Here is a 144179-nt window from a genome sequence, read left to right on the forward strand (position 1 = left end):
TCCCATTTAGGTTATTACAGAGTACAGAGCAGCATTCCCAGCGCTATAGACAGTAGGTCCTTTTTGGTTATCTATTTTAAATATAGTGCTGTGTACATGTCAATCCCAAACTTCCTATTTATCCCTCCCCATACCTTTCCCCTAGTAATGATAGGTTTGTTCTCTAAGTCTGTTCTCTAAGTATGTTTTAAAAACATACATTTTAAAAACTAACATTTATTGTTTTCATATTATAAAATTAAACTATGTTTATTCTAGAAAATTTAGAAAGTAGGAACAAGAAAAATTTTAACATTTTTATATACTTATGCCAGTTTCTATATAAATGGGTATTAATGTATTTATCATTATAATATGAAGCTTTTAACTTTTAAATTCATAAAGAACCAATAAGTCAACTGACTTACTTTGGTTTGCTGGGCACTGGCTTTTATCAGAAGATCCTGTTGTGTATGTTGGAGGAGACTAGTTGTTCAAAATTACTGTTTGATTTCTTTTGAGTTTTTGTAGCATAGGATCTTGTTACAGTGTGGTCTGGGAGCCCATAGCATCAGCATCAGTTGGGAGCATATTAGAAATGAAGAATTTTCAGCTTTACCCCAGACCTAGTGAATCCCAACTGTATAATATGATTCCTGGGTGATTTGTATGCACATTAAATTTTGAGTAACATTAGTATAGGAACTACTTGACAAAGTATTCAATATTTTTTTTTCTCTAACAAGACAGTCATTTAAAGCCTGATTAGTCCTTATTCCCAGAACAACATCTTCTCCAACCAGACGATGAGCTGCTTCCTGGGTTCTCATTTCCACAAAACCAGTGTTGGAACGAGTCTAGTAAGAGATCCACCAAACAGCCTGCAGGAAGAGTTTTGCTAGCTCTCCCAGTCAGGAGATGAAAGACACAGAATGAGCCTGGGACACACCAACATGCCAATAAAACTCCGCAGATTTGAAGTCTTCGTTGTGCAGCATTTTATTACTTTATCAAAGCGCTCTTCCTGGACTCAGTGTTGAATGACCAGTAAATGGTGTTGAATCAGTTGATAAACCGATTAATGAAGTTTATCAATACCATTTTCATCAATGGAGATTTTGATGCAGTGGTCTATTGACCTGGAGAACTGAATCTGGCTTAAAGACCAAAGAGAAAGAGAACACTCCAAAACAACACAACCCGTCAGTTGAGAAGCTTTTAAGATGGGAGTAAATGTGTACTTTCTCACCCTCCTATTCCTTATTTGCTGGAATAGGAATGCATCAACAAAGCAGAGCTATGGCAATTTCCTGGTAGGCGTGACTAATAATAATAGGCTACATTTAACAACATTTTATGATTCACAAAGTACTATAGCAGTGCTTCTCAGACTTTAATGTGCATATAAATTACTTGAAGATTTTGCTAAAATGAGGATATTGATTCCTAGCAGGTCCAGGGTGGGGCCTGAATTTGTCCTTCTAACAAATTTGCAGGTGGTGCTAATATTGCTGGTCCATAAAATGTATTTTGAGTAGCAAGTTCTTACCATGATCTCTTTTGAGAGTCACAGAAATTCTGGGAGGTAGGTAGAGCAAGCATTTTTTTCCCTCCTCTTCATCAGAATATTGGCTCTATGAGGGTGAGGATTTGGATATGTTGCTCATTGCTGCATCCCAAGTGCCTATAATAGTAGGCACACAGTACATTTTTATTGGATGGATGAATGGCTGAATCTTAATTTTATAGAGGAATTTAAATAATGCTTTAACCAAAGTCACATTCTATTAAGTGGTGAAGCTGGCATTTGAGGCTAAAAATCTACCCAAATCTGAGTTCAGTAAAAAATGAACCTATTTAGTGAATTGACTTTGTTTTTGGTAACAGAAAATTTTTTTTAAAGGAACTTTAAAAATTGAAGTATAAAGGAATGGCCAAATCATAAGTGTGTAATTAGTTTATGTGTGTAATTAATTTATGCAGAGGAGCATTCAGAACCATCTCTCAGATCAAGAAATTACCAGTTCACCAGAAACGTGCCTCCCACTTCCTTCCAGTCATGATCCTCTCCTTTAGAGGTGGGTGCTGTTATGACTTCTATCACCACAGAATAGTTTGAACTTGATAGAAGTAATATTTTATAAGAGATACTATTTAGTGTTTGCTTCTTTCACTCAATATCATATTTGTGTTCTTGAAGATAGCAATAATTTACTCATTTTCATTTTATAGTATTCCATTGTGTGTATTGTGTTTGTTCCACAAATATACCAAAATTTGTCATATAGTTCACTGTTGATGGGCATTAGAGTTGATTCCTGTTTTAGGCTAATATGAATAGTGCTGCTACAGATATTTTTGCACATAATTTTTGGTGAACATATGTACATATTTCTATTGGATGTATTAGTATATTAGAAATGCAACATTTCCGATTTGGAGTACATCAGTTCTTCTTTTATTTATTTGGTTGCACTGGGTCTTAGTTGTAGCACACAGGATCTTTGTTGCGTCATGAGGGGTTGTTTTGTTGCATGGTGTGGGCTTAGTTGCTCCACAGCATGTGGGATCTTAGTTTCGCAACCAGGGATTGAACCTGTGTCCCCTGCATTACAAGCTGGATTCTTAACCATTGGACCAGCAGGGGAGTGCCTATTTCATTTCTGGTAGACATCACCAATTTTTCAAAGAGATTATATCAGTTAATTGTTTTGTTTTTTCTGTGATTTTTTAAAATGGTGATTAAATTCAGAGGGAAGACTACTTTAAAAGTCACCATTAGTTTTCTCTTAGCTGTAAAAGGTTAGCAGTCATGAAATAAGAACAGGTTATTTTATTTTTTTTTTAGAACAGGTTATTTTTAAAAAAGGACAGTTAGAAATGGAAAATATGATAACAGAAATGAAAAGCTCAACAGAACAATGGAAATCTCTAAGAAATTTGAAGAAACAAAAAAAGATATGGAAAATAAAAAAAAAATTAAATTTTTTAATTTAAAAAATTAAATTAAATTTAAAGGCTCAATACCTTTAATGTTCAAAGGGAGAAAAAGGAAAGAGGGAAAAGAGAAAGGAGGAAATCATTACTCAAATAGAGAAAAATTTCCTCAACATTGCTTTTTCCTCTGTGTTTTTTTGACCTCTGTGTTTCATGGCAAAGTCTTACCACGTTTATCTCTGACCTTGCTTGCCTATCACATTTAAGAGTATGGCCCTGAAAGAACTGAGCCTGTGGTTGAGGACTACTACAAGCTTCACTGTACTTGTCGATCCAGTTGGACTACTATTTCTAGAAATAAACGTTAGCGTTTCCAGGTTGAAAGGATCCATAGATTTCCCAGCAGAGTTAAAAATAATTAAAAAAGACTCACTCCATGATATATAATTTTTTACTTTCTCAAGTTCTACAAATTTCCAGAAAAAAGTCACACACAAAAGATAAAAATCAGATTACCAAGGAATTGTTGATAGCAACAACAGAGGCTAGAATATAATGAAACATTGCCTCCAAATTTTTGAGGAAAAGTGATTCCTAGAATTCTACACTCAGTGAAATTCATAAACAAATGTGAGGATGGAATAAAATCATTCAGATTTTTCGGACTCATGCTCTGAAAAATTTAATCTCCTATGAGCTTTTTCTCAGAGATATGGTCTATTAAAATGAGAGAGTAAACTAAGAAAGAGAAAGACATAGGAAATAAGAAACAGGAGATATAATATTAGAGATTGCAAAAGACTCTTCAGAATGAATGAAGGGAGAGCTAGGCATCGGGTATAGAGACAACAGGCATTAATGTCTAGAATTGTTAGAATAAATTTTATTCTAATTTTACCACTGATAGCTATTTAACTTTCTTGAGGTTTATTTTGCATACATCTATTGGGCTTCCCTGGTGGCTCAGATGGTAAAGAATTTGCCTGCAATGTGGGAGACCTGGATTTGATCCCTGGGTTGGGAAGATCTCTTGGAGGAGGGCATATCAATCTATTCTAGTATTCTTGCCTGGAGAACCCCATGGACAGAGTAGCCTGATGAGCTACATACAGCCCATAGGGTTGCAAAGAGTCAGACACAGCTAAGCAACTAACACACACACATATGCAAATATATAAATGCATATATATATATATATAATATACATTTTAATCTATAACTAGGGCTCCCCAGGTGGTTTATCAGTAAAGAATCCACCTGCCAATGCAGGAGATGCCAGAGATGCAGGTTTGATCCCTGGGTCAGGGAGATCCCTTGGAGAAGGAAATGGCAACCTGCTCCAGTATTCTTGCCTGGAGAATCCCATGGAGCCTGGTGGGCTACAGTCCATGGACTTGCAAAGGATCTGGCACAACTGAGTGAGCATGCACAATCCATGATTAAGATGTGTATTATTTTGGCCAGTTGTTCTTGTGTCTATTCCTAGTGAATCTTTTGTTGATATCCCGAGAATCTTATTTGAAAGCACCTTCAACCATTTCTCCTGTGTATGCAAAGATACTGGGAAACAGCAGAGAGGACAAGAGAGAGGAAGCAGGAAGAAGGAAGACTTGAATATTCCCACAAATGCATGATTAGTCTATGAATTAAGGAGAGTCTTTGTCCCTGGATAATTCAGGATGAACACACTTCCCCTTCACCCCGAGCGAGAGCAGCAAGTTTACTCTGGGAGGCTTACATGGTGACCAGTGCAGAAAAGGAATCCTGTAATACAATTAAAGACCCATGGCTATTTAATTGACACAGATGTTCGGGTATGAGTCACTGGAAAATGATCGTCATTTTTACTGTGAAATGAGACTGGTCCAGGTGAGGCTAGTCCCTCAAAGGAAAACCCAATGTGGTGCAATGTGCCCAGGTAAGGCAGTGGGTGTATTTTGAACACCAAATTGCCTCTGGCTCAAATTTCCTTAGGTTTAAGTCCTATGTCTTGTTTGTAACCCCTCTGTTACTTGCTGCTGTTCTCTGTTACTTGCTGCTACTAAAAACTGTTCTCACACTTGAGTGAGCCTCCAAATAACTTGGAGGGCTTATTAAAACACAAATTCATGAGTCCTACCTCCAGATATTCTAGTTCAGTGAGAGACTCAGAATTTTCATATTTAACAAGTTCTCATGTGAGTCACACTTTTTGTGGCACCAAGAACAGAATTTTGAGAGGTTCAGATAAGCAACAGGCGAGTTCAATGGGAAAGAGGCAGTGTGTCAGGTGCTCCCAGCGATTGTTTTTGTTTTTATAATGAAATATAGCATCTGGTCCCATCACTTCATGGGAACTAGATGGGGAAACAGTGGAAACAGTGTCAGACTTTATTTTTCTGGGCTCCAAAATCACTGCAGATGGTGATTGCAGCCATGAAATTAAAAGATGCTTACTCCTTGGAAGGAAAGTTATGACCAACCTAGATAGCATATTCAAAAGCAGAGACATTACTTTGCCAACAAAGGTTCGTCTAGTCAAGGCTATGGTTTTTCCAGTAGTCATATATGGATGTGAGAGTTGGACTGTGAAGAAAGCTGAGCCCCGAAGAATTGATGCTTTCGAACTGTGGTGTTGGAGAAGACTCTTGAGAGTCCCTTGGACTGCAAGGAGATACAACCAGTCCATTCTGAAGGAGATCAGCCCTGGGATTTCTTTGGAAGGAATGATGCTAAAGCTGAAACTCCAGTACTTTGGCCACCTCATGCGAAGAGTTGACTCATTGGAAAAGACTCTGATGCTAGGAGGGATTGGGGGTAGGAGGAGAAGGGGACGACAGAGGATGAGATGGCTGGATGGCATCACCAACTCGATGAAAGTGAGTTTGAGTGAACTCCGGGAGTTGAAGATGGACAGGGAGGCCTGGCGTGCTGCAATTCATGGGTCTTAAAGAGTCGGACACGACTGAGCGACTGAACTCAACTGAGCCAATAAACAGAAGAGTGTACAAAATGTACTTAAGCAAATATGTGTTTGTTCCATTTAAAGGATAATGTTTTAAAAAACCCAGGAACTCACCAGTCAGGTCAAGGCATTTAACTTTCTAGCACATTGGAACATCCTTGGGGCAACTTGGCTAGCTTTTATTTTGCTTGCTTTTTGCCATATATGTTCATGACTGAGACGGGCCTGTAATTTTCTTTTGTGGGTGTTGCCTTTGTTGGCTTTTGTAATCAAGGTTGTGCTCATAAACAGAGCTTAGTATTTTTTCTCTCTTGTATTCTGGAATAGTTTGTGTTAAATTAGAATTCAATTATATTTAAGCACAAATTTTTATGCATTCAATAGTCAAATATTCCTGCCGTATATGAAGAAAAATATGTCATAGAAGCCAACATAAGTGACTTAAGTTCTGATTCAGTATCTTTTTTAAAAATTGATTTTTTATTGGTGTTCACCTGATTTACATTTGTGTTTTCTGCTGTACAGCAGAGTGAATTGCCACACATATACATATACATACATCCACCATGTTCCAAACTCTATTCCTGTATAGATCATTCAGTTCAGTCACTCAGTAGTGTTCAACTCTTTGAGACTCTATGGACTGCAGCATGCCAGGCTTCCCTGTCCATCACTGACTCCTGGAGCTTGCTCAAACTCAGGTCCATTGAGTCGGTGATGCCATCTAACCATCTCATCCTCTGTCGTCCCTTTCTCTTCCTGCTTTCAATCTTTCCCAGCATCAGGGTCTTTTCAAATGAGTCAGCTCTTTGCATCAGGTGGCCAAAGTACTGGAGTTTCAGCTTCAACATCAGTCCTTCCAATGAACATTCAGGACTGATCTCCTTTAGGATGGACTGGTTTGATCACCTTACCGTCCAAGGGATTCTCAGGAGTCTTCTCCAACACCACAGTTCAAAAGCATCAATTCTTCAGCGCTCAGCTTTCTTTATAGTTCAACTCTCACATCTGTACATGACTACCGGAAAAACCATAGCTTTGACTAGATGGATCTTTGTAGGCAAAGTAATATCTCTGTTTTTTAATATGCTATCTAGGTTGGTCATAGCTTTTCTTCCAAGGAGTAAGTGTCTTTTAATTTCATGGCTACAGTCATCATCTGCAATGATTTTGGAGCCCCTCAAAATAAAGTCTGTCACTGTTTCCATTGTTTCCCCACCTATTTGCCATGAAGTGATGGACCGGATGCCATGATCTTAGTTTTTGAATGTTGAATTTTAAGCCAGCTTTTTAATTTTCCTCTTTCACTTTCATCAGGAGGCTCTTTAGTTCTTCTTCTCTTTCTGCCATAAGAGTGGTGTCATATCTGAGGTTATTGATATTTTTCATGACAATCTTGATTCCATCTTGGGCTTCATCCAGCCTGGCATTTCTCATGATGTACTCTGCATATAAGTTAAATAAGCAGGGTGACAATATACAGCCTTGACATACTCCTTTCCCTATTTGGAACCAGTCTGTTGTTCTATGTCCAGTTCTAACTGTTGCTTCCTGACCTGCATACAGGTTTCTCAAGAGACAGGTCAGGTGGTCTGGTATTCCCATCTTTTTCAGAATTTTCCACAGTTTATTGTGATCCACACAGTCAAAGGCTTTGGCATAGTCAATAAAGCAGATGTTTTTCTGGAACTCTCTTGCTTTTTTGATGATCCTGCAGGTGTTGACAATCTGATCTCTGGTTCTTCTGCCTTTTCTAAATCCAGCTTGAACATCTGGAAGTTCTTGGATAATGTACTGTTTGAAGCCTGGCTTGGAGAATTTTGAGCATTACTTTGCTAGCGTAGGAGATGAAAGCAATTGTATGGTAGTTTGAACATTCTTTGGCATTGTCTTTCTTTGTGATTGGAATGAAAACTGACCTTTTCCAGTCCTGTGGCCAATGCTGAGTTACAGAGCACCAAATAGAGTCCTGTGCTATACAGCAGATTCTTATTAGTTATCTCTTATATATAGTAGTGTGAGTCAATATCTTTAATGATAATTAAATTTTCCCAGTTCTTTAATCAGATTTTGTAAGTTGATATATTTCTGAGATTTTTCTATTTCACCAAAGGTTTTGAAGGTATTTTCCTTTAAAATTTCCTCCTGGGGATGTAATTGATATATAACATTGTGTAAGTTTAAGGTATATAATGTATTTATTTGATACACTTATATATTGCAATATGATTCCCACTGTAGCTTTATAACACTTCTATCATGTCACATAATTACCATTTCTTTTTTGTGATGAGAACTTTTAAAACTTGATCTTTTAGCCATTTTGTATGTGTGCCTGCTATGTGTGCATGCTAAGTTGCTTTAGTCTTGTATGACTCTGTGTGACCCTATGGACTGTAGCATGCTAGGCTCCTCTGTCCATGGGATTCTCCAGGCAAGAATATTGGAGTGGGTTGCCATGCCCTCCTCTGGGGATCTTCCTGATCCAGGGATTGAACCTTCATCTCCTATGTCTCCTGCATTGGCAGGTGGGCTCTTTACCACTAGCACCACCTGTGAAGCCCCATAAAACAGTATTGTTGACTATAATCACCATGCTGTGCATCAGATCTGCAGAATTTATTCATCATCTAGTTGCAAGTTTGTATCTTCAACATCTTCTCAATCCTTCCATCTCCCACTGCCTCCTAACCATCATTTTGACATCCATTTCTATGACTTTGATTTTTCAAGATTCTGCATATAAGTGATATGCAATATTGGTCTTTCTCTGTCTAGCTTATCTCACTTAGCATAATGTCAGTAAGCTTCATCCACGTTGCTGCAAGTGGCAGGATTTCTTTTTTTTTCATGGATGAATAATGTTCTATTGTATACATATGTCCACCACAGTGTCTTCATCCATTTATCCACTGACAGACACTTAAGTTGTTCCCATATCTTGGCTGTTATGAATAATACTGCAATAAACATGAGGGTGCAGGTATCTTTTCCATATTCTGTTTTCATTTTCTTTGGATATATACTGAGGAGTGGGATTCCTGGATTATATTATTTAAAAAGTTTTTAGCAACCTCCACACTGTTTTCTGTAGTGGCCAAATCGATTTACATTGCACCCACAGTGCACAGGAGTTCTCTTTTTTCACATTCTCGCCAACGCATCTCTTGTCATCTTGGTGACAGCTACTCTGACAGGTTTTTGGAGGAGGTCATGGAGAGGATGTGGCCACCAGTTGACCCAAGAGCTGACTCGGGCAATCGGGGGCTCCTTCCCACCTCCAGGTCCTTGGAATGTATCCTCCACCCACTGTTCCCACAGCCTTGGGGAATGCGGGCTTGAGAAAGCAAGGTGTGGTTGAGACACGTTTGGACAGTATACATGACTGAACCCAGGTAAGGCCTGTGTATAAACCGTAAGATGCTGTCTGGTGGGTGCGAGATCTACTCGTCCTGCAGCCGCCCACAACTAGCCTCATGTGTAAGTTCCTTTGTTTACTACACCTGCCACTTTCCAATCTCAAGTGGTCTGCTTCCTTCTTAAGGCTCTCTTTGCTCTCTGTGTATAGGGGCCAGTTTAGGAGCCAACACAGGTGTGAGATGATATCTTGTGTTGGTTTTTCATTTCCCTGATGGTTAGTAATGTTGAACATCTTTTCACGTGCCTGTTGGCCTTTTGTATGTCTTCTTTGGAAAAACGTCTGTTCCGTTCCTCTACCCAGGTTGATACTTAGAACTTTAATTTTCATAACTTTCTTCTTTTCTAATACAGGCTTTTAAAATACCAATTTCTATCGAGTTTCTGCTTTAGATGTCTTGCCCCAAGTTTTGTTTGTGGTGCTTTTATTGTTATTCAGTTATAATTTTTTCTATTTTCCAACTTAATTTGCTTTTTGATTCAAGAGCTGTTTAGAAGTTTATTGAATTTAAACATGAACATTTCCTGGATATCTTTCTACTAGTGATGTCAAGTTTAATAACATTGTGGTGTGGTCAGAGACGATGCTTTGAATGAAACCAATATTTTGGTTTGTTTTTGAAATTCGATTTAAGGATCATTGTGGGTCAATCTTTGTGTTTCAAGTGTTCTTGAAAGGGAAGTATATTCTGTAGTTGGGGCTAATTGTTCTACTATGTATATATTTTAAATCTTAATTATGCTTTTAAATTTTATAATTATGTAATTAAATACCTTATATGTTCTTGCTGATTTTTTAATATTCTTTTTTCCTTTTTAAAATTTTTATTGAATTATAGGTGATTTACAATGTGTTAATTTCTTCTGTACAGCAAAGGAACTCAGCTATACATATATGTCGTTGTTGTTGTTCAGTCGCTCAGTCGTGTCTGACTTTGTGACCCCATGGATGGCAGCATGGCAGGCTTCCCTGTCCTTCATCATCTCCTGGGTCTTACTCAAACTCATGTCCCACTGAGTCGGTGATGTCGTCTGACCATCTCATCCTCTGTTGTCCCCTTCTCCTCCTGCCTTCAATCTTTCCCAGCACCAGGGTCTTTTCTAATGATACATATATATATATATATATATATATATATATATATATATATATATTTATTCTTTTTCATATTCTTTTCCATTATGACTTATTATAGATATTGAATATAGTTCCCTGTGCTACACAGTAGGTCCTTGTTGTTTATCCATCCTATATATAATAGCTGACATCTCCTAATCTCAAACTCCCAATCCTTCCTTCCCTCCCTCTCCTCCTTGGCAACCACAAGTATATATTCTCTATGTCTCTGAGTCTGTTTCTGTCTTGCAGATATGTTCATTTGTGTTATAAGTGACATCATCTAGTATTGGTCTTTCTCTTTCTGACTTTGCTTAGTATAACAATCTCTAGGTTCATCCATGTTGTTGCAAATGGCATCATTTCATTATTTTTAATAGCTGAGTAATATTTTATTTTATGTATGTACACACACACACACACACACACACACACACCAGATCTTCTCTATCCATTTATCTGTGGATGGACATTCAACTTGTTTCCATGTCTTGGCTATTGTAGATGGTGCTCTAGGAACATAGGGGTGCATGTGTCTTTTAGAATCATAGTTTTCTCTGTTTTTTTTTATATTCTTGGTCTATCAGATATAGAAATATTTATTACACTATCACTGTATGATATTGCATATTTCTATTTTTTTTCTGATATCTTTTCCTTAAGTATTCTGAGGCTGTGTCAAAAGTTGCATAAACATTTTTTTTTGTTACATGAAATGTACCTTTTGTCATTATGAAGTGACACTCTATCTCTAAGTGGGGTTTTATGCCTTAGAGTTTATTTCATTTGATATTAATATAGTTGCATAATTACATAATTAATCTATATAGTTTGCTGATCCATTCCTAGCCCTGTACACTGCTTACCTCCTTCTCCCTTCCCCTGCTGCTCCCTGGTCCCACCAGGTCTGACACTGAACAGCTGGAAGATGACTTTGGGGGTGAATGGTAACAGGAGTCCTTATTTGTCTTCCTCTCCCCCAGTCATTCTTCCCCACCCAGAGGAGTCAGAATAGGTATACAGGACAGGGGTAAAATTGCCCCATGCATTCAACACAGGGATGACTATTCAGCTCTGGTGATTTTCTGGTTCCTTATTTCTGTGGTGATGTGTAAGGACTGAATCATGGTAGCCCCGTGGTGTTGACAATGGAGTCACATATGAAGAATTGTTACTCCAAAGGGCCATGGAGCCCTAAGGAAGATCTTGAAGAATGCACAGTAAGAAGCTTAGTTCCAAGTAACAAAGCTACTATGTGGAAATTAGATCTGGAGTTTTCCTGGAAGTGCTCCAGTGAGAAGATTACACTGGTAAGGACTGTCCTCTCATTTAGCTCATATATACCTATGGGTTCCTTTCCCTATTCCCCACTCCCCCCTGTGCTCCTAAATACAATCTGCCTCTCTGTTGATAGTGACATCTTATGTGGAAGGTAACGGGGACAGTTTAACAAGGTTGCAGTCTTTTGACATTCCTCCCAGCAGGAGGTGGGGTCTGTGTCTCTTTTGCTAGAATCTGGCTGGCTTTGACCACATGGAGTGATGCTAGCTGACCTCTGAGGCTTGACCAAAAAGGCCATACAGCTTCCTCCTTGCTCATTGGAATGCTTGTCCTTTGAGCCCTGAGCCCTCATGTCATAATTCAGATTGCCCTGAGACCGCCAAGCTTGAGAGGACACATGTAGGTCCTCTGGTTGACAGTCCCAGCTGAGCTTGTCCTTCACCAATCCCGGGACAAGTGCCAGACATTTGATTAAAGAAACCATATTGAAAATGGATTTTCCTGTCCCTCCATTCCAGCCATACTTTTTGAGTCACCTCACAGCCTTTGGAGTCATCATAGCTGAGGCCCCAACCAAAACTGAGCAGAAATGAGTCATCTCTCTGTGTTCTGTTAAAGTTCCTGACCTCTAGAATGGGACAACATAATAGTATGTTTGTTGTTTTATGCAGCTCACTATACTTCAGAGTCACAGGGCTTCCCCAGTGGCTCAGATGGTAAAGAACCCACCTGCAATGCCAGAGACATGGGTTCAACCCCTGGGTTGGGAAGATCCTCTGGAGTAGGGCATGGCAACCCACTCCAGTATTCTTGCCTTGGAGAATCCCCATGGACAGAAGAGCCTGGTGGGCTATAGTCCATGGGGTCTCAAAGAGTTGGACACAAATGAGCAAGTAAGCACATATTTCTGAGTGGTTTGTTATGCTGATAGATAACTGAAACAATAATGCCAACAAACAGGCAGTTGGGAGCTCAATTTTCTCAGTCTATCATTGAAGTGAAGTCGCTCAGTCGTGTCCGACTCTTTGTGACCCCATGGACTGTAGCCTACCGGGCTCTTCCGTCTATGGGGTTTTCCAGGCAAGAGTATTGGAGTGGGTTGCCATTTCCTTCTCCAGAGGACCTTCCCGACCCAGGGCTCAAACCCGGGTCTCCCGCAGTGTAGGCAGAGGCTTTACCTTCTGAGCCACAAGGGAAGTCTCTATTTATTCACGGTTACTTATTTGCAAAGATCAGAAAATCAGGATTATATGGTTGGATATAGAAATGTGTACATAGTAACAACTGCCTTCACTTTGGTGCTTGGCTTAAGATCTTTGTAAATTAGTTGCCAGACTGAGCAGAATCAACCATTTTAAGGCATAAAATGTGTCAAGGCTTTTCACTTGATACACTTGGAAGGAGATTATTTCTCTCCATCAATGGACAGGGAAGCCTGGCGTGCTGCAGTTCATGGGGTCACAAAGAGTCGGACACAACTGAGTGACTGAACAACAACAAAAGGGCTCATTCGTCACAAGTAGATTTCCTCTACTTGTGGTTAAATGCCTCAAACAATAATCTGAGGAAATTTGGTGTCTCTAGCCTAATCCTGATTTTATTCTGAAAAACAAACAAAATAGCACTTCAAGGCTTCTTCCCTCTGACATGGACTATTTGTTTTAAAATGTGGCTCTGAGGCAGTCTGCATGGTCTTTTGAGGACATCCCAGGGGAAAGACAGCTTTATAGATTAGCTAAACATTATACCTGCCAGATTTCAGATGGTGCCAAAACTTTAGCCTTTTCTTTTTCCATTGAAGTACTGGAAAGTATTGTAATACTTCATTGAGAGTGATGGATGGGGTCTATTTAATAAGGACTTTAGTACTTTTATTTTATCCTCATTGCTTTGTAAAGTAGACCTTTATTTTTCATACTTTTTATGGATGAGTTTCCTCTTTATTACCATGAAACCCAGATACCCAAATCCTTGACTAAACTCATTGGCAATGTTTATTCTACTTATGTATAAGCAAATAAAGGAAGGCACTCTGGTACAGCTCTCTGAACTTGGATCACATACAGAGTTTGGAAGTATTATAAACACAGGGAAAATCTTGGAGTTTATTAACTAAGAGTTGATAAGAAAACTGGACAGTGAAAAGGCTGAGAGTATCCAGTTGACTCTATCTCTGACATGTCCCTTGGGTTTCTTTCAGCTTCACCATTTTCTTCTTAGACTGTTACAGAAGGCTGCTGCTGACTTTTTGTCCTTAACCTTGGCCCCCTACCAGCTGCTTTCCATGTGGCAGTTATACTGGAGGGGTGCAGTCAGTCAATCAGTGAGTCCAGTCGCTCAGTTGTATCCAACTCTTTGCAACCCCATGGACTGCAGCATGCCATGTTTCCCTGGCCATCACCAATTCCTGGAGCTTACTCAAACTCATGTCCATTGAGTCAGTGATGTCATCCAACCGTCTCATCCTCTATTATCCCCTTTTCTTCCTGCCTTCAATCTTTCCCAGTATCAAGGTCTTTTCCAGTGAGTCAGTTCTTCACATCAGGTGGCCCAAGTATTGGAGCTTCAGCTTCAGCAACAGTCCATCCTGGAGGGACACAGGCTACATCTTATTTGTGATTGTCCATGCATTGCCTAGCACAGTGCCTATTTCATGGTTGGTATACAACAAGTGTTGGAATAAATATTGAAAAATTATATTACTTCTATGAAATATTCAGTGGACCCACATGGCTTAAAAAATCGAGTCTACTTTCCTTGGCATGACACCAGCAGCCAATAGATAGACTCAGGCATCTGAGTGCCACTCAGTGATCAGAATGGGAGTGTGATGGCAGTGAGAGGAGCTAAGTGCTGGGTTGCCAGAAGATTTAAATGCAAATATCCCAGGAAAAAGTGATAAAATTTACATAAATGTGTACCTATATGTATATGTGTGTCTATATATATATATATATATAGACACACACACACATACACATGCTGCTAAGTCGCTTCAGTCGTGTCCGACTCTGTGCGACCCCATGGACTGCAGCCTACCAGGCTTCTCCGTCCCTGGGATTCTCCAGGCAAGAACACTGGAGTGGGTTGCCATTTCCTTCTCCAATGCATGAAAGTGGAAAGTGAAAGTGAAGTCGCTCAGTCGTGTCTGACTCTTAGCGACCCCATGGACTGCAGCCCACCAGGCTCCTCCGTCCATGGGATTTTCTGGGCAACAGTACTGGAGTGGGGTGCCATTGCCTTCTCCACACATACACATATATGTATATAAATGAGAAATGGAGAGTTCAGTGATAATAATTTGCTCTCTACGTTGTATTTTGCACTAAATCAGGTACCCCTTTTCATTTTTAATTTAGAAAACCTTACTATTCACCTCTAAATAAGTCTAAGGTAAAGTTAAAAAATTAAATACTTCTTACGGGTTTAAAACTCAATCTGTTACATTCACGGAGTTTTTTCATGGCACTAAAAGCTATTGTACACATATTAAGGGCTTCAGAAGTGAATTTACCACCTGTATTAAAATGTACATTGCTTTATTAGTAGAAACACTTTTTTTTTGTTTCAAGCTATTATGATTTTTGATAAAGCTGCCAGAATCTGTGTAAAAAAAGACAGTGAAAAGGTAGAATCCTGTATTAGTAAGAGGGTGGTATTCAGTGACTCTCTGTGGCTTCCAAGGCCCTGAAGGGGCCTGTACACCAGGGAGCTTTGCTCTCATGGCAGGTTCGAAGCAGACTTGACAGGGAGTCAGACCTAGAGAGCAGGAGACAAGGGCTGTGTGAAAGTTGCACAGTTTGGTAAAAAACCAGAAACCACTTAACTAGAAATCTTTTCTCACTTGCTTTTCCTGACAGGAAAAGCAAATACTGAGAAACACTAGTTTGAGATACTAGGCAGTGCTAAGGGGTTAGGGGAGCCTCCCAGGCTCCTGTCTTTCTCTCTCTACAGGCGCCTCACTACAACTCTCCACAGAACATGGAGAAATCCTTCTGAAAAACGCCTCAGGTCATGCTGTGCTGTGCTTAGTCACTCAGTTGTGTCCAACTCTTCATGACCCCATGGACTGTACCCCGCCAGGCTCCTCTGTCAAATGGAATTCTCCAGGCTAGAGTACTGGAGTGGGTAGCTGTTCGCCTCTCCAGGGAATCGTCCCAACCCAGGGATCGACCCATGTCTCCAATATCTCAGGAGGGTTCTTTACCATCTGAGCCACCAGGGAAGCCCAAGAATACTGGAGTAGATAGCCTATCCCTTCTCCAGTGGATCTTCCCAACCCAGGAATAGAACTGGGATCTCCTGAACTGCAGACAGATTCTTTACCAGCCGAGCTACCAGGGAAGCCCCCAGGTCATGCTACCTCCTTACAAAAAGATCTGCAGATTAGGGTTTTGCATAACACCCACAGATAAAGGCCAAAGTCCTGGATTCTGGCCAAATTGAAAACTTATCTCATGCCACTCTTCTCTTTGAGCTTTTGGCTTCACCCATCCTGGAAGTTTCCTGGTTGTTTCTGGAAAACCCCAGTGCCATGCTATTTTCAAGGCCTGTACACTTGCTGCTTTCTCTGTTGTTAACATGTTTCCCCCAGATATCCACATGGCTTGTTTCCTTGTCTACTTAGGTCTTTGCTCAAATGCCACTTTTTTAGAAGCCTTGTTTGACTACCTGATCCCCCATAGTTAGCACTCAGTCCTTCCTGATAATAGTGTCTTAGGGATATGCCTACTTGCCGTCTACCCCACTGGAAAGTGAGTTCCTTGAGAGCAGAGACTTTGCCTGTTGTGAACACTGATGAAATCCCTGTGCTTGGAATAATGTTTGGTATGTAGCTGGTGCATAGTGAATATTTGTGGAATGGATGAATGAATGAGTATATGAGAGCAATACAAAGTAATAGGTTTGGTGGAAGAAAGTCAGGCAAGTGGGTTTATAAATATTTCTTGAGAACATTTCCTCATTATAGTAGATTTTCCTGATAGGAACAATTGATTTATCCGAGCTGAACTTTGTGGAGATAAAAGGAGAGAGGAAAGGAGAGAAAGGACAGGATAGAGGTGGGAGACAAAAAGGTGGCAGAAAGCTGAGCGCCGAAGAATTGATGCTTTTGAACTGTGGTGTTGGAGAAGACTCTTGAGAGTCCCTTGGACTGCAAGGAGATCCAACCAGTCCACGCTCAAGAAGATCAGTCCTGGGTGTTCTTTGGAAGGAATGATACTAAAGCTGAAACTCCAGTACTTTGGCCACCTCATACGAAGAGTTGACTCATTGGAAAAGACCCTGATGCTGGGAGGGACTGGGGGCAGGAGGAGTAGGGGACAACAGAGGATGAGATGGCTGGATGGCATCACTGACTCGATGGACGTGAGTCTGAGTGAACTCTGGTTGTTGGTGATGGACAGGGAGGCCTGGTGTGCTACGATTCACGGGGTCACAAAGAGTCAGACATGACTGAGGGACTGAACTGAACTGAACTGAACTGAAAGGTTGGGATGAGTGGTGGTGTGGTTCTCTACTCAGGTAGCAGATTCAATCAAGCCTGAAATATTAATAGTCAGTGCCTTTGGTAGGAATTCATGGAAAGATTGTACTGAATAATCTTAAGGGTTTCATTGACTAATAATAAAGATGTAAAACAGATTTTCAAGGAACTTGGTAAGTGGATAGTGAAGATATATTGATGTGGTCAATGTAGGAATTGAAAAATTAATCACAAGCCCCAGAGGAACATTAGAGAACTGATAATATCACCTCCTGAGGACATTGAATGCTGTAGGGCACTTAAGGCTTTCTCAAGGGTAATTTGAATTACACGAGATTTTCACTTTGTGGGCTGAGCCACCTAACCCTGGAGCAAGATGTGACTCTGTTGTGAAGAGAGAAGGAAAGACCAGGATCTGATCTGGGTGTGCACTAAAATTGGTAAAGGCTGAAAATGGAGGATGTGTCACAATGGAAGTGGTTCTGTGTATCTGTCTTTCTAGCTGCTAAGTATTTAGGAAGGGCCTTGATTTTGACCAAACTCAAACTATTAGGAGTTGTGAAATCCAAGTACTTCTTTCTAGTTTATTGTCACCTCCCCATGACACAGAGTTGCAAGGTTGGATATAGGCTGACAGTTTCCCTGTTTGTAATATAGGTGATGATTCATTAGGATTTTTCCAATGAGCACGACATTGAATGAATGAAACTTCTTGTCTTGGTGCATGTCAAAGACATTGGAAACCATTACATGCTTTGCCTGTGATCAGTAGCCTTGGGACTGGCCTCTGCGAGGGTTTTGCAAATCCACTCAATCATCTGTGCATTCTTCACATAACCTTACATGGCAGGGCTGAAGTAGGAATGCATGTACACCACATCGGGGATAGTGACGATAGGGGTGAAGAGGAGTTCAGAGGTCTAGATGATCCACAGTTACTTGTAAGCTTTGGTATACTCTGGGATACACAAGAATACTTTTTGAAAATGAGCTAGAAGTTGAGATCTGCATTACTGACATATACTTTCATCTCTTTCTCCTTTTGTCTTGGTGGTTGGCTCACAGTGACCTGTGTTCTAACCCTGAGAAATTGCTGAGTCTTTTTTTTTTTTTTTCCCAAGAGGAGAATGGGAAATAGATAAGCAACTGTGATGTCATCAGGGTTTAGGAAGCTTCCTCAGTCATACAGAACTGTGTTATTGACCTGGGCCTGCTCTTTTTGCTTTTTACTGTAAGAGGTACTAGCTGGTTCTGTTTGCTTGTTTGTCTTCATGGGATCAGTTTCTGAAGTGAAAAGATACAGCCTTTTGTTAACCTCTGAAGGGCACCCAATGAAATGAAAATAATAGCACAAGTTTAGGATTGAGGGTAGTCTTTGTGGGAAAATTATGAGATCAAATCTCTAATTTCCTCCATGATCTAGGTTTGTAAGGAAAATAGTTCTCTCACTTTATTTCTTCTGTTTCAAAGTCACTTTTATTGGTGTGGGGAATTGCAGATTTTATTGCTGGCACAAAGATGAACTATTTTGACAACCATCTTCTAAATTAAAATGGGTGATAAAGAAGTTCTGGTGGAGAAATATACAATGAAGCTTAATGATAGAAAAGACCCAGCCAGTTTTTAAAATACTGGGATTGAAATTTTATGGTTTCTGAAGATGACTCACTGCTTAGCTGTGTCATGAGTTTCATTTTGAAATGAAAGACACTATGCGGTTTTCATTTGAGGCTTCACGTCGATGCACAAAGGAAATGAGCCCGTATTGGGAAGTTAACTTGAAATACATATAACTAATGATAAAAAAAAAAGTGTCAAACTGTTGTTCAGCCAACCTCCTCAACTCTTTTCTGGCATTACCAGGCTGTTCTACAATTATAAAATACCTGATGTCTTCTCCTCTTGTCTGAGAACTCCTAAAGGGCAGGAACCAGCTTAAGCAATAAAGCTGTTGAGTGAACAAGTGAAGATCAGCTCTAAGAGAGTGAAAACCTCAGCTCAAATCTTTCCGGGTCATTGATGATGAGAAGGCTCTCTGTGTCCTCTATGTATCCACACACTTGACTTATGCACAGTCTTGGTTAGAGAAGCTGTTTTACAGGGTTATTTTCACAATAGTATTCACATTCCCACACTTGGATATTCTCTTGAAACCAATATGGGAAAAGGGGTGGTGAATATAGGAAGTGCAGGGGAAACAAAGCAAATGTGATAAAAAACAAATAAGCTTAATTATTTTAAAGTTGATTTAACTTATTTCAATTTACTTCCACATAGTCTGAAGAGGTACAGTATTCTGGACTCTTGTGATAACAAACTCTTGTGATGAGGAGGGAGGCAGAAATAAGATGTCGTAGATAACGAAAGGAGTTGTGAGGTGGTACAATTTAATTTTAGATGTATGGGCTCTTAAGTCAGACCAGGACTGAAGCTGGTTCTACCGTTATTAGCTCTGAGAACTTAGAGAAGTTAGGAAGTTAACTGAGCCTAATGCTCAGTTGCCTTTTTTTGCAAAATGGGAATAATAATAAAAATATACTATAAGGTTATTATGAGGATTAAATGATACATTCATGTATATCATACACCCAACTTGGATTACCAGATCAATCAATGTGAGCACTTAGGGATTAAACAGCAGAATGGAAAGAGCTAGGAAGATAGCTCTAGTAACTGAGTTTACTTTAAAGTTTCTGTAAGATACAGCATTTTGTTATGAGATGGCATTTATTACAGGTAGACCAATCAAAATCACCATGTACTTAATAGCCTTTGAAAATAAACATTGATATCAGCACTTGCTTTCCCCAGATTTACTGAAGTAAATTTATCTTCAAACTTCTCCTCTAAAGAACACAGATGAGAGTATGAACTGCTTCATTTCTGACAACCAAAAAAGCTGTCTTCATTGTCCAAATTACAACCAGGCAGTCCAAGGAAGATATATTCCCTTTTGGGAGAATGGCAGTTTAGATTCTGGAAAAAATAGAATAAATGCTATAGAGAGTGGCTGAAGAAATTGTTGAAGTCTGGTAACGTTTCAAAACTGAATTTCCATTTTCTGACCCATGAAAACATTTCTCTTTCTTTTAAAATGTGGGACTCCAAACTTGTGGGGGAGAGTCTTTTTTCCTGTTTAGCAGTCTTACGTTTTATTGAGAATGAGGCCATTCCATATGAAATCTCTCATTATCTCCTGGAGGGTAGTCTCTGCTCCCTTTGTCTACTTCAGAAGGAGGTATCTTGTTCTTTTCCTTACCCAGAACACTGCTTTTGATTTTGTTACTGCTCCCCTCCGCTCAGTTTGGCTCCATCCTTTAGGTACCATCTTTCTTCCATCTTTAATCTTTATTCCTCTGCCTAAAAGTAGGGTGAGGGCCCTTCCTATCCTAAAATAACCCTCCTCTGACTCTGCTACTTGAGCAAGCTACTACTTATCTTTCTTCTGCTCACCACCAAACTTCTAAAAGAGTTTGAATTCTGCTTTCACTTCTTACTCATGCATTCACTTCTTAACTCTTTGCAATATGGTTTCCACCTCTAGCCCTCTATGAAACTGCCTTCTGGAAGGTCACCTGATTGATCTTTCATATGCAACATAATAAGCATTTCTTAGTCCTCTTTCTCCTTGTCTTCTCTGCAGAAATTTCCCTTCTTGGAACATTCCCCTCCTATGGCCTCTATGATACTGTGGTCTGCTGGTTCTTTAAACTTTCTGAGAACCTTTCTTTTGCCTCCTTCACCAGCTGCTTTTTCTTCCTACTTCTGCTCCATAATGAAGATATTCTCTTCTCCACAGGTAACTCCTCATCCTCTCACTGTGCTTTGCATGCTGATCTCTTCAATCTCTTTTCCCTTCATCTCAAAATCTCTCTCTCCTGATGATTTCAAAATCAGCAATTTCAAACTGTTGTTAGGATTCCCTTATTCAATCAGCCAGGTTTCAAACTCAGCATATTTAAAACTAAAGTTATTTACTTATATTCATTAAACTCCAAACTCAGATTGTCTTTATTTTGTTTTTATTAATGACACCACTATTTTATTAATTTATTTTTTAATTGATGGAAAATTGTTTTACAATGTTGTGTTGGTTTCTGATGTACAACAACATGAATCAGTCATAATTATACATACATATATATATGCTCCTTCCCTCTTAAGCCTCTCTCCCCTCCCTCCATCCCACCCCTCTCGGTCATCACCGAGTGCCAGGCTGTGCTCCCTGTGTTATATGGCAACTAATGACACCACTATTAATGTCTGATCTTTCAAAACTCCTTTCTCTCTCTTCTCCTTCCCTCTCCCATCCTCCTTCCCTCCCTTCCTTCCTTTCTTTTTTCTTTCTTATTTATCATCCTGCATGCCTAATACATTATTGGGTATTGAAGATCCCATAGGTTTTGTAGTACAGAAGGTAGGGAGAGCATCTATTTTGGAATTACATAAGTCTGGGTTCATGTCATGGTTTTACTACTTAATCCCTTTTTGGCCTTGAGCAAATTACTTAAGCTCTTAGAATCTTGGTATCCTTATTTATAAAATGGGGAAAATAACATCGCCTCCATGGCCAGTTGAGAGCATTTGAAAAGAGCTGCACATTTTCTACTTCTTAATACATAGTAATTTAATTCTTTTCCCTGAGTCTGGTTCTCTTATACCTGCTTTTCATTTCCATTAAATGCAATGACACTTGTAGAAGTACTTCAAGAGGTTCCTGACAAGTAGGTGTTTATCACGTGTTGTTTTTTTCCCTTTCCTTCCTTCTGTTGTATTTCCTCCATTCAGACCTACATTGTTACTCGTCTGAACAATTGATGGGGCTCCTCCATGACCCTGGCTCCTGCTGGACATCGGGACTCATGCTCCTCCCACACCACTGCTGGTAGGTTGACCTTCTTTGGGCTTCCTCAGATGAGGCCACCCTCCTGCTCAGAAACCTTTGCTGCTTCATTATTTTCCAGAAAATGAAATAGGAAAACATAAGGTCCAAGTTATTTTCACAGACCTATATGTCACAGTTTTTTTATACATGGTCTGCATGCCTCTAACCTGTCCTTACTTTTCTCTTCGGTTGCCTTTCCTCCTAGGTCTGGAATGACATCAAACCAGACTCTGTCTACCACACGTGCTTCTATTATGATCACCCAAACACTTTCCCTCATCACCCAAACACTTGGAAGTTCTCTCTCCTTTGACTCCACAAAGACTTTGCACTTCTCATCCTCAACTTATTCCCATTTTAGTGGTTATTTATTCATTTACACTTTCCAACTTCTCCCTCCCTGAGAGCATAACTCTAAGACTGTAGCCAGTTACTGTATCTATGTTTTGAAGTAGCCGGTCTAGTGGACTCTCAGTATGTTTTGGCTTAATGAGAATAATAAACCTTTGCTATACAGACCCACTTGTGAAAGTCTTTTAGACAACAGAACCACTGTTTATGAGAGGAGAAAGAGAAATAGAGAAAAGGGATAATAATAAGAAAGAGAAGAAGGAAAAAGAAAGGCAGTTCATTTGGGGGGAACAAAGCTGTCATTTTCTGATTGGGTCAGAAAAGTATGAAATGTAAAGAAATATAAGTCCCCTCAAAAGTCACAAAACTAGGATTATGCTGACAGAGCAAGGGAGTTTTGAAAGCAGTCTTCATTCTAATCCCATTCTAATTCTTGGCATAGTATAATGATTACATCCCTCACAGAAGATAGGCTGGCAAATTGCCCTGTATCTGAAAATAAAGGAAATGCCCTGGAAAGAATGAGATGTGGTAAAAAGAGGAAATGACAACATCATAAAAAGTCTAGCTCTTAGTCATCGCAGGAGCACCCCAAATCTCGGCATTTGTTGAGTAGCCTGAGGGGATCCTAGCGTCCCTCTTGTCACTGTGTAAAAGGCAGTCGCTTTGACATAACCAGAGATAAAGCAACCTAGGTACACGGAGGTGGCCTAAAATTTTGGGACTGTAAGTATACAGTATATAAGATTTGGGGGCTGAGTATACAAATGATACTCAATAAAAGCCTGTTAATTGATGTACCACAGTTTGTGACAGAACTTCTCAGTCATCTTAGGGTGACAGAACTCTGGGATCTGATCCAAGAATAAGGTAAAGTGAGTGAGTGAAGTCTCTCAGTCGTGTCCAACTCTTTGTGACCCCATGGACTGTAGCCTACCAGGCTCCTCCCTCCATGGGATTCTCCAGGCAAGAGTACTGGAGTGGGTTGCCATTGCCTTCTCCAGGGGATCTTCCCGACCCAGGATCGAACCTGAGTCTCCCGAATTCCAGGCAGATGCTTTAACCTCTGAGCCACCAGGGAAGCCCAGAGTAGGGTAAGCAGCTCAGAAAATGTTGGGGTTTGCCACATCAGTCAGTAACATCAGGACAAGTAGGATTGTCTTGGCTAAGATATGATAAAAGCCATATGTTCTCTTGTTTTACAAGCTTAAATCATAGGTGAGAACTTGATGAATTTCAAGAAGGTCTTTGGGGAGCCAAATTTAGGACGATTTTAAAAGTTAAGATGAGAATTAGTTTTTCCCCGGCGAGGCATTTCTTCTAGCTAAGAGAGTTTATGTCTGTGTGGTTGATAAACTTCCATTTCATCGTGAATTTTTCAAATACAAAGAATATTTAAAACCTATTTTTAAGCCTAATTTAGAATGTTAATTATCCCCTTGGATACATTTGGAAAATCAGCACAAGTCTCTGAGGAAGTGTGTTTTTGGTGAATTTTGCAGCAGAGCTTGCTTGAGCATTCAGAGTTTGCGAGTCTCAGGCCATGATCGTCATCCCTTCATTTGCGGGTCTTAGATTCGCCAGTCTTAGATATGCCAGTAACTTAGTGAAAATTTATTTATTCATCATTTTACCATCAAATACACCATTATAAATATAGCAAGCAAAGATGAAGGAAAGGACCATATTATTAATATTGGGGTTTTTAATTCTAATGCAAGGTTAAAAAAAAAGATTGACTTCAGTTTCCCAAAACAGTCATTTATGCTTTTTGAGCCATGCTGCTGCTAAGTCGCTTCAGTCGTATCTGACTCTGTGCGACCCCATAGACGGCAGCCCACCAGGCTCCCCCGTCCCTGGGATTCTCCAGGCAAGAACACTGGAGTGGATTTCCATTTCCTTCTCCATAGAAATGAGTTATTTGACATGATGATTTTTCACTTGCCTTCCTCTCTTCCTCTCCAGTTTCTACTAGTATGAAGGCTTCCCTTTCTCAGGATGTTCTAAAACTGCCTTTGAGGGAAACTTCAAGTTAGCCTTTTTGATTGTACTTTTTTCATTGAATTCTGGTGCTTGTCCTTAAAATTTGCAAGATTGGTTCTTAAAGAATTCTGCTAACATGATGGTCTCAGGCAGTGATTATTCCAGGATTTCTTGAATAAAGATAAGCAAAACTTCATTAAATTTCCAAAATACTAAGGAAGACCCTTTAAATTCACATGTGAAAACAGCCTGTGATTGCTTTCTGCTGATTTACTACTCGTTTGACAGGATATTGCAATCATGCTTTCACCACCAGGTTCATGTGGGAAATCTTAGGATTGGCTCCATAACTGTCACTTCACATCTGTGGACAATTTCAGGTTTCTCTGAATTTCCCTCATTATCTTTTGAATTTTCACTGGTTTCAAATTTGCTCATCAAACTTCCTGTTTTTAACCGCTGATCCATGCTCCCAGTTGAAAATGTAATTTGAAACTATTCAGTTGAAAAAGTTAAGTATAACTTTACAACACAAAAAACCCCCCTCAGAATTTGGGGTTATTTTGTGTTATGGGAGAATTCACTGTTTGGAAAAAGACATAAACATGGATATATATTTATAAAAAGGTATTTAAATGTCATAATTGTAGTGGTAATTTAACTGGTCTATGGGAAGTGTGTGTGTAAGTGTGTGTATGCAGAAGTTAGAAAAGCCCCACCGACTCTAAACAGGACAAATGCATTAAAAAATATATGAACTGTAAAGACTGGACTTGCCGAGAGATTATGTAACCTGATACACTACCACTGTTCTTCTCATTAGGTAGTGAAACTGCCATAAGCGTGATCTCATCTAAGACATGTTTTCAGCTTTCCTTACTGGAGGAGCCATACTTGTTGATTGGAGCAGAGGTGGTAACTTGACTAGCCTGGACCAATCAAAGACTCTTTTCTACAATAGGGGAGTTGGGACGAAAACTTTCCAGTTTAATCTAATTCCATTTTCTTGTGGTCAGAATTCTAAGATGACTCCAATCTCTCTTTAGGTAGATGCAGTGCTAACCTGCAGCGACTTTGGAAAAGAGGTAGTGGCTGGTAGCACCCAGTGATATCCTGAGTTACGCAGAATGACTGGCTCCTTTGAAAAATGAGCAGAGACCACTATATATTTTTGAGTTCTTATATTTACTTTTTATGCTTTTCTGATTCTTCTCTAAGGCTTTTAGTTGTCATTTATTTTTGCAGTTTTGTTGCCTATAGAAGAAGAGAAAAATAGTTACGCTGTTACCCAATTCTGCCCCTTCTGGGTCCATATTTTCTATACTGGCCCTTCTGAACTTTTTAGTTGAAGATGTACCACAAATACATCTGATCATTGGGAACATACTGATTTCCCAGCGTATCTTGGCAGAGTTGTAGCCTTTTTCCTTTTGGTTCACCTGTGATAATGTTGGACTCTTCCAACAGGAACTTTGGCAAAAACTAAAGGTGGAGTAGGATGGGAGTGGAAGGGTGAGATGGTGGGAGAGCATAGACATCAATGAGTTTGCATAGTTTACAGTTCTGATCTGTTTCTTATGTACAGCCAAGATCTAGGATGGTTAACATAGCAAATCATTTCTCTCCTAAAGAATTTGTGTTCAGTATATAAAGAGTTACTGAAGAGTATATAAAGTTAGAGTTACTTCTAACAAAAAGACAAATTATCCACTTATAAATGAGAAAAGGAATTGGATAAACATTTCACCAAACGACATATAAATGGTCAATAAGCACATGAAAAGATGCTCAACATCATTAGTCATTCATTTCAGTTCAGTTCAGTCGCTCAGTCATGTCTGACTCTTTGCGACCCCATGAATTGCAGCACGCCAGGCCTCCCTGTCCATCACCAACTCCTGGAGTTCACTCAGACTCACGTCCATCGAGTCGGTGATGCCATCCAGCCATCTCATCCTCTGTCATCCCCTTCTCCTCCTGCCCCCAATCCCTCCCAGCATCAGAGTCTTTTCCAATGAGTCAACTCTTCGCATGAGGTGGTTAGGGAAATGAAAATCAAAACCACAATGAGACACCACTTATTATCCAATAAGATGGCTAAATTAGAATAAAAAACAACCAGGCAATGACAAGTGTATGTGCACGTGTATGTGTGTGTGTGTGAACATGCACGTGTGTACTTTTTGCTGGACTGCTGTGTCTTCATAATATTCTACATACTACTGGGCCACACTGAACTATATTAGCTATATTTGGGTTTTGCTGTTACAGCATTTTATAGTTTAGTGTGATGTTTACCATATGTTATTGACCTCATTTAATCCTTGCAACTATATAAGGTTGGCAGAGTAGATCATTATTTCCTCTTTTTTGAAGATAAAGAAGTTCAGGCTCAGAGATGAAGTGGATCCTGTAAATGGCATATGTACTCAGTTGCTTCAGTCGTGTCCAACTCTTTGCGACCCCATGGACTGTACCCACCAGGCTCCTCTGTCCATGGGATTCTCCAGGCAAGAATACTGGAGTGGGTTGCCATGCTCTCTTCCAGGGGATTGTCCTGACCCAGGGATCTAACCTACATTTCTCCATCTCCTGCTTTGGCAGGGAAGTTTTTTTTTTTTTTTAACCACTAGCGCCACCTAGGAAGCCCATAAATGGTTAAACTGGGTCTTGACTTCAGGTTGTTCTTATAGGATACCATGCTACTTCTCCAATAATACTGCCTTACATTTCATTGCAGTGTTTAGATAACTTTAAAACAGTGCATTCGTCTATATTACTTCATTTGTTTCTTGGCTGTACTGCACAGCTTGTGGGGTCCTGGGTCCTGGACTAGGGATCAAACCTGGAATCTCAGCAGTGAAAGTGCAGAGTCCTAACCACTGGACCACCAAGGAATTCCCTATATTACTTCACTTTAAACTTTACAACCAACCAGTGACCTAAATAGGCCATGTAACATATAAATGAATTATATTTATTTAAGGTTGAAAAAAATGACACTCAGAATGATCATAAGTTGTATTTCAAGCATTGCCACTCAGCTTGGACAAATTGTTTAACTTTTCTTATTCTAAGCATTGTGACATGTCAATTGAAGGCTCATATTACATGATATCAAAGGTCCTTTTGAAGCCTACTACTTTATGATTCTATCATTTAGAATGTCCCTCCATTAGTAATGTTAAGCTCTAAACAATTAAATTACTCATAAAGTCCATAGTATTTTAATAATTTCATCTAATTGGACAAAAAAATTCCAACACATCACAGTTAACCTTTTATGGTAAATACTGTGTTGAGCTTTTTTTTTTTTTAAGCAAAACAGTTTCTGCTATACCAGCACTTTGCAACCTGGCTGTGGAAAAAAATACCCTTAATATTTACCTCAGCAGGAAGAGTGCATCAGAAGAAATTCTTTTATTTCCTATTTACTTGCTGTACTATATATCATTTGTTTTCATTTCTTTGTAATAATGCATTGATAATGTATTTAAAAGACATGTTAAAAATGCTTCTCATAGTTTCACATTTTCTTGGCACCTGAAAATAAAATAGTGAATTAATTGTTTTCAGAATGCTTCTCAAGAATTCTGTGACCTTTACTTCATGATAACTTAAAGGTAAATTTCAGCTCTTTCCAGGATATTGGTTTAGGAGAATTGGTGGGTGTGAATGTTACCTAACAGTTTCAAAGTTATCTGTATAATCTTTTGATAACAATCAATTAAGTTTCGTAGTCTCTCAAAATTTCCTCTACAACCCAAGAAATTAGTGATCTTAAGGAGCAGCTATAGCACTTTAAAAAAAGTCTCCATCCCCTCCGTTTTTTAAAAATTATTTTTCTTTTTGTCCTGTTCAAATAGGCTTTAAACACACAGATAGTGCTTTCTGGTCATTGACCATATGGGAAATTATCATCTTTTCATTTCCCCCAAATTGAAAGAAGTTCACTGAAAGAGGAAGACTCTCAGTGATAGGCTGAGTTAAACACAGAAAATCAAGATGTATGGGAAAATCTTGAGAAATGGGAGAGTCAGTTTCAGGACAGCTTAATTTCAGTCATGTTCCTTTTGATATTTTTTTAAAGGCCACCAAGATTCCAGAATAGTTTCTCCCACCAAACAATAGTTCGAAGATAAAGCCCACCAGGAGGTATATGAGTACAGAGAAATTTATTTGAAAAGTATAATAAACTATTAAATGTGTTATACTAAATTTCCTACTCAGTCTTATAGAGCCAAAAATTAACTTTAATTATTGCATAAGAAATGGCTGTTGGCAAAACTAATACAATTATGTAAAGTTTAAAAATAAAATAAAATTAGAAAAAAAAAAAGAAATGGCTGTTTAGAGATGTGTTTACAAACCAGTTGTACTTCATTTAATGAGTTAAAACCTAATCACATTATGAAATATTTATTCTAATTAGTCAGACCTCATTTATTGTATTTCATGAAATATATCCATTTCTTTTTTCTCATGGTTAGAAATACAATTTTAAAACCTATAATTAAAAGTAAAATATGTGATAAGGTGAATAGTTTTAGAAGCTGTTTTAGATGAACTGTGAGCTAAAAGGTACGTAGCTGTAATGCAAGAATGTGTTGCACTAGGACAGTCGAGGCAGACCAAAGTTTAACTGTATCAGGAGGCTTTGGGATATTTTATAACCTTTCAAAAGGTGGTTTTCCTGGATCTTTTCCATAGAACATATTTCACTGAAGATTGAACATAGTTCTTCAAGTTTATAGTATCTTCAAATATACTATTTGGCATTTACTGATTCCTTAAATATATGAATATAGGATGCATTTTGCTAAACTATATTCTACATGTAATTCAATGTAATAGCACCATGATCTTTTCACCTTCATCTTTATTGAGGCATAATTGACAAAAATTGTGTATATTTAAGGTATATGACTTAATGTTTTGATATAGGTATACATTTTTAAATAACTGCTGCAATCAAGTAAATTAACATATCCATCACTTCTTTTAGTTACCATTCCTTTCCTTTCTTCCCTGCTTCCTCCCTCTCTATCTTCCTATCTCCATCCTTCCCTTCCTTTTTATGGAGGGAATACTTAAGATCTACCCTTCTTAGCAAACTTCAAGTATACAGTGTGGTACCGGTAACCATGTTCACCTTGCTATACATTAGGCTTTTAGAACTTCATCTTGCATAACTGAAACCTTGTACCCTTTAACCAGCATCTCCTCTTTTCCCCCTCTCCTGAGCCCTGACAACCATCATTCTACTCTCTTCATCTATGAATGTGACAGTTTTAGATTTCACACACATATGAGGTAATGCAATATTTATCTTTCTTTGTCCGGTTTACATCACCTGGCATAATGTTCTCCAGGTTCATGCATCTTGTTTAAATGTCAGGATTTCCTTCCCCTTTAAGGCTGAAACTCCACTTTTCTTTTCCACTTGCTTTATTCATTCACTCACAAATGGACATTTACGTTCTTTCCATATCTTGGCTATTGTGAATAATGCTACAATGAACATGGGAGAACGTATATTAATTTGAGATACTGATTTCATTTCCTTTGTTTATATACACAAAAGTAGGATTGCTAGATCATAGGGTAGTTCTATTTTTAATTTTTTGGGAAATATCCGTACTATTTTCCAAAATGGCTATACCAATTTACATTCTCCTCAGTAGTGTACAAGGTGTAGTCTCCTTTCTGTATATTCTTGCCAACATTTGTTATCTCTTATCTCTTGATTAATAACCATTCTAACAAGTGTGAAAACTCTCACTTGTTTTCATTGTAAATAAATAAAAATGTTGTGGTTTTGATTTGTATTTCTCTGATGATTAGAGATACAGAGCACTTTTTCATGTACCTCTTGGCCATTGGTATGTCTTCTTTTGGGAAATGTCTTTTCAGGTTCTTTACCCATTAATTTTTTTTTTTTTTTTTGCTATTGAGTTGTATGAATTCCTCCTATGTTTGGATATTAACCCCTTATTGTAAATATTTTCTCCCATCAAATAAGTTGTGTTTTCATTTTGTTGATGGTTTCCTCTGGTGTTTAGAAGCCTTTCAGTTTTGATGCATGTCTTTTTTGGTTTTGTTACCTGTAATTTTTGTGTCATATCCTAAATATCATTGCCCAGGTACAATGTCAAGAAGCTTTTCTTCTTCTAACAGTTTTATGGTTTCAGGTGTTATGCTTAAGTTTTTGACCCATTTTAAGTTTGGAGTGAAATAGGGGTCCAGTTTCATTGTTCTACATGTGGATATTCAGTTTTCCCAGCACCATTTTTGAAATGACTAACATTTCCCCATTGTATATTCTTGACACCCTTGTTGAAGATTTATTGACTCTACAAAAGTGGCTTTATTTCCAGCTCTCTATTCTGCTCTTTTGGTCTATATATCTGTTTTTATGACCATACCATACTGTTTTGATTACTGTAGCTTTGTAGTATATTTGGAAATCAGAAAGTGTATATCTACAGCTTTGTTCTTCTTGCTCAAGTTGGCTTTGGCTGCTTGAAGTCCTTTGTGGTTCCATATGAATTTTATAATTATTTTTATATTTCTGTAAAGAATGATGTTGATATTTTGATAGGGATGGCATTAAATCTGTAGTGGTTAGTATGAATATTTTAACAATGTTAACTATTCAAATTTGTGTGCATGCAATGTCTTCATTTATATATGTCTTTTAAAATTTCCTTCATCAATATCTTATGATTTTGAGTGTACAAATCTTTCACTTCTTCAATTAAGTCTAATCCTAAGTATTTTGTTATTTTTATTACTGTTATTAATGGGATTCTTTTATCAATTTTCTTTTTGGATTGTTCATTGTTTGTGTATGGAAATGTGACTGGTTTTTGTATGTTGATTTTATATCCCACAGTTTTACTCAGTTTATTAGTTCTGTCCTCTTTATTGGGCTTCCCTCAGCTCAGTTGGTAAAGAATCTGCCTCCAATGCAGGAGACTTGGGTTTGATTTCTGGGTTGGGAAGATCCCCTGGAGAAGGAAATGGCAACCCACTCCAGTATTCTTGCCTAGAGAATCCCATGGACAGAGGAGCCTGGCAGGCTATAGTCCATGGGGTCTCGAAGAGTCAGACACGACTTAGTGACTAAACAACCACAACTATCCTTTTTATACTGAAATTTTAGTTTTCTACATGTGATTATGTCATCTGTAAGTACAGATATTTTTACTTCTTCCTTTCTGATTTTGATGCCTTCTTTTTCTTATTTAATTGCTTTGGCCAGGACTTCCAGTTAATATGTTGAGAAGCGGTGAGAATGGGCATCCTTGCCTAACTAGACCTTCATATTGATTATGGTGTTAGTGTGGGTTTTCATGTGTGGCCTCTATTATGCTGAGGTAAGTTCCTTTTATGGGCTTCCCTGATGGCTCAGCTGGTAAAGAATCTGCCTGCAATTCCTGGGTTGGGAAGTTCCCTTGGATAAGGGATAGGCAATCCAGTGTTCTTGGGCTTCCCTGCTGACTCAGATGGTAAAGAATTCGCCTACACTGCAGGAAACCTGGGTTTGATCCCTGGGTTGGGAAGAGCCCCAGGAGGTGGGCATGGCAACCCACTCCAGTATTCTTGCCTGGAAAGTCCCCAGGGACAGAGGAGCCTGGTGGGCTACAGTCCATGGGTTCACAAAAAGTCGGACATGACTGAGCAATTAAGTACAGCACAGCAAATTCCTTTTATAACTATTTTGCTGAGAGTTTTAATCATGAAAGTGTGTTTAGTTTATAGTTAAATGCTTTTTCTGAGAAATGATCATGTGCTTTTTTTCTTTCACTTTGTTAATGTGGTATTATTCATCCATCAATGGACAGTTGATTTGCAAATGTCAAACCATCCTTGCTTCCTAGTTTTATGTCCCAGTTAATCATAGTTTATGACACTTTTAATGTGCTGTTTAATTCAGTTTGCTAGTATCTTATGAGGGTTTTTTGCTTATATGTTTGTCAGGGGTATTGCCTCATAATTTTCTTATGGTATCTTTGGTTTTGGAATCAGAGTGATGCTGGCCTCATAAAATGAGCTTGGCAATTTTTTTTGTATTTTTTGGAAGAGTTTTAAAACATTCAGTATTAATTCTTTGAATGCTTGGCAGGACTCACCTATAAAACCATCAGGTCCTGGGCTTTTCTTTGTTGGAAGATTTTTGATTACTGATTCAGCCTCCTTATTTGCTATTGGTCTGTTCAAGCTTTCTATTTCTTCTTGATTCAGTTTTGGTAGGTTGTATATTTCTAGGAACTTGTCCATTTCTTTTAGGTTACCCTCTTTATTAGTGTATAATTGTTCATATTAGTTCCTTATTATCCTTTTCATTTCTAAGGCATCTATTGTAATGCCTCCTCTTTCATTTCTGATTTTATTTAGTTGAGTCTTTTCTCTTTTTTCTTAGTATAACTAAGGGTTTGCTGATTTGTGTATCTTTTCAAAATGTCAGCTTTCAGTTTTGTTGATTTGTTTCTGTTGGTTTTCTATTATTTATCTGGTTTAATTCTGCTATAATCTTTACCAGTTTCTTCCCTTTTATTATTGCTGTTGCAATATCACAAAAGCTTTGATATGTTTTCATTTTCATTGTCTCAAGATACTTCTAAAATTCTCTTTTGCTTTTATTCTTTGACCCACTTGTAGTTCTATAGTGTGTTGTTTAGTTTTCACACATTTGTAAAATTTTTTTTGTCTATATGGTATTGATTTATAATTTCATCCTCTTATGGTCAGTAAAGGTACTTGAAATGATTTTGATCTTACATTTGTTAAAACTTGCCTTTTGATCTAATGTTATTTATTCTGACTAATGTTCTGTGTTTGTTTGAGAAGAATATGTAGTCTTCTGTTGTGTTGGAAAGCTCCTTATATGTCTGTCAGGTTCATTTGGTCTACAATGTTGTTCAAGTTAGTTATTTCTTTATTGATCTTCTGTCTGTGTGTTTTATCCATTATTTTAAGTGAGTTGTTTAAATCCTATACTATTTCTGTATTGCTGTTAATTTATCCTTTTAGATTTTTCAGTATTTGCTTTATGTATTTAACTGCTCCAAAGTTGCATGCTTACGTATTTATAATAGCTATATCTTCCTATTGAATTGAGACGTTATCATTATATAATGACCTTTGTCTCTAGAGACAGTTTTTGAATTTTATTTTCTCTGATATAATAGCCACTTCTGCTTTCTTTTTATTACTATTTGCATAAATATCTTTCTTCATCCCCTCACTTTAAGATATGTGTCTGAAATAGACTGTATTAAGCCTCAAGTGAATCTCTTATAGACAGTATGTCACTAGACTTTGTTTTTAATCCATTCAGGCACTTTATGCCTTTTGATTGGGGAACTACATCCATTTACATTTAAAGTAATTATTGATGGGTAAAGACTTATTATTTCCATTTTATTAATTGTTATGTCAGTTTTGCAGTTGTTTTTGCTTTTTCTTTTCCACTTGTTGTCTTCTTTTGTTATTTGATGATTTTTGTAGTGATTCTTTTGACTCTTTTCTCTTTTCTTTATCTATTATAGGGTTTTTTCTTTATGGTTACCTTGAGGCTAATATAAATTTATTGCAATTATAAGCATCTCTTACATGTTGATAGCTTAATCACAAATAAAAACTGTATTTTCACTCTCTTCTCCCACACATTTTGTGTTCTTATAGTCAGAGTTTGCTTCTTTTTGTATTGTGTGTCCATTAAAAAATTTTATCTTTTACTGTTATATTAGGGTTAAAATTAATTTAGACACCACCATTACAGTTAGCATTACAATGTTAAATTATTCTGTGAAATGGCAATCCATTCCAGTATCCCTTCCTGGGAAATCCCATGGGCAGAGGAGACTGGCTGGCTACAGTTCATGGGATCACAGAAGAGTCAGATACAACTTACTGACTAAATAGTCCATTAATAAATTTTATCTTTTTACTATTATGGTAGAAACTATTTTAGGCACCATAATTACAACTAATATTACAATGTCAAATTATTCTGTATTTGTCATATCTTTACTTTTGTCAGTGAGATTTATGTTTTCGTGTTGCTGTTTGGTGTGTTTCAATTTGAAGAACGCAAACATTTCTTCTGTAATAAGAGAGGCTGGGTGGTCATGAACACTCTCAATTTTTGTTTGTCTGAGAAAGACTTTATATCCCCTTCAATTTTTCAGCTTTACTGAGATATAATTAACAAATAAAATTGTAAGACACTTAAAGTGTACATCATGGTTTGATATATGTGTACGCTGTGGAATGATTTGTCTCTCCTAATTAGTGATCACTTATGTTGATGTCTATAGTCTATTATAGACTATATGGGCTAATTTGGTGGGGGAAGCTAAGTGAAATAAGTCAGACAAAGAGACAAAAACTGTTCAAAGTCACTCATATGTTGAACCTAAAAATACAATGAACTCATAGTTATTTTCAAAATAGTGAATATGACAGAAAAGAAGCAGACTCACAGATATAGAGGACAAACTAGTGATCACCAGTAGGGAGAGAGAAGTGGGGAGGGGCAATACAAGGGTAGGGAATAAGGGGTACCAGTTATTATGTATAAAATAAGCTACAAATATATATTGTACAATATGGGGAATATAGCAGTATTTATAATAACTATAAATGAAGTATAACTTTAAAAGTTGTGAACTTGTAAACAATGCTACTACGAACATTGGGCTGCATGTATCTTTTCAAATTAGTCTTTTTTTTTTTTTTACCCAGAAATGGAACTACTGAGTCATATGGTAGTTTTATTTTTAGTTTTTTTAAAAAAGCCTCCATGCTGAGGGTGTGGAGAAAAAGGAACCCTCTTACACTGTTAGTGGGAATGCAAACTAGTACAACCATTATGGAGAACAGTGTGGAGATTCCTTAAAAAACTGGAAATAGACCTGCCATACGACCCAGCAATCCCACTGCTGGGCATACACACCAAGGAAACCAGAATTGAGAGACACGTGTACCCGAATGTTCATCGCAGCACTGTTTATAATAGCCAGGACATGGAAGCAACCTAGATGTCCCTCAGCAGATGAATGGATAAGAAAGATGTGGTACATATACACAATGGAGTATTACTCAGCCATTAAAAAGAATACATTTGAATCAGTTCTAATGAGGTGGATGAAACTGGAGCCTATTATACAGAGTGAAGTAAGTCAGAAAGAAAAACACCAATACAGTATATTAACACATATATATGGAATTTAGAAAGATGGTAATGATGACCTTATATATGAGAAAGCAAAAGAGACAAAGATAAAGAACAGACTTTTGGACTCTGGGAGAAGATGAGGGTGGGATGATTTGAAAGAATAGCATTGAAACTTGGATATTACTATAAATGAAATAGATCGCCAGTCCAGGTATGATGCATGACACAGGGCACTCAGGGCTGGTGCACTGGGATGACCCTGAGGGATGGGGTGGGAGGGAAGTGGGAGTGGGGTTCAGGATGGGGGACACGTGCACACCCATGGCTGATTCGTGTCGATGTATGGTGAAAGCTACTACAATATTGTAAAGTAATTAGCCTCCAATTAAAATAAATAAACTAAAAAAAAAAAGCCTCCATACTTTTCCACAGCAGCTTACACTCCCACTAATTTACACTCCCACTAACAGTATTTTAAGGTTCCCTTTTCTCACATCTTCACCAACATTTGTAATTTGTAGAATTTTTGATGATAGCTATTCTGAGAGGTGTGTGGTGATATCTCATTGTGGTTTTAATTTGCATTTCCCTGATTATTAGCAATATTGAGAATTTTTTCATGTGCCTGTTGGCCTCTGCATTTCATCTCTGGAAAAATGTCTGTTCAATTAAAAAATCTGCCTATTTTCTAATCTGGTTGTTTGTTTTTTGATGTTAAGTTGTATGAGCTGTTTATATATTTTGTATGTTAATCCTTTGTCGGTATCATTTGTAAATATTTTCTATCATTCAGTAGGTTATCTTTTCATTTTGTCAATGGTTTTCTTTGCTGTGCCAAACCTTTTAAGTTTAATTAGGTTTCATTTGTTTATTTTTGCTATTCTTTCCTTCACTTTAGAAGACAGATCCAAAAATATTACCATGATTTTTATCAAAGAATGTCCTGTCTATGCTTTCCTCTGGGAGTTTTATGGTTTCAGGTCATACATTTAGGTCTTTAATCCATTTTCATTATTTTTGTATATGGTGTCAGAGAATGTTTTAATTTCATTCTTTTACAGCTGTCCAGTTTTCCCAGAATCACTTATTAAAGAGACTGTCTTTTCTCAGTGGAATATTCTTGCCTCCTTTGTCATAGATTAATTGGTCATAAATGCATGGATTTATTTCTGGGCTCTCTATTCCATTCCATTGCTCCATGTGTCTGTTTTATGCCCGTCCCATACTGATTACCTTAGTTCTGTAGTATAGCTTGAAGTCAGGAAGCGTGGTTCCTTCAGCTCTATTCTTCTTTTTCAAGATTGTTTTGGCTATGCAGGGTCTTTTGTGTTTTTCCATACAGATTTTAAAATTATTTGTTCTGTTTCAGTGAAAAATACCATTGATATTTTGATAGGAACTGCACTGAATCCATAGATTGCCTTGGGTAATATAGTCATTTTCACAATATTGAGTCTTCCAATCCAAGAACATAGTACATCTTCTCGTCTGTTTTGTGTCATCTTCGATTGCTTGAATCAGTGTCTTATCGTTTTTGGAATATAGGCCTTTTGACTCCTTAGGTAGATTTATTCCTAGGTAATTTTATTCTTTTTCATGCAATGATAAATGGTATTATTTCCTTAATTTATCTTTCTGATAGTTCATAGTTTACAAAAATGCAACAGATTTCTGTATATTATTTTTGTATCCTGCAATTTTACCAAATTCATTGATGGGTGCTAGTAGTTTTCTGGTGGCAACTTTAGGATTTTCTGTGTACAGTATCATGTCATAAACAGTGACAGATTTAGTTCTTCCTTTTCAATTTGGCTTCCTTTTAATTTCTTCTGATTGCTAAGGCTAGGATGTCCAAAAGTGTGTTGAATAAAAATGGTGAGAGTAGCATCTTTCTCTTGTTTCTGATCTTAGAGGAAATGCTTTCAGCTTTTTGCCATTAAATATGATGTTAGCTGTGCTAATGGCCTTTATTATGTTGAGATATGTTCCCTGTCTGCCTGCTTTCTGAAGAGTTTTTTTTTTTTTTTTGATCATATATGGATGTTGAATTTTGTAAAAACCTGTCCCGAATCTATTGAGGTAATCATATGCTTTTTATTCATCAATTTTTTAATGTAATGTATCACATTGATCAGATTTGTGGATATTGAAAAATCCTTGCCTCTCTGGAATAAATCTCACTTGCTCATGGTGTATGATTCTTTTAATGTATTATTTGGTTCGATTTGCTAGTATTTTATTGAGAGTTTTTGCCTCTATGTTCATCAGTGATATTGGCCTGTAATTTTCTTTTTTTGTGTGAGATCTTTGTTTAGTTTTGGTATCACAGTGATGCTGGCCTCAGAATGAGTTTGAAAGTGTTCCTTCTTATAAGGTTTTTTTGGGATAGTTTGAGAAGAGTAGGTGTTTGGTAAAATTCACTTGTGAAGACATCTGGTCCTGGATTTCTGTTTGTTGGATGTTTTAAAATTACAGATTCAATTTCATTACTGGTAATTGATCTGTTCATATTTTCTATTTCTTCCTAGTTCAATCCTGGGAGATTATACCTTTATAAGAATTTGTCCATTACTTCTAGGTTGGCTAGGACCTATATTCCTAACTAAAGCCCTGTTTTACCTCATTCTAGTATTGCACCCCACTCCAGTACTCTTGCCTGGAAAATCCCATGGATGCAGGAGCCTGGTAGGCTGCAGTCCATGGGGTCGCTGAGTCGGACACAACCGAGCAACTTCACTTTCACTCTTGACTTTCTTGCATTGGAGAAGGAAATGGCAACTCATTCCAGTGTTCTTACCTTGAGAATCCCAGGGACAGGGGAGCCTGGTGGGCTGCTGTCTATGGGTCGCACAAAGTTGGACACAACTGAAGCGACTTAGCAGCAGCAGCAGCGGCTGTGTTAGCAATATGTCATAAATCTGAATAAAGAGTATAGCTGTTTTTATCAATCTCTTTGGAAAAACAATGGATCCAAGCATTTTCCCCCTTAATTTCATTAAACTAAATCACCATGAGAGGTTGATATTTCCCTTATAACTAGATTTTGGGAGAAGAAATGATAGAAATTTATGTTTGATGCCACATTTTCTCAAAAATCTTCCAAAATAATATTTTAAAACGTCCATGATTTTGTGACTTGACTTTCTTGGTTAAATAGTAGTGTTGATTTATTTATATATACATTCACTTCATTGCCCATCTATGTGGATTGCTTTGTAGATTAGCTTGTGTAGGGGGGATACTGTGGTGCAACATCTAGATTTCCCACTTCAAGACTGAGGCACTCCTTTTCTCAGTTCCCTGAGTATTGGCTGCAGACAGCTTTCACACAAGTCCTTATTGGGGATTGCTTTCAGTCTCAGGGAGCTTCTTTGCCCAAGTCTATACTTACTGTTTGGAAGCAGCCTGCATCCAATGACCAAGTGGTATGCAAAATGTTCTAGGTGCCCTTGCTTTCATTTGTAACAACTCTGATGGTTTATTATTGCACCTTAGGTCCCCATGGTATTTGGCAAGAACTCTGATGTTTCTTCCTTTTAAAAAAAAAAAAAAAAATATATATATATATATATGAATTAATGAATGAATGTGAAGTCGCTCAGTTGTGCCCGACTCTTTATGACCCCATGGACTGTAGCCTACCAGGCTCCTCTGTCCATGGGATTTTCCAGGCAATAGTACTGGAGTGGATTGGCATTTCCTTCTCCAAGGGATCTTCCCAACCCAGGGATCGAACCCAGGTCTCCCACATTGTAGACAGATGCTTTACCGTCTGAGCCACCAGGGAAGTCCATATATATATAATTGAAGTATAGTTGACTTACAATGTTTCAGGTGCACAGCAAGGTGATTCAGTTATACAAATACATATATATATTTTCAAATTATTTTCCATCATCGGTTATTACAAGATAGTGACTACAGTTCTCTATGCTATGCAGTAAACCTTTGTTGCTTGTTGCATATCTACATTTAAATTAGAAAGCTAGCATTCTGTTCATACTAAGTCAAACAAATGGAATCAAAAAGTCATAATTTTTTTTGACAGAAATTCATGTTTTCTAAAATAAATATTATACAGGTGTATACAAAAGCTTTTCTACTACATTGGATAAAGACTGGAGAAAGAATATTAAAAAAAAGAGATGGAGAAATTGGAGAACATAAACTAAATGAAATGGGAGCACTGAATATGAAACAGAAAAAGTGAAAAAAACTAGATAAAAGTAAAAGATCATCATATAGTTCAGTTGTTTTTAAACATGACTTCTCATTAGAAACATATCTGGAGCTCTAGAGAAAAAAGCAATACCTGAGCATTTGTATTTTTCAAAAAATTTCAAGATAATTCTGATATGCATCTGGATTTTAAAAAGTGATTACAGGTTTTTCTATTTGATCCTAGTTTGGTAATATATAGTTCTATTATTTTTTCTGTTGACCAATCATGATGCAATGGTATTAAGTGAATAATAGTTACATAATCACAACAGTAAAAGATCTTTATCAGTTTTAAGAATCCATTAGTGAAGTGAAGTCGCTCATTCGTGTCCGACTCTTTGCTGCCCCATGGACTGTAGCCTACCAGGTTCCTCCATTCATGGGATTTTCCAGGCAAGAGTGCTGGAGTGGATTGCCATTTCCTTCTCCAGGGGATCTTCCTGACCCAGGAATCGAACCCGGGTCTCCCACATTGCAGGCAGACGCTTTACCGTCTGAGCCACCAGGGAAGCCCTTCATAATCCATAGCCAGACAAAAAATAAAAGATAATTACAATTGCAACCCTTAATGGGAGCATGATTAACTTAGCAATATAAAATAATTACATACAATTTGGGGGGATCAAGCTCCAAAATCACTGCAGATGGTGACTGCAGCCATAAAATTAAAGATGCTTACTCCTTGGAAGGAAAGTTATGACCAACCTAGACAGCATATTAAAAATCAGAGACATTACTTTGCCAACAAAAGTCTGTCTAGTCAAGGCTATGGTTTTTCCAGTAGTCATGTATGGATGTCAGAGTTGGACTATAAAGAAAGCTGAGTGCCGAAGAACTGATGCTTTTGAACTGTGGTGTTGGAGAAGACTCTTGAGAGTCCCTTGGACTGCAAGGAGATCCAACCAGTCCATCCTCAAGGAGATCAGTCCTGAATATTCATTGGAAGGACTGATGTTGAAGCTGAAACTCCAATACTTTGGCCACCGGATGCGAAGAACTGACTGATTGGAGAAGACCCTGATGCTGGGCAAGATTGAAGGTGGGAGGAGAAGGGGATGACAGAGGATGAAATAGTTGGATGGCATCACCGACTTATTGGACATGAGTTTGGGTAAACTCCAGGAGTTGGTGATGGACAGGGAAGCCTGGTGTGCTGCAGTCCATGGGGTCACAAAGAGTCAGACACAACTGAGTGACTGAACTGAACTGAACTGAAGCAGAGTAATGTGGTAAGTGGAAGAGTATACATGCACATGTTTTCATCAGTCTATATCTTTTGATTGGTGCATTTAATCCATTTATATTTAAGGTAATTATCAACATGTATAATCCTATTAATGTTTTCTGAATTGTCTTTATTGAGTTTATTTTCTTTAGGTCTTTTCCTTCTCTTGTGTTTCCTGCCTGGAAAAGTTCCTTTGGCATTTATTGTAAAGCTGGTTTGGTGGTGCTGAGTTCTTTTAACTTTTGCTTGTCCGGAAAGCTTTTAATTTCTCCATTAAATCTGAAAGAGAGTCTTGATGGGTAGAGTATTCTTGGTTGTAGGTTCTTCTCTTACATTGCTTTAAATATACCATGCCATTCCATTCTGACTTGTAGAGTTTCTGTTGAGAAATCAGCTGATAGCCTGATGGACGTTCCTTTGTATGTTATTTATTGTTTTTCCCTTGTTGCTTTTAATATTTTATCTTTGTCCTTAATTTTTGTCAGTTTGATTACTATGTGTCTTGATGTGTTTCTCTTTGGGTTCATTCTTCCTGGGACTCTCTGTACTTCCTGGACTTGGTTGACTATTTCCTTTCCCATGTTTGGGAAGTTTTCAGCTATTAAGTTTTCAAATATTTTCTCAGGTCCTTTCTCTGTCTCCTCTCCTTCTGGAACACCTATAATACAAATGTTGGTGCATTTAATGTTGCCCCAGAAGTCTCTTAGGCTGTCTTCATTTCTTCCCATTCTATATTCTGTTCTGCGGCAGTGATTTATACCACTCTGTCCTCCAGGTCATTTATCTGTTCTTCTGCCTCAGTTATTCTGCTATGGATTCCTTCTAGTATATTGTTCATCTGTTTGTTCTTTAGTTCTTCTAGGTCTTTGGTAAACATTTCTTGCATCTGTTCGATCTTTGCCTCCATTCTTTTCCTGAGATCTTGGATCATCTTCACAATCATTATTTTGAATTCTTTTTCTGGAAGTTTGCCTATCTTCACTTCATTTAGTGTTTTTCTGGGATTTTATCTTGTCCCTTGATCTGGGACATAACTTTCTGCTTTTTCATCATGATTAACTTTCTATAATATGGTTTTTGTTTTGGCCAGTGTGAGACTGTGCTTCTTTTTGCTTCTTCTGTCTGCCCTCTGATGGATAAAGCTAAGGTGCTTGTGTAAGCTTCTTAATGGGAGGGACTGTATTTTTTTGGGCTCCAAAATCACTGCAAGTGGTGATTGAAGCCATAAAATTAAAAGATGCTTACTCCCTGGAAGGAAAGTTATGACCAACCTAGAGAGCATATTCAAAAGCAGAGACATTACTTTGCCAACAAAGGTCCGTCTAGTCAAGGCTATGGTTTTTCCAGGGGTCATGTATGGATGTGAGAGTTGGACTGTGAAGAAAGCTGAGCCCCGAAGAATTGATGCTTTTGAACTGTGGTGTTGGAGAAGACTCTTGAGAGTCCCTTGGACTGCAAGGAGATCCAACCAGTCCATTCTGAAGGAGATCAGCCCTGGGATTTCTTTGGAGGGAATGATGCTGAAGCTGAAACTCCAGTACTTTGGCCACCTCATGCGAAGAGTTGACTCATTGGAAAAGACTCTGATGCTGGGAGGGATTGGGGTCAGGAGGAAAAGGGGACGACACAGGATGAGATGGCTGGAAGGCATCACCGACTCGATGAATGTGAGTTTGAGTGAACTCTAGGAGTTGGTGATGGACAGGGAGGTGTGGCATGCTGTGATTCATGGGGTCGCAAAGAGCTGAACACGACTGAGCGACCGAACTGACTGACTGACTGTAGTGTACTGTTAGTTGCTCAGTCATGTCCCAACTCTTTGGGATCCCATGGATCATAGCTCACCAGGCTCCTCTGTCCTTGGGATTGTCCAGGCAAGAATATTAGAGTGGATTGCCATTCCCTTCTCCAGAGGATCTTTCCAACTTAGGGATCAAACCTGGGTTTCTTGCGTTTCAGGCAGATTCTTTACTGTCCAAGCTTCTTGATGTGAGGGACTGGTGATGGGAAAAACTCTGTATTGCTCTGGGGGCAGGGCCTTGCTCAGTAAAGTTTAAATCCAATTATCTGCTGATGGGTGGGGTTGCACTCCCTCCCTGCAAGTTGCTTGGCCTGAGGCCACCCAGCCCCGGGGTCTGTGGGCGCTATAGTAAGGTTAATGGTGAACTTCCAGGTGTTCAAGCTGGTTTTAGAAAAGGCAGAAGAATCAGAGATCAAATTGCCAACATCTGCTGGATCATTGAAAAAGCAAGAGAGTTCCAGAAAAACATCTATTTCTGCTTTATTGACTATGCCAAAGCCTTTGACTGTGTGGATCACAATAAACTGTGGAAAATTCTGAAAGAGATGGAAATACCAGACCGCCTGACATGACTCTTGAGAAACCTGTATGCAGGTCAGGAAGCAACAGTTAGAACTGGACATGGAACAACAGACTGGTTCCAAATAGTAAACGGAGTACGTCAAGGCTGTATATTGTCACCCTGCTTATTTAACTTCTATGTAGAGTACATCATAAGAAATGCTGGGCTGGATGAAACACAAGCTAGAATCAAGATTGCCAGGAGAAATATCAATAACCTCAGATATGCAGATGACACCAGCCTTATGGCAGAAAGTGAAGAAGAACTAAAGAGCCTCTTGATGAAAGTGAAAGAGGAGAGTGAAAAAGCTGGCTTAAAGCTCAACATTCAGAAAACTAAGATCATGGCGTCTGGTCCCATCACTTCATGGCAAATAGATGGGGAAACAGTGGAAATAGTGGCTGACTTTATTTTTTTGGGCTCCAAAATCATTGCAAATGGTGATTGCAGCCATGAAATTAAAAGACGCTTACTCCTCGGAAGGAAAGTTATGACCAACCTAGACAGCATATTTAAAAGCAGAGACATTACTTTGCCAACAAAGGTCCGTCTAGTCAAAGCTATGGTTTTTCCAGTAGGCATGGATGGATGTATGAGTTGGACTATAAAGAAAGCTGCGTGCTGAAGAACTGATGCTTTTGAACTGTGGTGTTGTAGAAGACTCTCGAGAGTCCCTTGGATTGCAAGGAGATCCAACCAGTCCATCCTAAGGGAGATCAGTCCTGGATGTTCATTGGAAGGATCGATGTTGAAGCTGAAACTCCAATACTTTGGCCACCTGATGTGAAGAGCTGACTCATTTGAAAAGATCCTGATACTGGGAAAGATTGAGGGCAGGAGAAGAAGGGGACGACAGAGGATGAGATGGTTGGATGGCATCACCGACTCAATGGACATGAGTTTGGGTGGACTCTGGGAGTTGGTGATGGACAGGGAGACCTGGCGTGCTGTGGTTCATGGGGTTGCAAAGAGTCAGACACGGTGGAGTGACTGAACTGAACTGAACTGAATGGTGAACTCCAAGACAGTTACACTAAGGGGAACCTTCTGGTGCCCTGTCCCTGGGGTGAGCCCCTGCCGACCCATGCCTCCACAGGAGGCCCTCCAACACTAGCAGGTAGTTTTGGTTCAGCCACCTGTGGGGTCACTGCTTCTCTCTTCTGGGTCTTGGAGTGCACGACATGTTGGTTGTGCCCTCCAAGACTGGAATCTCTGTTTCCCCCAGTCCTCTGGAAGGCCTATAATCAGATTCCCTGGGGATTCCCAGTCCCCTTGTTGAATCCCCAGGATGGGGAGCCTAATATGGTGTTCAGAACCTTCACAATAGTCTGAGAACTTCTGGTACTATTGTTCTCCAGTCTGTGGGTCACCCACCGAGAAGGTATGGGATTTGATTTTTTTTTGTGTGATTGTGCCCTTCCTACCATCTCACTCTGGCTTCTTCTTTGTTTTTGGATGTGGGGTTTCTTTTTTTGGTGGGTTCTAGTGTCCTCCTGGGGCTTCTCTGGTGGCTCAGAGGTTAAAGCATCTGCCTGCAATGTGGGAGACGCCGGTTCAAACCCTGGGTCAGGAAGACCCCCTGGAGAAGGAAATGGCAACCCACTCCAATATTCTTGCCTGGAAAATCCCATGGAGGGAGGAGCCTGGTAGGCTACCATCCACGGGATTGCAAAGAATTGGAATCGACTGAGCGACTTCACTTCAGTTCACTTCAGTGTCCTCCTATCGACAATTATTCGGTAGCTAGTTGCAATTTTGGTGCTCTCACAGGAGGAGATGAGTACACATCCTTCTACTCTGCCATCTTGAACCAGAAAGTCTGACGTTTCTGTATCAGAGTTCAATCTCTCCTTTAACTAATCCTTCATTCCTCTCCCCATTACATATGTACCTGAGATGAATGAAATCTTGATGCAGTCTCCACCACTGCAGTCTCCACCACAGTCTTTTTCCTAGGAAACATGACCTAAAATAGGTAGGGAAGAGTTTCAATTCCAAAATGATTTCTTCTTGTTAGTAATTCAATATTCTTCTGGTGTATCTTCCTTCTTCTAACAATTGTGTATCCTGGGAAATCAAGCATTTTCATAACTGGCATAGTACAATATAAATCAGAAGGCGAGTCCATTAAAAATAAAATTTAACAGAAGTCTGGATTCTTGCCAATTCTTTCTCTGCATTAAGATGCTTAAAGATCTTTCCACATAATGGCACATGACCAGAAAATTGAAGCCATTGCTTCAGTTTCAGGTGCCCACTATACAAAAGGCATTTTGAAAAATTAAAAAAATAAGACATGATTCCTGCCCTCAGGAAAAAAACAAAAACAAACAAAAAACTATAAAATAGAGGAAGAGAATGGTAACATTAGTGTTTCTAAGAAAGTGTTATGACTTCTGATTAGTGAGGGCTTAATCAGTTTTATCTGGGATAATCAGAGCAGCCATCTGAAAAATGTGATATTAAGAGGGCAGAAGGGCTCCATGTGATCAAGGATAAGATCTTAGTCAACTCAGTGTTTTAAATCAGTTAACTGCCTTTTTAGGCACTCTTGACTCTCTGACATTTTGTTAATTCTGGATGGCCCAATATGAGTCAGTGCAGGGTTAATTGATTTTTCCAGTGAACTCAGGTCAGCTAACCTTTATGTGACTTCAAACTCCCATTTCATTCTTTTCATAATCCAGCCATAAGATCAAGCGACCTTCTCAATAACTTAATTTTTCAGGCTTTGCCAAAAGTGTTTTCACTGGTTTCTCATAACTCTGTATGGGATAAATCATGAGAAAATTTAACAAGGGCTTGTGTATCCACTTATGTTGATGAATCATTTGCTTCTAGTCCTGGATTCTTCTACCTCTTCCTGCCTCATTAACTCTAATTGCTTCTATTTTGTTAACAAGTGGTTTTGTCTGCATTTTTGTTGGAAGCAAAAGATCCTGTGAAGGTGGAATCTGTCATGAGTAAAAATTATGTCAATTGAAGTGAAATATAATTTAACCTCTTTTCCTTTAAATTTAGACTTGAAATTATCATTTCAACATAAGGATTCAATAATCTGAGTTGGAACCAGTTCTGAGTCAATGTTGTACTGAGGGATGTCCCATTCCTGAACAGAGCAGGGGATTTAACGGCAATCTGTCAGCTAAATTATAATCTTTGAAAATCTCCCCAAAATGCTTTTTTCTAGGTTCCTGACATACTTCTCAGGATATATTTGTACCCAAAGCAGCCTAATGAGCCTGAAAAAACTGTGGATTTGCCATTTCCATTGATTTGTGGCCATTAAATAGAAATCCCTGAATCTACTAGTGGACGTGAGTCAGCTGCTAGGATTTGCTCATGAAGAGCCTCTCCATCTACTCATCTGTCTTGGGATAGGGGGCAGCTCTGAAGATGGTCCTGAGAAGTCCAGTGTTACAGAGCTATCTTCTAGGGCCTCAACTTGAATCTTGTGGTTGTGGTTGCCTGAGGGTTTACTACTACTACTAAGTCGCTTCAGTCATGTCCGACTCTGTGCTACACCACAGACCGCAGCCCACCAGGCTCCCCCGTCCCTGGGATTCTCCAGGCAAGAACACTGGAGTGGGGTGCCATTGCCTTCTCTGGCCTGAGTGTCTAGGCTTGTACTATAAATTCACCTAGAGGGAAACTGACTCAAAATCACATTACATGTTGGCTCTGTGATAATTATGAAGATGATACAATATGTAAAAATACGTACAGAAACTGAACAAGCTGGACCCCAATTGAAGTTCTGATTATGATGGGAAGTTCTCTTCGAATTTTACAAGTCTGTTGAAATTAAGTGAATTATGGTAAATTAAACCTTTACCAGTGTTTGGGACATAGTAGGTGCCAAGTACATGTTTTTCTCCTTTGTCTTCCCTTCCTTTCCCTGTGAATGTAAAAACAATGATCATGGAAACTGACAAACATACCAGTTGATTAATTACCAAGCAAATCATTTTTAGGTACTTTACTGTGTGTCTGGTGTTACAGGATTCGTGTAGGACACCAGAGATGTTATATAATGGCCAAATCCTTAAAAATATGTTATTATAACTTATTTTTCAATGTTTTAAAATGTATATCACATAAAAATGACTATTTTAAAATTACTTTAACAAAAATTTTAACCAAAATAAGTGTATAATTCTGTGGCATTTAATATATTCATAATGTTGTGCAATAATTACCCCTATCTCCTGAACTGTCTTATTTTCTCAAGCTGAAACTTTGTATCCATTAAACAATTATACCCCATTTCTTCCTCCCCTAGCCTCTGGTAATTACCATTCATTTTACTTTCTGTTTTTATAAGTTTGACTCTTCTGGTATCTCAAATAAGTACAATCATGCGGTAGTTGTCTTTGTGACTGGCTTATTTCACTTAGCTTAATATTCTTAAGGTTCATCCATGTTGTAGCATGTATCAGAATTTCATTCATTTTTAGGGTTGAATAACATATCATCGTATTTATATAGCCCATTTTGTTTATTCATTCATCTGTTGATGGACATTTGGCTATAGTGAACAATGCTGCTATGAACAGAGAGGTACAAACGTATGTTTGAATGCCTACTTTCAGTTCTTTTGTGTATATATCTGGAATGGAATTGCTGGATCAAATGGTAACTCTATTTTTAATTTTTTGAGGAAATGCTGAACTGTTTTATGCAGTGGCTGTACCATTTGACATTCCTACCAGCAATGCACAAGAGTTTCAATTTCTCCATATTCTCATCATACTGTTATTTTCCACTTTTAAGAAATAATAGCCATCCTAATGAGTGAACAATTATCTTTTTGTGGTGTTGCTTTGCATTTTTTCTAATGACTAGAGGTGTTGACATTTTCTCATGTGCTTATTGTCTATTTGTATATCATGTTTGGAGAAATTCCTTTTCAAGTCCCTTTCCATTTTTGAATTGGGTTGTTTATATTTTCATGTTGAGTTGTAAAAGTTCTTTAACTATTCTGGATATCAATCTCTTACCAGATACCTGACTTGCAAATATTTTCTCCCATTCTGTGAGTTGTCTTTTCACTCTTTTGATAGTGTTCTTTGATGCACAAAAGTTTTTAATTATGATGCAGTCCAATTTATCTGTATTTTGTTTTCTGTGTTTTTGGTGTTATTTAAAGAAATTATTGTAATTCCTATATAAAGATTTTCCATTATTAAGAAACATGCTTTTTTTTTTTTTTTTTTGTAAAGAAAAGTCTTAATGGAACTAGACCAGTGGATAATCATTTCTAATTGAAGAGAGTAGAAACTAAGTATAGTTGTTCAGAAAAGGAGAGAACAATCCAAGTTCCTGAAAGAATCTTAATTTTCCATTAATTTGATTCCAGCAAGAAGAAACAAATTGGAAAAACAGAAGACACAGTGTTTGCCCAATCAAAAGGGAGCTCTCTAGGATGAAGACAAACACTTGGAGTAAGTGATTGTTGGATAATCATTTCAAAGAAATAATTTGGATTTGTATAGTACTTTGTTTATATTTATTGATTACATATGCTTTTATCTCCCTAATCCAAATAAACCTTCAGGAACAGGAAAAAGCTTGTTTTGAGGTAGTAGACTGATGGTGCATGGGAGTAAATGGTTAAGCAATTTTTGTAAGCAAGTAAATCTAATTTTGCAATCCAATTTGGGAGATCCTTCACTTGTCACTGAAAATTTCCATTTGTATGGTTTTGTTTCATTGATGAAAAGAAAATATTTGCATCCATGTGTCCTAAATTTTCCAGGGCACTTGCAATTTTAAGTTATTTTGTACTAAGACAAGAGACCTTGGTTTTTGATTTAGAAAGGAAGGATTTCCAACATATTTTAGTTAATATTTTTTAATGTCATGCCAATCATTCTATCAAATACCTTTCACATCACAGTATGAATTTGCAATAAAATACTGAGTAGTTCCTTAAGATTGTATGGGTCTGTTAAAAATTCCAAACTGAATTTTATTGCATCCCAGTAGTTCAAGGCTAACTCTCAATTTTTGTTTGTTATATAATTTTTTGTTGGACTAGTATTCAAACACACAATTCCTTTATCCTATTCCTTTATTTTTTGGGGGCTGAATTTTCTTCTTAGGACTAATTGATTCCCATCTTTGGGAGGGGCCAGATCATGCAGGGTCCTGTGTGTCTAGACCAGATGTATGCATTTTATCTGGCATGGACTGGGCACAGGATTATATAGGTTTGTAGAAAGGCTCGCTCCGGCAGCTTTATGGAAAAGGGACTCAAAGCAGGTAGGATGGGGCCGATGGTTTAATTCTTCTCTTTTCCCTTCATATCCCAACGTCACTGAGGAAAGGATCCTTATATTGGGTATCATAATCCCATGCTGAAAGAGGGAGAAAGGGGTTTTCCAAACAGAAATACAACCAACATCCAAACACAAACATGTTCCTATGGGTTTCTACTGTCAAAATCCTGAGATGTCTTTTATAATGTTTACCAGGCAGCCAGCCTGTCAACCAGGCTCACTAGCATTGAGGCTTCACTTTCCTTTTTTTGTAAGCTGGCAGGTTTCTTCACTTGCAGTTTGCTTATCTTCTCTATAGAGCAACTGCTCAGATGCTGAACCTTGGCAATTGGGACATGCAATTTATATTCTGAAATGAAGGCTCTATATTTGTAATTTCCCCTTGAAAAATTTCAAATATATACAACAAGAGAGATGATGTTATGATTTCTCCCATACATTCCCAGCATCTGTGTTCAGTAATTAGGAATATTTTGCCATATTTGCTCTATTACTAAACACATTTTTTTGCCAAATTATCTTAAAGGTAATTCCAGACCTCATGTCATTTCACTCCTACAGAATTCTGTGGGCACCTTGTAAAAATGTAAACATTTTCTTATGTAACTACAATTCCATCATCATGTTGAATGGTATTAAGAAGAATTCTTTGGTATTCTCTAATATACAGCCTAAATTCAAATGTCCCTGATTGTCTAAAAATATCTTTCTATAGTTGGTTTGCTGAACTAAGATCCAAATAAGATCAAATATATTTTATAAACATTCCGTCGTACTCCAGATATTAGGCTTCCCCCGCCTGCCTAAGAACTTCCTTAATCCCAGCCTTTTCAGTTTGCATTTGGGTAAACTACAATTTTGGAAGCCATTCAAATTCATTTCATTAAAATAGTTAGTATGTGTTATAGGCTGAATAATGACCCCTGGTAATAAGTTCAGTTCAGTCGTTCAGTCGTGTCTAACTCTTTGTGACCCCATGAACTGCAGCATGCCAGGCCTCCCCATTCCTCACCAACTCCTGGAGTTTACCCAAACTCATGTCCATTGAGTCGGTGATGCCGTCCAACCATCTCATCCTCTGTCGTCCCCTTCTCCTCCTGCCTTCAATCTTTCCCGGCATCAGGTCTTTTCCAATGAGTCAGCTCTTCGCATCAGGTAGCCAAAGTATTGGAGTTTCAGCTTCAACATCAGTCCTTTCAATGAACACCCAGGACTGATCTCCTTTAGGATGGACTGGTTGGAGCTCCTTGCAGTCCAAGAGACTCTCAGGAGTCTTCTCCAACACCATAGTTTAAAGCATCAATTCTTTGGCACTTAGCTTTCTTTTATAGTCCAACTCTCATATCCATACATCACTACTGGAAAAACCATAGCCTTGACTAGATGGACTTTTGTTGGTAAAGTAATGTCTCAGCTTTTTAATATGCTGTCTGGTAATAAAACGGGTCCTAATCTCAGGAAGCTGTGAATGTTACCTTCTACTGCAAAAGAATCTTTGCAGATGTGATTAAATTAAGGCTCTCTCCATGAGGAGAGCATCCTGGATTAACAGGTGGGCAATAAATATAATCACAAGTGTCCTTTTAAGAAGGAGGCAGAGGGAGATTTGACACAGATTGGAAGACCATGTGATGGAAGCAGAAGGAAAGAGAACCGTAGAGAGAAGATACTGTACTACTGACTTTGAAAATGGAGGAAGAGGTCACAGGACAAAGTATTCAGGTGGCTATTAGAGACAAGAAAAGGAAAAGAATTCTTCCCTAGAAACTTTAGTGAAGGGGCACGATCCCCCTGGTACTTTGATTCTGTCCTAGTGAAACTGACTTCAAGTTTCTGGCCTCCAGAATTATAAGAGAATACATTTGTGTTGTTCTAAGGAACTAAGTGGACAGTAATTTGTTACAGAGGCCACAGGAATCTAATATACTATAGTTCAAAGGTATTTACTAAGAAAGAATTCCATTCTCTGTAGAAGATGAAGTAATTCAGAGATCAGAGCTTCCGGAGAGGCAACATTTAGTAGAGGGAAAGGTAATGACCTGGGAACTGAATTCTTGATTCCATCCTGCCAGGTTTTTGGCCAAGTCACTTTTCTGAAATTCTGTTCCCACATATATAATGATCGAGGGAATGAATGGCATAAATAATACTCGAGGGCCCTTGATTCTCCCTACCCTGTTTTACCAGATGAAATCAAGTAGGGGCAGAGGAAAACAACAGAGTTCTTATAAAAGGCCTTGAGGCTGTAGGAGATGTGGGGAAGGGAGGAAGGAAGGAAACATTGCTTGGCAACAAAAGTTACTTTACATCAATGTTTGCTAATGTTTGCGCAGACTTGGAATATGTTTATGTGCTGTGGATGGTATTGCCTTGGGTCTTACTGAGAGCAGGGCACTGGCCAGTCCGCGTTTTCTTCCGTGAGTCACATATAGCCACAGCCGCCTGATCTCCAAATCAGGGCTATAAGGGGCTCCAAACCTAGAGGCTGAAGACAATATTTTTTGAGATTTCTCATTCCAGAGAAGTCTCTGAATGCAGAACTTGGGTGCCTCTGAGCTTTTTTTTTTATGTAACAGTTTTCCTAATAAACTTGCAAGAGGTTTCTTCATAAATAAATATTTAGTAAGTGTGTAATGGTCCCTCTACTGGGTTAAAAGGTTTTTATGTAAAATCATTCAGTCTTCACTAATGTCTGTCTCTGTGAAGTAGTTATCAGCACCTCTGTTGTGCTGGCAGAGAAACTGAGGCTCAGAGAGGATAAGACTTTCCCCATGGTGAAAATAGCTGGTAAGTGGCCAAGTCCGAAATTGGTCACAGGCCACCTGGAACCAATGGCCACGTATGGGAGATGCTTTTCTCTTTGAAAGGTAACTTGAGGTGATGCGGATGGGCACATAAGGCATCTAGCTGTGTGTCAGACTCCCAGTCTTCCTTTTCTCTAAACTGTTGCTTTTCCGTGTTGTCTTCTTAGATGAAAGAACAATGAGAAAACTTTGTGCCTGGGCTTAGAAACTGCCATAAAAGAAGTACAGTCACTTCTCACCTACCACCTGGAATCACTTTATTAGTGCCTAAGAATTTGGAAAAATCTGAACTTGTGTTGCACTGGTAATCTCTAAGATATGCTTTACTATTTACCTAAATACTTGATTCTTTTTTCTTGGATATTGTTCATAAGTCTTCCTTAGATTATATGTTCTTTCAGTCCAAGAATGATTTTATTGCTTTTTTTTTCTATACCCTCCCATTTCTCCAGAGTGTTGCTGAGCATATGAAATAAGTTTTAAAGATTATTTACTTTCAGTGGATCATAGAAAGGTGCATGGAAGAATATATATTTTTTCCCCCATCTTAAAGTGGAGATAATGATATTCACCTGAATAAAAAGAAATTTTATTTTGACCACATTGTTTTCCTAATACAAAGACTTTGGTTTCTTCTGAAACCAGTCTCTGAACATATCTTTTGGAATCCATGAGAATTTTTCCTTTAAAAGGAGTCAATACATTTCCTGACGTTGAAACCAATTTAGCTTTTCCTTTGTTCAGGATAACTTAGCTCACTCTGTAATTGATCAGGGCTTCCCTGGTGGCTCAGATGGTGAAGAATCTGCCTGCAATGCAGGAGACCTGGGTTCTATCCCTGGATTGGGAAGATCCCCTGGAGGAGGGCATGGCAACCCACTCCAGTATTCTTGCCTGGAGAATCCCCATGAACAGAGGAGCCTGGTGGGCTAGAGTCCATGGGGTTGCAAAGAGTTGGACATGACTGAGTGACTAAGCACAGGATAATCGATTAAGGTGGATCTGTGTACACACACATCCTACCTATACATAATATTATTTTCTGAACCAATTGAAAATAAGTGGCAGACTTAATATCTATTTTACCACTAAATATTTCAATGTATATTTCCTAAAAAGAACTTTATCTTATGTAAATACTGCATAATTATTAAAATCAATGGATTTTTACATAGAATAATTTATTTAATTATTGATACAAAACTATTTTATAAACAACAGACCTTATTCAGATTTTTCCAAATGTTTTACTAATGCCATTTATAGTAAAAGAAGCAAAAGAGTTTTTTCCTGGTCCAGGATATGATTCAGAATAATAGGCTGCATTTAATTGTTGTGTCTTTTTTGTCTCCTTTAATATGGAATTGCTTGTTAGTTTTGCTTTGTCTTTTATGACCTTGACCCTTTATTTTTAAAGGCACAGACCATTTGTTTTGTAAAATTGCCCTCAATTTGGATTTGTTAAATTTCATCTCTATGATTCAATTAAAGTTATGTATTTCTGGTTGGAATACCATCGAGGTATTTTTCTGTCCTACTAAGATTGTGGGTTTGTCTGTTTCCTTTTTAGTTTTGTAATTTTTTTTTTTGCCTTATATTCCAATGCTGTGCTATTAGGGGTATATGAATTTGTTATATATTTCTTCGTGGGTTAAAACTTTTATAAAGTGTCCCTCTTTACCTCTAGCAGTGCTTTTTGCTGTGAAGTCTATTTTATTTATTTTTTAATATAAATTTATTTATTTTAATTGGAGGTTAATTACTTTACAATATTGTATTGGTTTTGCCATACATCAACATGAATCCGCCATGGGTATACACGTGTTCCCCATCCTGAAGCCCCCTCCCACCTCCCTCCCCATACCATCCCTCTGGGTCGTCCCAGTGCACCAGCCCCAAGCAACCAGTATCATGCATCGAACCTGGACTGGCGATTCGCTTCGTATATGATATTATACATGTTTCAATGCCATTCTCCCAAATCTATTTTAAATATGTATCAGATCCTGTCAGTACCCTCATTTTTCCTTGACTCTCGCCATTTTTATGCACAGTGGTGCTTACTGTGATCACCTGTGGCTCTCCATCTGAGGGCTTTCTCTGGTTAACTAGGCTTGTGTGCAGGGCAGATAGGCCATTAGTTCTGGGAAGTTGATGCCCCAGTAGCAGTCCTTATCTTAGGATAGATGGGAACTGGAGGATAAATACCTTAGCTTCATTGAGTAGGGGAACTCTGAGGAGTATTCTACCTCTCTCAGAGATCCTTGGTGGGGTTGAATCCGTTTCCTATAAGGTAATCTGATCACTAATACATCCAGTATTGTTTCCTTTCTTTCTTGTATCACTTGTCATCCTTCCCAGTTCTCCTTCTGGAGCTTCCTGGAATCACTTCCCAAATAAACTATGTGTTTTCAAATATTTGTCTTAGATCTGTTTCAGAGGGAACTCAACCAAAGACAGTTTTAAGTGATTCAGTGTTTGCACATCTCTCTTGTGATTTCCAGTCTTTTTGTATCCTTTTATTGTATATATCTGGAGGAGGGCATGGCGACCCACTCCAGTATTCTTGTCTGCAGAATCCCCATGGACAGAGGAGCCTGAGAGTCAGACACGACTGAGTGACTAAGCACAGCACATTGTGTATATATTTCAAGGAAGCAGTACATAGTATTTTGTTTTCTTTATTTAATGATACAGTCATTTGTGTTTTAATTGAATTATTTAGTTTATTTCCATTTAATGTAATTACAGATGTATTTGGGTTGAAATTTTAACCTTTGCTTTCTATTTCCCCTTTTAAGCTATTTGCCTCTTCTTCACTTGTTTTAGATTGATTTAATGTTTTTCATTATTCTATTTTGGTCTGTGTTAGCTTGATATTTGCAACCCCCTGATAGCTCAGTTGGTAAAGAATCCATCTGCAATGCAGGAGGCCCCAGTTCAATTCCTGGGTCTGGAAGATCCGCTGGAGAAGGGATAGGCTACCCACTCCAGTATTCTTGGGCTTCCCTTGTGGCTCAGCTGGTAAAGAATCTGCCTGCAGTGCGGGAGACCTGGGTTCAGTCCCTGGGTTGGGAAGAGCCTCTGGAGAAGGGAAAGGCTACCCTCTCCAGTATTCTGGCCTGGAGAATTCCATGGACTATATAGTCCATGGGGTTGCAAAGAGTAGGATGTGACTTTCACTTTCTTGCACTTTACTACTATTGATTAGAAATCACCGTATCTATCCTCAACTTATGAATATCAACTTTGCTAGTTGAAGCTGTGACTCATTGTTCACAGCTGACATTCATAGTGTGTGGTTTTATTGCTATCAGTAGCTTATGTCAATTCTTTCCTAGCTTTTATTACTCTTTTCTTTTTACTTGGGCAGAGCTGACCAATAATCTTACAGAGAGCTTAAAAGCAGGAGGGAGTAATAGTGAGAATGGTGAGGTTAGAGATCAGGGGAGGTATCATCATGGAACCAAAGAAACTATTTTTGATTTTTGGGGTTTTAATGACATCACCTTTTCCTTTGCTCCAGTTACGTTTCCTTTAGAATTTTTCAGCCTCTGATGCTTTGCCACTAATCTTCCCATAACCGTCCTTCCAACTCTATCCTTCCTGCTGTCTCCTCCTGTTCCTTTCTCTAACTCTGTATTAGTTTACTAAATTAACTGTTACAAAGTACCATAAACTTGGTGACTTAAAAACAAATTTATTGTCTCACTGGTTTGGAAGCCAGAAGTCTGAAATCAAGGTGTTGGTAGGGCCATGCTTCTTCAGAAGGGTCTAGGGAAGAATCCTTCCTTGTCTCATTCTAGCCTCTTGTGGTTGCCAGCAGTCCTTGGCATTTCTTGGCTTGCAGAAATATCACTCCAATCTTCGCCTCCATGTTTGTATGTTTTACTCTGTGGTTTCACATGGCAGTCTCCCCTTTGTGAATGCTCAAAATCTCCCTCTTCTTTTCCAGATACCAGTTATTGGTTTAGGGCCCACCCTAATCCAGTATGACCTCATCTTAACTTGCTTACTTTTGTAAAGACTATATTACCAAATAAAAGTCACATTCTGAGGTTCCAGAGAGATGTAAATTTTGGAGGAACATCATTCACCCAGAAAAAACTTACCCTATTGTGCAGTAAAAGTAGCACTGGCCTAAAAATTGAAATAGTCCTAAGTACTCTGTCTGTGCTACTAATTTTATGGGTGGAGACTTTAGAATTCACAAGCAGAGGTTCAAATCTCAGCTGTCACTTAAACTCACTGAGCCTCAATGTTTTCATCTGTAAACCAAGGATAATTATACCTGTGTTTTAGATTGGACTAAATAAGATCACACTTTTTAAGTGCTAGGCATAGCACTTAGCACATTGTTGGTGTTTAACAAATGCTGATTTTCTACCCACATTCCTTAGTTTCTTCATGGTAAAATTGTGAGGTTATTTTCAAGATTTTTCCAGCTTCAAAGTTATGATAGCTTCTTTAAACTGTTGCTTCTTCATTCCCTGCCTGGCTGATTTCTCTCTCACTTTTTCTTTTTGACAAGTTAGGCTCTTCATTCCAGTGTTTTGTGCTTTCCCCCCTTCATTCTCTTCCTAATTTTCTTTTCCCCATTTTTATTCCTTGTGAATATTCACCTGCTTTGGCCAGTAACAGTCCCAGTTTACGCCTGTTGTACCAATGTAGTTATTGATGTTCATTCATAGTACTCTGACTTGGATCATGAGTTATATGGTCACCAGCTTAGAATGTTTTCATAGTACTTGGACCTTCCTGTATCATTGCATGATCTACAATACATCAGGTGTATTTTACTTTGTTTTGTGGGTCTGTTTCTTTGGCAGAATTGAGGGAAGCAATTGGGAATGTTTTTCCATGTTTCCCCAAAGTCTAGCAGGTGTCCGGCTCATGGGAGCTGGTGCTCAGCAACGTTTGTTGGACATGTGATTGACCTGGAAACCTTGCTTCTTTCTGTGTAGAGCAGGTGCTCACTAAATACTCTTTAAATTGAAGTAGATTGCTGCCCTTTATGAAAGTGAAAAATGAACCCAATAGGAACACTATTCTTTCTGCCTTCCTTTATTTGTCATCATTAGCTTAGAGATCTCATTTTACTTCCAGATTTGTGACTCAAAACAGCTAGCCTCACCCCTAGTGGTTTTGATTCTTTGAAAACTGAAATTATCCTTTTCACGACTCCAGTGGGCGCTGTGGTGACCTGCTTTCCAGTTCCTGTGTGCTTTAGGCAAGTGTGGTGGAGGTGGTTTAGTCTATAAGTCATGTCTAACTCTTGTGACAACGTGAACTGTAGCCTGCCAGGCTCTTCTGTCCATGGGATTTTCCAGGTAAGAATTCTGGAGTGGGTTGCCATTTCCTTCTCCAGGGGATTTTTCCCACCCAAGGATTGAATCTGGGTCATTGCAGGCAGATTCTTTACCACTTGAGCTACCAGGGAATTCCCTTAGCCAAGTGTACCTCCATAATTAAAATCTTCCCATCAGCCTGGGCTCCGGAGGCTTTCTCTACTCTGTTGTCTGTTTCAGAAGCACTTTATCTGCCATCTTATTTCTAGCTTTGAGGCCACACCCTCTGCTGATTGCTTCATTTTGTGGCCATGTCTGTATAAGTGAAATTAAGTGGATAATTAAATCAACAATGGGTTTAATTCAGCCTCAAAGCCTGACACTTCTGTTACTCAGTTCAGCACCCCACCCCACTTTTTTTTATTTGTGGGCTGGGATTTTCTATGCTATGGGAACATTTTCTGGGCCTTGGCATTTAGTTCAAATGGTGGAATACATTTTCCCTCTTCAGGAATTATGAAATCAAATCCACCTGGATTGAGTAAATGGTTTGCTCTTTTATCTAATGGCTGAAAATCAGCACTTACTCAGTTTTCAATAAACAATTATGGATAATTTACTAAGTATAGTTAATGATACCAATAATTTTTGACTTTGGGAGTTCTGTAGAGACTGTGGAGGTATGCTGCTCAAATCAACCTTCATGAGGACCTCCTGTTAGGAGTGTGGTTTGTTCATTGTCTACAGCTGCAGCCTCTTTGGGACCATCCCCTGCTGTCACACTGCCAGACCCCACTCCTCCTGGGCTCTTCTTAGCTAGTGACTGAGTGTGGCCATTTCTGCCCAACACAGGACCACCCTGCCATGGGTAATCTTTGCCTAAGGACTCCCAGTTGGCCTGACTTAGACTTTCTCAAAGATGTTCTTTAGTCTGATCTTCCTATTATCCTGTCTTTTTTCCCTTGTCTCTTCTTTCCGAAGAGTCAGACCTGCATCATGGTCTGCATCTGAAGACTCTCCCCATCAAGAGTGCTGCCTCTTCTCTTAATTCTTCACAGGCATTTCTCCCAAGAAATATCCTGCATGACTCATTTCATCTTGACACCCTGCTTCTTGGAAGAATCAAGCCAACACAAAATCCCATCCAGTAATGTAGATGAAATGTGTGCGCAAGTAATGCAGAATACTAATCATTCCATTCCTCTCCAACACTAATTGGTAGGATTAAAGTACAGTAGGGACATACAACCTTAGATGTAAAAATATGTACATTTTCCATAGTATGTCATTTCCTTGAATGCAAGGATGATGACCAATATAATTCTTTGTTCAGTTTACAGGACACATGACATGGGTGATTAAAAAAAGCATTTAACAGGAGAATAATAATAGAAGAAGCAGCAATAATAATAGTAATTTGAAGGCTCTCTTTATGCCAGGCATTAGGTGCTTCATATAATTATTTTTAGTCCTCATAACAACCTCACAAAGAATATATTGTTGTCATGCTCATTTTGTACATGAGAAAAAATGAAAATATAGTAGTTCGATAAATGGTTCAAGGTCAACTTGGAGCTAGTGAATGACTTTGCCAGGGTTTGGATTCAGGGTCCTCTAAAGCCCTTAGGTTTCTCATGATATCCTGCTTAGTCCTAGGGGTGATCTTTAAACTTAGGCCAGACCTAAATCAACCTGGTAAGTTTGAGCAGTATTCCTTCCTATGGTCTAGAGATAGGTTAGACTAGAGTCTTGGTCTATTGAGTTATTTATTCTAAACATTTAGTGTGGTATTTTAAAGGAATTAAAAAAAAATTAAGATATCTTTCTCCTTTCTTATTATGTTTGTGATCTAGAGTCGTGGAGCAAGAGAGTAGCCAGACAGAAAGAAGCCAGACACAAAAGCTCATGTTATATGACTTCATCTGTATAAAAATGTCCAGGATAGGCAAATCTACAGACATAATAAATCAGTGGTTGTCAGGAGCTGAGGGGAGACTAAGAAGTGACTGCTAATGAGCTGCGGTTTCTTTTTTGGGTGATGAAATGTTCTGAAATTAGATAGCAGTGATAGTTGTACAACCCTGTGAATATATTAAAAACCATTGAATTATATGTATACTTTAAAAGGGAAAATTTTTATGATGTGAAATATCTCTAAAAAATTATACATATACACAGAAGACTCTCAGACTCTTCAAAAACTCATAACTATTGAGTTAGATGAAGCTTCTCACATTATGAATTTTTTTTCTTAATTTCTCTTTCTGATAGTGAATAACACTTTGTTATTAGTGTATAGAAATGCAACAGATTTATGTTTAATGATTTTATATCTTACTTCACTGAACTCATTTATTCTAATAGTTTTTTGGTGGAATCTTTAGAGTTAGCTATATGTAGTATCATGTCAGCTGCAAATAATAACAATTTTACTTCTTCCCTTCCAATATTGTTGGTGGTGTTCAGTTGCTCAGTCACGTCTGATTCTTTGAGACCCAATGGACTGCGGCATGCCAGGTTTCCCTGTTCATCACCAGCTCCCAGATCTTGCTCAAACTCATATCCATTGAGTTGGTGATGCCATCCAACCATCTTGTCCTCTGTGGTCCCCTTCTTCTTCTGCCTTCAGTCTTTCCCAGCATCAGGTCTTTTCTAATGAGTCAGCTCTTTCCATCAGGTGGCCAAAGTATTGGAGCTTCAGCATCAGTCCTCCCAATGAATATTCAGGACTGATTTCCTTTTGGATTGACTGGTTTGATCTCTTTACAGTCCAAGGGACTTTCAAGAATCTTCTCGAACACCACAGTTCAAAAGCATCAATTCTTCGGCACTCAATCTTCTTTATGGCCCCACTCTCACATCCATACATAAGTGACAGTGAAAGGCGCTCAATTGTGTCCGACTCTTTGTGACCCCATGGACTATATGATCCATGGAGTTCTCCAGGCCAGAATACTGGAATGGGTAGCCTTTCCCTTCTCCAGGGGATCTTTCCAACCCAGGGATTGAACCCAGGTCTCCCGCATTGAAGGCGGATTCTTTACCAGCTAAGCCACAAGGGAAGCCTGTACATACTACTGGAAAAAACGTAGATTTGACTAGATGGACCTTTGTCAGCAAAGTAATGTCTCTGCTTTTTAACATCCTCTGTAGATTTGTCATAGCTTTTCTTCCAAGGAGCAAGCATCTTTTAATTTCATGGCTGCAGTCACCATTCGCAGTGATTTTGGAGCCCAAGAAAAGAAAATCTGTCACTGTTTCCATTGTTTCCCTATCTACTTGCCATGAGGTGATGGGACCAGATGCCACAATCTTAGTTTTTTGAACATTGAGTTTTAAGCCAGCTTTTTCACTCTCCTTTTCCATCTTCATCAAGAGGCTCTTTAGTTCCTCTTCTCTTTTTGCCATAAGGGTGGTGTCATCTGCATATCTGAGGTAACTGATATTTCTCCTGGCAGTCTTGATTCTAGTTTGTGCTTCATCCAGCCTGGCATTTTGCATATGATGTACTCTGCATATAAGTTAAGTAAACAGGGTGACAATATACAGCCTTGATATACTCCTTTCTCGATTTGGAACCAGTCCTTTATTCCATGTCTGGTTCTATCTGTTGCTTCTTGACCTGCATACAGGTTTCACCAGGAGGCAGGTAAGGTGGTCTGGTATACCCATATCTTTAAGAATTTTCCAAAAAGTTTGTTGTGATTCACACAGTCAAAGGCGTTAGCATAGTCAATGAAGCAGACGTTTTTCTGGAATTTTCTTGCTTTTTCTCTATCTAACAGTTGTTCACAATTTAATCTCTGGTTCCTCTGCCTTTTCTAAATCCAGCTTGAACATATGGAAGTTCTCGGTTCACATACTGTTGAAGCCTAGCTTGGAGAATTTTGAGCCTTACTTTGCTAGCATGTAAAATGAGTGCAATTGTGCCTGGAGAATCCCAGGGACGGGGGAGCCTGTTGGGCTGCCGTCTATGGGGTCGCACAGAGTCGGACACGACTGAAGCGACTTAGCAGCAGCAGCAGCAGTGCAATAGTTTGAATATTCTATTTCTTGTCTGATTGCTGTAGCTAAGACTTCTAATTCATTTTTGAATAACAGTGGTGATAGTATCCTTGTATTTTTCCTGGTCTTAGAGGAAAAGTTTAAACTTTTCACCATTGAGTATGATGTTAGCTGTGGACTTATCACATATGGCCTTTATTATGTTGAGCTACAGTTCCTCTATATCCACTTTGCTTAAGGATTTTAATAGTAAATGAATGTTGGATTTTGTCAAGTGCTTTTTCTTAATCTATTGAAATGATCATGTGATTTTTATTCTTCATATTGGATAAACCATATCCTTCAGATATCCTTCATATCTTCAATATGGTATATCACATTGATTTTGCAGATATTGAACCATCTTTATTTCTTGGAATATGTTCCATATGATCATTATATATTATGTATTGTTGATTTTGGTTTGATAATATTTTCTTTCTGTTTATCAAGTATGTAATATGTAATCTCCTTTTTTTTTTTTTTTAATAGTGTCTTTGTCTGATTTTGATATCAGGGTGATACTGGCTTTTAGAATGAGTTTGGAAGTGTTCCTTCCACTCCAATTTTTTGGAGCAGTTTAAGAAGGAAAGCTATTAACTCAACTTTAAATGTGTAGCAGAATTTTCCTGTGAAGCTGTCTGGTCTTGGACTTTTGTTTGTTGGAATTTTTTTTCATTACTTGTAGTCAATCTGTTCAGATTTTCTGTTTCTTTCTGATTCAGTCTTGGAAGACTGTATGTTTCTAGGAATGTATGTATCCATCCATTTCTTCTAGGTTGTTCAATTTGTTGGCATATAATTGTTTATAGTAGTCTCTTATGATTCTTTGTATTTCTGTGGTGTTGGTTGAAATGTTTCTCTTCTCATTTTAGATCTTACTAATTTGGGATCTCTGTTTTCTTGATGACTAAAGGTTTGTCAAAGAAAGCTGAGCACCAAAGAATTGATGCTTTTGAACTGTGGTGTTGGACAAGACTCTTGAGAGTCCCTTGGACTGCAAGGAGATCCAACCAGTCCATTCTGAAGGAGATCAGCTCTGGGATTTCTTTGGAAAGCATGATGCTAAAGCTGAAACTCCAGTACTTTGGCCACCTCATGCGAAGAGTTGACTCTTTGGAAAAGACTCTGCTGCTGGGAGGGATTAGGGGCAGGAGGAGAAGGGGATGACAGAGGATGAGATGGCTGGATGGCATCACTGACTCGATACACGTGAGTCTGAGTGAACTCCAGGAGTTGGTGATGGACAGGGAGGCCTGGCGTGCTGTGATTCATGGAGTCGCAGAGTCGGACACGACTGAGCGACTGAACTGAACTAAACTGAAAGGTTTGTCAGCTTTGTTTATCTTCTCAAAGAGCCAGCTCTTTGTTTCATTGATCTTTTGTATTGTTTTCAGTCTCTATTTCATTTGTTTATGCTCTGATCTTTATTACTTCTTTCCTTTTTACCAACATTGGGCTTTTCTTATTCTTTTTCTAGTTTCTTTAGGTATAAATTTTTAGGTTATTTATTTGAAAATATTCTTATTTTTTGAGGTAGGTGTATATCACTATGACCTTTCCTTTTAGAACTGCTTTGCTGCATCCAAGAGATTTCAAAAAATTGTGTTTCCATTTTCATTTAGCCCAGGTATTTTTTGATTTAGGGCTTCCCCAGTGGCTCATGGTAAAGAATCAGCCTGCAATGCAGGAGCTGCAATTTTGGTCCCTTGGTCAGGTAGATCCCCTGGAGGAGGGCATGGCAACCCACTCTAGTATTCTTGCCTGGAGAATCACATGGACAGAGGAGCCTGGCAAGCTACAGTCCATAGGGTCACAAAGAGTCAGACATGAGTGAAGTGACTTAGCATCCATGCACACGTTTTTTTGGATTTCTTCACTGATCCACTGCTTGTTCAGTATATTGTTTACCCTCCATGTGTTTGAGTGTTTTCCAGTTTTTTTCTTGTTGACTTCCAGTCTTATAGTGTTATGGTAGGAAAAGATGTTTGATATGATTTCAGTCTTCTTAAGGTTATTTAAGAGTTGTCTTATAGAAAGCATGTGATCTATCCCATGGAATGTTCCATGTGCCCTTGAAAAGAATGTACATACCTCTGCTTTTGGATGGAATGTTCTCTACATATCTATTAAAGTTCTTGGGTCTAAGGTGTTGTTTAAGGTTAAAATTTCCTTGTTGGTTTTCTGTCCATTGATGTAAGTGGGCTATTAAAATCCTCACTAGTGTTGTTACTGTCAATTTCTCCCTTTATGTCTGTTAATGTTTGCTTTATGTATTTAGGTTCTCCTATGTTGGCTAAATATGTATTTTTGAGTGTTACATCCTCTTCTTGGATTGATCTCTGATCATTATGTCCTTTATCTCTTGTTATAGTCTTTAAATTCTGTTTTGTCTGACATGAGAATTACTACTCCAGCTTTCTCTTTCTTTCCAGTCACATGGAGTAATTTTTCCGTCTGTTTACTTTCAGTCTCTGTGTGTCTTTTAGATCTTGTAGGCTGCATATATATAGGTCTTGTTTTTTTGCATCTGTTCAGCCACTCTATATCTTTTGTTTGGGGCATTAGGTCCATTTACATTTAAAGTAATTATTGACAGGTTTGTTCATTTGTCATTTTGTTACTTCTGGTTATTTTTCTAGTTCTTCTCTTTTCCTTTCTTCTTTAAGTCTCTTCCCTATAGTTTATGATTTTCTTAAGTATTATATTTACATTTCTTTATCTTTTTTGGGGAGTACTTATTATAGGTTTTTGTCTGTGGTTAACATGGGATTCACATCTATCTATCTATCTATATATGGCTATATATATTCCCTCTATTACTTGTTTAAATTGATAGTCACTTAGGTTCAAATACATTCTATTTTTTTTTTTTTTTAATTTACAATATTGTATTGGTTTTGCCATACATCAACATGAATCTGCCATGGGTGTACACATGTTCCCCATCCTGCCCCCCCCTTCCACCTCCCTCCCCATACCATTCCTCTGGGTCATCCCAGTGCACCAGCCCCAAGCTTCCTGTATCATGCATCAAACCTGGACTGGTGACTTGTTTCATATATGATATTATACATGTTTCAATGCCATTCTCCCAAATCATCCCACCCTCTTCCTCTCCCACAGAGTCCAAAAGACTGTTCTATACATCTGTGTCTCTTTTGCTGTCTCTCATACAGGGTTATCATTACCATCTTTCTAAATTCCATACATATGTGTTTGTATACTGTATTGGTGTTTTTCTTTCTGGCTTACTTCACTCTGTATAATAGGCTCCAGTTTCATCCACCTCATTAGAATTGATTCAAACGCATTCTTTTTAATGACTGAGTAATACTCCATTGTGTATATGTACCACAGCTTTCTTTATCCATTCATCTGCTGACGGACATCTAGGTTGCTTCCATGTCCTGGCTATTATAAACAGGGCTGTGATGAACATTGGGGTACACATGTCTCTTTCAATTCTGGTTTCCTTGGTGTGTATGCCCAGCAGTGGGATTGCTGGGTCATATGGTAGTTCTATTTCCAGTTTTTTAAGGAATCTCCACACAGTTCTCCATAGTGGCTGTACTAGTTTGCATTCTCACCAACAGTGTAAGAGGGTTCCCTTTTCTCCACACCCTCTCCAGCATTTATTGCTTGTAGACTTTTGGATCGCAGCCATTCTGACTGGCATGAAATGGTACCTCATTGTGGTTTTGATTTGCATTTCTCTGATAATGAGTGATGTTGAGCATCGTTTCATGTGTTTGTTAGCCATATGTATGTCTTCTTTGGAGAAATGTCTATTTAGTTCTTTGGCCCATTTGTTTGATTGGGTCGTTTATTTTTCTGGAATTGAGCTCCAGGAGTTGCATGTATATTTTTGAGATTAGTTCTTTGTCAGTTGCTTCATTTGCTATTATTTTCTCCCATTCTGAAGGCTGTCTTTTCACCTTGCTTATAGTTTCCTTTGTTGTGCAGAAGCTTTTAATTTTAATTAGGTCCCATTTGCTTATTTTTGCTTTTATTTACGATATTCTGGGATGTGGGTCATAGAGGATCCTGCTGTGATTTATGTCGGTAAATACACTCTAGAAGGACTTCATTTTCTCTCCTCAAGCCCTAGGTTTCTTGATTTGATGTTATGTTTTACATCTTTTTACTTTATGTATCCATTAACTAACTGTAAAGTTAATTTATGATTTTGTCCTTTAATCTTCATGTTGGCTTTTTAATTGGTTGATCCACTGCCTTTACCATATATTTGTCTTTACCGGTGAGATTTTTTGCTTTCATACATTTTTGCATTTCTAGTTATGACCCTTTCTTTTCCCTTTAACATCCTTGTAAGACCAGTAATGAAGTTTTATCATTTTTGTTTGTTTCGGAAACTCTTTCTCTCTCTCTCAATTTGGAATGATAGCCTTACTCAATTGTAACTTTTTTTCACTTCAGCACTTTAGATACATTATGCTGTTCCCTTATGGCATGAAATTTCTACTTTAAAACAGCTGATAGCCTTACAAAGCTTCCCTTGTATGTGACTCACTTTTCTTCTCTTCAGTTTAGTTCAGTTCAGTCACTCAGTCGTGTCCGACTCTTCGCGACCCCATGAATTGCAGCACACCAGGCCTCCCTGTCCAACACCAATTCCCAGAGTTCACTCAAACTCATGTACATTAAGTCTGCGATGCCATCCAGTCATCTCATTCTCTGTCATCCCCTTCTCCTCCTGCCCCCAATCCCTCCCAGCATCAGAGTCTTTTCCAATGAGTCAACTCTTCGCATGAGGTGGCCAAAGTACTGGAGTTTCAGCTTTAGCATCATTCCTTCCAAAGAAATCCCAGGGCTGATCTCTTTTAGAATTGACTGATTGAATCTCCTTGCAGTCCAAGGACTCTCAAGAGTCTTCTCCAACACCACAGTTCAAAAGCATCAATTCTGCGGCACTCAGCTTTCTTCACAGTCCCTCTCACATCCATACATGACCACTGGAAAAACCATAGCCTTGACTAGACGGACCTTTGTTAGCAAAGTAATGTCTCTGCTTTTGAATATGCTATCTAGGTTGGACGTAACTTTCCTTCCAAGGAGTCAGCTTCTTTTAATTTCTTCTCTTGCTGCCTTTCAAATTTTCTCTTTAAAATTTTCCATTTTAATGCTGAAATGCCTTGGTGTGGGTTACTTTGGGTTCATTTTGTTTGGTGTTCTCTATGATTTCTGGACCTGGATATTTGTTTTCGTCTTCAGTTTAGGGAAGTTTTCAGCCACTTTTTTTTGGAGCTGCACAACATGACTTGTGTGATCTTAGCTCCCCTACCAGGGATTGAACCTGGACCACATAAAAGTGAAAGTGGGAAGTCCTAATCACTGGACTACCAGGGAATTCTCATCAGCCACTATTTCTTTAAATAATTTTCTGGCCCTTTCTCTCTTCTCTTTCTGGGACTCCTATAATACAAATATTAGCATGCTTGATGTTGTCATGAGTTTCTGAAAGTATCTTCTTTTAAAATCTTTTTCTTTTTAATGTTTTGATTGGATGATTCCCATCATTCTATCTTCCAGGTCACTTATATATTCTTATGTAGCATATAAGCAATTCCCTCTAGTGTATTTTTGTTTTTCACATGTCTGTATTCTTCAGCTCTGGTTGCTTCTTTTCTCTATTTTATAATTCTTTGTTGAAGTTTTCACTGTGCACTTTCATTTTTTTCCCAAGTTCTGTAGATCTTTATGACTGTGACTTTGAAGTCTTTATCATGTAAATTACCTATCTCTGTTTCATTAGGCTTTTTCCCCCTGGGTGTTTTTGTCTTTTCTTTTAGAATAAACTCCTCTTTCTCCTCATTTTGTTTGATTTTCTGTGGTTGCTTCTATAAATTAGGTGAAATAGTTACCTCCTCTGGTCTTGAAGATGTAGTGTTGGGTTGGAGCATTCCCTATGTAGACTGTATGTGCTGGGGTCACTTTGGCAGACCGACTGGGGCTGAAGCAGGCATGGGTGCAGGGGAGAGTTGCAGGGTGCACTGGGTTGGATCAGGGTTACCTTGGTTGAATGGCTAGAAATGGAGCAGTTTCAGGTTAGAGCTTTCCTAAGACAGGCCAAAACTACTGTCCTAGTGGGATGGCTGGAGCTTCAATGGGCACAGTGTGTGCCTGGGCTGCTGCCTTGGAGGGACAGCTGGCATTGGAATGGGTGTAGGCCAGGAGCATGTTGGGGTGGTGGCTTTGGTAGACTAGCTAGAGTGCCAGGCACTTTACAAACTCATACCTGAGCTGGAACTCAGAGAGAATGAGTTTATGTGTGAGACCTTTGAAAGCAGAGTTTAGATTTCCTTCAGCTCTCGGACCCTCCCAGACTTAAGCCCTATTGTTTTTCAAAGCCAGTTTTATGGGCTCATCTTCCCAGTGCTTGTCCCCAGAGCCGAGGTACCCAATGTGGGACTTGAACCCTTTGTTCCTTAGGGAGTACCTTTGCATTTGTGACATCTCCTTCTGCTTGTGGGTCACTGTGCTGGGGTTTGACTAGATTATGGGTCTTCCCTTCCTACATATCGTGATAAAGAAAAACCCATTGTTTTTCTTTGTATCCTTAATTGTAGATGAGCTTTTCTGCTAGTCTTCAGGTCCTTTTCAGAGTTTTTCTAGAAGTAATTAATTGACAGTAATTCTGTCAAAGTAATTGTCTAAATGTAACAGTTTTGGTGTCTGTGGAGGAGATGAGCTCAGGATCTTTCTATTCTTCTGTCTTGATCCTGCCTCCTGATTCTTGATTCTTACCTTGTCTTCTGAGAAGCTGAATGGACTTTACTCTAAAATGTATGCATACAATCCATGCTTTTAGACTTCTTTTCAAGATTTCAGTGTTCTCTATTTGGATGTGGGTGTCTGAACCAAATGATCAGTCAAACTCTCAACTCTGGATTTGGTCCTGGATCTAGTTGTCAGCCTCAGATGATGTCTCAGTGATTACAACAAACAAGATGACCTAGACAAGACTCCTGTTTTCATCGGTGGATCTTGAGCAATTTCTGTCCCCAGGTGCCTGGCAGGAACATTGATTAAGACATCCTTGCATGTCTATTTGGAACCCAGGAGGTTGTGCTGACTGCCAACACTATATACACTCATTTAGCTCCCATGGGTGTGGGAACTTCATGTTCTTGGCAGAGGACAGAGAAGCTTTGATTTTCCCCGCAAGTCCCTTCTGCCACTAAGTACAGGGTGCCTCTGCAGGGATGGGTTCCAGGTGGGGAGCTTTTCCTTCCATGTTCCACCTTTAACTATGGCAACCAGTTGTTGTAGGGCTCTGATTGAGTTTTTGTCTCAATTTTATAGCTGTAGAGTGAGATTAACGAGAGTAGATACAGTGTTGTGCTGATACGGGACAAGTTGGAAAGAATCTTATGAATCATTATGTCCCACACAGACTTACAGACAGTAAATGATAGTTCATGGCACAGCTGGGACTAAATCCAGGTCTCTGGATTTCTAGTCTACGATTGTTTCTGTCTTGCTTTGACCTCTCCTAAGTAACTGTGTTCAGAAAAGTGGAAGCCGAAATAGAGCGTGGGTTGATTTATGAACTCAGAATCGTATGCTTCACTCTATTATATATGCAGCAACTTTCCAAACTGGGCTTTGTATTTCCTTCCTCTATCTTTCTCTTTAGGCTATTTTCTAGCCATTTTGGGGATAAGTTTTCAAATATTTCTGAGGTAGAACCTCAGAATTCAGCTTATTTTAACTGTAATCTATTTCACATTTTTGAGTGTATTTTCAGCATCATGAAGGTATTTGGTGGGTGAAAGATGAATAAGACCTAGCACCTGACCTGGAAGCATGCACAGTCTAGAAGAGCAACAAGCATAAACATAACACAGAATGATAGTTGCCATAATAGAAATCTACCTAAAGTATCAGCAGAGACAATGTGCTGACTGAGTAGCATCAGGGAATGGAGCATGGAAGGTAAGGAGATGGAAACTAAGTTGGAATTTGAAGAAAAACAGAAAATGGAATTGAAAAACTAACTGACTTTTAAAAAATTGAAATACAATTGATTTACAATATTGTGTTAGTTTAAAGTGTACAGCAAAGTGATTTGGTTATACACATATATATATAATTTTAAAAATTCTATTTTCAAATTTTAAAAATTAAAAAAAAATTAAATCACTTTGCTGTACATTTGAAACTTTTGTAACATTGTTACTCAACTATACTCCAATATAAAATAAAAAGTTTTTAAGAAATTGAAGAAAAAACTAGATTAGGAATGAAAAAAAATACTTTTCCATTTTAGGTTGTTATGAGATAGTGAATGCATTTCCCTATGCTAAACAGTAACTCTTTGTTATCTACCTATTTTATATATAGTAATGTGTATCTGTTAATGCCATACTCCTAATTTATCCCTGCTTCCCCTTTGGTAACTGTAAGCTTGTTTTCTATGCCTATGAGTCTGATTCTGTTTCATAAATAAGTTCATTTGTACTATTTTTTAGTTTCCGTGTATTAGTGATATCATATGGTATTTGTTACTGACTGACTTTTTAATTCATGCTTCTACTCAGGTACTACTTTATTTAGCATAACAAAATTGTATTGTAAATGCTTCCAAAAGATAACATCCAGACTGGTACAAGTTAGAACTTAGGCTACATGCAGAACAACTCACCAGGAAAGTTTAGGACTTGGCTCAGATACTGTTTAAATAACACACCATTATTTTTTAAAAATTTATTTATTTTTTAATTGAAGGATAATTGCTTTACATAATTTTGCTGTTTTCTGTCAAACATCAACATATATCATCCATAGGTATACCTATGTCCCCTCCCTCTTTAACTTCCCTCCCACCTCCCTTCCCATCCCATCCCTCTAAGTTGATATAAAGCACCTGTTTGAGTTCCCTGAGACATACAGCAAATTCCCATTGGCTATCCATTTTACATATGGTAATATAAGTTTCCATGTTACTCTCTCCATGTATCTCACCCTCTCCTCCCCTTCCCTGTGTCCATAAGTCTTTTCTCTATGTCTCTCCATTGCTGCCTTGCAAATAAATTCATCAGTACCATCTTTCTAGATTCCATATATATGCATTAGTGTACGATATTTACCTTTCTCTTTCTGACTTACTTCACTCTGTATAATAGGCTCTAGGTTCATCCACCTTACTAGAACTGACTCAAATGTGTTCTTTTGTTGACTGAGTAATATTCCATTGTGTATATGTACCACAGCTTTTTATCCATTCATCTGTTGATGGACATCTAGGTTGCTCCCATGTTCTAGCTATTGTAAATAATGCTGCAATGAACATTGGGATACATGTGTCTTCTTCAATTTTGGAGTAACACACCAGTATTGATGAAGCTAAAGACAAGCACTGCTATCCCTATAGCCAGAAAACAGATAGATATGGCTCTTAAGGTTAAATCAGTAGCATTTGTTAGTATTTTTTGAGCATTTATTGTGTGTTGTACTTTGTGCCTATTACAAGCACTACATTATTTAATTCTTACACTAATGATATAAAGCAGGCACCAGTATTTTTTACAGGTGAGAAAACAAAAACTCAGAGAAGTAGAGAAGTAATTTTGCCCAAGGTCAGAGAGTAGAAAGTAGTAAGCCAGAATTTGAACTCAGGAGTGTCTCGTTCCAGGGACTGAACGTTTAACTCATATGTATGTATGTGTGTGTGTTTGTGTGTGTGTGTGCTCAGTTGTGTCCAACTCTTTGCTACCCCATAGACTGTAGTCTGCCAGACTCCTCTGTTCATGGAATTTTCCAGGCAAGAATACTAGAGTGGGTTACCATTTCCGGCTCCAGGAGTTCTTCCTGACCAGAGAACAAACCTGTGTCTCTTTAATCTCCTGCACTGGCAGGTGGATTCTTGACAACTGCACCACCTCAGGGTTGTAAGAATTTCCATCCCTCTAGCAATACATGAGATGCAACCCGCTTTCCTATGACAATACATAGAAATTTGCTACATTCTTCTTGGTCCCCCACAGAATGGCTGCCCCATAGTTTAGGTAATCTCTTACTGGTTGACATTTATTTTATTTCCAGATTTCAATATTACAAACAATGCATCCTTGAACATTTCATGTATCAGTTTCTGAGTCTCCTTCTAGGAAATACCTACAAATGGAAACCCTGCTTCAGAGGCTATGCATGTGTAATTTTTGCCACTCTGACAGTTAGATGAAAATGAAAACAGGCTTTGAATGTTTATTTTTTCTGATACTATGTCTTCATATACTTACTGCCTGAAAGGAGTAGTCATTAAGAGCAAAGTCCTGGAATGAGATTGTCTGGATGTGTCCCCAGTGTTCTCTTTTGATGACTCTTTGTAAGGAGCCAGCTAAGGGCAGATTACTTAACTCTCTCTGCCTCACAGGGCTGTTAGGAGAGTTTCATGGGCTAATACTTGCAAGGTGCTTCTACCATAATTTATGTGATTCTCCTAATTAATTTAATTTCACTGGAGAGAATGTATATTTAGACAGTATATGTCCTACTATTCAGTTATGTGGTGACTTCTCTCATCTTTTCAGTTCCTTTTTAAATGCCCTTTACTTTTCTTTATTTATACTTTACACATTTTTTAACCTTACTCCTAAGCTTTTATGATTACCAAAGAGAGTTTAACACACTATAATTAAAGAAGAAATAATTTTTAATAAATTAATAAACATTCCTGATATTTAGTTGAGTCATTGTGTTGAGAGTTTATACAATGTTACAGATTTCAGGTTACTTTTATTGTTACATTATATCCTAGCACTAGAGCCCACTATCAGTATAATTAGGTCTGGATTCAAATCCTAGTTCTGATTTTAATTAGTTTTTTAATGAGTTTTTTGGCTATATAATTTCACCCTTGTCGTCTAAGTTTCCTTACTAGAAGTAAGGGAATTAGACTATGCTATTTTAAGCTCTCTTCTTACCCTAAAATTTTATTATTCTTTATATTCAAAAGACCTGGAGAGGGTGTGGAGAAAAGGGAACCCTCTTACACTGTTGGTGGGAATGCAAACTAGTACAGCCACTATGGAGAACAGTGTGGAGATTCCTTAAAAAACTGGAAATAGAACTGCCTTATGATCCAGCAACCCCACTGCTGGGCATACACACTGAGGAAACCAGAAGGGAAAGAGACACGTGTACCCCAATGTTCATCGCAGCACTGTTTATAATAGCCAAGACGTGGAAGCAACCTAGATGTCCATCAGCAGATGAATGGATAAGAAAGCTGTGGTACATATACACAATGGAGTATTACTCAGCCATTAAAAAGAATACATTTGAATCAGTTCTAATGAGGTGGATGAAACTGGAGCCTATTATACAGAGTGAAGTAAGCCAGAAGGAAAAACATAAATACAGTATACTAACGCATATATATGGAATTTAGAAAGATGGTAACAATAACCCGGTGTACGAGACAGCAAAAGAGACACTGATGTATAGAACAGTCTTATAGACTCTGTGGGAGAGGGAGAGGGTGGGAAGATGTGGGAGAATGGCAATGAAACATGTAAAATATCATGTAGGAAACGAGTTGCCAGTCCAGGTTCGATGCATGATGCTGGATGCTTGGGGCTGGTGCACTGGGACGGCCCAGAGGGATGGTATGGGGAGGGAGGAGGGAGGAGGGTTCGGGATGGGGAACACATGTATACCTGTGGCGGATTCACTTTGATATTTGGCAAAACTAATACAATTATGTAAAGTTTAAAAATAAAATAAAATTGGAAGAATTAAAAAAAAAAAAAAAAAAAGACCTAATTGCCAGAGAGCCTGACCTGTAGGCTGGGGTCACGTTACACAGTAAAGAATCTGCCTGCAATGTGGGAGACATGGTTTGATCCCCAGGTTGGGAAGATCTGGAGAAGGGAATGGCAGCACACGCCACTATTCTTGCCCGAGAAATCCCATGGACAGAGGATCCTGGCAGGCTATGGTCCATGGGATTGCAAAGAATTGGACAGGACTGAGTGGCTAACGCTAACAGTATCACAAGTTCTTTAGAAGGAAATCCTATGAATGTAGGGTACAGTGAATAAGAGATTAAAAATTCACCTTCCCCACAATTCTCTCTAATAGTATGTGTACTTTTTGGGGGGAAATGATTCCTTATTTTCTTCTACAAATTCATGACAAACCTCAGAGAGCTAGTTCAAAGCCCTTCTCTGGAAGTGAAGTGAAAATTGCTCAGTAGTGACTCTTTGTGACCCCATGGAATATACAGTCCATGGAATTCTCCAGGTCAGAATACTGGAGTGGGTAACTGTTCCCTTCTCTAGGTGATCTTTCCAACCCAGGCATCAAACCCAGGTCTCCCACATAGCAGGCGGATTCTTTACCAGCTGAACCACAAGGAAAGCCTTCTCTGGAAGGCACTTTTTATTGGCCTCCTTTGATGTGGCAAATGCCATACAGAGGGAAGAAATTCACTGTACAAATTCCTATACAATAGAGTGTTGAAATTCATTGCTCTGGGGGGAGATATAGACTTTGATAGAGTTTCAGTCACAGGAAAAACTTGGAGGAGGCTGGAAATAAAATGCCACACTGTATGAAACTTGGGCCAATGACCTTTTTCTGGGGTTAGTTGGTCCAATAGCTACAAATATTATGTTAACTCAAACTGAACTGAGCAAATGATCTTTAATAAAACTGGCACACTGGAACATCCTCAGATTATTTTTATAATTGTTTGGATCTGTAAATGGCTACTGTGTAGGGACTGTGGTAGAGAGGCATACAGGAGGAGGAACTCTGGAGAGTAGTGATGAGGCAAGGATGTGACCCCAAGGTATATCTCCTACTTCAGAAGAAAAACCTTTGTGTCCCTGGGGAGGCGTAGCGAAGAGTTAGTTTCTCTGAAGCTGGGATGTGTTGGTTTGGCATTTGCCCTGGGCTGTTGTATTCTCTCTCTAGAGTGGTCTTGAAGCTAGGAAGTTGAACAGATGGTAAGGACCCAGTAAGGTGTCTGAGAGACAGAGAGAATGAAGAACAGAGGTAACAGGGCAAATAGGAGAGGCAAGATGAGTCTGGAATGATAAGCCACACCTGCTGAGATGACAGAAGAATGAGGAAATAATAAAACAGCCTGTTGGGTGGGACCCACATACTTTTCAATCAACTATATAAATGCTTCTCTTGGAGTGGAGACTAGGTGTTATCTAGTTAGTCAAGTTTTAACTGCAAGCTGGGCTTCTCACTCCTGCTCATAACTTCCCCTCCCCCATTTATTCACTAAAATGCTTCACATTTATACACCATCAGCAATGTATTGTTTAGTAAGATAGAGTCTGATCTTAAAGAGCTTAAAGCCATGTGTTCAACCAACCAGCTGCTGCAGCTGCTAAGTCACTTCAGTCGTGTCCGACTCTGTGCAACTCCATAGACGGCAGCCCACCAGGCTCCCCCGTCCCTGGGATTCTCCAGGCAAGAACACTGGAGTGGGTTGCCATTTCCTTCCCCAATGCATGAAAGTGAAAAGTGAAAGTGAAGTCGCTCAGTCGTGTCTGACTCTTCGAAACCCCATGGACTGCAGCCTACCAGGCTCCTCTGTCCATGGGATTTTCCAGGCAAGAGTACTGGAGTGGGGTGCCATCGCCTTCTCCAGAGCAGTATATAATTTTGCTTGTTCTCATTTTTCCTTCCCAAACCCCACAACCTTGTTTATTTATTAAGCAAACTCTCATGTGTGTTGTGCCATGTTTCAGGTAGTTTTCCAGGCATTACAGACACCTACACATTTCATGTTCATAAAAACCCTATGGGGTAGGGGCTGTTACTATTCTCATTTTATCTATAAGGCAACTGTGGGCATGGAAGTTAACTCTCCCAAAGTCATATAGCTAGTAAGTGGCAGAGCTGAGATTTGAACCAGTGACTCTGGCTCCAGAGTCTATGGTCATAACAGTTTTACTACATTGCATGGTTTTGATTTTGAATTGGTTGCTGCTGCTGCTGCTAAGTCGCTTCAGCCATGTCCGACCTGTGCGACACCATAGACGGCAGCCCACCAGGCTCCCCTGTCCCTGGCATTCTCCAGGCAAGAACACTGGAGTGGGTTGCCATTTCCTTCTCCAATGCATGAAAGTGAAAAGTGAAAGTGAAGTCGCTTAGTCATGTCTGACTCTTTGCGACCCCATGGACTGAAGCCTACCAACCAGGCTCCTCCATCCATGGGATTTTCCAGGCAAGAGTACTGGAGTGGGGTTGCCATTGCCTTCTCTGTTTGAATTGGTAGTTGTTCACAAAAAAGAAAAATATTTGAATGATGAACACAGGATCTAATTTTAACCAATTTCCTGTTGGAGAAGAAAAGAGTTCATTTTCTTTTTTAAAATAAGAGCCAAAAAAAAAAAAAAAAAGAGTCAGTTTCTTCTAATTAGTTTAGGACCTACATCATTTTTTCACTGTGCAAGAAATGACTTGAGAGAATAGGGTGCAATGAGGGAATGATTTAATTGTCCATTAGGGTTTCTTCCAAAGTTCAGGCTATTTCTATGAAGCCAAAAGAAAAGAGGCTGTCCTTGTGTTCACCAGGGCCAAAGTGATTGCCAAATCTGCTACCCTCCAGGTGGTTCTGCTCTTTTACTTATTAAACAGCTGCTGCTGGGATTCCATTTATGTGCTGTTACTGGGCTGGATGAGATGGACATCCATGGAAATACACACGTGGCATCTGCCATTAATGAGCTTATAATTTAAAGAAGGAGACTAAACACACACATACCATCTTTAAATAAACTTCACAAATCTAGCAGCATGTGAGCAAGCACTCAAATAAAGATTTCAGGGGTGAAGATCAGAGGGGAAACTTTATGGAAAGGCTGACTTTGAATAGATGGGGAGATGGCATATTGAACCTATACACCTCTGCTGATTCTCTTAGTCTTATCTGGTTCAAGGGCTTTGACCTCTTCATCCATCTGCTCTGCCTCAGCTTGGAGCCTGACAAAGTCTGTGGTCTTTGACATTCTACCACCCAAGACTGGCCAGCTCCATGCCTGGACTCTCTGGTTCCTTTCACACTTTGAGACTTGTATGATACATCATGCTACTGAGCATGGGCTCTATCTACCTAAGCAGCTCTTCAGGGGTCCAGAAGACACAACCTAGAAGAGAGTTGACTTGGGCAAAGACCAATAAGAGCCAGAAAGAATTTGGGCAGATAAGCACGCTTTCCTTTTCATCCTTCAGTGGACTCATTTAAGACAGTTTCTCTGACCAGCCTGTCTGGAGACATTCTGGGTAGCTGAGTAGGTGACCTGCTAAGTGACTGAGATTCTTCAAGCTCATAGTGAAGTAGAGGCCATTGCTGTTATGTTATCTTTTATTGCTTGTCATCATTCCCTGTGTCCCTTTCTTTTTCCTTCACTTCTGTCCCATGATTGCATTTCCCTAAAGAAATATCCCATAATTTTTGCCACACTTTCTGTTTTCTAGAAGTTTTGGAGTAAGACAGAAGAGATGAAAATCTTTGTAGAGTGTAGGATATACAAAGGAATGATCTGGATTGAGAACATATATGTTGGGAATAGCCATGGTCAAATTTTAGAAGGCCATGATGAGAGACATATAGATTCTTGGAAAGCTTTTGAACAGAGGAGTGCCATAGTGGAAGCTGGGGTTTAGGAAGGTAGATCAGTTCAATTCAGTCACTCAGTCATGTCTAACTCTTCGCTACCCCATGGACTGCAGCACACCAGGCCTCCCTGTCCATCACCAACTCCTGGAGTTTACTCAGCTTCATGTCCATTGAGTCCGTGACGTCATCCAACCATCTCATCATCTGTCATCCCCTTCTCCTCCTGCCTTCAATCTTTTCCAGCATCAGGGTCTTCTCCAATGAGTCGGTTCTTCATATCAGGTGGCCAAAGTATTGGAGTTTTAGCTTCAGCATCAGTCCTTCCAATGAATATTCTGGACTGATCTCCTTGAGGATGGACTGGTTGGATCTCCTTGCAATCCAAGGGACTCTCAAGAGTCTTCTCCAACACCACAGTTTAAAAGCATCAATTCTTCAGTGCTCAGCTTTCTTCATGAGACTTCCCTGATGGCTCAGAGGATAAAGCGTCTGCCTACAATGCTGGAAACCCAGGTTCAATCCCTGGGAGGAAGATCTCCTGGAGAAGGAAATGGCAACCCAATCTAGTATTCTTGCCTGGAATATCCCATGAACAGAGGAGCCTGGTAGGCTACAGTCCATGAGGTCACAAGAGTTGGACATGACTGAGTGACTTCACTTTCTTTCTTCATAGTCCAACTCTCACATCATACAAGTGATGGGGGACTACTGGAAAAAACCATGAAGGAATATCAGGTTGAAATAAAAACGGGTGGTGGAGGTGGAGAGAACTGGAGGCAAGAAGACTATTTATGATTTAAATGTGAGGATGAATATAGGACCATGCTATAGAAATTAAATGGTGGATGAGGAACCTTAGGAAGGCTTTAAGCTATCTTAGTAAAATAAGAAGTCATTCACTAGACATGAGTAAGAGGGAGGTACAATGAAAAGATTAAAGGAGGAGGGAATACCAGTGAGTATGACACTCCTGAGGTCGTGCTACTGAGCAGCCATGGTTTAGACTGGGTCATAGTGCTTTATGCTGAGCCTGGCTATGTGGCTGTAGTTCTTCCTGCTCTCTATCAATATGCTTCTAAGGCACATATGGGAATTCTCATTTCATGATGAGTTTGTGTACTATAAAAATTGCCAGAGTACTGATGAGATACTTACATGGTCTATTCAGTATGTATCTTGTTAATTATGTTTTGTTAATTTTATAAATTAATTTTTAACAGTTTAATATTAATATGTTAAAATTTTGCTAATTAAAATGACTACTATGGAAATCGTTATTTACAGTACTTTTTAAAGAACAAAGAGATGAACCCTGTGGTTGTATATCAATTGGCTCATCTTGTAAAGCCAGAGTAACCACACAGCACTCATGTAGTCATGACTTTTGTCTAGATCTTGCTGTTCATGAGAAGGCAGAAGTGGGTGGAGCAAGCCATGTATTCATTCTGGATCTGAAATGCAAATGCGTAAGCTCCATTTTATTAATTTTGTGTAATCCTCAGCTACATTTAAAAATACTTCTGAAAGTTTTTGAGTTGTCATGTACTTTATACATTGGTCAGTTATTGAACACTTGAGTTTGTGTTGAAGTTCCCATGTCCAGGATTGTTTGTTTGCCTGGAAGAGAGAATAATTAATATTCCAAAGCATTACTTGAGTACAGTTTATATGCTGAGGCAGGTAGGCAGAGATAAACTATAAACCAAGGGAGATAATATAGCTACCCAGACTCTGAGATAAGGCTAGCAAAGAATCTTTAAGTTAAAACAAACAAAAAAACCCTGAAAACATGAAGTTTTTGATTTGTTGTGCATGATATTATGGTTTCCAGGGACCTGAAGTGTTGTCTGGCTGATGACTCAGAAGTCTGCTTTTGACTCAGCTAGTTGGTCCTTCCGTGGTGGCACAGGTACCAAAGCACGTCCTTTTTCAAGGGGTGGTATTCCAGTAGAGGTGCCCCATTTGTCTTTATGTTTATGTGATCATCATACTTATGATAGGATCTCATTTCCTTTGAACCCTCAAAATCTATCTTGCAGAGTTCAAGCCTGATCTAGAGGTGAGTGTCTCAGCTGCTTTTTTGTCTGAGTTTATTGGTAGGGAGTCAGCTGCTAACTGACTACTGAGAATCAGTCATCAGTAACCAACTGGTTTCAGTTTCATCACAGGAAGATGTGAGCCAGAAACAACATTTAGAAATCAACCAAGGGCTTGTGGGAGTCTGACCAGTGTCATAGGTAGAAGGTTGAACAGTGCTGAGGAAGTTTCAAAAATGGGGGGAATTTAAAAAGTGGAGGGAGTGTCACATTTTGAAGTGATGGGGGAGGGGCAAAAACACCCAAACCATCTCGACAAGGAAGTATGAGTACAAGGAACACGTGCAGGAAAGCTGAAGAAGACACAGACTTAAATAAAAAAAACACAAAAAACAAAGAACTGTTATCCTTAGGGGAAAGTATGTGCTATGAGTTAGCTCTATTAACCACCAAGATCCTTATACCAGAAGATTTGAGCACTGCTTAAAACATTGCTACGAGGTCATGGAAACTCTCTTGGCTTACTTTCTGTCAAATTATTTCCAATCTTTCTACACATGAACTCACCTCAGTCCCCAAATGTGCTTGACTGTCTCGCCTTGTCTGGGCTTGGTTGCATTTTGCTTTGGTCTATTTATCGCGGTTCTGACCTATTAGCTTCAAACAATGTTGCCTGCAATAAATGTCTGTCAGCATTATGTGTCTTGTTCATAGGTTTGATGTTTCCTATATATGAGCTGTCCATTCCTCAGGACACAGATGTCCAGTATTTATTGCTCTATCTGGCCTGTTAAGAAAATTCTCTTTCTATGAAAATAACATAAAAACAAAATAAAACAGAACTTGACCAACAAACTGATCAATCAGCCCATCCCCCCAAATCTGCAAAGATTCGCATGTCTGGAGAGTAATTGCAGGGACCCCAAAGCAAGCTGCCTGGATTCCCAAGGCAAATGCCCACTGAAGAGTCTCCCAGGCTGTAGCCACTGATCCCAACTTCAGCTGTGGGTGAGAAAGTATGACTGAGCCAGTAGGCTGCTTCACAGATGCTCAGCTGGCCTCAGAGCCTTGCTGATGCCAGCTTTTCACATGACCTGATTATGTCTCTAAATGTACAGAACTGGTATCTGAAGGTTGTTTGAGTTGCTCTGCAAAGTGCTGGTATTTACTTTGGGTTCAAGGATTTGCCCTTCTGTGTCTTTTTTTAATATAGGAGAATGAGACATGAAGAAAAGTAGCTTCCACCAACACCTCTTGACAGACAATCAGTGTTGTCCTTGCCAAATCCAATGGTGTTTAATTATTTTCTAAACTCCTTTACTTTATCTTTCTATACTTTCTTCCTTGGAGACTAGGTTAATTTTGATCCCAACTTGCACTTCTCTGAAGAGAATGCTTGCCTCCATTTATTGAGCTCCAGATTTTCACCTGAACTCTAGTACTCATTTATAGCTGCCTACTAGATGTCTCCAGTGTTATGAGATGATTTGGAAATCATTATGTTCCAGGTTAAAGTTACTTTCTTTAAAGTTTCCCCACAGAGAAAGACAAATATATCACTTATATGTGGACTTTAAAAAAATGATACAAATGGACTTATTTACAAAACAGATATAGACTCGTAGATATAGAAAACAAACTTATGGTTATCAAAGGGGAAGAGAGCAAGAGAGATAAATTAGGAGTTTGGGATTAACAGATACACACTACTACATATAAAATAGATAACCAACAAAGACCTACTATTATGTTGGTGCAAAAGTATTTGCGGTTTTGCATTGTTGAACTTTGCTGTTTGATATTGGAATACATTCTTAGATAAATGTGGGTTATATTATACACCACTTTAATGTGCATTTCTCACTTATGTTTTTCTGTTAATGACATTATTTGCTGTTTATTTTATATGTATTTCAGACTAGGGAAATGATGTTAGACAAAAAGCAAATTTGAGCAGTTTTCTTATTCAAGTTCAAAATGGTCATAAAGTAGTGGAGACAACTCACAATATCAACAACACATTTGGCTTATGAACTGCTAGTAAATGTACAGTGCAATGGTTGTTCAAGAAGTTTTGCAAAGGAGATGAGAACCTTGAAGATAAGTGCAGTGGCCAGCCACTGGAAGTTGACAACGACCAATTGAGAGCCATTAGTGAAGCTGATCCTCTTACAACTACATGAGAATTTGTTAAAGAACTCGATGTTGACCATTCTACAGCCATTCAGCATTTGAAGCAAATTGGAAAGGCAAAAAAGCTCAAAAATGGGTGCCTCATGAGCTGACCACAAATTAAAAAAATCGTTGTTTTGAAGTGTCATTTCTCTTATTCTATGCAACAACAATGAACCATTTCTTGATCAGGAGTGTGACCTGCGATGAAAAGTGGATTTTTATACAACTGGTGATGACCAGCTCAGTGATTGGACTTAGAAGAAGCTCTAAAGCACTTCCCAAAGCCAGACTTGCATAAAAAAAGGTCATGGTCACTGTTTGGTGGTCTACTACTGGTGTGATCCACTACAGCTTTCCTGGTGAAACCACTGCATCTGAGAAGTATGCTCAGCAAATCGATGAGATGCACTGAAAACTGCAATGTCTGCAGCTGGCATTGGTCAACAGAAAGGGCCCAATTCTCCTCCATGACAATGCCCAACTGCACATCACACAAACACTGCTTCCAAAGTTGAATGAATTGGGCTATGAAGTTTTGCCTCATCAGCCATATTCACCTGACTTTTCACCAACTGACTATACCACTTACTCAGGCATCTCAACAGCTTTTTGCAGGGAAAACACTTCCACAAACAGCAGGAAGCATAAAACGCTTTCCAAGTGTTCATCAAATCCAGAAGCATAGATTTTTATGCTACAGGAATAAAACAACTTATATCTTGTTGGCAAAAATGTGCTTATTGTAATGGTTCCTATTTTGATTAATAAAGATGTGTTTGAGAAGAAATGGTATTGACTTAACAGATGCAGAAGATATTAAGAAAAGGTGGCAAGAATACACAGAAAAATTAAACGAAAAATATCTTCACGAGCCAGATAACCATGGTGGTGTGATCACTCACCTAGAGCCAGACATCCTGGGCCTTAGGAAACATCACTGTGAACAAATCTAGTGGAGCTGATAGAATTCCAGCTGAGGTATTTCAAATCCTAAAAGATGATGCTGTGAAAGTGCTGCACTCAATATGCCAGCAAATTTGGAAAACTAAGCAGTGGCCACAGGATTGGAAAAGGTCAGTTTTCATCCAATCTCAAAGAAAGGCAATGCCAAAGAATGTTCAAACTACTGCACAATTGCACTCATCTCACACACCAGCAAAGTAATGCTCAAAATTCTCCAAACCAGGCTTCAACAGCACGTGAACGGAGAACTTCCAGATGTTCAAGCTGGTTTTAGGAAAGGTAGAGGAATCATAGATCAAATTGTAAACATCTGCTGGATCATCAAAAAAGCAAGAGAGCTTCAGGAAAACATCTACTTCTGCTTCATTGACTGCACTAAAGTATTTGACTGTGTGGATCACAATAAACTGTGGAAACATTTTCAAGAGATGGAAATACCAGACCATCTTACCTGCCTCTTGAGAAATCTGTATGCAGGTTAAGAAGCAACATTTAGAACCAGACATGGAACAATGGACTGGTTCCAAATTGAGAAAGGAGTATGTCAAGGCTGTATATTGTCACCTTGGTTATTTAACTTATATGCAGAATATATCATGTGATGTGCCAGGCTGGATAAAGCACAAGTTGGAATCAAGATTGCCAGGAGAAATACCAATAACCTCAGATATGCAGATGACAACAACCTTATGGCAGAAAGTGAAGAGGAACTATAGAGCCTCTTGATGAAAGTGAAAGAGGAGAGTGAAAAAGCTGACTTAAAACTCAATATTCAAAAAATGAAGATCATGGCATCCAGTCCAATCACTTCATGGCAAATAGATGGGGAAACAATGGAAACAGTGACATATTTTCTTTTCTTGGGCTCCAAAATCACTGTGAATGGTGACTGCAGCCATGAAATTAGAAGATGCTAGCTCACTGAAAGAAAAGCTGTGACAAGCCTGCACAGCATATCAAAAAGCTGAGACATTACTTTGCCAACAAAGTCTGTCTAGTCAAAGGTATGGTTTTTCCAGTAGTCATGTATGGATGTGAGTGTTGGACCATAAAGAAAGCTGAGTGCTGAAGAATTGATGCTTTTAAACTGTGGTATTGGAGAAAACTCTTGAGAGTCCCTTGGACTGCAAGAGCATCAAACCAGTCAATCCTAAAGGAAATCAGTCCTGAATATTCAAATATTCAGCTGAAACTCCAATACTTTGGCCACCTAATGCAAAGAACTGACTCATTAGAAAACACCCTGATGCTGGGAAAGATTGAAGACAGGAGGGGAAGGGGATGACAGAGGATAAGATGATTGGATGACATCACCAACTCATTGAACATGAGTTTGAGCAAGCTCTGGGAGTTGGTGATGAACAGAGAAGCCTGGTGTGCTGCAGTCCAAGGGGTTGCAAAGAGTGGGACATGACTGAGTTGACCAAACTGAACTGATAATGATTTAAAATTTGGAGTCCAAAACTACAATTATGTTTGCTGCAACCTAATTACTTTGCCAAAAAAGGTCCATCTAGTCAAGGTTATGGTTTTTCCAGTGGTCATGTATGGACGTGAGAGTTGGACTGTGAAGAAGGCTGAGTGCTGAAGAATTGATGCTTTTGAACTGTGGTGTTGGAGAAGACTCTTGAGAGTCCCTTGGACTGCAAGGAGATCCAACCAGTTAATTCTTAAGGAGATCAGCCCTGGGATTTCTTTGGAAGGAAAGAAATCCTTTCCAGTCCATGGGGTCGCAAAGAGTCGGACACGACTGAGTGACTGAACTGAACTGAACTGAATATATAGCAAAAAGAACTATATTCAATATTTTGTAATAACCTATAATAGAAAATAATCTGAAAAATGTATATAACTAAGTCACTTTGCTTACCTCTGAACCTAACACAACATTGCTAATCAGCTTTATGTCAAATAAAGAAAAAAGCTTTCTCAATTTGCTCCCAATTTTATATTTCTAAGTCTGGAATTGATAGATTATCTTTTAGTCCCTATATACATTTAATACCTTGTTCTATCAAACCCTATTTTATATAGTTCTTTACTTTTTCTTTCTTTTTAATTTTCATTGCCACCCTCCAAGTCTCATGTTCTTAAACAATAGCCTTGACTAATCTTCCTACTGCTAGCTGTATCCTCTTCAAACATCATCTTTACTGTGAAACTGTTGCTCTCCATAGCCTACAATGCAAAGCAAGCAATCCTAGTTGAGTCTGCTCTAATGTAATCTACATACTTAATCTTAACTTTTCCTACTAGGTTTGGGAGAATCTGAATTCTGGGTAGGCTCACAGAGAGGTGGACTTGATAAGGAGGAGATGGAACATGTTATAAAAGCAGCTGTCAGGTCACCAGTGCAGGTTTCTCAAATTCCATATTGAGTTGGAAGGCAATGGCAACCCACTCCAGTACTCTTGCCTGGAAAATCCCATGGACAGAGGAGCCTGGTGGGCTGTGGTCCATGGTGTTGCTACGAGTCAGGCACGACTGAGCAACTTCACTTTCACTTTTCACTTTCCTGCATTGGGGAAGGAAATGGCAATCCACTCCAGTGTCCTTGCCTGGAGAATCCCAGGGATGGAGGAGCCTGGTGGGCTTCCATCTATGGGGTCGCACAGAGTCGGACACGACTGAAGCAACTTAGCAGCAGCAGCAGTAGCAGCAACTGTCCTATCAATGTTGGGCATAAGAAATGAATTAGATACCTGGGTGAAGCAGCCTGGTTCAAATTTCAGATAAATACTTGGTCTCTCTTGTGCTGATGCCAAATGAAATGAGAAGGCAGAAAATGGAAATTGGATTATGCTATAGCAGGCTGGATTTGAGTTAGACAAAGAAGAGAAAAGTAACAGTAAATATTTGAATGCATTTAACTCTATAGAACTTTTCTGATGAAGATTATATGTGCAGTAAACCAATGAAGGACTAAATGTATTTGCAAATATAAATTCATACCTAAAGTATTGTGGAGAACTATATGCTTTCTATTTAAGAATAGACTTAAAAAATTATTAGCTGACCATAGAGACTTGGGAGTAGCATGTGAAAGAGAATTCTGGGGCAGGTACTTTGAAAACTAGAGGAATGTGGTATCATTTTTACTTCTTTCCCATGGTATTTGCATTAGGTATGACAAGTAAAGACTGACTTCCACACAGAGGTGGAGCATTTCCCAAAATCTAGGGAGATCAATTTCACAATGATCTAGTATAGGTTGATGTTCTTCCTCCCTTTATTCAGCTTTTAGAAAATGGCTTATAACTTTTGCCTTCAGAGATGTAATGTTTGCTTTCCATGAACAATAACCCACTAGGCCAGGTTTGGCTTAACCTTCTGAAAGATTCCAGCTATAGCAGAGGTAGAATAATCCATCACCTAAGGGCACATGAGGCTGCATCTATTTGAGGAACAATCAACAGGCATGTAGATACTGGGATAAAGTGCTGATTTGGAAACCAATTTATACATGGGTGTTCCTGGCCTGGTATAAAGACAGGCCCCCTGGGACAAATTTCATCATTTTATCTTTGAAATAGACTATGAGAAAGGGTCTGTGGGTAGCTTCCTTTCCAGACAAAGAGAAGCTGGTAGAAGTTGGGTAGATGACTTTCATGGCCAAAGAGGCCAACAATTCTGGGTACATGAGTGATGCGAGATGAGGAAAGGCAGGTGCTTCACACATTGAACATCTTAACTCTCAGCATGGGATCAGAAGCTACCTTTGAACCTTTGTCTCTTCCAAATCAAATACTAGCAATTTCACTTTGATTACAAGGACAATTACTTTCTCTTACTATAATCTTTTAAGTATTCAACTAGACTATGTAAAACTGCCATTAACAATCTGTGAGGTCAATTTGCTGATGCTCAAAGTCTATATATGTGTTCTAGTTTCTAGTTGTTGGATAAGTTGGAACTGATGATAAACTATAAACTGAAATAAACTATGTTAATCCCAATTGACATTTTAAAGATGTCCATTTATCATTCCTGCATTATTAAAGTAAGTAGTTTAGTGAGAGGGCAAGATGGGGTCTACAGTAATACATAGTTTTTTGACTAAGGAAGAAGCCAGCAGTTGATTTCCTCTCATATTTTTATCCTTATGGTATATGATGAAGCAATACATGTTGTGAAATTGATATGATAAAAACTGAGACACTGTAATGTATTCTGAATGTCTTATATGGATCTGGGTCTAACCCAGGCACAATTTGAAGCAAAGATAATAATGTTATATTCTTACTCACCCCAACCCCCAACCATTCCGTTTTGTTGTGAACAGAGATTTTTTTAAATCCAAAAGCAGGACTCACTTAAATGAGTTAATATAGATTTGTTTTTCTCTTTCTGACTTCACTCTGTATTGTAGTCTCTAGATCCATTGACATCTCTTCAAATGACACAGTGTCGTTCCTTTTTATGGCTGGATAATATTCCGTTGTATATATGTATCACATTTACGTTTATCCATTCCTCTATATTCATGGAATGTAGAAAAATGATATAGATGAACTTATTTGCAAAGCAGAAATAGAGACATAGATATAGAGAACAAATGTATGGATACCAAGGGAGGAAGAAGAGTGGGATGGATTGAGAGATCGGGATTTGCATGTATACAGTGCTGTGTATAAAACAGATAACTAGTAAGAACCTACTATATAGCATAAGAACTGCTCATTGCTCTGTGGTGACCTAGATGGGAAGGGAATCCAAGGAAGAGGGGACATGTGCATATGTGTGGTGGATTTACTTTGCTCTACAGCAGAAACTGACACAACATTGTAAAGCAGCTATACTCCAATTAAAAAAAAGTCGGATTCACTTGCTTGAATCTGGACTCCTAGGTCAAACTATACCCACTATGTTTTCCATGGAGCAGTCCCTGGGCAGCTGTGCCAAACAAATTCATTTGTTTTTACCAAGAATGGAAATGACCCAGAATTGACCAAAGTTTGCACTTGCCACTCTAGAGGAGGGCCAATCTCTCAGTTAATGTGGAATCTCGAGTCTCTTTGGCTTTGCTGGTTCTATGAGGTTGGGAGAATTTATGAATCTGAAAAAAGAATTATGTTCGCCTAGAAAGAAGTGAAGTTGTTCTTACCTTGCCTCATTAGTATTCCATTAATCAGAGGGTTATATATTTCTCCAAGGCAGGGTGGGAAAAGTTTTCTGAAGGCAGGATGAGAAAGAAACTGGGCGAATGAAGGATGTAGAGTTTGTAGAGGTAAAAGGAGAAGGACTAACTTGTGGGCTGTCTTCAAGAGGAATGAATGCAAAGTATTAGCTTTCTCTGTTGTTTGTATTTTTCCTTGCAGATACCTCGACCATGAGTATTGGTTTCAATAAGGAAGCAAAATGAATTCCGACAGGAAGCCTGGGAGCTGTGACTGGCAGAAGAAAAATGAAGCCCAACAGCATGGAGGTGTGTCACTCTTACTCACTGGGTTTTACCTTGATCTACACTCAGTTATCAACATCTTTTCAAAATGCCTGGCACTCATTCGTGAAATAGGATACAGGTCCTGACACTGAAGTGATGGATGAACTTTCAGGTACATTGTATTGAAATAAGCCTCTCTCCTTTTCCTTCCACACTGTGAATTCATTACTATATCTGTCCATTCAAGAGTCATCCACTGAGAGCTCATTATGTGATAGGCATAGTGGTAAGCACTATAGATTATCAAACACTTAGTTCCTAGAAATGTTATAACAGTAAACAATTTGCTTTTTTTAAAATTTGCTTTTATTCTAAAATTTGTTTTGGTTTTATGACTCATGCTAAAGGTTTCAAACCAAGAATCCCCAAATGAATAAAGAAGGTGGAGATATTTGTGATGATTTATAGCTTTTTAGATCTGCATTGCATTGAACTCATAAAGGCACTACCTTATTCATTATTTAAAATATTGCAAGGCAATTATGAGTAAGATAGGCTCCTGACTGACTCCAGAGGTGCCCTAGTTGTTGCTCAGAAGTCAAAGTACTAGCCTTTTTTGTTCTATTCTCTCTGTGTTATCCTGTATAACATTTACAGCAAATGAACCCTTGTATTTGTCAGTATGAATTTTATGCTTATTACTATTTATGGTGTAATGCTATAGTAATACCTGCATAAACTCACAGGGAAGAAGAGATGGTGGTATAGCTATGAGGCTTGGGGAGGATTCTCTGACCACCTTCAAGGCTGAGTGTATGCCATGCAGGAGGGTATTTTATGGAAAGGGTGGGCCAGATACCAGTGAAGATGTGGCGAACACAAATGTGGGAGGTGTTGGGGAATCTGATTTAATTTCTGATTTCTGTGATAGTTTGGAATTTTAATTAAACACCTTAGCAAAACTTCCTGGTAGGAGGATTTGGCCCATATTTCAAATATTTCGCAAGTGCTGGGGAATGGAAATTTCCAACTGGCAGCATTTCATAATTCTGATAACCTGGGGAAATTAGTATAGCAAGTATAGGTTTCATTCTTGAATCACACACTCCCCTTCCCCTGAAAATATCAGTTTAATCATATGGTTACTTGAGGTGTTAGTTTCAGAGAAGGTTGGGCTACAGCACAGCCTATATAGGAACGATGCATTTTGAAGAAATCTAATGTGTGCTCCTACACTCAAGTCTCAGAGAATCAAAATAAGGACCTCTTCACTTGTAATAAATAATCAAATCTCAAATGAAGTCTATAGCTGTTTGAAAAACATTCTGCTGTCCTTTCTTCAGAGGTTCATGCTAATAGATGCCTTGGATCCTCTCTCGACTATGGGTGTCCAATGGTCTTAGAATGAATGGTGATAATAACTCAGCCAATCAGTGCTTGTCTGAACAGTCTCCTGAGAATAGGTGCTGTGAAATACAGAAAGAAAGGAAGACTGGGTTGTGAAGGAGGATGAATTTACTATCAGGAGTAGTTGGATTTAGACAAATACAAGACAAAAAAGAAAGGTCATTCATGCATTCCAGTGATGGGAGAAGAGAAAAGCAAAGTGAGGAAGTGAGGGGAAAAAAACCCCCATTACCAAATTGACAAAAACAAAAAAAAAAAACACAAAAAACCATCTAACAAAAACTAGATTGATGAATGACCTTTAGCTGTGGAAAGATACTATTCTGTTGAAACATGAACTGAAAGGATTTCTTTTGAGGGCTAATTTACATTTTTTCTTTTTCAGTCTTCAACTTATTTGAGTAGATGCGTGGTTCTGCATGGTTAGTATGTTTGTCTCTCTGAAAAAGAAAAATGGATCAGCTTGATATAGCTTGATGTAAGCAGTCAGGTGATGCCTGTGAGAGACATGACTAAAGCCAGACTAAGTCTCGTTAGAAGAGGGGACATTTGGGGGCTTGCCTTGAGGTGGTATTTTATTGATATAATTTATGGAGGGATTTTCCTTCCCAGCTGAGTATGCCCGACAGTGGTCTTGTTTCAGGGAAACAGGACCCTTCTAAGAGGTGCTGAGGGCATAGGCCCAGTATAGTTCAGTGGTACTTGAAGACATTTGGGGTGGGCAAAAAGATCTCCCCAAAGATAGCCTTATCTGAAAACTGTGGATTATATTACTTTACCTGTTGCATATGTGATTAAGGTAAGGATCTTGACATGAGAGATTAAGCTAGATTATCTAAGAGGTTCAACCTAATCACACATGTCTTTAAAAGTTGAGAAACTTTCATAGTTGGGTTGGAGAGAGATGTGATGATAGAACAAGGATCAGACCGATATACTGTGAGAAGGACCCATCCACTGTTGCTGGATTTGAAAATGGAGGAAGAGGTCTGTGAGCCAGGGAATGTGGGTGGCCTTTAGAGACTGAAAAGTTCAAGGAAATGGAGCTTCCAGAAAGAAACATGGCTGACCTCTAGAACAGTAAGAAAATAAATTTATGTTGTTTTAAGGCACTAAGTTCACAGTAATTTATTTTAGCAGCAAAAGAAAACCATCTCTTTGTTGTCTCTTGCTAGTTCATTTCATGGATTCTGTCTAAATAATAAAGTGCTGTGTTAGGCTAGCTCCCTAAGGAGAATTTTGACCATAGAATATGATTTTAAAAGCTGAATTAGGTAAATAGATCTTTCAGTAGATACTTTAACAAGGTAATATAGTCACTCTTTTTACTCATTAATACTTTTTGAGCCCTAATTATCAGCCAATCATTTTATTAGGTTCTTGGAGTAAAATCTGAGTGAAGATAGGCTCTATCCTGCTCTTGAGGAGGAGCTTATGGATTTGTTGGGGAAGATTGACTATGAAACCAGAAATTCCAATGTATAGAGTGGATAAACTTGCTTTTCTTTGTTGTCCTCACTATGGGAATTTAGAGTTCACCTTCCTTTACTAAGTTAAACTAGTCACCACTCCTTCATCCAATTTTAATCTTCTGCAAATTTGTTTAAATCGGGTTTATTGCTATTTCTCTGGTTATTTTTATCTGTTTTTAGGGGGCTATGAGGCTTATATCTTGTGTGTATTATTGGCCTTGATTTTTCCCTCAGGAACTGGTGCAGCATGACCTTGCATTATTCCTCTGGAAAAATGAACCATAAAGCAATCCCTCCTTGCACTAGTGCTGAAGTAGGAGAAAAAAAGAAAAAAACAAATAAGGCTACAGCCTCGATTTTAGGAGGTGAGAGAGGTACACACAGAACTTGCAAATAATTTAGCATTTCTTTCTGCTGAGCTGGTTCAGAATAAGTTGGAACAAATGATGAGCAGGAGTTATTTTATGAGTAAAATAATTCAGGTCATGGTTATTTGTTGCTACCAATTATTTTCTAAAATTAGAAGTCCTAAAGGTGTTGGCAAGTTCTTCTGGTGAAGGCATATCAAGCCACTGGTGATCAGCTCCCTAATTCTGACAGATACATCTGCCCAGGCAAGTACCTAGACCACGAATAACTAGGTTAGTTTTTCTTCTTGCCTCTCGTGCCCCTCCTTTTGTTAACTCTACCAACAAAGGGAGGGTATCAGGCAAAGGGAACGATACATGTATTACTAAGCAAAAATGTTTGGAAGACTTACAGCTGTAGAGTTCTCTGCCTGTTAACATCTAGTCAGATATTTTCATCTGAAAGGATGGTCTAAACCCTTTCTGTGTTTTAAGGTGATGCCCTTTTAAAAACATGGCCCCGATTCATACAGATTAAATGGATGTTCTTATTTGTTTCTGTTGGTCTTTTATTCATATTTCAGACATTGTGCTTCTGTGGCAATCTAGTCTCTGGCCTCTGCAGGAAGGGTACAGTGACTCTAGAAGGGAGTATGCAGAAGTGGCAGATGAATGAGAGAAAAATTACGTTGAGTTAAATCCTTTCAGGGAGGTGATCTGTGACTATGTGATCAAATGTACAGAGGTTAATTGCTCTTCCTCTTTTCACACATGGCTGCCTTGCTGCCCAATCCCATCTGTATGTGCCTGAAGAGAGCAAACTATAGCTGTTAAAAACTGGAGGTACAGAGAGGGTGTAGTGTGAGAACAAAGGTGTTGGGAGTGGGCATGTGACAAATTGAGGGAAGAGCAGGTGACAAGCCTGGGCAGAGACAAGAAGCAACATTCAGGCTCTGCTGTGCTTAGTCACTCAGTTATGTCTGACTGTTTTCGAGGCAGTCAGACATACATGATGCAGACTACATGAGGCAGATAACCAGAGCCTGAGAATATCACAAAGCTTCAAAGTCAAGGCTGTGAATTGATAAGGGATTTCTGTCTTCCATTTTACACATGAAGAAATCATCTTACCTATTCTGTAGATTCAGGTGTCTAACCAAAAATTCCATTTGGGCAGGAAAAATGCCAGAATTCTTCGCCACCCTCTAACAGATTTGTTCACAGCAATTTTTATACCAAGGCAATGTATCAGGTTTGGCGCAGATGACCTGGGTCACCTAGGGAGAAATTATTCCCATGATTCAGCCATGCCTGACACACTCAAAATTTAGATATATAGAGGGGATAAGGAGCCTGCATAGAATATTTAACAGGCAAAAACAGTGGAGTCAAAGAAAAATCATGAAAACAGTGGTCTCATAAAAGCCAAGGAAGAGAGTTTCATGGAGTGAACTGTGAACTCATGGGGAAAATAGCATAAAAGTGTAAAAAGATGTGTCTCCTGAATTTGGAAGCATGAAACAAAAGGAAGTCAGGTTAGAATGGGTTTTTCATTAACTAATTCTTGATGTCCACACACACTTTTTTTTGAGGACTTACTATGGCAGAAAGTGAAGAGGAACTGAAAAGCCTCTTGATGAAAGTGAAAGAGGAGAGTGAAAAAGTTGGCTTCAAGCTCAATATTCAGAAAGCTAAGATCATGGCATCTGGTCCCATCACTTCATGCCAGATAGATGGGGAAACAGTGGAAACAGTCAGACTTTATTTTTGGGGCTCCAAAATCACTGCAGATGGTGACTGCAGCCATGAAATTAAAAGACACTTACTCCTTGGAAGGAAAGTTATGACCAACTTAGATAGCATATTCAAAAGCAGAGATGTTACTTTACCAACAAAGGTCCGTCTAGTCAAGGCTATGGTTTTTCCTGTGGTCATGGATGGATGTGAGAGTTGGACTGTGAAGAAAGCTGAGCGCTGAAGAATTGATGCTTTTGAACTGTGGTGTTGGAGAAGACTCTTGAGAGTCCCTTGGACTGCAAGGAGATCCAACCAGTCCATCCTGAAGGAGATCATCCCTGGGATTTCTTTGGAAGGAATGATGCTAAAGCTGAAACTCCAGTACTTTGGCCACCTCATGCGAAGAGTTGACTCATTGGGAAAGACTCTGATGCTGGGAGGAATTGGGGGCAGGAGGAGAAGGGGACGACAGAAGGAGAAGGATGAGATGGCTGGATGGCCTCACTGACTCGATGGACATGAGTTTGAGTGAACTCCAGGAGTTGGTGATGGACAGGGAAGCCTGGTGTGCTGCTATTCATGGGGTCGCAAAGAGTCGGATACGACTGAGCGACTGAACTGAACTGAACTGAACTATGTAACAGACATTATTCATTGGGTGTTTGAGGACTGATGGATGAGAAAACAGACCTGATGTCTACTTTCGTGGTAACTTATGGAGGGAGGCAAATAAAAAATAAAGCAACAATTGCAAATGCAAGGATGACCTTTGAATATTGGAGGAAGAGAAAAAAGATCTTTTCATCTGAGGCATAGTGACTGAATGGGCTTCCTTGGTAGCTCAGCTGGTAAAGAGTCTGCCTGCAATGCAGGAGACTCAGGTTCAGTTCCTGAATCAGGAAGATCCCCTGGAGAAGGGATAGGCTACCCACTCCAGTATGCTTGGGCTTCCCTGGTGGTTCAAATGGTAAAGAATCTGCCTGCAATGTGGGAGGCCTGCGTTTGATCCCTGAGTTGGGAAGATCCCTGGGTTGGGAAGATCTCCTGGAGGAGGGCAATGGCAACCCACTCCAGTTTTCTTGCCTGGAGAATTCCATGGACAGAGGAGCCTGGTGGGCTCCATGGAGTCCCAAAGAGTCGGACACAACTAAGTGACTGAGCACAGCACAGCACACAGTGATTTAACAGAAGGCAGGATACAGGAAGCTTGGGGCTGGTGCACTGGGATGACCCAGAGGGATGGTATGGGGAAGGAGGTGGGAGGGGGTTTCAAGATGGGGAGCACGTGTACACCCGTGGCAGATGCATGTTGATGTATGGCAAAACCAATACAATATTGTAAAGTCTAAAAAAAAAAGAAAAAAAATTTAAATAACAGAAGGGAAGGATTAAGAGAAAACATGAGATGACCAGGGGCCAGATCACAAGGGAAAAGTCTGCTAGATTACATGGTAAGGGACTACAAGTTTATCACACATGCAATGGGAAGACTTTAGAGAAGTTTTTACATGGGTGCAATGCTATTTGATTTTAAGAGTGAATGAGAGGTGAGAAAGTGAAGACTATAAGTAGAGTCAACTTCTTCAAGATATCCTGCTGGGTAGAGTAGTGACTAACACTTATTTAGGGCTTGTCATGACCCAGTCAATATTTTAACTATTTTTATCATCACTAATTTAATACTATCTACTCCTATGTTGTACAAAGCTAGTGGACATGATTGAATTGCAGTTGAGCTATTTAAAATCCTAAAAGATGATGCTGTGAAAGTGCTGCACTCAATATGCCAGCAAATCTGGAAAAGTCAGCAGTGGCCACAGGACTGGAAAAGGTCAGTTTTCATTACAATCCCAAAGAAAGGAAATGCCAAAGAATGTTCAAACTACCACACAATTGAACTCATCTCACATGCTAGAAAAGTGTAATGCTCAAAATTCTCCAAGCTGGGCTTCAACAATATGTGAATGTTCAAGCTGGATTTAGAAAAGGCAGAGGAACCAGAGATCAGATTGCCAACATCCTCTGGATCATCAAAAAAGCAAGAGAATTCCAGAAAAACATCTACTTCTGCTTTATTGACTATGCCAAAGTCTTTGACTGTGTGGATCACAACAAACTGTGGAAAATTCTTAAATGGGAATACCAGACCACCTGACTTGCCTCCTGAGAAATCTGTATGCAGGTCAGGAGCAACAGTTAGAACTGGATATGGAACAGACTGGTTTCAAATTGGGAAAGGAGTACGTCAAGGCTGTATATTGTCACCCTGCTTATTTAACTTATATGAAGAGTACATCATGAGAAATGCTGGGCTGGAAGAAGCACAGGCTGGAATCAAGATTGCCAGGAGAAATATCAATAACCTCAGATATGCAGATGACACCATCCATAAGGCAGAAAGTGAAGAACTAAAGAGCCTCTTGATGAAAGTGAAAGAGGAGAGTGAAAAAGTTGGTTTAAAACTCAACATTCAGAAAACTAAGACCATGGCATCTGGCTCCATCACTTCATGGCAAATAGATGAGGTAACTGTGGAAACAGTGACAGACTTAATTTTTTTGGGCTCCAAAATCACTGAAGATGGTGACTGCAGCCATGAAATTAAAAGATGCTTGTTCCTTGGAAGAAAAGCTATGACCAACCTAGACAGCATATTAAAAATCAGAGACATTACTTTACCAACGAAAGTCCATCTAGTCAAAGCTATGGTTTTTCCAATAGTCATGGATGGATGTGAGAGTTGGACTATAAAGAAAGCTGAGTGCTGAAGAATTGATGCTTTTGAACTGTGGTGTTGGAGAAGAGTCTTGAGAGTCCCTTGGACTGCAAGGAGATCCAACCAGTCCATCCTAAAGGAGATCAGTCCTGGGTGTTCATTGGAAGGACTCATGTTGAAGCTGAAACTCCAGTACTTTGGCCACGTGATGCGAAGAACTGACTCATTGGAAAACACCCTGATGCTGGGAAAGATTGAAGGCGGGAGGAGAAGGGGATGATGTGGTGCATGAGAGGGAGGGCTGGCCCAAATTGGCTTATGGGGTGTCCAAACTGGGGGTCACAGTCTTATCGAGAATCCTGTCCTGGTGCCTGAAGGAGAAGAGGAAAGCTGACAGGATTCTGCTGAACTCGTGCTGCCCCGGGTGGGTGAAGATGAACTTGGGGGGCGCTCATGCCTCCAAGACGGTGGAGGAGGGGGCTGGGACTCCTGTCCATGACAAAGTTGTCCAAAACTGGTGAATATCTGTGGCGGCCCTCGAGGCTTAATAAATGTCTGGGGAGTGAATGGGAAAAAAAAAAAAGGATGAGATGGTTGGATGGCATCCCCGACACGATGGACATGAATTTGAGCAAGTTCTGGGAGTTGGTGATGGACAGGGAGGCTTGGCGTGCTCCATCTATGGAGTCACAAAGAGTCGGACACGACTGAGCAACTGAACTGAACTGAACTGAACTCCTATGATGAAGCAGGAGCTATTACTAGTTTTACTTTGCTTACAGGTGAGGAAACTGAAGCATGAAGAGAGGACTCAGAATAAAGTGGAGTTTTCATTTTTACTTGCTTGTTTTTCTTTTGAGAGGACAGAGGTAGAGCTTTTATTTTAATGAGAGAGAAAATGGAAAGTATGAACATAAATTCAGGTAGTTTTATTGTTCGACAGATGTTATGAGTCTTCCCCCTTATGGTGTCAGTTTTCTCAGTGTTCATCAGCTGAGGAAGGAGTTTCCAGGAGGTGCAGGGTAAAAAGTGACCAGGCAGGAGAGGAGGATATCAGTGTGCTGAGAAATGTTTAACAACTTATTTTCTTATTTTCCCCTAAAAGCTTATCCTTTACACTGAGATCAATAATTAAGGTAAGGATCAAAATGCATTCGTTTTCAGATGGCAATCCAATTTACCCAGTAGTGCTTATTCAAATGACTGTCCTTATCCTCTTTACTAAATTGCAGTGCCACCCTTGTCAATTAGCTTATCTTATATGTCTGGATCTGCTTCTGGACCCTTAAATCTCCCAACTCCACCGGTCAGTTGAAAACCTGTATTTTTTTCACCAACATTTTCAGTCTCTACAATGAAGGCTTAAATAAGATCTCTTGGGTTTGTTTTTACAACTACCAGGAATTTTATTGAGGTCAACTATGAATATCTACATATGAAATACAAGGTCCTCTCATTACCTTCTCCAAATACAATATGAGGTAGATAAGAAGAGTATGATGCATTGCTCAGATTCTCCTATGGGACAGAAAATTTTATTTATTTAACTGCTGGGAATGCGGTCAACATTCAGCCCTTAGGTGCCAGGCCTCCTCAAGATCACTATATACAACTACCTTGCCCAAAGTCGCACCCTCTTCCTGGGGTGGCCCACATCAAATGGCTGCTCTTATTGACTGCCAATATCATGGAATGTGAAGCTAAAGGGTGCAGGAGGTAGAGGCACTATGGAGATTAATGGGGCTTTACCTGTGTCTCCTAGTGGAGATGTTCCTCCTTGAGGAACTGAGACCTCTAACTCTAAAGAGCCCTGAGTTGCAACAACAGGAAGCTTCTCCAAACACTTGGGGAAACTCCCTAAGTGGGTCACTGGTAAGTGGGGCCATGTCTACTTCCACTGCTTAGTTCCTGGACTCATGTATTCAACCTATTAGTGATCTATTAGAAATCATATAAAGGTCACTGATTTCTGAAGTATAATATTCTAAAGGATGGGATTCCTATCCTTGCAAGGTATTGCCTCTGATCTGTCATTTTAGTGAGTTGTCCTTGGTACAGTATGAGCCAAGAGATTTCGCAATCATATGCCAACTCCTGTATTTCCTTTGCTGTTGTTCTTATGATATGAGGTGATATAATGTGGGATGCTGGGACAATGAGTCAAATACCTTCTAAGCTTTCAGGCCTGCAAATAGAAACTAATCCTTACCTTGAATAGTTGCATATTAGTATCAGAATGAATTGTTACCTTTTCCAAGGTAGAAGGGGTATACTGAAGTCAGCTTGCCACCAACTGGCTGGTTGGTCTTTATTATTGTATAATAAACCACCCCATAACTTAGTGACTTAAAATAATTCTATTTTGCTTTTGATATCCTGGTTTAAGAAGTCAGGAAGGACTGACCTGGCTAGTATGTTTCTGATCCACATGGCTTCAGCAGGAGTATCTGAGGCTAGAGGATTCACTTCTAAGGTGGCTTTTTCCTCAGAAGTCTGATGTCTCCATGTACCTTGGTCTGTCTCTGTCTTTGTACATGGTGTCTCATTCAGGTTTCTGTAGATGGCTTGGTCTTCTCACAGCATGGTTGTCTCAAGGTAGATATCTCAAGCTGCTTGTTGGGCAGATGGTTTCTCTCAAAAAAAAAAAAAAAAAAAAAGTTCTAGGGAAGAGCATTCCAGTAACAGTTGCAAGGCTTCTTACCCTTAGCTTTGAAAGTTACAGAATGTTTGTATTTCTACTGGTGAGTCATTAAAGCTCAGCCTGGATCTGAGATAGAGGAGGAGTGGATTCTACCTATGGATGGGGGATGGCATGTGCATACAGGGAAGAGGGGAATTGATGGTGGCCACACCGGAGACAAACTACCACAGTCTCATCAAGAGTCCTGTAACATCGATTTAGGGTTGACAGGTAGGAGGTCTAGCAGTAGTAGTAGCTGGATCAACTTTGATAAGTGGGAGCCCATGCTTTTCAGCTCATACAAGGCCTCATTTCTGCCACCATGGCTACTTTTTTCATGTGTTCAATGCAAGGAATGGCCAATGCAAACTAACGTATGTCAGCTGTCAAATAATTTTGTCTATCTGTGTGTTAGTGATTTTTCTATCATAGATTCTCTTTAGGGATTATATGCAATATAAAACCTTTAGACTTTGAATCCATTTCCATATGTCAATCCACATCTCATGCTCCTACTGTAGATTTTCTTGACCCAAATCTTTCAGTATTTCTCCTTCTAAAACCTTGATCAGCTGTGCTAAGTCATTTTGCACTGGTCACTTTTTTTTTTTTTTAATTGCAAACAGATACATATCTCCCAAAGCTTGGCCCAATGGGAAGATTTCCTCTCACCATTCTCTTTCACAGTCACCATTGAATAGGAATATAATTCAAGCACTGTATTTTTAGGCTTACACCCACATACTGAGCTGGCCAATCCATGCTGAGTCACTTCAGTCATGTCTGACTTTGTGTGACCCCATAGACGGCAGCCCACCAGGCTTCCCCGTCCCTGGGACTCTCCAGGCAAGAACACTGGAGTGGGTTGCCATTTCCTTCTCCAATCCATGAAAGTGAAAAGTGAAAGTGAAGTTGCTCAGTCATGTCTGTCCCTCAGCGACCCCATGGACTGCAGCCTTCCAGGCTCCTCCATCCATGGGATTTTCCAGGCAAGAGTACTAGAGTGGGGTGCCATTGCCTTCTCTGGCCAATCCATGGACCAAGCTTAATCATTTTGCCTTCACAAATATAGTCAATGTTCTCCAGAGAAACAGAACCAAGAGGGGATACATGTGTGTATTTAGGCCAGAAGTTGCTGTAGAACCAGGAAGAGTGGATGCCTTAGCTTGAAAGCCAACAGGCAGGAGCATTCTCATATTCAAGGGAGGATCAACCTTTTGTTCTCGTCTGGTCTTGGTTGGTTGCATGAGGCCCACCCACATTCTGGTTGGCAATCTGCTTTACTCAGTCTACCAGTTTAAATGTTAATCTCATCTAAAACTACCCTACCAGAAACACGCAAATAATCGTTGATCAAATATCTGGGCACCCTGTGGTCCACCCAAGTTGCCACATAAACTAACCATCATGGCAAGCTAGTCTTAAAGTAATTGCTATGTGGCCATATGTTTGAACTGGTGCAATAGTGGTTGATGACAATGACATGCTGATCTAGCTACCTCCTCATAAAGCTTGCTTGAACCCTCCAGACCTTTTCATGCTCAATCTCAGATGTTCCAGTTGCATCTCATGATGGCCTATTGCTGGGCCTTGAGACCTGATTGTGATTTTGTAGGTCTGACAGCTTTATCATCAGCAGTTCTAGCTGGTGGTTTACCTGATGCTCCAGGAACTAGCTCTGTATCTCTACTACGGTTCAATAGAACAGCAGAATTTGTTGTTCATCAGATATATGATTTTCCATTGCAGGGGATGTGGTCATAAGATTCAAGAATCAGGGCTGCTTGTACCACAGGCTGGGTCTGCTAGCTTTCTCTTTCCTGGTTTGGGCCTTATAGGAGCCCAAGAATACTGAAGTAGATAGCCTATCCCTTCTCCAGAGGATCTTCCTGAACCAGGAATTGAACTGGGGTCTCCTGCATTGCAGGTGGATTCTTTACCAGCTGAGCTACCAGGGAAGCCTGGTAATATCCCAGGTATGGAATATAGTCCCTTCAGAACTTGAAGAAGCCCTTATGTGTTGTACTTCTTGATGAGAGATACAAAGTAAAATAATCAATCCTTTACTTTGGAGGAAATGTCCAACATGCTCTAGATCACTAAGCCTCTAAAAATTTAATTGATATGTCAGTCCGCTGAATATTTGTAGAATTTATCTCCCACTTTCTTCTGTTCTGAGAGATGCCCAGGTGGTCCAGGCAAATACATACGGTTAACAACTACTGTTGTCCATTTCTAAGGGAATGTGAATTGTTTTTTTTTTTTTGGGTGATTGGAAAATAATGCATTTGCCAGATCAATTGAATCAACATTTGTGGAATATTCCTTAATTTTCAGTTCAGTTCAGTTCAGTTCAGTCACTCAGTCATGTCTGACTCTTTGCGATCCCATGAATTGCAGCATGCCAGGCCTCCCTGTTCATCACCAACTCCCAGAGTTCACTCAAACTCACGTCCATCCAGCCATCTCATTCTCTGTCATCCCCCTCTCCTCCTGCCCTCAATCCCTCCCAGCATCAGAGTCTTTTCCAATGAGTCAACTCTTCGCATGAGGTGGTCAAAGTACTGGAATTTCAGCTTAAGCATCATTCCTTCCAAAGAACACCCAGGACTGATCTCCTTTAGAATGGACTGGTTGGATCTCCTTGCAGTCCAAGGGGCTCTCAAGAGTCTTGTCCAACACCACAGTTCAAAAGCATCAATTCTTCGGGGCTCAGCTTTCTTCACAGTCCAACTCACAACCATTCATGACTACTGGAAAAACCATAGCCTTGACTAGATGGATCTTTGTTGGCAAAGTAACATCTCTGCTTTTGAATATGCTATCTAGGTTGGTCATAACTTTCCTTTCAAGGAGTAAGTCTCTTTTAATTTCATGGCTGCAATCACCATCTGCTGTGATTTTGAAGCCCCCAAAATAAAGTCTGACATTGTTTCCACTGTTTCCCCATCTAGTTCCCATGAAGTGATGGGACCAGATGCTATGATCTTAGTTTTCTGAATGTTGAGCTTGAAGCCAACTTTTTCACTCTCCTCTTTCACTTTCATCAAGAGGCTTTTTAGTTTCTCTTCACTTTCTGCCATGAGGGTGGTGTCATCTGCATATCTGAGGTTATTGATATTTCTCCCAGCAATCTTGATTCCAGCTTGTGCTTCCTCCAGTCCAGCGTTTCTCATGATGTACTCTGCATATAAGTTAAGTAAGCAGGGTGACAATATACAGCCTTGATGTACTCCGTTTCCTATTTGGAGCTAGTCTGTTGTTCCATGTCCAGTTCTAACTGTTGCTTTCTGACCTGCATACAGGTTTCTCAAGAGGCAGATCAGGTGGTCTGGTATTCCCATCTCTTTCAGAATTTTCCACAGTTTGTTGTGATCCACCCAGTCAAAGGGTTTGGCATAGTCAATAAAGCAGAAGTAGATGTTTTTCTGGAACTCTCTTGCTTTTTTGATGATCCAGTGGATGTTGGCAATTTGATCTCTGGTTCCTCTGCCTTTTCTAAAACCAGCTTGAACATTTGGAAGTTCACGGTTCACATATTGCTGAAGCCTGGCTTGGAGAATTTTGAGCGTTACTTTACTAGCGTGTGAGATGAGTGCAATTGTGCGGTAGTTTGAGCATTCTTTGGCGTTGCCTTTCTTTGGGATTGGAATGAAAACTGACCTTTTCCAGTCCTGTGGCCACTGCTGACTTTTCCAAATTTGCTGGCATATTGAGTGCAGCACTTTCACAGCATCATCTTTCAGGATTTGGAACAGCTCAACTGGAATTCCATCACCTCCACTAGCTTTGTTCTTAGTGATGCTTTCTAAGGCCCACTTGACTTCACATTCCAGGATGTCTGGCTCTAAGTGAGTGATCACTCCATCGTGATTATCTTGGTCGTGAAGATCTTTTTTTGTACAGTTCTGTGTATTCTTGCCACCTCTTCTTAATATCTTCTGCTTCTGTTAGGTCCATACCATTTCTGTCCTTTACTGAGCCCATCTTTGCATGAAATGTTCCCTTGGTATCTCTAATTTTCTTGAAGAGATGTCTAGTCTTTCACATTCTGTTGTTTTCCTCTATTTCTTTGCATTGATTGCTGTTAGTTCATATATGCATGAGTTAGATTGGAATGTCCAACTCTCTGCTAACTCCTGGATAGCCAGCCAGGCTATTCTGTCCATGGAATTCTCCAGGCAAGAACACTGGAGTGGGTAGCCATTCCATTCTATAGGGGATCTTCCCAACCCAAGGATCAAATGCATGACTCCTGTATTGCAGACAGATTCTTTACCATCTGAGCCACCAGGGAAACCCATAGGTCCTAGCAGTTTTAAGTTGAAAATTTGATTTAAAAAAAACCCAAATATAAGATATTCAGATTTTCTATTTGTTTTGTTAGTTTTTTTAAAAGCTTTTTCCTTAACAAATTATTATTTCTTTTATTTTTTTGCCATACCGCACAGTGCATGAAATCTTAATTTCCCAACTGAGGATCCAAGCTGTGCCCTAGTGGAAGAGCAGAGTCCTAATCACTGGACCACCGGTGAATTCACTTGTTTTGTCAATTTTGATAAGTTATGTTGTTGTGTTCTCCCAAACTACTGATGGTGATGTTCTTGGCTGGGAGTCCCTAAGGCACTCGCCCAGCCTTACAACCTTAAAGAACCCTCCCCTATCCTTACTAATATTGTGGCTAGCCTGGCCCTTGTGGTTCTATTATGAATGCTGGATGCACTTCAGCAAGAAAGGATCAGGGAACTTTTAAGAATGAGATCTATTACTCACAGGTCCTATAGTGTACACAGCATGCCTGAAAGCCACACGGCAAGGTCTTAGAGACACAGAGAGAAAACCTGGAGTTCTGCCTTTATTAGGGTCCAAGAGTAAGGTGTCTAGGGCATTGTGAGTTCACTGTTTATTGATGAATTTAAAGCATAAGTGTGGGAATTCAATAAATGAGGGGTCACTAAAGTGGTCAGTTATCTAGGTTACCCAGAGCTTTATAAAAGGAGTATTTCATGTGTAGGAGTGGACTAGTTTCTTATCTAGTTGTTTTGTTCTGTCATACAGCTGGCAGTACATTTATTTGAGATGCATATCTTTAAAATGGATGCCTCAGCAATCAAAAGCTCAAAGTCAGGCACTTACATTATAATTAAAACTTAATGTCAGGCCTGTTTATGACATGTTTTTCAAGATATGTGTATATTTCATGTAAGTTGTGCTATTTATTGGCAAAAAGTTGTTCAAAATAGCACTTTTTATTACTTTTAGTATCTATAGGATCTTTTATCCAGGTCATTAAGAACTTTTCTGCACAGTTCTGTATATACTTGCCACCTCCTCAATCTGCTTCTGTTAGGTTCCTGTGTTTCTGTCCTTTGTGCTCATCTTTACATGAAATGTTCCCTTGATATATCTAATTTTATTGAAGAGATCTCTAGCCTTTCCCATTCTATTGTTTTTCTCTATTTCTTTGCATTGAGCACTGAGGAAGACTTTCTTATCTTTCCTTGCTAGTCTCTGGAACTCTGCATTCATTTGGGTGTATCTTTTCCGTTCTTCTTTGCTTTTCATGTCTCTTCTTTTCTCAGCTATTTGTAAGGCCTCTTCAGACAACCACTTTGCCTTCGTGCATTTCTTTTTCCTGGGGATGGTTTTGGTCATCATCTCCTATACAGTGTTACAAACCTCCATCCATAGTTCTTCAGGCATTCTGTCTACTAGATCTAATCCTTTGAATCTATTCATCACCTCTACTGTGTAATCATGAGGAATTTGACTTAGGTCATACCTGAATGGCCCCTTGGTTTTCTCTACTTTCTTCAATTTGAGCCTGAATTTTGCAATAAGGAGCTGATGATCTGAGTCACAGCCAGCTCCAGGTCTTGTTTTTGCTGACTGTATAGAGCTTCTCCATCTTCAGCTACAAAGATTATAATCAATCTGATTTCAATATTGACCATTTCATGATGTCCATGTGTAGAGTCATTTCTTGTGTTGTTGAAGAAAGTGTTTGCTATGACCAGTGTGTTCTCTTGGCAAAACTGTTAGATTTTGTCTTGCTTCATTTTATACTCCAAGGCCAACCTTGCCTGTTACTCCAGGTATCTCTTGACTTCCTACTTTTTCATTTCAGGCCCCTGTGATGAAAAGGACACCTTTTTGGTGTTAGTTCTAGAAGGTCTTGTAGGTCTTTATAGAATCCAGCTTCTTCAACATTAGTGGTTAGGGCATAGACTTGGATTATTTTGATGCTGAATGGTTTGCCTTGGAAGCAAACTGAGATCATTCTGTCATTTTTGAGATTGCATCCAACTGCTGCATTTCAGACTCTTTTGTTGACTATGAGGACTACTCCATTCCTTCTAAGGGATTCTTGCCCTCAGTAGTAGACATAATGGTCATTTGAATTAAATTTGCCCATTCCTGTCCATTTTAGTTCAGTCAGTTCAGTAGCTCAGTTGTGTCCAACTCTTTGTGACCCCATGAACTGCAGCATGCCAGGCCTCCCTGTCCATCACCAACTCCCGGAGTCCACCCAAGCTCATGTCCATTGAGTCGGTGATGCCATCCTCTGCTGTCCCCTTCTCCTCCTGCCCTCAATCTTTCCCAGCATCAGGGTCTTTTCAAATGAGTCAGCTCTTTGCCTCAGGTGGCCAAAGTATTGGAATTTCAGCTTCAGCATCATTCCTTCCAATGAACATTCAGGACTAATTTCCTTTAGGATGGACTGGTTGGATCTCCTTGCAGTCCAAGGGACTCTCAAGAGTCTTCTCCAACACCACAGTTCAAAAGCATCTGTGCTCTGCTTTCTTTATAGTCCAAGTCTCACATCCATACATAACTACTGGAAAAACCATAGCTTTGACTAGACGGACCTTTGTTGACAAAGTAATGTCTCTGCTTTTCAATATGCTGTCTAGGTTGGTCATAACTTTCCTTCCAAGGAGTAAGTGTCTTTTAATTTCATGGCTGCAATCACCATCTGCAGTGATTTTGGAGCCCCCAAAATAAAGTCTGACACTGTTTCCACTGTTTCCCCATCTGTTTCCCATGAAGTGATGGGACCAGATGCCATCATCTTTGTTTTCTGAATGTTGAGCTTTAAGCCAACTTTTTCACTCTCCTCTTTTACTTTCATCAAGAGGCTCTTTAGTTTTTCTTCACTTTCTACCATAAGGGTGGTGTCTTCTTATCTGAGGTTACTGATATTTCTCTGATTAGTTCACTGATTCCTAAAATGTTGATGTTCACTCTTGCCATTTCCTGTCTGACCACTTCCAGTTCACCTTGATTCATGGACTTAACATTCCAGGTTCCTATGCAATATTGTTCTTTATAGCATCAGACTTTACTTTCACCACCAGACACATCCACAACTGGGTGTTTTTTCCTCTTCCATTCAGCCTCTTCATTCTTTCTGGAGCTATTTCTTTGCTCTTCCCCAGTAGCTTATTGGACAGCTACCAACCTGGGGGGCTCATCTTTCAGTGTAATTTTTTTTTTTTTTTTTGCCTTTTTATACTGTTCATGGGGTTCTCAAGGCAAGAATACTGAAGTGGTTTGCCATTTCCTTCTCCAGTGTACCATGTTTTGTCAGGCCCTGACTAGCAGGGACATGCCCTTCAGCTGCTCCACATAGCCAGAGGACATATCCGGTGCCGTGGTTGTCCCATTGCTTGTCCTCTTGAGTGTGTAAAACCTTCAGTAGCTGCTAGGTGTTGGTCAAGATGCTGCCTAGGGGCCTGGGAAAAGGCCCTACTGGATAACCATGGTGGTGTGGTCACTCACCTAGAGCCAGACATCCTGGAATGTGAAGTCAAGTGGGCCTAGGAAAGCATTACTACAAACAAAGCTAGTCGAGGGGATGGAATTCCAGCTAAGGTATTTCAAATTCTAAAGATGATGCTGTAAAAGTGCTGCACTCAATATGCCAGCAAATCTGGAAAAGTCAGCCGTGGCCACCGGAATGGAAAATGTCAGTTTTCATTCCAATCTCAAAGAAAGGCAATTCCAACTAATATTCAGATTACTGTACAATTGCACTCATTTCACTAGCTAGCAAGACTATGCTCAAAATACTTCAAGCAAGGCTTCAGTGGTTTGTAAACCTAGAACTTCCAGTTGTCCAAGCTGGATTTAGAAAAGGCAGAGGAACCAGGGATAAAATTGCCAACATCCACTGGATCATAGAAAAAGCAAGGGAATTAAAAAAAAATCTACTTATGCTTCATTGACTACACTAAGGCCCTTCACCGTGTGGATCACAACAAACTGTGGAAAATTCTTAAAGAGCTGGGAATACCCAACCACCTTATCTGCCTCCCGAGAAACATGTATGCAGGTCAAGAAGCAACAGTTAGAACCAGACATGGAACAATGGACTGGTTCAAAATTGGGAAAGGAGTATGTCAAGGCTGTATATTGTCACCCTGTTTACTTAACTTCTATGCAGAGTACAGCATGTGAAATGCCAGGCTGGATAAACCCCAAGATGAAATAAAGATTGCAGGAGAAATATCAATAATCTCAGATATGCAGATGATACCACTTTGAAGGCAGAAAGCAAAGAGGAACTGAAGAGCCTCTTGATGAAGGTGAAAGAGGAGAGTGAAAAAGCTGGCTTCAAACTCAACATTCAAGAAACTAAGATCATGGCATCTGGTCCTATCACTTCATGGCCAATAGATGGAAAAAGTGGAAACAGTGACAGATTTTATTTTCTTGGGTTCCAAAATCACGGTGAGTGACTGCAAGCCATGAAATGAAAAGATATTTGCTCCTTGGAAGAAAAGCTATGACAAACCTAGACAGCGTGTTAAAAGCAGAGACATCACTTTGCTGACAAAGGTCCACATACTGAATGGTATGATTTTCCAGTAGTCATGTACGGATGTGAGAGTTGGACCATAAAGAAGACTGAGCACAAAAGAATTGATGCTGTCAAACTGTGGTGCTGCCTAAGACTCTTGAGAACTGCTTGAACAGCAAGGAGATTAAACCAGTCAATCCTAAAGGAAATCAACCCTAAATATGCATTGGAAGGACTGATGCTAGAGTTGAAGCTCCAATACCTTGGCCACCAGACCCTGATGCTGGGAAAGACTGAGGGCAAGAGGAAAAGGGAGCAACAGATGATAAGATGGTTGGATGGCATCTCAAACTTTATGGACATGAGTTTAAGCAAACTCAGGGAGATAGTGAAGGATGGGGAATCCTGGTGTGGTGGAGTTCATGGGGTCTCAGAGAGTTGGACATGACTTGGCAACTGAACAGCAACAGCAACAACAGGATCTTTAGTGATATACCTTGTTTCTTTTCTAGTATTTGGACATTATATATTCTTCCTTTTTCTTAATTTCTCTTGCTAGAGATTTATCAATTTTATTAATCTTGACTTGTTCATTTTTTCTAATGTTTTGCCATTTTCTGTCTTTTTTCCCTACTCTTATTTTTTATTTCTTTTCTTTTAGTTATTTTGAAGTTTCTTTTTTCTCTCTCTTTTTTAAAACTAGCATCTTTGGGCTTCCCTGGTGGCTCAGATAGTAAAGAATCCACCTGCAGTTCAGAAGACCAGGGTTCGATCCCTGGGCTGGGAAGATCCCCTGGAGTAGGGCATGGCAACCCACTCCAGTGTTCTTGCATGGAGAATCTCCATGGACAGAGGTGCCTGGTGGGTTACAGTCCATAGGGGTCGCAGAGTCAGGCATGATTGAGTGACTAAGCACAGCACAGCATCTTAAGGTGGATATAGATTTTTATACCTTCCTTCTTTTCTGTATAGTACTGAAAATAGCACATTTTAAATTAAGGTTCAGTGAAAAAGTTGGCTTAAAACTCAGTATTCAGAAAACAAAGATCATGGCATCTAGTCCCATTACTGCATGGCAAATAGAGGGAGAAACAGTGACAGACTTTATTTTTGGGGGCTCCAAAATCACTTCAGATGGTGACTGCAGCCATGAAATTAAAAAAGATGCTTACTCCTTGGAAGAAAAGTTATGACCAACCTAGACAGCATATTAAAAAGCAGAGATACTACTTTGCCAACCTTTATGTCAAAGGTAAAGTCAAAGTCTGTCTAGTCAAAGCTATGGTTTTTCTAGTAGTCATATATGGATGTGAGAGTTGGACTGTAAAGAAAGCTGAGTGTCAAAGAATTGATGCTTTTGAACTGTGGTGTTGGAGAAGACTCTTAAGAGTCCTTTGGACAGCAAGGAGATCCAACCAGTCCATCCTAAAAGAACTCAGTCCTGAATATTCGTTGGAAGGACCAATGCTGGAACCCTAAAACTTTGGCCACCTGATGCAAAGAACTGACTCATTTGAAATGACCCTGATGCTTGGAAAGATTGAAGGCAGGAGGAGAACGGGATGACAGGGGATGAGATGGTTGGATGGCATCACCAACTCGATGGACATGAGTTTGAATAAGCTGCAGGAGTTGGTGATGGCAGGGAAGCCTGGTGTGCTGCAGTCCATGGGGCCGCAAAGAGTTAGACACAACTGAGTGACTGAACTGAACTGAATTAAGGTTCTAAGTTTATTTACTGTTAATATCATTATAAATCTGTTAGGCTTAATGCTATCAACTTGTGTTTTTGTTCTATTTTCCTTTAATGATCTATTTTATTCTTTCCTTTTTTATATCTCTTCTCCTAAATCAAATATCTTTAGTATTCCATTTTGCCTCTGCTATTGACTTTAATATATTACTGCTGACTTTCAAAAACTGTTCTTCTACTTCTCAAACTTTCTTAAAACTTTATAGTTTTCACTCCTGCTTTTTTTTTGCTTTTGTATTATATATTGTATTTATACATAGACACTAAAGGCTACAATAGCATATTATTTTTAACAATTAAGCCTATTAAAGAGATTAAAAAATATCTGTATGAACAATCTTTTAAAAAGTAATATGTTTTCCAAAGTTTTTACTTTTTTGGTGTTTCTCATTCCTTCTTGCTGAACTGGATTTCTATTTGGAATTATTTCCTTTCAGTCTAAGAAATTTCTTTTAGCATATCTTGTAATTCAGGTGTGCCCATGAAACATTCAAGTATTGCGTGTCAAAAAATGTCTTTGTCTTTATTTCACTTTCACTTTTGATGAATAGTTTTTCTGGTCATAGAATGCTAAATTAACTTATTTCTTTTAACATTAAAAAAAATTCCATTGTCCTGTGGATTCCATTATTTGGGGTAGAAAATCACCATTATTGATTATCTGCCCTCCTAGCCTGAATTGATAATTACTTTCAGTTTAGTGATTTTTTTTTTCTGATGTGTCCATTCTGCTGATAAGCCTATTGAAAAATATCTTTATTTTTCTAATTTTATTTTTTATTTATAGCATTTCCACTAGCTTTTAAAAATTGTTTTTAATTAGAGTATAGTTGATTTACAATGTTGTGTTAGTTTCAGGTGTAGGTCAAAAGTGTGTCAGTTATACATATACATGTATCCAGTAGGTCAATACAGAGTGTTGAGAGTTCCCTGTGCTATACATTAGGTCTTTATTAGTTATCTATTTTATATATAGCAGTGTGTATATGTCAATCCAACTCTCCCAATTTTTCTCCCCTGTCCCCACTTTCCCCTCCAGTAACCATTAGTTTGTTTTCTATATCTGTGACTCTGTTTTGTAAATAAGTTCATTTGTACCATAGTTTTTAACACAATTTTCATATCTCTTCTGAAATTCCCTGTCTGTACATGTATGCTGTCCTCCTTTTTCTTTAGATCTTGTAATATGTTCATTCTAGTTACTTTAAAATCCCTGTATAATAATTCAAATCTCTGATTTATATCTGGATCTGATTTTATTGAGTGTTTTCTCTCTCTATTAGTAAGCTCAGCTGCAAACACAAACCACAGACTTAAATAACAGACATTCATTTTCTCATAGTTTTGGAGGCTGGAAGCCCAAGTTCAAGATGCTGGCAGAGTTGGTCTCCAGTGAGTCTTCTCTTCCTTGCTTGCAGGTGGCCATCTTCTCATGGTGTTCTCACATGGTGACTTTCCTCTGTAAGCATGGAGAGAAAGTAAGGTGTCTGGTGTCTCCCGTCTTCTTATGAGGATACCAATCTTATCAGAGTACAGCTTGACCATTATGAAGTTGTTTAACCTTAATTATCTTCTTAAAAGCTCTCTCTCCAAATATTAATACAATTACATTAGGTTAGGGCTTCAATATATGAGTTTTTTATTTTTATTTTTGGTGGGGCAGGAATGGGGGACACAATTCAATTCATAACACTTTCTTAGGGATAAGTTACATGATCTTATCTCTTTATCTGTCTAATAAATTTTGATTGAATTTTAAACTCTTAAGTGTAAAGAACACTGGGCTTCCCTGGTGGGTCAGTGGTAAAGAATCCTCCTGCCAATGCAGAAGATGCAAGTTCAATCACTGGGTTGGGAAGATCCCCTGGAGAAGGAAATTGCAACCCACTCCAGTATTCTTGCCTGGGAAATCCCATGGACAGAGGAGACTGGAGGGTTACAGTCCATGGAGTTGCAAAGAATCAGACATGACTTAGCAACTACAAACACACAGACAAAGAGCATTAGATCTTGAAGTAAATAATATTTTTGCCCAGGAAAGTCATATCTCTTCTTTTGTCAGGCCACCAGGAGACCCAGTGAATCTTTTTTGGGATTTAGTGGTTATGTTAGTTGGATTCAGTTCACAATGGCTTTAAAGTATTTGAAGGTGAGATAAGGATCTTTGCTGTAGCAAGCTTGGGATCTATGTGCCTGGATCTTTCCCTGTTCTTGGCATTTAGCAGCCCCACATGCCTGCATGTCAGGGAGTCTTTCTCATTTATATTGTTTTCCCAACGACAAGTCACTGCTGCCGAGGCCCAAAGTGGCCACAGTGTTTTTCTCAGTTCTTTAGCCCTGACATCAAACTTGATCAAACTCCTTGTATCTGAATCTCAAAGGAGTCTCTCTCAGTTGTTCTGTCCATTTTTCAGTGAAACACTTTTATTGCCTTGCACTCAGTGTGAGGAACATTTCTTTTACTTTTCCTGTTCTCAGACTTCACATGCTCATTTCACAGCAGGCCTCACGCTCTTGCACGGCGTGGTTTCCTCCGGTCTTTTGCCACATTCCATCTACAGGCGACCCTGTCTTCATACTTAATGAAGGCTTAGAGTTGGTGATGGACAGGGAGGCCTGGTGTGCTGCGGTTCATGGGGTCACAAAGAGTTGGACACGACTGAGCGACTGAACTGAACTGAACTGAGAGTGCCTGGAGCATTTCTGTTAGTTCTTCTGCTTTTCCTTCAGACACCCATGCCCCTTCTGCCTAGGCCTCAGCATTCTTTCTCAGTGCCTCTGGTCTCATTCTAGTCTTTCCTGTGAATGTGTAGAGAAGGCCTATGGACAAATATTGGCAGATGGGTGGAGATTCTCTTTGTGTCTGGGCATTTTAGAGATTAAAGCTTTATTTAAATAAAGTTCAGCTGTTTTTTTTCCTCCCATGTCAAAGGAAGCCTCCTTTTTCTTCTTCTCTGCCAGGGATGACAGCAGACATAGGACCATTCATGTCTAGGAGTGTGAGCTAAAACAAAGTATCAGATTGTCAAACAGGCTCACAAGAATCAGAAATTATTAGCCAGTATCAAATTTTACTAATGATTTCAGTTAGAAATGATAAAGAGTCTTAGACAGAGCAGCAAGAGATCTGAGATGCTAAGGGTGGCTGTCAGGTTTTTCCCTTCTACATCAAACACAGGCTGTCTAGTTCAGAGTAGACAAGATCTCTGAGTGACGTATTGGGACATTATCTCCTGGAGTGGAAGTATTTAATCTAAAATACACCTCCATTTAATACCCTGGTTTATGTGACATTTTTCTAGAGGGCATGGCTCATAAATCTATAGATTCTAAGTTTATTATTTTTATTTTATAACTGACACATAGCGTTAGATTCAGATATACAGTATAATGCTTAAATGTATGTATACAATGTGAAATGATCATCATAATGTCTAGTTGACAGTCATTACCATCCTTGGTTGTAATTTTTCCCCTTGTGATTAGAACTTTAAAGATCTATCCCCTGCCTCTAGCAACCACTAATCACTTCTCTGTATCTGTGAGGTTTTGTTTTGTTTTGTTTTTGGATTCCAGATATAAGTGAGGTCAGGTAGTATTTGCTTTTCTTTGACTCATTTCACTTAGCATAATGCCCTCAAGGTCCATCCATGTTGTCATAAGTGGCAGAATTTCCTTTTTTAATGACAATAATATTCCATTATATATCATATTATTTATCTATTCATCCATCTATAGACCCTTAAATGAGCGTGCCGTGAATAAAAGGGTGCAGATATTTTTTTGAGCCTGTATTTTTATTTTCTTTAGCTAACTACCCAGAAGTGGGATTGTTGGATCATATGGTAGTTCTATTTTAGATTTTTGAGGAACCTCCACACTGTTTTCCAGTGGCTAGACCAATTTGTAGTCCCAACAATAGTGCAGGAATGTTCCCTTTTGTCCACATCCTCACCAACGCTTGTTATTTTTTGTCTTCTTGATGATAGCCATTCTGACAGGTGTGAGGTACTATCTCATTGCATTTTTGAATTGCATTTCCCTGATGATTAATATTCCATCCAGCTCGCTGACTCTATTTCCCAAAGAATTACGTTGTGCTACCTAAACAATCTGGTAGGCTCCAGATGGGCATTCTCTGGACCTCGTATAATCCCTCTGTTATATAGCTCCCTCTCAGCAGTCATTAAAACCAATGAAGCTGCTATGAAGAAAGTATTCATTTGTTACTTTAGGGGGAAAGAGGATATTGATTATGAAACTTGCCCTTGCTACATGATATATTTGATTTTCCACTTGATAACTATGTCAGCTTTTTTGGCAGGCTCATCTGCTGTCTTTTTAAAATATAACTGTTATATAAAAGAGAGTATTGACAGTAATAGAAAACAGCTTCTAAAGAGGAAATGATTACAGGAAAGAGGAAGTTCATGGGCATCAAATAATGGTGTCAGCAATTTCATGCAAGAGTAATATAATTAATGTTTAAGCTTCTGAAGTCACAAAGAATTCAAGAGAGAAAACCCCTTATCTATTCTTCTTCCTCTTCCCCAGCTGGACAAAAAATAATTTGGGAGCATTACGCCATAGCTTTGTGGCTTAGGTTAGAGGTTGGGGTAGGGTACAGACTCTCAGTTATCATTTACTGTAACCATGTTCAGAAAAAAAAATTCTAAACAGTATTGCTGCCTCTGAAACTGCTGGAATTTCTGAGTTAAATAAAGTCTGATTATTTCAGGGATCTGTTCTACCCACAAATTAAAATACACCTAAGAAAATAATTCTGGTATTTTCCTTCCTGGAGAAGACTGTAAATCACAAAGATCTGCTAGTCTTTCCAAGGGGAAAAGTCTTTTTTCTGATGTACTTTTGCTAAAGTAAAAATAAAAATGTCTAGCTCCTTTCTCTTTTTATTTTTCTAATTTATTAAAAAAAATTTTTTTTTGGACGTGAACTATTTTTTTTTTAAAAGTCTTTACTGACTGGATCATGAAGAAAATCTCCTCCCTTCTGACTCCATGGACTGTAGCTCACGAGTCTCCTCTGTCCATGGAATTTTCCAGGCAGGAATATTGGAGTGGGTTGCCATTTCCTACTCTAGGGGATCTTCCTGACCCAGGGATGAAACCCATTTCTCTTGTGTCTCCTGCATTGGCAGGCAGACTCTTACCACCAATGCTACCTGGGAAGCCCTTTTAATAACTAGTACATATTAAGTGACAAATCCAATAGGTGACCAAAGCAAAAAACCCAAACAGATGAAACAAAACTTATTTAGTGAAGAAAGTGAACATGACAGTCGTTCAGTCGTGTCCAACTCTTTGGGAACCCATGGACTACACAGTCCATGGAATTCTCCAGGCCAGAAGACTGGAGTGGGTAGCCATTCCCTTTTTCAGTGGGTCTTCTCAACCCAGGGATTGAACCCAGGTCTCTCACACTGCAGGTGGATTCTTTACCAGCTGAGCCACGAGGGAAGCCCAATTGTACCTTAAATAAGATTTCATGTCATCTGCATAACATTTTTTAGCCAGGAAGAAACTAAAGGCTGGCATTTTACTGAAATGTAAAGCTTCTGGGACCAGAAGCATGGCTGTTTATCTTGGAATCCTTAGAATCTTGCACAATGTTTGGAATATAGTAAGTTTTTAAATGAATGTTTGAATAAACAGATGGTTGAATAAACCAGAAGAAAATCTGGAACTGACTGTTATAAGGTAGCATGCTGCCATAGGGACATGATGACCATAGTCATCATGCTCAAGTGAGCATCTGATAATTTGGATTCTGGCAAAGCCCAGCGTTTATTGTTCCCGGGCAGTTGCCACCAGCTCCACCCACCAGTGGGACAAAGATTACATAATCTAACTTTAACTTGCCCGTCCAGCTTTATCTCTCAGTATCCTGTATATGAATTCTCTCCTTTGGTCAAACTTTTCTAATCATTCTCTAAACACTTCATACTCTCCTGCTTCTCTATGCCTTTATTCACACTGAACTTGAAATCTATTCCCTGCATCTTTGCTTACAAAATCCTACCTATTCTTCCAGGTCTTATCTTAAACACAAAATAATTCAAGAAGATAACACCCCACCCCGCCCTCAGTCATCCTCAGTCTAAGCAAGACTGCTTTAAAGCACATTATCTCTTCACCCACACACATCATTTACATATTCCTTCACTGAAATTATTTGAGAGATCAAGTAATCCACTTCACAAATCATTTGTCCCTTTATAAGGCATTAAAGTTTGATGAATTGACTGATTAGTTTGGCATTATATACTTACTGATTACTTACCTATTTATTAAGCATTAGGGGTCAGAGGCAGAAAAAGGAATCTGATAAGTAAGTAGAGAGATTGTTTTGTAGATGTGGGAGGAACACTGAAAGAATGCTGTGTCATAAAGACAACAGAGGAGGAGACTCTTAGGAAAGGATGATTTGTTATGTTAAATGTTGCAGAGTTATAAAGGTGAAAGAGATTTGGTTTGTTACTACATGATCAGATAATGATGTCTGAGATAGTCTAGTTTCAGACTATTCTATAGTGTGTAAATTAATACAGGGCAAAAGCCAGATTATAAGGAATTTGGAATGAGTAGAGGATGAAGAAATAGAGGTTGCAAACATTGGGAAAAGTTTAATGATGAGAAAGAGAAACACAGGATAGCATCTCAGGAAAGGAAGATTTCCTTCCTTTTTTTTTAAATTGTTGTGGTGGTGGTAGCTTTGTTGTGAGAACAAAGAAACTATTGACAGGTTTAACTGAAGGTGAAGATGGAGGAGAGGAGAGTCATTTGAACAGTGCTCTCCAAGGGTTGCCTCATTGAGGAAATTTCTATGACTATCCATCACCAAACTATCGTGACAGCAAGTCTTTCAGACTTTTGCATTATGAAATAGAATGCTTAATAGTAGTACCTGAACATCTTGTTTGTAAAAAGAGAAATTAGAAGGTGACACCACTCACCTTGTAAAGGGATTACAAAAGGATTGTTGGGTTGTTTAAAGTGCTAATTTCTCAAGTATTTTTTACAGGTCATTAAATGCTCAACAATGGTAAAAACTAAAAACTATAGTGCTCTAAACCAATGCTGATTAAGTATCACCAGAAATTAATATTAAAAATTAAAATAATGCTTTTTAGCATTATTTAAGGACATTATTATTCAGAGATACTTACATTTCTGGTTTAATTTTTTTACTTCACCAAAAAGGAAGCTAAGTTACCATTCTGTCCTGTTAAATATAAAGTACTTGAGTCTCTGATGATGGGAAAGATTGAAGGCAGGAGAAGGGGATGACAGAGGATGAGTTGGTTGGATGGCATCACCGATTCAATGGACATGAGTTTGAGCAAACTCCGGGAGATAGCAAAGGACAGGTAAGCCTGGTGTGCTACAGTCCATTGGGTTGCAAAGAGTCAGAAATGACTGAGCCACTGAACAACAGCAACAATCTGGGTCCCTGAATAGGATCCTTAATTGTTTTTTGTCTTGTGGGAAAGTCTTATCGGAAAAGTCATTTGAACCACTTAGGTAGGCTGGAACATGGTCAAGGAATGGACAAGGAGATGACTCATCATACTAGGAAGTTCTGAATGCATATGACCTAGAGAACTAATGTTACACCTATAGTCAACATTTTATTATGAGAAGTGCTGTATGAGATAAAAATGAAAATCTTTATGTTCTATAACATTTTTTTAGACCATCAAAGGTGATATAGCACCTACTTAGGGAAAGTACTCTGATTTTAACTACTATACACACTGATGAAAGAGCCTTAAGGATTACAGCAGTATAGTGCTGAGATATTTGACGGGGGCAAGACAATTCTTGGGTTCCTTAGAATGAAAGTATTTTCAGATACTTGAATCCTGCAGAGCTGCAGAAGGACCTGATGAAGTATTTATTTGTGTTCTGACCAGCACTTGCATTTGAAAAATTATTCAGGCTTGGGGGTAAAAAGCACTGAAAAGGAGTAGAGGGAACAGTACCCAGTACTCACACAGGGCTAGGAATAATGTGTTCCCACTGGACTGTAAAATGTCATAATTCACAGGTGGGGTACTTAGAGATTCTTGCTTCTTTAGTGAGAAATAATTAGATTAAAAATAAACACAGCTCTGGTCTTGCCTAACAGATTTTAAGAGCAAGACCTAAAATGATCAAACTGTTTCAGAATAACTTAACTGCATCCTAGAACAAAGCTCAGTAGTATTTTTAGAATATCAAAATACTCAGTATTCAACAAGACAAAATTCATAATGTCTGGCACCCCATCAGAAATTATCAGGCATGCAAAGGAGCAGGGAAATATGACCCATAATGGTGAGAAAAATCAATCAAAACCAATCCCTAACTGGTACAGATGTTAGAATTAGCAGACTGACATTTAAACTTTTTTTTTTTTAATTTTTAAATTTTATTTTATTTTTAAGCTTTACAATATTGTATTAGTTTTGCCAAATATCAAAATGGATCTGCCACAGGTATACATGTGTTCCCCATCATGAACCCTCCTTCCTCCTCCCTCCCCATACCATCCCTCTGGGTCATCCCAGTGCACCAGCCCCAAGCATCCAGTATCGTGCATCGAATCTGGACTGGCAACTCGTTTCATACATGATATTATACATGTTTTAATGCCATTCTCCCAAATCTTCCCACCCTCTCCCTCTCCAACAGAGTCCATAAGACTGTTCTATACATCAGTGTCTCTTTTGTTGTCTTGTGCACAGGATTATTGTTACCATCTTTCTAAATTCCATATATATGCATTAGTATACTGTATTGGTATTTTTCTTTCTGGCTTACTTCACTCTATTATAACTATATTATATATGTTCAATAAAATTAGAACATAAAACACATAGAGTCCCAAATCAACTTCTAGAGATTAAAATCACGATGCCTGAGATAATAAATATAATAGATAGAATTAATGGCAGATTAGACATCATAGTTTCTTTGGCATTACTGGTTGGGGCATAGACTTGGATTACCGTGATATTGAACAGTTTGCTTTGGAAATGAACAGAGATCATTTTGTTGTTTTTGAGACTGCATCCAAGTACTGCATTTTGGACTCTTTTGTTGACCATGATGGCTACTCCATTTCTTATAAGGGATTCTTGCCCACAGTAGTAGATATAATGTTGATCTGAATTAAATTCACCCATTCCAGTCCATTTTAGTTCACTGATTCCTAAAATGTCAACGTTCATTCTTGCCATCTCCTGTTTGACCACTTCCAATTTGCCTTGATTCATGGACCTAACATTCCAGGTTCTTATGCAATACTGTTCTTTACAGCATGGGACCTTGCTTCTATCACCAGTCACATCCACAACTGGGTGTTGTTTTTTTATTTTTTGCCTCCATCTCTTCTTTCTTTCTGGAGTTATTTCTCCACTGATCTCCAGTAGCATATTGGCCACCTACTGACCTGGGGAGTTCATCTTTCAGTGTCCTATCTTTTGCCTTTTCATATTGTTCAAGGGATCCTCAAGGCAAGAATACTGAAGTGGTTTGCCAGTCCCTTCTCCAGTGGAAAACATTTTGTCAGAACTCTATACCATGACCCGTCCATCTTGGGTGGCCCTAAATGGCATAGCTGTTTCATTGAGTTAGACAAGGCTGTGGTCCACGTGATTAGATTGATTAGTTTTCTTTGACTGTGGTTTCAGTCTGTCTGCCCTCTGATGTGCTGTCTCAGCACCTACTGTCTTACTGGGGTTTCTCTTACCTTGGACGTGGAATATCTCCTCTCGGCTGCTCCAGCACTTCTCCCCTTTTCTTTATAAGGCAATGGAATACAAAAGTAGGAAGTCAAGAAACACCCGGAGTAACAGGCAAATTTGGCCTTGAAGTACAGAATGAAGGAGGGCAAAGGCTAATAAAGTTTTGCCAAGAGAATGCACTTGCCATAGCAAGCACCCTCTTCCAACAACAAAAGAGAAGACTCTACACGTAGATATCACTAGATGGTCAACACTGAAATCAGGTTGATTATATTCTCTGCAGCCAAAGATGGAGAAGCTGTATACAGTCAGCAAAAACAAGACTGGGAGCTGACTGTGGCTCAGATCATGAACTCCTGATTGCCAAATTCAGACTTAAATTGAAGAAAGTAAGGAAAACCACTAGACCATTCAGGTGTGACCTAAATCAAATCCCTTATGATTATACAGTGGAAGTGAGAAATAGATTTAAGGGACTAGATCTGATAGACAGTGTACCTGATGAACTATGGATGGAGGTTTGTGACATTGTACAGGAGATAGGGATCAAGACCATCCTCAAGAAAAAGACATGCAAAAAACAAAACAAAACAAAACAAAAAAAATGGCTGCCTGAGGAGGCCTTTCAAATAGCTGTGAAAAGAAGAGAAGCGAACAGCAAAGGAGAAAGGAAAGATATACCTATTTGAATGCAGAGTTCCAAAGAATAGCAAGGAGAGAGAAGAAAGCCTTCTTTAGTGATCAGTGCAAAGAAGTAGAGGAAAATAATAGAATGGGAAAGACTAGAGATCTCTTCAAGAAAATTAGAGATACCAAGGAAACATTTTACGCAAAGATGGGCTCAATAAAGCACAGAAATGGTATGGACATAACAGAGGCAAAAGATGTTAAGAAGAGGTGGCAAGAATACACAAAAGAACTGTACAAAAACATCTTCATGGCCCAGACAATCACAATGAGGTGATTACTCACCTAGAGTCAGACATCCTGGAATGTGAAGTCAAGTCAGCCTTAGGAAGCATCACTATGAGCAAAGCTAGTGGAAGTGATGGAATTCCAGTTAAGCTATTTCAAATCCTAAAAGATGATGCTGTGAAAGTGCTGCACTCAATGTGCCAGCAAATTTGGAAAAGTCAGCAGTGGCCACAGGACTGGAAAGATCAGTTTTCATTCCGATCCCAAAGAAAGGCAATGCCAAAGAATGCTCAAACTACCACACAATTGCACTCATCTCACATGCTAGTAAAGTAAAGCTCAAAATTCTCCAAGCCAGGCTTTAATAATACATGAACCGTGAACTTCCTGATGTTCAAGCTGGATTTAGAAAAAGCAGAGGAACCAGAGCTTTGGCATATTGACTATGCCAAAGCCTTTGACTGTGTGGATCACAATAAACTGTGGAAAATTCTGAAAGAGGTGGGAATACCAGACCACCTGACCTGCCTCTTGAGAAACCTGTATGCAGGTCAGGAAGCAACAGTTAGAACTGGACATGGAACAACAGACTGGTTCCAAATAGGAAAAGGAGTACGTCAAGGCTGTATATTGTCACCCTGCTTATTTAACTTATATGCAGAGTACATCATGAGAAATGCTGGGCTGGATGAAGCACAAGCTGGAGTCAAGTTTGTAGGAGAATATTAATAACTTCAGATATGCAGATGACACCACCCTTATGGCAGAAAGTGAAGAGGAACTAAAAAGCCTCTTGATGAAAGTGAAAGAAGAGAGTGAAAACGTTGGCTTAAAGCTCAACATTCAGAAAACTAAGATCATGGCATCTGGTCCCATCACTTCATGGCAAATGGGGAAACAATGGAAACTGTGGCAGACTTTTTTTTGGGGGGGCTCCAGAATCACTGCAGATGGTGATTGTAGCCATGAAATTGCAAGACACTTTCTCTTTGGAAGAAAAGTTGTGACCAAAAAAGATAGGTTATTAAAAAGCAGAGACATTACTTTGCCAACAAAGGTCTGTCTAGTCAGGGCTATGGTTTTTCCAGTAGTCATGTATAGATGTGAGAGTTGGTAGTCATGTATAGATGTGAGAGTTGGACTATGAAGAAAGCTGAGTGCTAAAGAATTGATGCTTTTCAACTGTGGTGTCGGAGAAGACTCTTGAGAGTCCCTTGGACTGCAAGGAGATCCAATCAGTCCATCCTAAAGATCAGTCCTGGGTGTTCATTGGAAGGACTGATATTGAAGCTGAAACTCCAATACTTTGGCCACCTGATGCTAAGCGCTGACTCATTTGAAAAGACCCTGATGCTGGGAAAGATTGAAGGAGGAGGAGAAGGGGACAACAGAGGATGAGATGGTTGGATGGTGTTGCGGACTCAAGAACCTTAGTTTGGGTAAACTCTGGGAGTTGGTTTTGGACAGGGAGGTCTGGCATGCTGCAGTCCATGGGATCACAAGGAGTCGGACATGACTGAGCAACTGAACTGAACTGAACTAGACATTACCAAAAAAAAAATAGTAAATTTGAAGACACAGCAATAGAAGCAATCCAAAATGAAGTACACAGTGAAAAAAGGAATAAAAAATGAACAGCATCAGTGAGCTCTCAGACAACTTGAAGCAGATTAATGTAGATGTAATACAAGTTCCTAAAAAAGGAAATACAGAAAAGTATTTGAAGAAATAATAGTTGAGGGTTTTCCAAATTTAGTGAAAATTATAAACATACAGATTAAAGAAGTATATTGAAATGTAAACAGAAGCAACTTGAAGAAAAAAAAATACCAAAACACATTATCAAATTGTTAGAAAATGATAGAGAAAAATCTTATAAATGGTAAAAAATGATATAGTATGTATAGAGGAACCAAGATAATGATGGTAACAGATTTTTTCATCAGAAACAATGCAACTGAGAAGAGAATGACTCATCTTGATGTATATACCAAAAATAAAAAGCTGTTACCAAGAATTGCATACCCTGTAAAGATATATTTTAGAAGTGAAGTGAAGTGAAGTGAAGTGAAGTGAAGTGAAGTCACTCAGTCGTGTCCGACTCTTTGCGACTCCATGGACTGTAGCCTACTGGGCTCCTCTGTCCATGGGAGTTTTCCAGGCATGAGTACTGGAGTGGGTTGCCATTTCCTTCTCCAGGGGAACTTCCCAACCCAGGGATTGAACCCGGGTCTCCCGCACTGTAGGCAGACGCTTTACCATCTGAGCAACAAGGGAAGCCCTATATTTGAGAAACACAAGTGAAATAAGAATTTTTAGACATGCAAAAGCCTAAAGAATCCATGAGCAGAGGTATACAACAAGAAATGTTGAAAAAACGTGTTCAGTCAGAAGGAAAAAGATAGCAGGCAGAAATATGGATGCTCACAAAGAAATGAAGACCACTAGACATACTAATTACATTGGTAAATATATAAGATCAGTTCAGTTCGGTTGCTCACTCATGTCTGACTCTTTGCGACCCCATGGACTGCAGCAAGCCAGGCTTCCCTGTCCATCACCAACTCCTGGAATTTACTCAAACTCATGTCCACTGAGTCAATGATGCCATCCAACCATCTCATCCTCTGTTGTCCCCTTCTCCCCCTGCCTTCAATCTTTTCCAGCATCAGGGTCTTTTCAAATGAGTCAGCTCTTCACATCAGGTGGCGAAAGTACTGGAGTTTCAGCTTCAGCATCAGTCTTTCCAATGAATATTCAGGACTGATCTCCTTTAGGATGGACTGGTTGGATCTCCTTGCAATCCAAGGGACTCTCAAGACTCTTCTCCCACACCACAGTTCAAAAGCATCAATTCTTTGGTGCTCAGCTTTCTTTGTAGTCCAACTCTCACATCCATATATGACTATTGGAGAAACCATAGCCTTGGCTAGACAGACATTTGTTGGCAAAGTAATGTCTCTTCCTTTTAATATGCTGTCTAGATTGGTCATAACTCTTCTTCTAAGGAGCAAACATCTTTTAATTTCATAGCTGCAGTCAGCATCTGCAGTGATTTTGGAGCCCCCCAAAATAAAGTCTGTCAGTTTCCACTGTTTCCCCATCTATTTGCCATGCAATGATGGGACCAGATGCTATGACTTTAGTTTTCTCAATGTTGAGCTTTAAGCCAACTTCTTCACTCTCCTCTTTCACTTTCATCAAGAGGCTCTTTAGTTCTTGTTCACTTTCTACCATAAGGGTGGTGTCATCTACATATCTGAGGTTATTGATATTTCTTCCACAATTTTGATTCCAGTTGTGCTTCATCCAGTCCAGTGTTTCTCATGATGTACTCTGCATATAAGTTAAATAAGCAGGGTGACAATATACAGCCTTGACGTACTCCTTTCCCGATTTGGAACCAGTCTGTTGTTCCATGTCCAGTTCTAACTGTTGCTTCCTGACCTGCATACAGATTTCTCAAGAGGCAAGTCACCTGGTCTGGTATTCCCATCTCTTTAAGAATTTTCCAGATATTTTTCTTATTTAAATATTTTGAAAGAAAATTAAATATTACAAAGATAATAACAATGTGATGTGTGGTTTATAACATATTGTGTTAGGGAGAATTTTAAAAAATTGTCCCCCAAGAACCATGCTCTAATCTCTGATACCTTTGAATATTATAATATCATTATCATTGTGTTATATTCTAATGTTATTCCAAAGTTATATTTTACAGCATAGTTGACCTTGAGATAGAGAGATTTTCCAATTGTATCTACCTAATCATAAGTGTACTTTTAAAAACAAGACATTTTTCTCCATCTGGTGGTTGTGAGGAAGATGCAGAGATTGAAAGCACAAGAAAGATTTGATGTCCTGGTGCTGGCTTTGTAGATGGAGGGGTTCTTCTACAGAGATTGGAGAGTAGTCACAAGGAGCTGAGAATGACTCCTTGTGTACCATCAACAAGGTGGTTTGGAGCTGAGGTCTTCAGCTCTAAAATCACAAGGAATTGTCAGTAAGAGGAATGAGATTGGGAGGAGACACCATACAGATGAGAGTGCACTGGGCTTATACTTGATTTCAGCCTGTGAGATCTCAAGTTGAAAATCTAGCCAGGTCACCCTAGACTTCTTATAGAATTGTGAGATAATAAATGGGTATAGTGTTAAGCCTCTAGTGCGTGAAGTCACTTCAGTTGTGTCTGACTCTTTGCGACCCTAGTGGTTTTCCCTACTTTCTTCAATTTAAGTCTGAATTTGGCAATAAGGAGTTCATGGTCTGAGCCACAGTCAGCTCCTGGTCTTGTTTTGCTGACTGTATAGAGCTTCTCCATCTTTGGCTGCAAAGAATATAATCAATCTGATTTCGGTGTCGACCATCTGGTGATGTCCATGTATAGAGTCTTCTCTTGTGTTGTTGGAAGAGGGTGTTTGTTATGACCAGTGCATTTTCTTGACAAAACTCTATTAGTCTGCTTCATTCCATATTCCAAGGCCAAATTTGCCTGTTATTCCAGGTGTTTCTTGACTTCCTACTTTTGCATTCCAGTCCCCTATAATGAAAAGGACATCTTTTTTGGGTGTTAGTTCTAAAAGGTCTTGAAGGTCTTCACAGAACCGTTCAACTTCGGCTTCTTCAGCGTTACTGGTTGGGGCATAGACTTGGATTACTGTGATATTGAATGGTTTGCCCTGGAAATGAACAGAGATTATTCTGTCATTTTTGAGATTGCATCCAAGTATTGCATTTCAGACTCTTTTGTTGACCATAATGGCCACTCCATTTCTTCTGAGGGATTCCTGCCCGCAGTAGTAGATATAATGGTCATCTGAGTTAAATTCACCCATTCCAGTCCATTTCAGTTCGCTGATTCCTAGACCATTCAGGTATGACCTAAATCAAACACCCTATGATTATACAGTGGAAGTGAGAAATAGATTTAAGGGCCTAGATCTGATAGATAGAGTGCCTGATGAACTATGGAATGAGGTTCATGACATTGTACAGGAGACAGGGATCAAGACCATTCCCAAAGAAAAGAAATGCAAAAAAGCAAAAGGCTGTCTGGGGAGGCCTTACAAATAGCTGTGAAAAGAAGAGAAGTGAAAAGCAAAGGAGAAAAGGAAAGATATAAACATCTGAATGCAGAGTTCCAAAGAATAACAAGAAGAGATAAGAAAGCCTTCTTCAGTGATCAATGCAAAGAAATAGAGGAAAACAACAGAATAGGAAAGACTAGGGATCTCTTCAAAAAATCAGAGATACCAAAGGAACATTTCATGCAAAGATGAGCTCGATAAAGGACAGAAATAGTATGGACCTAACAGAAGCAGAAGATATTGAGATGGCAAGAATACACAGAAGAACTGTACAAAAAAGATCTTCACGACCCAGATAATCACGATGGTGTGATCACTGACCTAGAGCCAGACATCCTGGAATGTGAAGTCAAGTGGGCCTTAGAAAGCATCACTATGAACAAAGCTAGTGGAGGTGATGGAATCCCAGTTGAGCTATTTTAAATCCTGAAAGATGATGCTGTGAAAGTGCTTCAACAATATGCCAGCAAATTCGGAAAAGTCAGCAGTGGCCACAGGACTGGAATAGGTCAGTTTTCATTCCAATCCCAAAGAAAGGCAATGCCAAAGAATGTTCAAACTACCACACAATTGCACTCATCTCACACGCTAGTAAAGTAATGCTCAAAATTCTCCAAGCCAGGCTTCAGCAATATGTGAACCGTGAACTTCCTGATGTTCAAGCTGGTTTTAGAAAAGGCAGAGGAACCAGAGATCAAATTGCCAACATCTGCTGGATCATAGAAAAAGCAAGAGAGTTCCAGAAAAACATCTATTTCTGCTTTATTGACTATGCCAGTGTGGATCACAATAAACTGTGGAAAATTCTGAAAGAGATGGGAATACCAGACCACCTGATCTGCCTCTTGAGAAATTTGTATGCAGATCAGGAAGCAACAGTTAGAACTGAACATGGAACAACAGACTGATTCCAAATAGGAAAAGGAGTTCGTCAAGGCTGTATACTGTCACCCTGTTTATTTAACTTATATGCAGAGTACATCATGAGAAACGCTGGACTGTAAGAAACACAAACTGGAATCAAGATTGCCAGGAGAAAATCAATAACCTCAGATATGCAGATGACACCACCCTTATGGCAGAAAGTGAAGAGGAACTCAAGAGCCTCTTGATGAAAGTGAAAGTGGAGAGTGAAAAAATTGGCTTAAAGCTCAACATTCAGAAAACGAAGATCATGGCATCTGGTCCCACCACTTCATGCGAAATAGATGGGGAAACAGTGGAAACAGTGTCAGACTTTATTTTTCTGGGCTCCAAAATCACTGTAGATGGTGACTGCAGCCATGAAATTAAAAGACGCTTACTCCTTGGAAGGAAAGTTCTGACCAACCTAGATAGCATATTCAAAAGCAGAGACATTACTTTGCCAACAAAGGTTCATCTAGTCAAGGTTGTGGTTTTTCCAGTGGTCAGGTATGGATGTGAGAGTCGGACTACAAAGAAAGCTGAGCGCCGAAGAATTGATGTTTTTGAACTGTGGTGTTGGAGAAGACTCTTGAGAGTCCCTTGGACTGCAAGGAGATCCAACCGGTCCATTCTGAAGGAGATCAGCCCTGGGATTTCTTTGGAAGGAATAATGCTGAAGCTGAAACTCCAGTACTTTGGCCACCTCATGCGAAGAGTTGACTTGCTGGAAAAGACTCTGATGCTGGGCGGGATTGGGGGCAGGAGGAGATGGGGATGACAGAGGATGAGATGGCTGGATGGCATCACTGACTCGATGGACGTGAGTCTCAGTGACCTCCAGGAGATGGTGATGGACAGGGAGGCATGGTGTGCTGCTATTCATGGGGTCGCAAAGAGTCGGACACGACTGAGCGACTGATCTGATCTGATCTGATCTGAGACCCTAGCCTGCCAGGCTCCTCTGTCCCTGGGATTTTTCTAGGCAAGGATACTGAAGTGGTTTGCCATGCCATCCTTCAGGGGATCTTCCCCACTCAAGGATCAAACCTGTGTCTCTTATATCTCTTGTATTGGCAGGCAGAATTTTTACCACTAGCCCCACCCATCACCTAGGAGTTCATAGTAATTTGTTATGCAGAAAACTAGAAAATCAATACACATATGTAGAAACTAATATACTTATGTAGAAATAAAATATGTAACAAAACACAGAAACTGAAATGGGCAAATGAATGTATACCTTTGAAACAGAAGTTTTAGTTAATACTGTCAACAAAGGAGGTAAATTTCAGTTATCGAAGATATTCAGTTAATTTAGAAAGACAGAAAATTAAAAAAAAGAACAAATATCATGAGACAGATAAAAGAACTGAGATGATAGGCTTAAACCTAACTATATCTAAAGTTACATTAATTGTAAATAGACTGCTGCTGCTGCTGCTGCTAAGTTGCTTCAGTCGTGTCCGACTCTGTGCGACCCCACAATCGGCAGCCCACCAGGCTTCCCCATCCCTGGGATTCTCCAGGCAAGAACACTGGAGTGGGTTGCCATTTCCTTCTCCAGTGCATGAAAGTGAAAAGTGAAAAGTGAAAGTGAAGTCACTCAGTCATGTCCGACTCTAGCGATCCCATGGACCTCAGCCCACCAGGCTCCTCCATCCATGGGATTTTCTAGGCAAAAGTACTGGAGTGGGGTGCCATTGCCTTCTCTGGTAAATAGACTAAACACTCCAATTAAAAGGTAGAAATTATTTCATTTGATTAAAAGGAAGCTCTAACTCTATGTTATCTACAAGAAATGCACTTTAAATACAAAGACACAGGTAAATAAAAAATAAAAGGTTGAAAAATAATATGTTGACATTAGTCAAAAGAAAAATGAAGTGGTTATAGGGTATATTAATAACAAAGCAAATTTCAGAGCAAAGACAATTACTTGGGATAAAGGAGATCATTACATAATAATAGAGATGTCAATTTATCAGGAAGAAATAACATTCCTGAGGGCTCATGCTTTCAGTAAAAGAGCAGAGAGCTTTGCTTCAAAATATATGGAACAAAAACAGAACTGTAAGGAGATGTAGACAAATCCACAGTTATAATCATATATTTTAATATAATTATCTCAATAGTTGATAAAACAAGTAGACAGAAAACTAGTTAAAGTGTGTACCTTGAAAGACAATTAACCAGCATTTAACTAACTGGCATTTATAGAATACTTCATCAATTCTAGCAGTTTATTTTCAGATGCAGACATTTATTTTCAAGTGCATGTTGAATATTTACAAAGATCATATTCTGGCCCCAGAAGTCTTGGTATCTTTAAAAAGATAGTAGCCATCTGATGTGTGTTCTCTGGCCACTAAGTTAGAAATCAGTAACAGAAGGATCTCTGAAAAATGACCAAATAGTTGGAAACCAAATGACACATTTCTAAATTACTCATGAGTCAAAGAAGAAATCAAAATGGAAATTAGAAAGTACTGTGAACTGATGAAAATGAAATCACAACATATGAAAATCTATCTGTTGGATGCTACTAAATTAGTAGTTATGACAAAATTTACAGCACAAACCAAAGGAGAAAAAAGACATTCAGCTTGGAAAAGAAGAAATAAAATTGTCTTTATTTGCAGACAACTACTTAGAGAATTCAGTGTCTTAAAAAAGCTTCTAGATCTAATAAATGAGTTAGCAAGGTTGCAAGATACTTCCCATGAGGTGCTAATTATAAAGAACTTGTCTACCAATGCAGAAGACATAAGAGATGTGGGTTTGACCTTGGGTCAGGAAGATCCTCTGGAGAAGGAAATGGCAACTCACTCCAGTATTCTTGCCTGGAGAATCCCAAGGACAGAGGAGTCTGGGGGGGTACAGTCCATAGGGTTACAAAGAGTCAGACATGACTGAAGCGACTTAGCACGTAGAAAAAATTGTATAAGCTAGTAATGAGCAATCAGAAATTGAAAAAAAATCAAAAATATGAAAATACTTAGAGTTATATTTGACAAAAGATAAGACCTGTATACACTGAAATGTGCCAAACATCATTGAGAAGAACTTAATAATGGAAAGATATACAGTGTTCATAGGACAGGAGAATCAATGTTGCCATGATGTCATTTCTCTTCAAAATAAGCTAGAAATTCAATATAATCCCAATCAAAATCCTCACAGACTTATACATATACATTGCAATATAATTATAAAATTCAAATGAAAAAAATGAAGACCCAAAATAACCAAGACAACTTAGAAAAGAATAAAATTGGAGGATTAACATTATCTGCTTCCAAGTCTTATAAATTAACATAATCAAGACAGTGTGCTAATGGTACACAGATGGATAAATAGGTAAATATAATAGACCAGATACTGTGAAGATAGATTCGCATATATATGGACAACTAAGGGCACAAAGCAATTCAGTGGAGAAAGGCTAGGCTTTTCAACCAGTGGTGCTAGAACAATTGGATATTTATGTGCAAAACAAAGGACTTTAATTCTTATCTTACACTACATATAAAGCTTAATTCAAAATGGACCATAGACTTAAACATAAGAACTAAAACTATAAGATGTCTAGAAGAAAATACAAGAGAAAATCTTTTTGACCTTAGATTAGGCAAAGACTTTTTAGACATGGCACCAAGGCCCAGTTTATAAAAGAAAAAAATTATAAATTGAACCTAATCAAAATGAAAAACTTCAGCATTTTGAAAGACTCTGTTAAGAGAACAAATAGAGAAGCCACAGACTGGCATGAAATATTTGCAAATCATATCTAATAACAATTTCATATTCAGAATATATAAACTACTCTTAAAACCCAACAATAAAAATACAAACCCAATTTAAAAAGTGGAAAAAACTTAAAAAAACACTTCACTTAAGAAAATTTACTATTGGCAAAGAAATACATGAAAAGATGTTCAACATCATCTGTTATTTAAGATTTGTTTGTGCTTAGTTGCTCAGTTGTGTCCAACCCTGTGACCCCATGGACTGTACCTGCCAGTCTCCTCTGTCCATGGGGATTCTCCTGGCAAGAATACTGGAATGGGTTGCCATGCACTCCTCCAGGGGATCTTCCCAACCCAGGGATCCAACCCAAGTCTCCGGGTTTGTAGGCAGATTCTTTACTGTCTGAGCCACCAGGGAAGCCAATTATTCAAGAAGTGCAAATTAAAAGGACAATGAGATTTTACTGTGAACCTGTTAGAATGGTTAATATTAAAATGTCTAACAAGTGTTGATAAGGATGTGTAGTGGCTGTAATCCCTTATCCCGCTGTTGGGAATGTAAAATGATACAACCTCTTTGGAAGACAGATTGGTAGGTTGAATAATGGCTACTCAGAGATGTTCATATCTTAATGCCCAGAACCTGTGAGTAGATTTCATCATAAAAGACTTTGTAGATGTGACTAAGTGAAAGATCTTAAAGATCCAGGAGATTATCATATCCACATGAGTATAATATAATCACAAAGGTGTCCTTATAAGACAGAGTCGGGAGAATAAGAGTCAGTAGTAGGCTGTGTGACCACAGAAGTAGGAAGTTAGTGTCCTGGGAAAGAGGCCAAGAACCTGTGGAATACAAGCAGACCAGCAGTTAACAAAGGAAGGCAAATAAAATTTCCCCTGAATCTTCCAGAAGGAACAGTCTGGCTAACACTTTAACTTCAAAATTTTGACCTCTAGAGCTATGAAATAAATTTGTGTTGTTTTTAAGCCACTTAATTTTTTTTTTTTTTTTTGGTAATTTGTTACAGCCGCAATACAATGCGCAGATCCTTTAATGTTAAGCATATATCTAACCTAGAGGTAACCTAGTCTTTCCTCCCCTAGATATTTACACAAGAGAAATGAAAGCACACGCTCATCCAAAAACCTATATCTGAGTGTTTAAACTGCTTTATTGAGTGCAGCACTTTCAAAGCATCATCTTTCAGGATTTAAAATAGCTCAACTGCAATTCCATCACCTCCACTAGCTTTGTTTGTAGTGATGCTTTCCAAGGCCCACTTGACTTCACATTCCAGGATGTCTGGCTCTAGGAGAGTGATCACACCATCATGATTATCTGGGTATGAAGATCTTTTTGTGCAGTTCTTCTGTGTATTCTTGCTACTTCTTCTTAATATCTTCTGCTTATGTTAGGTCCATACCATTTCTGTCCTTTATCGAACCCATCTTTGCATGAAATGTTCCCTTGGTATCTCTAATTTTCTTGAAGAGATCTCTAGTCTTTCCCATTCTGTTGTTTTCCTCTATTTCTTTGCTTTGATCACTGAGGAAGTCTTTCTTATCTCTCCTTGCTATTCTTTGGAACTCTGCATTCAAATGGGCATAACTTTCCTTTTCTTCTTTGCTTTTTCAGTTCAGTTCAGTTCACTTCAGCCACCCAGTTGTGTCTGACTCTTTGTGAGCCCATGAATAGCAGCATGCCAGGCCTCCCTGTCCCTCACCAACTCCTGGAGGTCACTGAGACTCACGTCCATCAAGTCAGTGATGCCATCCAGCCATCTTATCCTCTGTCGTCCCCTTCTCCTCTTGCCCCCAATCCCTCCCACCATCAGAGTCTTTTCCAATGAGTCAACTCTTCGTATGAGGTAGCCAAAGTACTGGAGTTTCAGCTTTAGCATCATTCCTTCCAAAGAAATCCCAGGGCTGATCTCCTTCAGAATGGACTGGTTGGATCTCCTTGCAGTCCAAGGGACTCTCAAGATCTTCTCCAACACCACATTCAAAAGCATCAATTCTTTGGCACTCAGCTTTCTTCACAGTCCAACTCTCACATCCATACATGACCACTGGAAAAACCGTAGCCTTGACTAGACAGACCTTTGTTGGCAAAGTAATGTCAAAGACCTCCTCAGATAGCCATTTTGTTTTTTTGCATGTCTTTTTCTTGGGGATGGTCTTGATCCCTGTCTCCTGTACAGTGTCACGAACCTCCATTCATAGTTCATCAGGCATCTGTCTATCAGATCTAGTCCCTTAAATCTATTTCTCACTTCCACTGTATAATCATAAGGGATTTGATTTAGGTCATACCTGAATGGTCTAGTGGTTTTCCCTACTTTCTTCAATTTAAGTCTGAATTTGGCAATAAGGAGTTCATGATCTGAGCCACAGTCAGCTCCCGGTCTTGTTTTTGCTGACTGTATAGAACTTCTCCATCTTTGGCCGCAGAGAATATAATCAATCTGATTTCAGTGTTGACCATCTGGTAATGTCCATGTGTAGAGTCTTCTCTTGTGTTGTTGGAAGAGGGTGTTTGCTATGACCAGTGCGTTCTCTTGGCAAAACTCTATTAGTCTTTGCCCTGCTTCATTCTGTACTCCAAGGTCAAATTTGCCTGTTACTCCAGGTGTTTCTTGACTTCCTACTTTTGCATTCCAGTCCCCTATAATGAAAAGGACATCTTTTTTGGGTGTTAGTTCTAGAAGGTCTTCATAGAACCGTACAACTTCAGCTTCTTCAGTGTTACTGGTTGGGGCATAGGCTTGGATCACCATGATATTGAATGGTTTGCCTTGGAAATGAACAAAGATCATTCTGTCATTTTTGAGACTGCATCCAAGTACTGCATTTCGGATTCTTTGTCGACCATGATGGCCACTCCATTTCTCCTAAGGGATTCTTGCCCACAGTAGTAGATATAATGGTCATCTGAGTTAAATTTACCCATTCCAGTCCATTTTAGTTTGTTGATTCCTAGAATGTCAGCGTTCACTCTTGCCATCTCCTGTTTGACCACTTCCAATTTGCCTTGATTCACGGACCTAACATTCCAGGTTCCTATGCAATATTGCTCTTTACAGCATCGGACCTTGCTTCTATCACCAGTCACATCCACAACTGGGTATTGTTTTTGCTTTGGCTCCATCCCTTCATTCTTTCTGGAGTTATTTCTCCACTGATCTCCAGTAGCATATTGGGCACTTACTGACCCGGGGAGTTCCTCTTTCAGTATCCTATCATTTTGCCTTTTCATACTGTTCAAGGGGTTCTCAAAGCAAGAATACTGAAGTGATTTGCCATTCCCTTCTCCATTCTGTCAGACCTCTCCACCATGACCCGCCCGTCTTGGGTGGCCCCACATGGCATGGCTTAGTTTCATTGAGTTAGACAAGGCTGTGGTCCATGTGATCAGATTGGCTAGTTTTCTGTGATTATGGTTTCAGTGTGTCTGCCCTCTGATGCCCTCTCACAACACCTACCATCTTACTTGGATTTCTCTTACCTTGGACGAGGGGTATCTCTTCACGGCCGCCCCTCCTGACCTGGAATGTGGAGTAGCTCCTCTCGGCCCTCCTGTGCCAGCACTCAGTATGCCAGCAAATTTGGAAAACTCAGCAGTGGCCACAGGACTGGAAAAGGTCAGCTTTCATTCCAATTCCAAAGAAAGGCAATGCCAAAGAATGCTCAAACTACCACACAATTGCACTCATCTCACATGCGAGTAAAGTAATGCTCAAAATTCTCCAAGCCAGGCTTCAGCAATGCATGAATCATGACCTTCCAGATGTTCAAGCTGGTTTTAGAAAAGGCAGAGGAACCAGAGATCAAATTGCCAACATTTGATGGATCATCCGAAAAGCAAGAGAGTTCCAGAAAAATATCTATTTCTGCTTTATTGACTATGCCAAAGCCTTTGACTATATGGATCACAATAAACTGTGGAACATTCTGAAAGAGATCAGAATACCAGAGCACCTGACCTGCCTCTTGAGAAACCTATATGCAGGTCAGGAAGCAACAGTTAGAACTGGACATGGAACAACAGACTGGTTCCAAATAGGAAAAGGAGTACGCCAAGGCTGTATATTGTAAGCCTGCTTATTTAACTTATATGCAGAGTACATCATGAGAAATGCTGGACTGGAAGAAGCACAAGCTGGAATCAAGATTGCCAGGAGAAATATCAATAACCTCACATATGCAGATGACACCACCCTTATGGCAGAAAGTGAAGAGGAACTAAAAAGCCTCTTGATGAAAGTAAAAAAGGAGAGTGAAAAAGTTGGCTTAAAGCTCAACATTCAGAAAATGAAGATCATGGCATCTGGTCCCATCACTTCATGGGCACTAGATGGCGAAACAGTGGAAACAGTGGCTGACTTTATTTTTTGGGGTCCAAAATCACTGCAGATGGTGATTGCAGCCATGAAATTAAAAGACATTTAGTCCTTGGAAAGAAAGTTATGACCGACCTAGATAGCATATTAAAGGGCAGAGACTTTGCCAACAAAGGTCCGTCTAGTCAAGACTATGGTTTTTCCAGTGGTCATGTATGGATGTGAGAGTTGGACTGTGAAGAAAGCTGAGTGCCGAAGAATTGATGCTTTTGAACTGTGGTGTTGGAAAAGACTCTTGAGAGGCTCTTGGACTGCAAGGAGATCCAACCAGTCCATCCTAAAGGAGATCAGTCCTGGGTGTTCTTTGGAAGGACTCATGCTGAAGCTGAAACTCCAATACTTGGCCACCTCATGCGAAGAGTTGACTCTTTGGAAAAGACCCTGATGCTGGGAGGGATTGGGGGCAGGAGGAGAAGAGGACTACAGAGGATGAGATGGCTGGATGGCATCACCAACTCGATGGACATGAGTTTGAGTAAACTCTGGGAGTTGGTGATGGACAGGGAGGCCTGGCATGCTGCGATTCTTGGGATCGCAAAGAGTTGGACACGACTGAGCGACTGAATTGAACTGAACTGAAACTGGTTTAATAAATGCTAGACAAAACCTGGAAAAAAGGTCAAATATCAAAGGTGAATGAACAAACTGATCATGGTAATCCAGATAATGGAATCTGGAGCTAAGAAATAATGCTAAAAACAAACAAACAAACAACTGTTGACAATTATCCCAAATGGATGAATCTCAAAATAATTATGATGAATAAAAACCAGAAAAACAGTGTACATACAAAAAGATGCCATTTTCAAAATTTCTGGAAAGCTCAAGCTAATCTATAACAATCAGTATTTGCTTGAATGGGAAGGAGGGAGAAAACAGGGAGGAGTGAAAGGGAGAGATTATAAAATGTCATGAGGAAACTTTTGGACCGATGGATATTTTCATTGTCTTGGTTATGGTGATGGTTTCAGAGGAATATATACCATTAAAACATATCAAATTGTTCTTTAAATATAGATTATTATTTTGTGGGAATTACACCTAAATCAGAGCAGCAACAGCATCAAGAAAATACACCTCAGAGCGTTGTTGTGAAGCTTAAATGAGAAGCTATGCATATCACTTGCTGTAACTCCTGGCACATAGTAAGAACTCAATAAATTTTGGCCATTATTATATTTTTACTTCAGAGGATAGAATGGTAGAGCAATAATTGACTGTGAATTAACAAGAATCTTTTGAAATAAATATCAGGGCCAACTTTCTCACAGTTGTTACTGGAGAGGAAAGTGAGGATGAGACTTATTAAGTATAGCATTTTATTAAATACCCTGCACAAAATCATGATGAAATCAGGATGTGGCTTGATAGCAGTCTTTCTATTTTCAAGTAAGAGCTGTGGAATCCTTTCTTATTCTTGATTTATAAACTTTGCTTACTAACTGACAAAGGGTTCTATTGTTTTATGAGGGTAATAGTAGTTGCTTAACAAATATCTGTCAGATTGAACTGAATTAATCATCGTCTCATCTCTGTAATTCAGGAACTTGAAATTCATGGCCATGTGTACTTTGTAAGTTAATTAACTTCAACTCAATCTGGGGGATTCCTTGCCTCAGGGTACTTAGTCTTCCCTGATGTGAAATATTTAGGTGACATAGACAGGAAGCAGTGACTTATGAGGAGAGCATGCCTGGGGAACTCCAGAAAGTGTCAGGGGAGTGTCTAGGAGAGGTGGAGCTGGGCTGGGCCAGGGCTGACAGTGTACTTTCATTCATTTCCCATGGTTTCCACATGTGCTTTCCTGAGTAGAGAAGACTCTTCAAAAAATAGATTCTTGTGTTTCCTTCCCTAGTTATTGTTCTTGCGGGTTAAGAGCTGAGTTCTTCTGGGTGGCATGAGAATTCTTTCTTCTATATTATGTCTATCCCTGAAGTTAGTGAAGTTGCTCAGACATGTTCGACTCTTTGCGACCCCGTGGACTGTAGCCTACCAGGCTTCTCTGTCCATGGGATTCTCCAGGCAAGAATACTGGAATGGGTTACCGTTTCCTTCTCCAGGGGATCTTCCCGACCCAGGGATCGAACCCTGGTCTCCTGTATTGGAGGCAGACGCTTTAACCTCTGAGCCACCAGGGAAGCTAATCTGTCTCTAAATATGGCACTGAGCTGGTTACACGGATAGATTCCATACAAAACTATTTTTATAAATCATCGTAGTCATGAGAGTATATTACTTAGTCAAATCCCAAAGTAGAAGAGCTTTTGACACTGGTCAAGTTTAACATCTAAGTGAGGATAGGAATTTAGATTTTAGTCTTCTTTAGCGTTGAGTGAAAACCTTTTCTATACTGACAACAGCTGGCTATGGTATAGAGTATAATTAAAAAAAAAAAGGCAATTTTCTGATGATAAAAGTACTACAAGGACAGGATTCTTTTCACATATAATTAGTGTATGAAAGATGTCCATTATCATTAATAATCAGGGAGGTGAAAATAAAAATCACAGTGAGTTACCCTGGCATTGACAAATTTCAGTCCAACAATTTCAAGTGTCAGTGAGGGTATAAAACAACAAGAACTTTCACATCCTGCAGATAGGAGTGTATGTAAATTTATGGCAATCTCTCTCTCTCTTTTCTAATTGTCTGCAATTCAGGAGACCCAGGTTTGATCCCTGGGTTGGGAAGATCCCCTGGAGAAGGGAATGGCACCCCACTCCAGTATTCTTGCCTGGAGAATTCCATAGACAGAGGAGCCTGGTGGACTATAGTCCAGGGGGTCGCAAAGAGTTGGACATGACTGAGTGACTAACACTAACATAGCTGATTTGCAATGTTCTGTTAGTTTCAGGTGTATAGCAACATGATTTATATACACACACATATGCATATTTTTTCCAAATTTTTTCTTATAGGTTATTACAAAATATTGAATATAGTTCCCTGTGCTATACAGTAGTTCCTTGTTGGTATCTATACACAATAAATATATAGTAGTGTGAAGATATGTGTACCCCAATGTTCAGTGCAGCACTATTTATAATAACCAAGACATAGAAGCAAAATCAACAGATGAATGGATAAAGGAGCTGTGGTACATATATACAGTGGAATATTGCTCAGTAGTAAAAGAGAATGAAACAGTGCCATTTGCAGCAACCTAAGTGGACCTGGAGAGTATCATTCTAAGTGAAGTCAGACAGATAAATATCATATGATATTGTTAATATGTAGAATCTAAAAAAAAAGATACAAATGAACTTACATACAAACAGAAATAGATCCACAGACATAGAACACAAGTTTATGGTAAGGGGCTATTGGGGGGCACAGGGATAATTTAGGAGTTTGCAGCAACCACTTTGAAAACAGTTTGGTATTGTCGAGTAAAGTTGAATTTGTGTGTACTCTGTGGCAAAGCCATATCATTCCTAGCTTCATAATCCAGGGAAACTCTTTTTTTGCATGTGTGTACCAGTATGTAATGAGAAATAGAAAACTCCCCCACTGAAAGAATCCAAAAATTCATCTCAAGAAAAATGGAGAAATAAATTGAAATATGTTCAAACAGCAGAATACTACACAGCAGTGAAAATAAGTGAACTATAGTGGCATGCATCAACATGAGTAAACCTCCAAAACACAAAGTTGAGGGCAAGAAGAAGGTCATGGAAGAACACATAAGTAGAGGCTGCATTCTTTTTTTGGACATGTTAAATGTGAAGTGCTGATTGAAGGTACCGGTGAAAATACCCAGATTATGGTTGGAAACACAGATTTGAAGCTCAAGATTCAGGTAGCGTGTTTAGATGGCATTTGATGAAGTGAAAACTGAATCCATTAGTGAGAATAACAGGATAGAGTAAGGTTGGTGATGGGAACTCTTATAAAAAACTGAATTTAGTGAGTGGAATAATGAAATAAAAAAGGCAGGTTAGAGATGTAGGAAAAAGAGAATGTACTGTCTGAAGCTAAAGGAAGAGTCAAGACAAGCTACATAATTAGTAGGGCTTAGTGGAAAAGGAAATATGGGGCCCCTGTTGAAAAACTGTTAAGAATTTAAAAACAGAGACAAAAGAGTCCTAAACTGCATGCAGAGTCTTTCTAAATATGGGTCACTGTGTGACTGCACAGATTGCATGTCTTGGAGGCCAGTCCAGGGAAAAATTCTTGGGACTTGCAATCAATATGGTGAAACACATTAGAGGATTGAGAAAGAAGAATGAAGAAAAATATATATATATTTAAATCCTTTTTTGCTTCTCTGATTTTGAAAGTAATACTCATTTAAAGCATATTTGTAAAAGCATAAAAATATGTAAAAAGTATCTATAATTTGACTTATTTATCAGTAACCTTTAATCTGATAACTTCTAACATTTTGGTAGTTTTTTTCCCACTTTCTTTCTGAACAGACATACACATTAACATGCTTTTTAGTGTTAGTGTTAGTCACTCAGTCGTATCTGACTCTTGCAACCCCATGGACTGTAGCCCGCCAGGCTCCTCTGTCCATGAAATTCTCCAGGCAAGAATACTGGAGTGAGTTGCCAGTTCCTGCTCCAGAGGATCTTGACCCATGTCAACACTTTAACACAAAATGAGACCATATTCTATAATTTTGTTACTTAAAAAAATTTTAACATTCTATCATGGGAATTTTCTCATGTCTTTGAATGTTCTTTGAGAAAATGATTATTAATAAAAAAGATTATGTGACTAAGCTGGTCACTGTTGACCTTGGCGAGGTTAGATGCACATAAATGAGGAATAAATGGAAGTTGAAGTTGGAGGCATCAAGCATAGATACTTTTCCACTTGATGGTTGCAAGAAGACACAGGAAGAATGATATCTCATGGAGATAGGATGGTTGATGGAACTTTGTATGAGTGTGGGAGACCTGGATGTAATTATTGGCTGAGAAAGGATGCCAGAGGTGGGTGTGATGATGAATAGAATACATTCTTGGAGGAGTTGGGAAAGGAATGGACACATGTAATGGAAGCAGCAGTACAAAAATGCCTTCCTCTAAAAAAGAATAGGATGGATTATGCAAGCTGAAAATTTGAAGTATGGAAAAGAGAAAGCTATTACATTTACATCATACAGAGCGCTATTAAGAAAATGGAAGATGACGAGGTACGTAGACTTTGAGATTACTGATAACAATTTGATTCAGCGTAAGTAATAGAGGCTTAGTCAGAGATAAATTCCAAAATTGTGAATAGAAGTGCAGGCCCAATTGAGGCCAGATTTTGGAATGAAAAGAAGTGACTCAAATTCGAAATTTTCTTCAGTAATATTCAGCAGCCTGATAGGAGTGTGGAGAAAGTGGATGACAGTTTGCTCAGAACTGAGGATTGCCAAGGCCAGTGTTATGGAAAAAGGAAACATAAAGGATTCTGGAGTACTAATATGGATTATATTAACTTGTTCATTATGATAGCCACAGATGGCTAAAAAGACAAATAAAGAAAGAACCGAGGTAAGGGAGAAATGAACAGGTTGAAAGCTGTGATGAGGGTGACTGAGCAGCAATTTCAATAAATATGGAAAGGGAGGAAGGATACATAACAATCAAAGAAAGGAAATCTCGACTTAAAATCTTGTAAACTGAATAACAGATCCAAAGGTAAATGTGGGTGGGTACTTCAGTGAAGGTGCAGAGGTGGTGTAAAAACACTGAGGCTGATGTGTGGAAAGCACCATTCATATGGACATTGAGATGAACAAGGTATTACCATGAATCAGTTGAGAGAAGACTGCAAGACAAAGGCTAAACTATCAAGAGAGTTACTGGTGGGTCTGGAGGTTGGTGGAAAGCAGCATCAAGGAGGGAACAAGGAGTCAACAGGAGAGGCATTGCTGAGAGCTGGTGGTAGAGGGAAGGTGTGGCAGTGGCTGGAGGAGGTTAGAATATGTTGCTTCCTAAATTAATGTAATTCTGAGGAGTGGTGGACGGAGACACTGCTGGGGAGTTTTGACGTTAGTCAGGGTCACGGGAGGAATAATCCAGGAGAAGTCTGAGGATGTAGGTGAGCCAGTTCACAGTCAATTCGTTTTCACAGAGCACAATGTTGAGCATTGTCTTACATATCTGAATGTCTATAGGGAGTCTTGTATCCATATCTATTTCCAAACTCTATCTTTACAGTACCTCCAATATATCACCATTAAACACCCTTTTCATTTAATATTCTTCAAGTCTTTAAAGTCTCCAAAATTTTTACTACATTGTTATGATGAATGACAAGACTTTACCAGACAGGTTAAATGAGTTGGCCAGAATAAAAGGAATAGTGTTGAATGTGGCAAAGAAAAAGATAATAACGAGGGACACTGGTGATTACAATAAGGAACTCAAAACACACCTCAAGTTGGTGACAAGCATAGATGAGTCTAGAACTCTCACACTTTGTCTTTGTTTCTCCCTTTGAGGTATCTATGCAATTTTGGCAATAAACAGAAAACAAGATTTTTCTTATGCACTTTATAGTGTGTGTCTGCTGTCTTTGATGTTCAAGGGAAATCATTGCCTTTAATCATAAGAGTTGAAAGCCAGATATAACAAAGTAAGGAAATGGAATTTTTGATTGTTCATGTTTACCTTGTGCTTTACATTTAAGCATGTATTAGCTATCATTGTTTGAATTGCAGGCTAGCATCCTCTTTATATTTGTCCTTTATTTTCTTACTCTAGGATACTTTTGAGTATGGGTTTATAAAAATTTTTCCAGCGGTGCTTTGTAACCCAGGAACAAGAATAGAGAAATTATGTGCAAGAGATAACAAGGGTTGAGAGTTTGTAACTGTATTGCCCTTTTCTGTTTAAAGAACATTTAGAATTTTGGTTTGAATGAATTGCAAAATATGAGCATTTTTAAACTGTACACTTTTTTTTTAATTAGGTTATAAAGTCTATGTCACCAGATAAAATATCTTGAAATTTAGAACTACTAAAAGATCAGGAAGGGCGGCAGTGAGGAGATACCCCTCGTCCAAGGTAAGGAGCAATGGCTGTGCTTTGCTGGAGCAGCCGTGAAGAGATACCCCACACCAAAGGTAAGAGAAACCCAAATAAGATGGTAGGTGCTGCAAGAGGGCATCAGAAGGCAAACACACTGAAATCATACTCACAGAAAACTAGTCAATCTAATCACACTAGGACCACAGCCTTGTCTAACTCAATGAAACTAAGCCATGCCCGTGGGGCAACCCAAGATGGGCGGGACATGGTAGAGAGATTTGACAGAATGTGGTCCACTGGAGAAGGGAATGGAAAACCACTTCAGTATTCTTGCCTTGAGAACCCCACAAACAGTATGAAAAGGCAAAATGATAGGATACTGAAAGAGAAACTCCCCAGGTCAGTAGGTGCCCAATATGCTGCTGGAGATCAGCAGAGAAATAACTCCAGAAAGAATAAAGGGATGGAGCCAAAGCAAAAGCAATACCCAGCTGTGGAGGTGACTGGTGATAGAAGCAATGTCCGGTGCTGTGAAGAGCAATATTTCATAGGAATCTGGAATGTCAGGTCCATGAATCAAGGCAAATTGGAATTGGTCAAATAAGAGATGGCAAGAGTGAATGTCGACATTCTAGGAATCAGCGAACTGAAATGGACTGGAATGGGTGAATTTAACTCAGATGACCATTATATCTACTACTGCGGGCAGGAATCCCTCAGAAGAAATGGAGTGGCCATCATGGTCAACAAAAGAGTCCGAAATGCAGTACTTGGATGCAATCTCAAAAACGACAGAATGATCTCTGTTCGTTTCCAAGGCAAACCATTCAATATCACAGTAATCCAAGTCTATGCCCCAACCAGTAACGCTGAAGAAACTGAAGTTGAACGGTTCTATGAAGACCTTCAAGACCTTTTAGAACTAACACCCCAAAAAATGTCCTTTTCATTATAGGGGGCTGGAATGCAAAAGTAGGAAGTCAAGAAACACCTGGAGTAACAGGCAAATTTGGCCTTGGAATACGGAATGAAGCAGGGCAAAGACTAATAGAGTTTTGTCAAGAAAATGCACTGGTCATAACAAACACCCTCTTCCAACAACACAAGAGAAGACTGTATACATGGACATCACCAGATGTTCAACACCAAAATCAGATTGATTATATTCTTTGCAGCCAAAGATGGAGAAGCTCTATACAGTCAGCAAAAACAAGACCAGGAGCTGACTGTGGCTCAGACCATGAACTCCTTATTGCCAAATTCAGACTGAAATTGAAGAAAGTAGGGAAAACCACTAGACCATTCAGGTATGACCTAAATCAAATCCCTTATGATTATACAGTGGAAGTGAGAAATAGATTTAAGGGCCTAGATCTGATAGATAGAGTGCCTGATGAACTATGGAATGAGGTTCATGACATTGTACAGGAGACAGGGATCAAGACCATTCCTATAGAAAAGAAATGCAAAAAAGCAAAAGGCTGTCTGGGGAGGCCTTACAAATAGCTGTGAAAAGAAGAGAAGCGAAAAGCAAAGGAGAAAAGGAAAGATATAAACATCTGAATGCAGAGTTCCAAAGAATAGCAAGAAGAGATAAGAAAGCCTTCCTCAGGGATCAATGCAAAGAAATAGAGGAAAACAACAGAATGGGAAAGACTAGGGATCTCTTCAAGAGAATCAGAGATACCAAAGAAACATTTCATGCAAAGATGGGCTCGATAAAGGACAGAAATGATATGGACCTAACAGAAGCAGAAGATATTAAAAAGAGATGGCAAGGGGGAGGAGCCAAGATGGTGGAGGAGTAGGACGGGGAGAACACTTTCTCCCCCACAAATTCATCAAAAGAGCATTTAAACGCTGAGTAAATTCCACAAAACAACTTCTGAATGCCGGTAGAGGACATCAGGCACCCAGAAAAGCAACCCAAGTCTTCGAAAGGAGGTAGGAAAAAATATAAAAGACAAAAAAAAAAAGAGACAAAGAGGGAGGGACGGAGTTCCGTCCCGGGAAGGGAGTCTTAAAAAGAGAGAAGTTTCCAAACACCAGGAAACCTTCTCACTGCTGAATCTCTGCCGAGCTTTGGAAGCACAGAGGGCAACATAACAGGGAGAAAAAATAAATAAACAATTAAAACTCGCAGATTCTGAGCCCTACGGTAACTCCCCCAGCGGAGAAGCAGTGCAGACACCTGCACACGCCATTAGCAAGCGGTGGCTGGGCAGGGAGGCGCGGCGCGGGCTGCATCGCTTAGAGTAAGGATCTGGCCTGAATACCCTGAGCACTGTCTGAGCGAAATAATTTGGGCTAGCAAACCAGACTGTGGGATATCTACCACACGAAAAGCCATCCCTAACCTAAGACACTGCCAGGCCCGCGCACGGAACAAAGGACTGAACAGAGATAGCCGGCTGCAGACCTTCCCCCTCCGGTGACAGGCAGCCAGAGCCGGAAGGGGGCAATCGCAGCCCCCGAGAGACATTATCTATAAAACTGTAAGCAGGCTTCTTTGCTAACTAAAACTTCTTGGGGGTCTGGACGGTCAACATCTGCCTGAGAAGGTGCGCCGGTTGTACACCTAGATAACCGAGTGGCGGGGAGGTGATAAGTCACAGCAATCACGCTCGCCAAACACCTCATCATCTGAGCTGCTCGGACCTGGGAAGGGCACAAAACGCAGGCCCAACCAAGTCTGCGCATCTGAGGACTACCTGAGTGCCTGAACCTGAGCGGCTTGGACCTGGGAGGTGCAGGCAGCCCAGTGCCAGCTGCGGATAGTTCCTGGCGGAGCAACCTAGAGCCTGAACAGTGTGGGCAGGGAGGCTACATGCGCCGTGAGCAGTGTGGCTGAGGCACTGCGAGCACACGCCAGTGTTATTTGTTTGCAGCATCCCTCCCTCCCTCCCCACAGCGCGACTGAACAAGTGAGCCTAAAAAAAAAAAAAGTGTCCTCCACCGTCCCCTTTGTGTCAGAAACCAAACACTGAAGAGACCAGCAAACAGAAGAAGCTATAACAGAGGGAACTGCCTTGGAAGCTACAGGCAATAGATTAAAACCCTGTGGTTACTACCGACTACATAGAAAGGGGCCTATAGATCTTGAGAAATATAAGTTGGACCAAGGAACTAGCCAAAAATGAACTGAACCCACAATACTCACAACAAAACAAGAGAAGGTCTTTCCTTTTTTTTTTTAATTAAAAAAAAATTTTAAGTCCTCTATTATTCCTTTAATTTTCACTTTTATAACCTATTACTTTGCAAAAAAAAAAAAAAACACCCTATTTTTTTTTTCTTCAGCAAACTTCATATATATATCTTTTATAATTTTTTGACCTTGGTTTTTTTTTTCTTCTTCTTTTCTTTAACATTGTATTTTTGAAGTTCCAAACTCTACTCTAGATTTTTAATTTTAGCTTTTTGGTATTTGTTATCAATTTTGTACCTATAGTTTTTTTTTTTTTTTAATAATTTCTGTGACTTTTTTCCCCCCTTCTGTTTCTTTCTCTTCTTCTTTTATATAACATT

The 144179-nt window shown here is 39.2% G+C and overlaps 1 long non-coding RNA gene across 1 annotated transcript; it reads left to right on the plus strand.

Annotated features, from left to right (window-relative positions):
* Nucleotides 1-468: 468 nt before the first annotated feature.
* On the plus strand, nucleotides 469-88525 carry LOC133227860 (uncharacterized). The gene is made up of 4 exons (XR_009729982.1): nucleotides 469-2057; nucleotides 21949-22045; nucleotides 48733-48817; nucleotides 87893-88525. It is a non-coding gene; the product is annotated as an uncharacterized LOC133227860 (long non-coding RNA).
* The last annotated feature ends 55654 nt before the right edge of the window (nucleotides 88526-144179 follow it).

This window comes from Bos javanicus, chromosome 1 (assembly GCF_032452875.1).
Source record: "Bos javanicus breed banteng chromosome 1, ARS-OSU_banteng_1.0, whole genome shotgun sequence".
Taxonomy (NCBI): Eukaryota; Metazoa; Chordata; class Mammalia; order Artiodactyla; family Bovidae; genus Bos; species Bos javanicus.